Below are 106,497 nucleotides of genomic sequence, written 5' to 3' on the forward strand. Positions count from 1 at the left end.
GGTTTTTGTTTGCTGCCTGCTGACTTGCTTTTTTAGGTGTTTCCAAACCATTGTCTTGTCCTTAGACTTTTCAGTTTCCTTTCTCTGGCAGGGTAATAATAATACACAAACCCTATAAAGCTGTTATGACCCAGAAGCATTGTTGACCGTTGAATTTGACCTGACTCAGGTTCTTTAACCTGTCTTTTTCCCTCCCACAAGGCTCAGTTATAGCTTTCACAAATCTTGATCTTCATCAACAAACATCACAGCAACAGTTCTGTCAGCTGTGCTCCTCTGACACAGAAATATTGCAGATAATAGAGCAGAAGGTACAGCTTCTTGGCAGTAGCTCAGTGTTACTGCAATTCCTGGCCATCTTGCTATCTCAGGGTAAAATGAGATGCTTATAGTGTTGAAAGCAATGGCAGCAAAGTAGTTTACACTGTCTTCTGTAGAAGCATGGAGAGCGTAACAAAAACAGATCAACATCACTATAGATAACACCCACAAAACTTGGTTATCTGACAAAAAATTAGTAAGGTATAAATACCTAGACAGATGGACTGTATGTAAATCAGCTTGAAATGGTTAATGAATTACTTTGTCAGGCAGCAATGTGTGGAGACCTCTACCATGCTTAAATTATCTTCTGTCACATTATGGTTAGTTCACGACCATGAAAGAAGCGTGAGAAATCTAAACCAACTTTCTGGCCTGGCAACACATAAAGGAGTGTCCTGAACACCATGGGGAATGATTTCCATGCTGATGTAATGAAGGTATTTGTAATGCCTTAAGGTTGCAATTGATCTGTTTCAGTATTTCCATGCATTGTAAAAATTGTATAGACCAGCTCTTTGGGTGAAATCCTAGTTCTGCTGAAAAGAAATGTTTAAGTCCTTCACGTTCATCATGTTGAGATTATTTTTATTCTCAGTGTCTCAAGGCAAACACCGTACGAATGCCTTACATGTGTGTTCTTGTGATTTCTCTCTCCCAAACAGCACTTGCCGTACTGCAATTCCCATTATTTTTGCAGGACTCATAACCAGATGTCGAGCCAATACTTGAGAAAACATGCAGTCTTGAAGCCATAGAGATTACAATAGCTTGAAATACTGTAACAGGCCAGCACTTCTCATTGGGAGAGGCAATGACGCCTAACTGGCATTAGAGTGTTTCTGTCTGCTTGCTAGTAAAAGTAGTAAGCAAAGTTCAGGTATCACTTTTATGGGAATTTTGTTGGAAAACATTCTTTATGATTGCCTCTTAAGACTGTAATTTGATTTAAAGCTCTTAGCTGATCACTCTTAAATGACATCTTACCAAATCTATGTTTGTGTGTTAGTGTAGTACAAAGAGAAGAGCATTATCTTACGATGTAACACTAATTTACTAGTAGTTTCTCATTAGTCTGGGTGCCTGGGACATCATTTTAGCTGAGCCTATGGTTTTCCAGTGTATTCCAGATCAGTGACCATCTAAACAATGCAAACATTTCATACAGGTTAGAAACTTGGTTCTTCTACTCTTTAATTTTGAAGCTGTTGAGGCTTACCAACACCTGATGTCTCTTCTAGTCCAGAAGTTATAGTTTAAGATGCACTTAGCAAGGGAGTGAATGTGGTGTAGAGGTACCCAATGAGGCTGAGACCAGATCTGGAAGGGAACTCACATGAGTACATATGTATATATGCGTGCAGAAATTAAGTGTGCTTGTGTTTTAACAATGTGCCCTTTGTATCTGACACAGCCCTGCACTCAAGAAAAATCTCATGTGTGGTTAAAAATCTCAAGAAAAACCATGTGTGTGGTTACAGTCTTAGTAACAGGAAACTGTAACAATGAACAAAGGGACAAAGTATTCTGTATTATTTAAAGTAAAAACAGAAATCAGAATACTCAGTCCATCTCTTTTTTTTTTTTCTTTGTGTTAAAGGTACCATGTTAGATTGAAATGTGTGTTTAAAAGCCCTACTTAGGTGAGAGCCTTCTGTAAAAAAATTTGCAAGACCATGCTTTCTAGTTCAGGTTTTTGTGCTGTTCTCCCTTGAAGGTAAGGTCTTAAAGGTAAGGTGCAATGGGTGAGGAAGCATTGCACTATGAAAAATCCACTTTTAGATCTAATTTTGATAATGAGTTTCTTTTCCCTATTCTGTTGTGAGTATTTTCATTTTTACTTTTTCCAGTGCTGGGCTGTGTGAGATCCACCAAAATTAGTATTGTGTTCAGGACAGGGAGGTTAGAGGGGAGAGAAGGCCAGAGGGAGCTGTGGTTTATTCCACCTGGGCCTTGCTCCATGCAGTGTTGGGCTCTGTTCTATCTACACAGAGCCCTGGTAGTGGTATTAATGTTGTCTGCTCCATTCTGCAAAGTAATGTAACTGTGTTTGAATACTGTATTGATTTTCTGGAACTGCATCACAAATACGCTTCTGGCAGCACACTGCATTCTGACACACTTTTCTGGTGGCAAGTAGTGGTGAATGCCAGTCATCATTAAAAAAATTCATCTAGGGTGACACTGTTTAAACATGCAATAGATGATGCTGGATTGCCAGATACAAGCGTATATTGACATTTCCAGTATCTAGTCATGACTTTTTTTTTTTTGTCAACTACAGATACCAAGTTAGCTAACTTAAGCAGTCTGCATCAGCCATTCTGACTAACAGCTTTTAACTGAATAAAGAGGGGAGAACTTGAAATACATAGTTCCTCTCAGGTTTTTCTTCTTCTTCCATATACATGCAAATGATTCACAGTCACAGTTTTGTCAATCTTTGTGGTTGTGTTCTTTGTCAGTGTCTTGATTGTTTTCACTGAGCTTGCCACCAAGAAGTGGGAACACAGAAGATGGGAGCTGCTTTTTCCCGTGAAAAGTATGTGGCTCCTGTGAGCCACATAAGTACTGTAACCTAGCTGACTGCATGGCTGTACAAATACAGGGGTTGGCGCAAGGGAAGTGTCAGTTACAGGTGGGATAGACCTACCTTTTACCACAGCAGTGTCTGTTTATTCTGGTGGGAAGTGTTCAAAAAGATCCAGACTCAGAGCTATCCTTGTCTGAGTTTGCTCCTCAGTTTTGAACCTGAAGTCTGGAAAGGTTTTTTTGAGGCCGTCCGTTAGGTTGAGTCTCAGCTTGTTGAGAAATGGCTTTTTTCCCACCTTTCCACGGTGTTTTTCATAGTAAGAAGAAAAATAAAGGTAATATTGCCAGGGTTTAGAATTTGTTTTGGGTTTTTTAAGTGCTTTTAAAATACTTATTCTGTTAATGGTATGCTATAGTCTTGAATCCATAGTTAATCTTGAAGCTATTCTTGTAACAGGACATATAATGAGATCTTTCTTGAGTTTTGAGAACTGAAGAATGAGCTTTAAATGGTCAACACTTTACAGTGAACTGTTGGTGAAATAAATCATCTTTGACATGTAGTCTTGCAATACCTACTTCTTGTGCCTGTTCGTTTTCAACAGTCGGCTAGCCCTGGCTTGTCTGTACAAAAAATCTAAAAGAATGTACTGTGTAATACTGGAAAAAACAGTGTTTTCTCCAACATATGATGTACTGTGGAGTGTGCAGCTATGTCAGGGCTGCTTAGGGTATGAAGTCTTTTCCATGCCAAAAATAAGCATATGGAATAATATATGCTGCGTAGCTCTGCTGTCAAATCATTGCATGCAGTTACTGGGGTCCTAAGCAGCTATTTGGCCATTTGACTTTGAAAATGGAACACCTGTGCTTTTGCACTAGCTGTATTTTTCACTGACCTGTGTGTGACTAAAAGAGTTAACCTGCAATTAGACAGGAACAATTTCTCTTGGATTAACTTGCTTTCAGCTTCTGGATAGTGATTTCCAAGTGCTTTTTCAACATCCGAGTGTATCTCCCTCCCATGTCAGTATTTGTTTTTGTTCTCCTACGAAATGCAGAGGGATTTCCTGTGTCTGCTTTAGCAAGCCTACTACCTAGGTATCCAGAGCTCTCTGCATCTAGACATACGCAGGAACTGTGTTCCTACCAGGGAATAATTGGCAGTGGTGTCAATTGGAATAGGTGGTGTCCTGCTGATTTGAGTCTTAGGTAGGCTTGGTTCTCCAGAAGCACTGCACAGTTCAGATGGCAGCATGTCTGGCTATGTGCAATAGTAAAATTCCCAGGATCTTTAGATAGTTTTCTGGAAAAAAATCACAGGCGCTGAGGCACATAGTTAAGTAATTTTGATGGGACTTTTGTGAAATGGGAGCACTGAAGTCTAGGTTCCCCAAGTTACCTCACATCTGAATGCAAATACTGCCCATGTGTCTCACAGTAGATCTTAGGCTACCCAAAATCTGAGATACTTTTTACTGGTAATTATGTATTTGGTGACTTTAAATGTGAGATACATCTTTTAAAAAAGCCCTCCCTTTTTGTCCACATTAATTATGAATTTCTAAAATCAGGTTGGAACAAAAACTTCTGGCTTTTGTTTTAAAATCACTGGCTTGATGATCCTGCAACTTGCATATGACAATACTTTTCTGAAGGCCCTCAGGAAGAATATGGTGGAATTTACCCCGTTATTAAGATACATACTTGTCTTCACCCTGTAAAAGTTCTGCTAGCTTCCTCATTGTAGAAGAGAAATATTGGGAGCGATAGAATAATGATTTCAGACTGTAAGTTAACTGACTTTTGAAAAACCAGAAAATTGAATGCTGCCTCATACGAATACTAGTTTTGCAGCAAAGTACATGACTGTGTGCTGCTATTAAGAACTTGATGGTAATGCAGTTTATTTTGTTGCAATCACAAAGTGAAATTTCATCTTTCACATTTGAAAAATGCAGCTAGTATTCTTCTGTGAGAAGCTTGTATTGAACAAGAAACATCCCTAACCAGAGTGGCACAATAGCAGTTAACCTTATTTGTTGAAACTTGACAGTCATGGTGACCTGCTTATGTCACCTGACACCTTGATGAAGGCCATTATTAAAAAGAAAAAAGACAAGGATTATGTTTTCAGATACCATTATGCTTATAAACTAATATGCTTTTATGGCAGATGTTTGGGAAATTAGTGGTCATGATCAAACTTCACAGAGAGACAATTAAATAGTGATTAAAACTGATACTTTACCAGCAGATACAAAATTTTCCTCTAAATCATCTTGTCTTACATGTTTGCTGTTCATCTTCCTGAAGAACCGTTCCTCTTCATTTGCTTGTAAACACCGAGGTTTCTTTGCAATTAGGTATTGTATTAATACTTCCTAGTCATGGCATTCTATTTACTAGGTTAAACAGTCGTATAACGTATGTGTTCTGTTTCTAAACACAAAACCTGTTAGAGAGGGAAAAAAGGCAGTTTCTGCTACATGGACTTGTATTTGGTGCTTCAGTTAAACCTGTTTTGGAAGTAAACATGTAAGCACCTAAGTTCCCCAGTTTGAGAAGACTAGACCACATTTAGCATACATGGGTAAAATGTTTTTAAATACCGCTTTCTTTAAAACCAACTTTACAGTGCTAATAAACATGCTTTGTTTTGGCCACTGTTTATTTCATGGATACAGAAACACTAGGGATTGGCTTTTTATTTTTAATATCTATTCTGAAATTTATGCAACAGAGTGAGGGAGGCTTTTCTAGTTCTTGGCTTATACATAGGTTTTGAATGGCTCGAACCCTACCAGTTCATTCAGGTAGCATGTGAGGAGAATCATTGCTGTTCATAAAAACAGGTCGTACTGAAATAAACTAACTAGCTCTTAACAAGCACTGGTTCCTGGTCTTTTGTTAGATGCTTCCGAACTGTAGTAGCATGTATTTATTGCTTGAATATTTTTATTGAACTATTAAGTATAGGCATCTAATGTAGGCAATTCTGTATGAAATAGGTAAGAAAATTCTAGTTTTTTCTGTCACACAGGTGTTTGAGCCAACACTTCGGCACAAACTCTATGGCATGCATTCTGTTGCTCAGTTTGTCAAAAAGCTGAGCAGTTTCCTGAGACCTGATTTTTTTTTTTTCCCTGTAATTACACTTCCAACAAGAAAAGTAAGTTCCATCTGGGTAAAGCCCTGATAGCAGGTAGGTATCTTGCGGTTAGAACTACAGCCATTGTAGGTGCCTTTCTGAAGTCTAAGCTGTATTTTGAAGTATGCTTTGCAAAAAGTAGTTGATAGTCTAGTTCCAGTGCAACTAGCACATAATAGTCTTTACTAGCCCCCGCCAGCGCAGTCAAAGCAAGTGCATGAGCCGTCAGTGAAGAAATGTTTCTTTACGTTATTTGGATAGCAATACCCAAAGGTAGTACTGATGCAGCTGTTGTGTGTCCAGCATGGTCGTCTTCCCCATGAGCTGCTCATCAGAGGTACAGCCTGGCCCAGGTATGGCCATTCCTCTCCAGCTGTTGGGGCCCATCCCCATGGCACAGCACTTGTCAGAATCCCTTGGCTGACATGTACTATGAAGACCTGTGTACCTGTTCCCGTGTGAGCCTCTGTAGTGGGCTGTGCCCTGCACCGCTTGCTCCATGCACAGAGTGTGGTCATACTGGCATATTTAAAATGGCTTGTGCCCTGTGTGCTTGTTGTGAATTTCACCATTATGGTGGGAAGTTGCCGGACAGTGCAAGGTGTATCTTTGGGGGTAACAGGATTTGGAGACAGCCTAGGAATGCCTTCAGTGATCTGAGGCACAAACTGCTCAGGAGGTCTGTCAGGAATGGGATTTGGGTATCCTGCCTTAGCAGGACTCTCAGAATGTGTTTGGCATTGTGTGTGGTGTGAACAATCAGGACTGAGATCTGTCACTTCCAGTTACAGCTCAATATAGATGCAGCCACTGCTTCCGAAATTCAATAGTGTTCACTAGCCTGTGAGTTATCAGAAGGGAGGGACTTGCTGGCATGGTAATGGCCATGCTCAAAGTGAATTAAAGAGGCTTTATAGTTCCTGCAGTGCTCAGTGGGATGATTCAAATTTATTTGTGACTTATGAATATAAAATTAATTTGTTTACCTTTCTAGGAGTCTAATTCAGTTCCTTTATACAAATGAAATAATTCAATTCTCATCTTGTGATGTGGACCACTGATTCTTTTTGAAACTTAGCATGCAGCTGTAGCAGTCTGGATGGGATTGCAAATTGTTTGAAGATGAGTTGATGGTGATAGTGACAAAATTTGGCCTGGTTCATTGTGCTTGCTCCGTATGTAAGTTGTGATACTTCACTGGTACTGATGAAAGCATGACTTCAGCATTGAAGTGTGCAGTCAACGTGCAGGTTGTGCTAATGATTTTTTTCAGGGTGTTTATTTCTGAGGGTTAGGTGTGAAAACTCTCAAAACTGACTGTTAACTGACAACTTCTTAGTATTAAATAAAGGGTTTGTGGGTTTTAATCTGGCAATGAAAGGAATGACAAGTGCCAGGCCCACTGAAATAAAAAGCATTTTCATGTGTAGTAACTTGGAGATGCAGAAAAAGTTGAAGTGGACTTGGTTGATGGGGTGAGGAGTGGTAAGGAAGTGTGATCATTTTCCATATGAAGACCTACAAGGAAGCAAAATGGAAGTTTAAAGCCAATAAAGAGGGTAATGAAAGAAAAGTAGTAAGAAGGAGGGGTTGCTAAGGATTGTGGTACCAAGTGAGGAAAGCTTATTTTGCTACAGAAATATGTACGAGACAAATTCCAAGTGTCTCATAATAAACAAGGAACATATGTATTCCTTGATTTTTCTTTTGTGAATAAGTTGCTGAGAGATCTAGTCTTTCGGGTAGCAAAATCATGAGTAGTATTAGTTGAGTGTTTTCTTTCAAAGGTGATTGGAAAAACAGCTGTTGAATTTAACATTATCTAAAAATACTGATTTTTATATAGAATTGCTGTTTACCGTGTATTTTCTGATTATCTCAGTGGAAACATATGATGAATTGATTCTATGATTTTGTGTTCCTTCTGTTCCTTTTTAGGTTCTAAAATTTTCATCTGTCTCTATTGTCAAATGCCCCAACTTCGTCTTTGTTGCCTCATTCCTGTGAAATACAGCCGTCAGAACAAACATTCTTGTCATAGACAATGATGGGACTTGATGGAGTGCACAGTATCACGTTGGGTGTCAAATTAGAAAATACTGCGTTTATGTTTTTTATTTGAACTCTGCCATGTTTTATGGAACTTAAGCTAATGTAGGATTGCCACTTTGTTATTCCAGTGCTCTGCATGACTGCATGTGCTAGAGCCAACCCTCGGTTCTTGGTTCCTTCTTGCTGTGCTAGCTGTGCACAGTGACACTTGTCAACGCTGCTGAAGGATTTCATTACAGCAACTAAATTGCTCTGACCAAACTTTAGAACAGAGGGTGTTGATTTTTGGACAGTCTCATGCTTTCATGTCGGGGCAAAGCAAGGAGTTTCAGTCTGTCAGTTGTTTGAATGCGTTACTCTGGGTGGCACTTCTACCACTGCTGTCATATGACCCTTGTATCCCACCAAACAGTACGCTTAACGTCAAGGAGCCTTCATGTGCTTGCAGGGTGCTGTTCTTCCCCATCTGTGCCTCAGCAACAGCACCCAAGTGGCCCCATCCGATTTGGCTTAATTCTCACCTTGTTTAGTCAGCATCAATCGGTCTAATTAGTTATTTGTGAGTGGCAGTGACAGCCCTTCTCACAAACTGAAAATAGTTTTGCAAAGGTGAACATTAGATCTCAAAGAGTCTCTCAAGTAATTTGAGGGTGTCTGTGAAACGTGACAAGGAAAATGTGCCAGATAGGAATAGGCTTGCATTCTGGAGATTGCAATAGATTGAACGTCATGTCCTGTCCTGTCCAGCCTTCCTCCTCCTCCTCTGTGCCCCTGGAAAGGAGAGCGCTGCGGGCCCTGCTTGTGAAGCAGAGCATGAAGCCCTGGCTCACCAGCAGTGTCTCTGGATCCCAAGGCCACTTTGTGCTCTTGCCCTCTCTGCTTCTGTATTTGGAGAACTGTGCTCATTCTGCTGGTGTAGGGGTTTTCTTTCTTTTTTTCTCTTTTTTTTCCTTAAAACTGTAGGTCTTGTAATGATTCTGAAGACGACAGATACTGTCCCTGAGGACCATATCTAGAAAATGTCTGTTTATTTAAACTTGAGAAAACTAGTGGTGCAGAGGGCAGGAAACGGTAACTTACTCGTATGACTGTGTGTTAAAGTGCTGTGCTAAGTAATAGTAGAAGTTTAAGCCGAATGATTAAGCTGCTTTGTGTTCTCCCTTAAAATATTTGCATGAGTTCTGTAAGAGTAATCTGACTGACACATAACTCCATTGTATGGGAGGTTTTAGAAGTAGATTGCAAAAGAAAGATTGCCTCTGTAGCAGAGATTATCAAGGAATTAGGAGAATTAAAAAGAAAACCTGGTTATCAATTGCTTTTGGACCTTTCTAAACCTTTTTTCCTAACAGGTATGAGTGAGATTATTTCTTCCTTTGCTGTGTTTACACTGTGCTGTGTAGGCTTCATTCCTCTCATTTCTGTTTGTGTTGCAAGTGTGGCAAAGTTGCTTTTCCATGCTGTAGAATGGAGGGAAATTAGTATATTTAGACCATTGCCTGCCGGTTTCTTATTCCAGATGCTGCTTAGCTTAGTTTACTGTACATCAGGACTGTTGCAGGAATGTTACCATTTAGACTGTTTTCAGAAAGGTCTCGTTAGCCTATCATTCCAAGGTTCTTTGTTCATAGAATAGAACCTTACATGAGGTTGTTTTTCTGATTGCTTCTGGTTAACACTTTTAGTGACTAGATGTGGAAAACAGCTATGCATCATAAACTTAATTGTCTAGTCATAAAGATAGAAAAACTCCTCTCCTGATTTCCTTGACCAGAATTTTTGGACAGAGCAAAATCCAGGAATAAAATACAACTTTGGATCAATTTTTGATATCATGATTACTTATTTTCATTATAGGTAAATATCTATCCCAAAATTGAACCTAACATAGTTTAGCTGGTCTTAAGTCATTAAAAGGTGATGATTAGTTCTCTCATTAATTTAAAAACAAATTAAAGGTAAAACTTAATTCAGAGAAACCTTTGTCCAGCTACTCGCACAATTTAGAGGAATAAACACCTAGGTACCTAAAACAAATTCTGAAGATGCCTGTATCCCTGGAATAACTGAATAAGCTGAAGTGTAAAGTGTGAAGATAAAGCTGAGTATTTGTCCTTGGCAATACGCTTTTTGTTATCTCATCTGACTCCCAAAGCTCTCACCTAATTCATGGTATGAAAATGAGCTTTTGAAGGCTAGGTGGAAGGACCAAAAAGGAGAACCTTAGAGAGATGGACCTTCATGCAGCTATTGGAGGAACTTTCATAGTGATAAATTCTTGGTGGGGATGTTTCCTGTAACACTTCAGCTGGTTGCCTGAGCAGCATGTGATAGCGGCGGGGCAGTGGAGAGCAGACGTTTCTTAAAACTCCACAGAATTATAGAAGTGGAAGCAAATCCAATGTTTCTCTATTTTTCTTTCTTTTTTTTTTTTTTTTAAATCAGGTTAACATTACACTGTACATATCTTCCAGGTACCCTTTTTACTCTTTAGCACAAGCAGTTCCATGTTCACTGAAATGATACCAAAAATGTAAGATTTTTGTTGGGGTTTTTTCCTTGCTCCAGAATATAAGCTTTAAGTAGTGTCTATTTTATTCTGAATATAGGAATTTGCATCTTAACTGGCAAATGTAATTCCGTGTGTTCTGTTTTGATCAGGACTTCAAGGGCATGTTGACTCTGCTTGTCAGAGCTCAGCAGGAATGCCTTTACCATCTTAGGAGCCCCAGAAAACAGCAGTGCTGGACCGCAGGCTGTCCTGTGTGGTTAGGAGGCAGACTTCTAGTAGAGGTTCAGCACGGCGAGGACAAGCAATTTGTGAGATCATACCTAGATAGCAGAACGAAATGCCTGAACTACAGGTGTAATTGTGACGCACATCTAAACTGAACTTTGCTGCAGAATCCTGTGCACTGTGTCCTGTCCTGTGAAGAATGTGCATACATTTTCATGTTTCAGTTTTTGCTTTCTCCGATCTGTGAGAAAGCAAAGCAGGAGTTTTTGCTGTTGATCTGGACATTGAGTGTATCTAGTAAGACCCATCTGATTTCACTGTATCATGGGTGAATTTGATTCATTGCTTCTTTGAAGGAAAATGTGCAGACATTGTCATTCAGATTTACCCTGAAATTTACACTGAAATATTTACTAAGAAATAGTAATGCAACCAGAGAATTCACTGAAGTCTTCTCTACCTATAACTCAAATTTGCTCTGGAAATGAAGAAAAGAAAAAATTTAAAACTTCACTGTCATGCAGTGAAGTTAGCACTGACCTACCAAAATAATTTATTCCATCAATCTCATGAATTTTAAGTTAGTATGTTAAAGCCTTCCTCATGTGATGTTAGGCATCTGGAGATGGGATAAGACAAAATAAAATTCTTGGCTCTGAGTGCTTTTGCATTTTCTGTGCTTTGTGATATGGTTAGCTCAGGCCAAGGAGGGCTGCAAGGAGGTTGTTCCTGATGCAAAATATTGAGGGCAGAATCTGTTTGCTTGGTGTGCTCAAAGTATGCTAACTGAATTAGTGACCAACTATACTATTAACACACTTTGTAATATCTTTGAGGTGTATGTATGTGTGTGTATGTAAAAAAACTGGTAAGAGCCTGTCAAAATGAATGTGACATTAAGGCTATGAAGGCAAGCAGGACAAAGCAGAGTATTGGAGACAACTATTTACGGGACAGCTGTTTAAGGCACCCTTTTTCCTGATGTTTTGTAGCATTTCACAGTGACATGTCTGAACAGAAGCGCTGGTGAGATAGATTGGAAAAGTGTATTTTTTAAGAGGGAGGGTGCCAAGGTCAGATCAAATGAATCACTTGCAAAGAGGCAAGAAGGTAGGTTTGAGAGACGGATCAAAGCCAGGTCACTTGTCCTGCCACCATCACTGTCCTGACTGTAAACTGATTGTGCTTGGCTTTCCTTGTCGTCTGTGGAGTGTGGGAGCCCGGGCACTGATTTGTCCTGTGCTTTGCAACTCTGCTGGCATCCATGCTGTTGATGTTACTAAATTTGTGAGACTGTAATCTCTGTGCTGTGCTACACTTAATTTTAAATCTGTGCTGTGGAAGAAGCTCTTTACTATTCTAAAGCTTACCTACTATCCTTCACTGATCCCTTATGAATGGGAAGCTCAGACAGAGAGGAATGAGTTTAAATGAACTTTCTCATTGCTCTTTATAATTTTGTTGTTTGGGGTTTGGCGTTTCTATTTTGTTTTGTTTAATAGCAAGAGCCTTATTTCCCCAGGTATGGTAATCCTAGCTCTTGCGATTTTATGTGATGACTATAAATGGTAAGTGCTGTCTGCAGTTGTCTTACGGTTCCTGATTATAGGATGGTACTCTGCCTGCCTTCTCTCTCTCCCCCCTCTGGTCTCATGTATGGTCTTCCTGAGCATTTAGTTGAGATTGGCACATACAGAGTGGTTCATTTTTTCCCTGAATGAACTGTTTTGTAGGATTACATGCTCATAAAGATGTCATCCATATCAGTGGATGTGCCAAAACGTTACAAGAAAGAATCAATTTCAGAAATGCTTTCTGCCCTACGTTTTGAAGTTACCTGCTTTCCTGACTTGCCTCCTGTGTCATACAGAAATTTTTATTAATTGCTACAACTAATCATAAGTAGACAGTTTTCTGCTAATGAAAGTCCATAATCGTTGACTTCATTAGAGTTCTGTCTATTCATAGGTGTGAAATTTAGCCTAGCTTATATAAAACTATATTCTTTGCACCTAGCTGTATACATATGTTTTGCATATACTTCTTAGCTTATAGTAAAATGTTGTGATATCTTTGGGATTTTTTTAAAGCCTAGGGTTTTAAGGTATGCAAATAGAGTGCAAATTGTTCCCCCTCCTGCCTGAATAGCTCTCAAATTTCAACTTCTCTTTTTAGGGACATTGGCATTTCAAATATAATAGATTTCTTATAATGTTATGAAAATAAAGAGCCAGGTCAAAAAGAGTGTTTCTTGAGAGAGCAAGAGCTCAGTTCCTAATAGTCACAGAGTCTAAATAGTCTCTTGGGTCAGATGTTCTGCCCCAAAATGCATGAAAGTTTCAGATGGAAGTTTCCTTTTGTTAGACACTGGATGTCCAACTGTGAGTTAGAATTTTGGTTTAGAACAATTTTTACTAATTCTGCTCTTTGTACAAATACTTAAAAAAAAAACCCAACCGAAAAACTTGGTAAAGAAGAGGAAAAAGCGTTGCCATCATCACTAGCAGTTCCTTATTGAAGCAGTAGTGTGTGGGACTGGGCGATACGTCGTCTTTTTAAGATGATACAAAATGATGCAGGTGTAAAATTGGATGAATATGATGTTCCATGTCACACTTCCACTGGAATGGGTACTGTGGTATTTCTGTTACGTCTAATTGTCTGCCTTCCCTATAAGTAATATCAGTGATCTGGAGTCTTTTCCTGTAAGCTGTTTTCCAGGGACTTTTATATGAACCCATCACAAAATCATTTCCAATAGTAAACAGGTTTTACAACTTGGACGGTATTTTAGAGCGTATCGTGATTTCCCGTTCACTGGACTAAAGCTACTAAGTCAATTTGAATTCTAAAACCAGCTATGACTCAGTCCATTTAACATCAGTGTCACCATTGTGCAGTGCAGTTTAAGAGGGGAGTCCAGCAATGCTTCTGCTTATTTATATGCCCTTTAATGTTAGCAGCTGTTTCATCAATTCAGTGGGGGTTTGCTGTTATCTTCCAAAGTTATGTGACATCTAAGGAACTTTAAAAATTAATGTTTAAATAATCTTTCAGTATTTTCTAAGTCTGGTCTGTAATTTCATAGGATTGGAATTACTTCAAACCATGGTCTGTATTTCTGCCATGTTTGAAACTTCTTTGTTCTTGTTTAAGACTGCAGCTAATAAGCAAAGAACATGGATGAAGAAGCATAGATGCAGTAGTGTGGGCAAACGTGGAGAAGAAGGGGCAGAGTTTACGGGATGGAGTTGGAACCTTTCCTTCCTAAAAACAGGCAATATTGGGCATCAAAATGTTTATTGTAGAATCATAAATGTTAAAAACATAGGCTACACCTTACCTTTGGAAAAGCAAAGTGTTGGAGGTGGCCAAGCTGATTACGCCAGCTGTTTTGTGGCATATCAGCAAGGCCTTGTCTCCTGATCACCCATGACAAAACACTAATTTCATAGAAAGGTGAATATGAGCAGATCACTAAATGATTTTCTCTGTCTTCCTGTATCAGATGTCTGTTAAGTACTGTGTGATACCTGATTTCAAGCTGAAAAACTTTAGTTGATCAAAATTTCAGATCCTTGGAAATCTAACATACAGTATATAATGATGTTTCTGTCAATGGTAAATGTATTTTTTGCTTAACTTTAAAGGTTTAGTGAAAGATTCTAGATAATTTTTCTCCCTTCAAATCCTGAAAAATTACTGGTGTTATTTGTAATGGCATGCTAACTCAGAAGTGGTTAAAGATCTAATGCTAAAAGCTGGTAAACAGGAACAAATCAGTTTAGAAAATATCTTGAAGGCACTGCTGTCTGCAGTATTATGTAGCTATAGAACACATTCTTTAAAGTAAGCCATTGAACTCTACGGGTAGACAGACGCATATATGTATTAACTTCTAACTGAATAGAGAAAACTTGCCAAGATTTTTGGGAACAACTTCCTAAGCTTTTACTAACCTTGAGTAAACCTGACTCAAACCCATAACAGCAAAGTGGTGTGGGAGAGATTTTGATGTGGTTGCTTGATTGTAACTTCCACTTTTTTAACTATCTCAAAGCTTGTTTTGAGACATCAAAGTTGTTATTCTATGTAATATAGAAAGCAAAGTCTTAAGATGTGCTTATTTCAAAAGTGTGCTGAGTATGTTTTGTTTAATTACTTTATAATTTTAATTTTTATTTCAAGAGGACAGTTTTCGTTTACTTTCTGTCCAGAAAAAGGTTTTCTTTCAGAGCAGTTTCCATACAACAAGAAGCCAATGTTATACAATACTGTCCCACAAGCTACCGTATACAGTATTTATCAGATTTCAGAGCATTTTTAGGAATAAGGAAAATTCTGTGTTTTTCTATTGCTTTGAATTGTGTTTGCAGAGCTTGTTGACTCAGACTCCTGAGAAACCATTGGTTATGTTTGGATGCCATAGTTGACAAATTAGTTTTGACTATAGCTGCTCTTTTAATCACTCTCCTCATTTCTTTTCAGAGATCTCTCCTCAAGCTGCTCAGAGTAACAAAAGCTTGCTACAGCTTTAAAAAAAGCCTAGGGAGAATATTTTTTAAGACTGTAGCAGAACATTGGGAGAAAGCTGTAGTCTTGGTATGCTATCGTTTTGAAAAAGCAAAAAGATCTTTGTCCTATCCTAAATCTGAGGATAATCAGCAAATGCCTGAGAGATCATTCAGGGAATTCGTGTTGTCTGATATGGCCAGAAATTACCTTGGATGATAGATATTATAGAGGCTCAGAACTCACTGTGTGCAAAAATTACCACCCGCAAAAACATGCGCGTGATGCCTACTGGGAGAGTTTGCAGCCCGTAGGACTGCCGGAGCGCGTGTGCTGAGCATGCAGGCTGCCGTGCGGCGGGGTCTGCTGCGCCCGTGGCTGTCATGGGCTGAGGGCAGCACACATTCCGTCCAGTCTCCACTGTGCGTAGGGAGCTTGGAGTGTGGTTGTACTCCAGTTCTGAGCACAGGGATTTTGTCCTGTTTGTGAATGCACAGGGCATCATCTCCTTCTGAGACTCTGAGACTGAAATCTGAAGTGTAGGAGCTTGCTTTGTTTGCAAGTTGCAAATGTGATGAGAAGGACTTCCAAGGCAGATTTTATTGGACTTGTCTTGAAAAACAGTCTTGTATGTGGACTCTGTGTGCATCCAGTAAGTCTTGATAATGCACTTTGTAGTTTTTAAGATCCATATTCAGGAAGTAGAAATTGCTGAAATGATTGACATAAATGTTCATTCTCGTGGACTTTTCATTACTGGATAGATAATCTAGAGCTATCAAAGCTGAGTAGGAGGACCCCATCACACTGGACCTGTTTATTCATCCCTTTTTGTCCTACTTGTTGGGGAAAATAGCTTTGCTTAGAGAATTTAAAATAAAATTTTAGGTCTGTTGTTTGTGTTTGTGGCAGGGAAGGAATGTCATGCACAACAAAACCATTTTGATTCAGGAAATTTAATTCAGTTTAGTTTATTGCCATTGAAGATAAAGACAAACAATTAAATAAACACAGAAAACACACCTCATCTTCCCTACAGACACCTCTCCAACTCCTTCCTGGTCTGCCATCCTCTCACCACAGGTGGCACTCAGAAGATGGTGGTCAGTGTCTGTGGTGGCTCTCTTTTGCTTTTTTTAACTCAATTCCTCCATCGGCCACAGTCCTCTCAGTGTTACACCTGCTGACCTGTCTGCTCCTGCTTGGGCAGCTCTTTGCTCCAGCTCCTGCTCGGGTGTCATCTCCTGTGTCTTTTTTTTTTCCCTCCAACCCCAATCTTGGACTGTTCTTGTGTCTGCACAGGGCAGTCCCTGACCTCATCCCACACAGTGCAGCACCCTCACTGCCAAAATCCTGTCAATTTAGCCTAGTATGCAGGGGGAAGGGAGGGGAGTGTGTAATTTTAAAAATATTTTTATCATCATTAATATACTGTAAGGGCAGGCAAGTAGGACATCAACTCATGTTGTAGAAGTTCATGCCTTGTTTTCAGTGGCCTTATTGTTTTTACAGTAACTAAGACAACAGGATCTCAGTCTTGAGAAGTTGTAGATATTATGACAGTGAAAATAACTTTGGAGTCACAGTAAACAACAGAGTGGGGAAAGAAATAAGAGGAAGGACTACTCTTATATACCACTCAGCACTAGTGTTGGCACAATCTGGAAGTACCAGACACATCAAAGAATAGATACTTTTTTTTTTAAATAGGCAAATACCAGCTATGGATTAACAAGGAAAGTCTAATCTTCTGTACTAACTTAAGCTTCTTTCATGAAAGCTTTAAGTAGTCTAACATATGGAAAAATGAAACCTTAGGTTCTTATATTCAGTAGTCTGCATTTTTTTTAAAAGGATGTATTAAGATGTCAAAATGGAAAGAGTGATTGAAAACACTGTTTATTCAACTGTTAGGACCAGGCTATTCTCCTAAGCCTCGCCTAGAACTGATCACATGTCAATGAATGGATTTCTCTATCAATGATGAAGAAAACTGGTGTGACTCTACCTGCTTAAGTGGTACTTCTCATGCTTCTTTAGTCCTCACATTACCACTCAAGTCCAGGAGGACTTAGCACTTACTTCTTTTTAGTCTGTGTTTGACCATTGTAATGTTGTCATCTAAGCAAATTAAGAACAGCAGCATATTAGCCTTAATGTTTCTGCCATGCCTGAGCAGACATTTCTAATAGTCAAGCTGTGTGTTACTATGGCATTCTGTTCGTTTCTTTTCTTTTTGTTCAGCATAAGGATATTTCTGGAAAAATGAATGACTTCTCTTTGTAATTAGTGATGAGTTCTTGTCTTAGTTCCTGTTAGTGTCTTTAACGAATACTAAATACTTTCTGGTAATGAAAGAACGAGAAGTGGAAGCTGAATGAGGAAGAGAAGAGAGGAAAGAGTAAGGAACTGATAGGGGTTTTTTAGAGGGTTTTTTTTCTTATTTAAACCTGTTTTCTTCCTATCTCAAGTCTATATAGGCAAAAGTAGATTTTAAATTTTTAATATGTAAATATATTTTGTATATTCTATATAAAATTATATGTTATAATATATATTAATTTTCTGAGCACTTATCAAGGAAAAAAGGAAATTATTCTCCTGTTTAACTAATACTAATAGTCCTATAACTAATAGTACTTCAATGGAATTAATTGAAACTTCCAGATTGGGAGGGTGTCATGTCCTGTATGGATAATGGAAGAACAAGAAGTTTGAGTAAAGACTGGTTATCTGACATTACAAATCTTGTATACATTTTATATATTACCTTTTGTTTGTTTCTGAATGTTTTAGTAAATCTAAAATTTAAGTAGCTCTATAGTGTGTTGCTACAGAAGACTACAGATGACCTAATTGTACAGCAGCTCTGAAGGACTTCAGTGGCACATCAGTGACTGATTCTATAACACGTTTAGTCCTGTAGACAGAAAGTGTATAACTTCCATTTGTTTGAAGAAATAATCATTATAAATGTTCATCATCAAATGTCAAAACATTGGTTTAATTCTAGAGATATCTGAAGTTTAGCATTCTTGTCAGAAAAAAATCTTAATTACCTGAGTAATCTGCTAAAATCATGACTTATCCAGCTAGTCTAACGAAGGGAGCTATGCTTTTTCCACAGAGTGCAGACAGCTCGTCGTTCAGCAAAGCTGTATTTTCAGTTAAAACATGTAAGCAAAAGACCATAACTCTAGTTTATCAGGAGTGATTAAAAAAGTGTTAAGTAAGCTTCATTTATGCTGTTCTATACCTAACTGTAATGTCTATGCCAGACCCCAACCATGCTCTGCAAAGTGCTCTGGTTTGTCTTTGAGCAACAGTACTGAGCAATCAGCAGGATTATGCAGGCCACGTCATCAAATAAATCGAGGATATTTATCTGGGGCTGTGAAGATTTTTGTGCTGACACAGCAACTCAGGGCTGAACAGTCAGACTTCTACTGATACTCACAATTGCTTCAGTCATATGGTTTTTGCTTTTTGCATATTGAAATCCTAACCTGTGGTATGTTGAAAGTACCAGTTGCAACATATACTGTACTGTGACAGAATTGAGTATCAGTGCTTGTCAAATGTGTATTTATTAACCACACACACAATTTGGATTCAACTCTTATTTTGTCTTTTTAGTTAACATGCTCAGAGCCTTTGTTTTCTCCTTCCAATGTCATGTGAATAGTTGTCAGGCTTCTGAGATTTTTGTTTTGATAGGCTCTTTAACATTCCAGGTAAAGAACTGGTTGCATTATAGTAATGTGCATCACATTACATTTGGATATGCTTAATTGGGAGGCACATGCAAAATGTCTCTAATACTGAAGACAAGGTGTAAAGTTTGATTGAAGAAGTAATTGTAGATATTTGAAAGAGCAATAGGAATTGGTGTAAAGACTCTGTTAAACAAAAGGGCTATAAAAGTCACCTTTGCATAACCTTTCCTTGAAAACAACTACCACACCTCCTATAGGTTGGTGATTTAGAAGAAGATGAGTTGGTGCTGAGGGTACAACGACATTCGTACAGAGGACTAGCATGTGCATTGATCCCCCTGGCCTGCCTTCCTTCTCCTTTAGCTTTCACTGAAACACTGTTTTCCTGTCTTTGGTCTGTTCTGTATCCTTTCTGTCACTTCTTCCAACACCCAACATAGAAGAACACCACACCTTCTGGCAGATGAGCTTCAGGGAGCCTTAGCTCCCAGCTGAGTAATACATTCTGCTGCTGAAAGCAGCTGGTCTCATCTACTCTTGCTGCCAAGTAGTAGAAATATTTCTGAGAGTTCACATACCCCTTTGTAATGAGGCCAGATTGAAACCCTTTGACTATGAGCACCCAGAATCTTAAATTTTGTATTGCTTTATTCTGGGCAGAAAAATGTATTAAAAACTTATCTCTTAAAGGGAAATGAGGACAGTGAGAAAGGATATGTTTCTACACATCCTGCTAATGGGAGAAAACAGGAGAGTCTAAAAACCTAGAAAGTTAAATCCAACTTAAAGTTGTGGTACTTAACATTTTTGGGATTTGATGGCAACATTCCCTGAAGAATACAGCAATCTATTTGTCACAAAATGTAGCTAAACAATCTTAGTGATATTAAACTAGTTACAGATTTCTGTGCAATACTGTATGTCCTGGTAGTGATCATGGGGAAAATAAGTTGTAAATTCTAAAGTTCAGTAGTTTTTTTTTACCTTACATAGTTTTACTTGCTAAGCAGTTAACTTTGAACTATGTATGTTATACATAATTAGTGTTGGTATGAAAATGTTCATGTGTGAAGCTCCGAAGAGTGAGTTCACAACACACGTTCCTGGCCCTAACTGAGGCTAGTTTTAGAGTAATTGCATTGAATCAGCCAGTTCAGTTTCAGATGATGGCCTAAAATTGATTAGAATAAGCAAGTATTAAAAGATTTTTGAGAAGATTGGTGTTTGAAGTCATACACATTCTGAAGTGTGCAGTGTAATGAGGTGAAGTTACACATGTATTAATGCCAGTTAGTTTAAAGGGAGAGATGGAGGGTGAGGGCTGCGGAGATGATGGGACAGGGCTGAATCTATATTTAGAGATGTGTCGTGGTTTAGGCCCAGCCAGCAACGAAGCAACAAGCAGCGGCTTGCTTGCCTCCCCCTGCCCTAGGTGGGATGGGGGAGGGCATTGGAAAAAAACCTTGTGGATTGAAATAAAAACAGTTTAATAGGACAACAAAGGTAGAGGAAATAAGGAAATAATAATAATAATGGAATCTAGAAGAACAAGTGATGCACAACACAACAATAGCTCACCACCCCGTGATCGATAGCCTGTCCCCGAGCAGCGGTTCCTGCGCCCCAGCATGGGGCATGACTGAGCATGAGGTTACATGGTGGGGAATATCCCTTTGGCCAGGCTGAGTCAGCTGTCCTGGCTGTGCCCCCTCCCAGCTTCTTGTCTACCTCCCCACTAGCAGAGCATGGGTAGCTGAAAAGTCATTGACTGAGCGTGAGCACAACTACTTAGCAACAACTAAAAACATCAGTGTGTTATCGACATTTTTCTCATACTAAATCCAAAACACAGCACTATACCAGCTATTAGGAAGAAAATTAACTCTATCCCAACCCAAACCAGGACAGTCTGTCTTTATCTTACTCTACAGCTGGGTGCTGATTTATGCCTTTGGAAGGCTTGCATTTTGTTTGCATATGTGTATTAATGCACATATCTGCTCTACGCAGCAACACATACAGAAGTTCGTAGCATTTTATCAGCAAAGTGAAATGTGTACATACCAGTGTGCACAACTGGCAGATAACTTGTGTGCAACAATACTATGTACAAATTAGATTCATGACTTTTACTCCCTATCCTTCAGGGAACAACCCATCTTCAGCACCCGAGCTCACGTCTTCCAGATTGACCCAAACACTAAGAAGAACTGGGTTCCCACCAGCAAGCATGCTGTTACTGTGTCCTACTTCTATGACAGCACAAGAAATGTCTACAGGATAATCAGTTTGGATGGCTCAAAGGTAAGTTTTATTTCAGAAAACTTGCTTGCTTCATCAATTTTTGTGTTTATTTTCTACTCTGATGTCCTTCATGTGTCTTCTCAGATGCTTTTGTCATTATCTGAGTAACAGATTATTGACACGTTAAAGTGATAACATTGCTTCATTACGTTTTAAGTGTTTATTCAGAAGTGCTATTTTCCATGCATTCATGTTTACTTTGATAAATCTATTGCTGAATTTAAGTTGATGACCTGTTACTTAGTTCACATTATGAGCAGGCTAAAAAGGCATTCCCTCTGGGATGCACTAAAAAAGTACAAATAGGGTTACAATAACCTGTTTTAATTTCCTCATTCAATGATCTGTCAATATCATTGGCTTCAGTATTAGGAAGGACATCTGTTCAGTGCCCATAATCACTTAGGAAATCCTTCTTTGTTACGTAATCTTCCAATTTTTGTTGTAGAGAATGTGAGGATTCTCTCCTACTAAAGCTCTCCGTGGTAAGCTTTTATCAAAACTCTGGTGGTTTGGGTTTCATTTTTTTGGGGGGGGTGGTTGTTTTTTGTTCTGTTTGTTTTTTTTTTTTTTAATTAGGAAGGATAATATGTTGAGCTGCTGTTATTGGAAGCCTTGTCTAAAAAATTAATTTGATGTGGAGAAAATACTTGACTGCTCTGTAGGTTCTACCTCAAGTGGGTATAAAAACAGTAACTTTACGAACAGCATATCAGAAATCTCTGCAATAAGGACATTAAAGATATACAGAATGTAATAAAAAGTTGTGATCCTTTCAAGAGACTTTCATTTACAACTTCTGGAGATGCATCAGTTCATGATGGTTGGAACCGAAGTAGTCTGTTAGAGCATAGCAGCATTCACATTTTGCAGCTATTTATTGAAAGCTGAAAAATACTACCCTGCATTTCGTTAAAATATCCAGACTACGGTTATTTTAAATGATGAAGTAGAATCTCTATCATAAAGAAGTATATAGAAATACATCTCATAGTCAGAGTTCTCTATATGATACTACTTTAAGTGATTCAGACTCTGGTGTCAAAGCCTACCAGAATTTTTCCAAGTTTAAGTCTTACTTTTTTCTTCCCTTCCCAGCCTTCCTTCAAATGATTCTTTTAGTTTTGTCATATAGTTAAAATACCTTTTATTTATAAAGATTTTGAGATTGGAACTAGATGCTGTATGAAATCAAGACTACCAGTTGTAGTCTGTAGCACCTTAATTGATTTGCACAGTCTACAAAATCCTTATTCTGGTATCCACTGGGGTTCGTCTGCCTTTTTCCAAAGCTGCAACTCCTGCAACTCCTGGCTGCCGAGTTAAATTGTTGAGCAGTTGTTCATCTATTTATTTTTTCTTTTGTCTACTGCAGCATTTCCTTTGCATGTATTGGCATGGTATATTGATAATGCAATCTATCACTTTTATTTACTCCCTCTGTGATTGCTGCAATCCTAATAATGTTTTCATCCAATGTGAGATGTCTGACTAAGATCTAGGATCCCAATAATGACTAAGAAAGACCCATTGTTTTAGGCATCACAACACTGCTCTGAAACAAGCACAGGTGAATAGCAAGGGGGCCCATGGAAGAACTTTAAATTTTCAGCATAGTTCCCGGATATTTTTTTATTTTTAATTAAAGCCACCTCTTTTTTAACATGTCTACACTTATACAATATTGTATGTACAAAGAGCTGAATATAAAGATAAAGCATTCTTAACTTTGGAGTGCATCCACATAGTGTCTCTGCTATATGGCCTACAGCTGGGTGTCAGTAACACTACTGGCACTGAGCTTGCAATACCTTATATTACCTTATATTGTTGATTGGTCAGATAGAAGCGTTAAAGTTGCAAAGGAGAAAAAGGTATGCAATTTAATTCTCCCATTTTAAGTTTTGAAATGAAACTGAGTAAAGATGATTTTGTGGTTGTTTTTTTGAAAAAACAAATACTGCATTTAAAACGTCTCATACACATACTGCCAGTGGCCAAAAACATTTGTCAAACCATACTGGTTTTGAAGCTGTCATGTCCCTCCCTTGGAGGGAGTAGATACATGATCCAAGTAGGTTTTGTTGTAAACCTTGGCGCTGGTGGGGTTTACAGCACCCTGTAGGTTGTTACAGTGGAGAGAATGATGTGCATGTGGATGCTCAGTTACACCAGCTGAGGTGCTAAGCAGTTAAGGCAGTAAGTGATGGCCACTCACGTGTATGTTCCCTTAGACTGCAGTAAGGAAAGTTTGAGGCACATATGCTTTAGATTTGAGTGATAATCCTATTTCTGTCCCAAACCCTTCCCTGTCTTTAGGTCAGTGGGTTTCAGTAGGATTACTGGATAAAATTTAACTTGTGTGCTGGTTGTCTGAATGTTGTTAAATCTTTCGTCTTGGAAACAAAACGACATTTTAAAGACGTGATCTTCACTCACCTCTGAGGGGTGCTACTGTACATTGCAGATTCCCACTTGAATTTGCCAATGGGGATCTTTGGTGTATTTTTAGAGAGTTTTTTTTTTCCTTATTGCATATCACTGGGTCTGAGACAGATTCAGATGAGAGAGGTCCTACAGAAGCAAGTTCTGCTTATTTTTAATGCATTCTGTGTAATGTTGTTTTCTGAATCTACCGTCTCCTCTTAAAATACCTTGCACAAGAAATTATGCATCTCGCTCTAACTTGAATCCAGAAAATATTCTAGGACCATAAGGTGTTCAGTGTACAGGCCATATTTTATAGTCACATACAGTGTCTGGATCCCTGTTGCCCATGGCAGGGCAATCCTGATGCAAATTGTCTGGAAGAACTCGAGGCTGTTTTTTGTGACCTCTTGAGTAAATATCTTTTATGAGACCTTTTTCTCCTACCACTCTAGGAATCAAGAGAAAGCCTGAAACCTAAAATTTCTTATGCAATATGATATGACAATATTGAGCAGTTGTTGCTGAGGCTTTCAGTTATTAATTAATTATATAGTAATTTCATAGCTCCTTGGAAAAATATATTCTAGTACTTCTTGCTCTTAGATGATGGAAGGAAGCATCCATTATTTCTCCATTAACTCTGCAGGCAGATACTAGGATTATTCCCTGCTATCTTTTCTGTTCAATCTCTGGCGGTCACTGAGAAAAGAAAGGAGATCAATTAATGTGGTTCCTGCAGTACTAGGTAACTCTCTGATAATTTTTTCACAGATGCAAGATAGGAAAAAACCCCTAATAATTTGTGCTCATCTAAAACAAGAGAAGACGCTGGAAAAGAGTGGTTTTCCAGTCTGTAGGTTCCATGAGCCTTGTATATTCTGAGTGAAGTCTCCTATCAGTGTCACTGCAATAGGTGGTCTTCACATTTTAATGACTGTTTTAAAATAAATTAGTTGCACATTAAAGTGATAACCTGTTTGATGCATTTAGTGTACAGGTTTTAAGTAAGGCCTGTAAGCACAGGTCTTCAGTGATCTTTGTTTGAAGAACTTAAAAAATACTGTGTGTCTCAATTATTATTGACATCAATTTTAGCACAATATAAGATCATATTTGACCACTGCTCTATATTTTGCAGCTGTTGAGATTGCAGTCAGTAAAACGAACAGCTAAGACACATGCCCTATTTTCTCTTAGCTAAACTAGTATGAAAGGAAAACATGAAAGCTATTTTATTATTCTAACAAAACCTAAAGATAACAAAATCAGTTTTCTTCAAAAGCTGAATGTCTGCTTGTCAGATTAACTCTGTTCTGTTTTTAAGATATTCTGTACACTTATACTAACAACATTCTTAAAAGTTGATGAAATATTTGACACTTGTTATACTAGTAACTCTACAGTGAAATTTGGCATGGAGGAGAGCAGTTAAAGCAGTATCTATTTAGGTAGACAAGACATGCTGAATTACAAATTCTAATTTAAAAAATAAATCCTTTTTTTAACCTGAAGATATGAAGGATTCATATCTAGTATTTTCCAGAAGTAGCTGACACTGACTGTATCTGTAGTACGCGCTAGCATTGCACTTTTTAAAAACGTAATTAATTCAGCATGTGAGAGATCTAGCATACTAATGCTTATAATTCAGAGAGGATTGTAAGCCTTGATTTCTGTGTAAAACCGGTAGGTCTAATGAAAGGACTCTTTTTTGTATCAATAGGATCTGAATGTAGCCTTCCCAGTGATAACCTTGCCGTCTTTGGACTAGTAGTGTCCACTGGAGTGGAGCCTCCTTATTTTTCTCTGCTGGAAAGTAAAGGGAGCAATCACAGCAAATCTTTCTCAATGCAATTATTTTTTAAAGAGTTTTCTTCCCACCTTCCTCCCTTGCAAGGAAGCAATGGGACAGTCACTGTAACCCATCCTAAATGCAGACTGCTGTCAAAACAGGTATCCCATTCTAGTCCAGGCAGCCTGCCCTGCGTTCTCTCTTGTGCAGCCAGCCACGTGGTCAGCTGAAGCAGTGAGCAGTCTCGGCTAAAAGCTGGCTGGTTTTTCCAAGGTTTTTTGCTGGGTTAATTTGCAACCAGGTATGCCACTGTCACTGCAGCAAATGCCAGCCCTGCAGGCTTTAAACATACCTATTGCTTGGAGGTCATGAATCCCTATCCTCAGAGTCATCTTCTGCATTGATGAAGTCACATCCATGACATAATAAGCACACTCTCAAATCTGTGATATAAGTTCAAATTAATCAAGCAATGGATGGAACTAGGGCTTAAGCAAGCTAGACAACATAGCTAGAGCTTGAGCTGCGAGGAAGACTCTTTTCTACGCTGTCCCCAGGGTGTTTAATGTCAAACATATTACTATTGGCAGCTTCTACAGAAAGTGAGACTAAGCATTAGGTGAACTTGCACAGCTCTGTTTTGGGCTTCTAAACACTAACAGTGCACAAGAAGGCAAGAAGCATACAAGAAAAAAAGAGCTCTGGAACACCTCCTTTCCAAGAAGTCCACCTCCCTGTCTCACATTATCTCTTCTGTCCTGTGTGGCAGAGCCATTTTTGATGACATCATTTGGAGGCCATAGTGCAAGTGCAGGCCTGCTGGCTTCATCTGGGCTCCGAACCTTAAGTGTAAAGAAAGGAGAATGATGTTTGAATTACCAGTGACTTCACTGACTGGCTTCTCATACAAAACTCTGAGGAGACATTTTGTCGCCAGTTAATGCTGGAGGTGGTTCTCCAGTCTCTGATCACACCATAAATCCTGTCCCTGACCTGATGAGGCTTGCTGGTTCAAATGTAAGTTTTCAGGCAGTCCAAAGTTTTCCAGGAATTGCTCACAATGGTAGCCAAAACTTGCATTTTAAGGCAAAGGTTATCAGAGAGGGCTGCCTGTTTGATATCCTCAGCTACATCCAGATTTGCTCTTCTAACTGTATGTGAGTATAGTGGAGCTGCCAAAGCCACCGCAGAACAAACCACTAGTTTGGTAAAATTCGTCCCTGCTGCAGCATCTTTGCTTGTCTTTCTACATGTTGCGATACATGTGTTCTTCTGAATTTTTTTTGCAATACTCCTTTCTGCCACTTCATCTGAGAATCACCATGTGCACATGTAAGCTGTTTGTGGGCTTAGCTGGCTTCTCAGCTGTCAATTTTTCAGGCTTGCCCTGTAGAATTCAGAGTAAAATTTATGCTGTTAGTAGCTGTGCCTCCAGTGCTGCCCAAATCTCAGCAAAAGCAAGGAGTGCCAAGTAAACTCTTTGTAATATCCACCCAGAAGGCCACCTCAGACAAGTAGTATAGACTGATTTTGACGTTCAGAAGATCTTGGGCTTGGGAGAGCAGTACTTGATCTCTCTGATGTTGTTCTTACTGTCACCATCCTGAAAAAATGCTGTTATTCTCTACACATCTGTATAGTTCCTGCTATTCAGAGCACCTTGTGAATTTTGTCGCTGCTCTAGAATTATTCAGTAATCACTGGCTTTGAACTGCCAGGTGTAAGGCGGGGGTTATGGTTTCATGAAAGCACGATACATGCACTGGTGTTCAAGAGATCCCAACTCGGTACCGTAAGACACATTGCAGTAGGATACATTCTGACAATAGCCTTTGGAGCACAGTAACAGGCATGTAAAGAAAGATTTTTGCTGAATTGTTCTACTCACAGTGTATGCTATTTTCTGGGAGGTTTTAAGGATGTTATCTTTCATGTAGGTGTTACAAAGCACCAGTGATTTCATGAAAAGGGCTGTGAATTATTTAACATATGTGGCTGAAACTCTTAGTAGCACCAGACAGATCAGAAAGCATGCCTGCATTTCGCTTCAAATACACATATCTTTGGGTTTATGGCTACTTTTTCTTGTTCATGTTGGCTGGTTATGAATTGTACTAACCATTAGTTTTTTAGTTAAATGGAACCCATTGGCGTCACTATAAGACTTTATCCTGACATACTTTTAAGTCAGCTGGACAGTTCCACATCGCAGATTTAGAGTATGTTAGACAAACTTTAATGTGATGGGAATACTGTTGCAATCCATGGTAAAACTTTAGTTGCTTTTCATGGAACCAGTGTATAGTTGCATTTTTTGTTTATATTAGCAGAAGTTGTATGCTGAAGGATGTGCTTCTTCCATCCTTTATACAAGAAGAACTAGAAAAGAAAAGTTATTCTAAGAGTAGTTCTTCTATAGTTGGTGCATGACCCTGTCATTGTTAGGCATGCTTGTGTAGGTATAAAGAAAAACAGATTCTTGTAATACAGAAACTTAAAAAGAAATTGTGCTTCTTGTTCTATTGCATGTTTTCCAGTGAGAATTGCATATGCATCAGGGGTGGGCGGAATGCAATAGTGAAGCTTAACAGTGGAGCTTGAGATGTGTTGCCTTAGGGGACAAAGAAATACACTTATGAGACAAAAAAGGACTTTACTAGTCCTATTGCTGATCTCATTAGCTTACGCAGATGCTTTAAAGGACTTTTTTTAGACTTGGTATGTACTAAATGACTGTTTGCAACTGCCCCTCCCTCAGTTTTTGCTCCTTTTACAGAATATATGTGAAAATGTGCTTTCATAATTTTAGCTGTCATTGAATTAGAAGAAAACTGTTCCCTAGTTCCCAGTTTGTGTCTCGTTCAGCGTGCACAGATACTTGACTGCAATATTGGCATTTTCAATTATGAGTAGTCTTTAAAAAAAAATCAAAACCACAAAACCCCTTTTTTACAACTATTACTTTTTTCCAGGCAATAATAAATAGCACTATCACCCCCAACATGACATTTACTAAAACATCCCAGAAGTTTGGCCAGTGGGCAGACAGCAGGGCGAATACAGTCTATGGCTTGGGATTTTCATCTGAACATCATCTTTCAAAAGTAAGTATGATCAGTGGAACTACTCGGCTAGTCAAGTGGCTTAAGAATGTTCGATTCCTGCTGGTTGTATCTTGACTCAGTGCTTGCTACTATTGTTATTTAAAAATAATTTACAAAAAAATGTTCTGTATCGATCCTTATAATGTAAAAAGACAAGACAAAGTGTGATACGTGCAAATTTTCTTTTAACTGGTGGAGGAAAGGAGGGAGATTTAACCTATCACAGTGTATGTTGTTAATGCTTTCTAATTATTAATTTGCTAGGTTTCTTTTTTTTAGAAGCTGGTCTTCCATTACAGTTTTTCATGACACAATTTAAAGGAGAAGACAATTTAGTGTTTCTTCTGTATTTAGATCTCCTAGAAAAAAGTTGTGGGTAGCCTTCTCATGCATTTTTGTCTTTTAAGCCACATTCACTTTCAAGCACTCTACTATGTAGTGCATGAAATTACAGATATTTCAACATCAGTAGGCTTAAAGTAAAACTAGTGGGACATATATTCAGTGTAAAAGAAAACTACATTGTCTTGTTGGAATACAAAAGTTGAAATGTTTACTAAAGAAACTCTGTGCCATACGTGAGTGTTTTTTTCTGTTCTACTTGTGCAGGAGGGAAGGAACACCTTATTCTGAGGAAAGCTGTTTCTGAAAATGATGGTATAGTTCCTCTGAGCATACTCCTCTGACAATACCTATTGTCCAGGAACCTGTACAAGCCAGTGTCATTTTTCTCCAGATGAGGAATTTCAGTTTAGTTTAAGAACATGTCGCTACATTAAACAGACAATTTTCATCTTCGAAGTATATAAAAGATCTGGAAACCCAAGTGCAATAAAAAGAACGTATAGTACGTGTTTAAGAAAGGAATAATGATTTTTCATTATTCATCATTCATTTAAAATAACAATTATTTTAAAATATTTAAAAATTATTATTAAAAAAAAGGTAAAAATCATACCAGACCTTTTGAGAAAGTAGTTGTCACTATCCAAGAATAAGCATGGGCCTGTTAGAAAACCATTAAAGTGAGAACCAGTACATCTGTTTTATTTGGACAAGTATTACACTTGTAAGATTTCTTCCTTTTATAATCAGATAGCTTTCATTTCTACAAAGCAACACAAACACAGGAAATTCTAAATTATACTAATATTGTATGTGCATTTGTGCACATATCATTGCTTCAGTAAACTTGGTAACTTTGTCACTTACTTGATGTGCATGGCCTGGAGGCTCTTACTTACCAACGTGGTAATAACTTTTCTTAATATTTCAATGGATTTAGCATAAATGGTAATTTAGTTTGTCTCTCTCATAGACTAGCTTGTTTTCCTTAATCACAGAATGCTTTTCTGAAGGCAAAGCATCATGCTATAGTCATGCGCACTCTGTGTTTGCCTGACTTTAAACACTAGGTTATCCTTGCCAGTGAAAGTATTTTGAGTCTTTTGACTGTCCTATTCCTTGACTCTTTTATTGCTCTAATCATGTGGTACTTACTGCCTTCTGAATTACAATTGTTTCAGTCTCATTCTTTCACTGCCCTCAAACAGATGTCTAGAGTTTTAATTATGCCCTCGTATTAAAACTTTATATTGCTGTTGAAAAAATCTGAAAAACTACAGTAGATATTTTGACTTAAGTACATGTTTGATTAGCAGTTACTCAGATTGCTGTGTTTTACAAATAACACATAAGTCTGTTGAGAAAAATACCAAGTCACAGACCTTTTCTGAAGCTTGTGGTGATGAATCTTCAGGACCTTTTCAACAAGCTGTTCCTGTTGTATTATATCTTAATTATCAAACTGATATTCATGTGAGTTGCAACTACTGAATGTTGCTACTAAAATTCATAAAGGTAAAACTTCTTGTGTTATTTTAAAATTAACAAACCTACTTGATGGGGGAAAGGAAACTTTTCTTCAGGTTCCAGTCTGTTCAGTCAGTGGAGTTGGTAGATAGGTTGGTCTTGGAATTGGAAAAGCTGAATTAGAAGCCATGGATCTGCTCTGTAGCTTTAGAGAAGTCACATCTATATTCTCTTTCCTGTCTTGTCTCTCCACTCAGATTACTGCTTCCAATTCTGTGCACTGGTACTTTAGTCAGGTTTATCAGAGCACTCCTTGGTATACCTAGCACTGTAGGACATGAAATCTAATTTAAGGCTTAAGGTACTACTGTCTATTAGTAATAGGGCTAACAAATAAACTGCATTAATGGATTTGTTCAGAAACAGGTTTCTTCTAGATGTTGACTTAACAATTTTTTCTGGAACTTCTTTTCTGTATTTGATTTGTCAAAGTCCTTAAGTGAACAGCCCTGCTGTATGTAATTTGTTTTGCAGTAGTGTCTCTGGGCCCCAATATTTCAAGACCCAGGGAGCAAAAAGACAGCCTGCAACCGCAAAAAACTTAGTCTAGTCTGTGACTGATTTCAACAGGTTAATGAAACAAATAATAGGAGCAGATAGAATAAACTGTTTATTTTTAGATCACGGTCTGCTTAGCTTATAGTAAATATTTGGCTTTTGGACTATTCATTTTTTGTTCATGTGCCTTTGTCATCCTGAACTAATTACTAGGGTAGAGTGCAACAGCAGTAACCTCCTTCTGTACAATTATTGTGACTGAGAGTTAGCGGAGTGAGAATAGCTGATAGAACAATAATGGCACTGTAATCAACTTCACATGCAAACAGTATAGAAGAAAATTAATTAAATATTTATTTATGTTTATTAGACCTTTTCTCAATATGTCAGACCACAAATTGGCTTCAAGGTTGTTCCATCAGAAGTTAGTGATACCTGAAAGATAATTCCAATGTTGAAGAATATTCCTTTCACAGGATCAGGATTTGCTAGCAGAGTCCTTCTTGCGCTGGCAGTAGTGGAAACAGAATGTCCTATGATTTTCAGGGAAAACTGAGATGACTTCCTCAACCAGAATATAAGTCTGTGCTTTTGATAGTATCCTGATGTATGACAAAAAATACTCTTCTTCAGGTTTGCTGTCTGTCTTACCCCTTTGAATCTGTTGACCTGATTTATTGCGTATAACTTAAGAATATGCTAAATGGCAGAATTGCCACCACAGATACTTGTAAGAGCATCTTCTAGTCTCCCTGCACAATTTTTTGTCTTTTCCTTAAAACGTTGATCCTCCAGAGAATCTTGCCTTTCATACCATGAGATCTCATCTTTGTTATTCAGGAGTTTTATCAAGAGATTGCTACTATCCATCACCTGACAATCTCAAGGCATTCTAGTAAATTTGTGAAAATTACCACTACATTAGCCTTGTTGGCTTTTTCTTAAAATGTTACCTATTTATCTGTCTATTGCATATTTTTTTTTACAGTTTCTACCACTGTGATGCAGAAGATCATATTTACTGCCTTTTATGTCTTCAGCCATTTATTCTAAATGTCAGCATCATGTTTTCCATTTACCAATCCTCTGGTCTTAAGGCTTATTTAAATAATAGGTTATCAGATTTTGCTGTCTGTGTACAAGTCTTAAATAAGTATCATCTAGTTCTGGTGATCTGTTGCCAATTTTATCATCTGTTCTGAGAGATTTTTTGATGCTGGATTGATTAGACTTTCAGGGTGGTACCCACTGTTTCCTTCTGTATTCAGGAAACGTATTCTTTTAAATAACCTGACAGCTGAAATATAGAATACAAGTTGAGAGAAATAATATTTCCTCAAATACTAATAGCCTGCCAGGAGAAGAAATTTAAAGACAGTATTGTTTTTTAGGTCTTCCATAGCAAGTGAAGTTCTGACTGAAAATATTTGAGGAGATGGTGTCACACAAAAGGTAGCCTTCGTCCCTGCTAAATACGTGCAGTGCAAAACAATTTCTTTGCATGTTTCTGCTGGCGAGATTTAGAAGCTGTTGGTGAAACTTCCAGTGTTTCTGTAGAATCATTTCGGTCATAAGTTCATTATAATCTGATAACGTTCTATAGAAAAGCAGTAGGAAACAAAAGCAGATGCTTGGCTACTATAGCAATTAGTGTAGTGTCAAACTGAGATCTATGAAGCTGAATTTTTCTCCAGCCAGAAAAACTAAGCCCTATTCTTAATAAATGTATTTAATCTCTCAAGTTTAAGTGTGCATGTATTTCTAAATTGCTGCTTTAGCTGTTTTCTGGAAGAGGTATATGTAGCGTAAAAGTCAAGATTTATATGGCAGTTCAATAGGCAGTTCTTGAATTTAGTGTTCAGTATATGCGTTTAGTTCAATGAATTTGTTCTTCAGATTGATGTCAACGAACAATCAAGAAAGGAACTTGACTCAGTATTTCCACTGCTGCTTTCCTAATTAGCTATTGAAATTTTAAAAGCTGTTAAAAATTTGGGAAGAAATCAGTATTGTTTCAGTTGTGAGAGAATGAAGCCCCTTGAAAGCTCTAGGTTAATAGTGACCACAATAGGCTTCAGAACCAGCTCATTTGTTGTCAGGAGGAGAGTAAAACCTGAATCTGAAAGCAACTGTGTAAGGCAGCTTGTCACTATTATTAGCCATCTCTGAGGTGAGGTTTTTTAACACTATCGGCAACTGATCAAATTTCATTGCATCATAATTTTCCTAACATATAAACAGTATACATTATGTTTGAAAGGTACTGAAAGGTATATCACTGTGTAACTCACTTAAGTAGAGTGTCAAATAAGGAGAAAAATTTAAAAATTCTACTGACAGAATTTGATTTTGTAAAATGTTAATACAGCATTCTGTTCTGCATGTAATGTGCTACTTCACGCCTACTCTTTCTCTTTTTCCTTTTTTTTAAAACATATATACCTTCAGTTTGCTGAAAAATTTCAGGAATTCAAAGAAGCTGCACGACTAGCAAAGGAAAAATCCCAAGAAAAGATGGAGCTAACAAGTACACCCTCTCAAGTGAGTCTTACTGCCTAATTCACATCTAGTACTTTGTATCTGTGCTACTTACTGTATTGTGTCTTACATACACATGTTGTATTAAAAATGAACAGGGTACCTACCAGTTACTGGAAGAGTCAAGAAGTCTAAGAATACATTTAACATACACTACAGAAGTGTCTAAGTGACTTGCTTTAAAATAAAATTGACCTTTTCTTTATTCCCATTCCTTTCTTTGAGCTTTCCCCAGAAAATGAATAAACATGGTGACCAGTTATGTAAGTAAATCTATAGTAACACCTTTTGTGTATTTTTTTATTGTATTTATGAAACTCCAGGCAGTGCACTGTAAAGGACTTTTATAGAACAATCACTACAACAAAAATCTAAGTTAAAGCAGCAAACTATTTTTACTTGTTTCCTACTGTGTAGTATTCAATTGTGAAATGTATTGAAGGAAGATCACAGGTTCACATGCTGGTTCTGGAGTTTTATTACAGTTATCCATGATGTAAAAGAAGAGTTTATAAAAAGTATCTCAAAACATGAGCTGGGATAATACAGGCCTAGCAGGAGGATAAATTAATATAGTCACATTTACATTAGTCGTGCTTAAAATTGATTTACTTGAAAACGAATACTATGAATTTGCTTTGAAAAAAGAAATTGCATGAGGCGTTTATGACCCTCCACTTCTCTCTCCCCTGCCAGTGTTTCTGGATCTGTGTGTAGCTATTTGCTTTATTTTAAGCAGTGGTGAAGACAAAGGTAATTCCTTCTCTTGGAGGATGAAGCAGCTTTAAAGCTACAGCAGAGGTTCCTGAATTAGTAGAATTAATGCATCTGAGTCTTTTTTCTGGGGACTCTTCATTCACTGAATCAGTGCATCTCTTGGGTGCTCTGCAGTGTAGTATGTTCCTGATCTTTGATGGAACAGGGACGGCAGGCAGTTTGCAACAGGCTGTATGAATAGTTTTAGTGCCACCAGAAAGCTACATGTGGTCCCCTTCCACAGGGGGACTGAAGAGAAGGCAGTGGAAACCATGAGAATACACACAATGAACCAACCTCATGTCATTTTCCCACTAGGCATTTTGCCCAAGTGCTACTCTGACTATTGCTATTAACAGGAAACTGCTTGTTCTACTGTAAAAGGAGAAAAATAAGGCAGTCTCTTTTGATTAGTTTTCTTGACTGTCTCTAAATTTCTGATAAAGTCCATAAATAAACACAGAGATAGTGGAAGTAGGTATTTCAATATTACAACCTAATATACACTTGGCTTTAGGAGCAGTGCTTCAGCCAGGCCTCTTGTTACTCGATATTATAGGCAAAGCAATTACTCTGCTTCTGTTTTGACGTGTTGATTAATAGTCTGGACTCAGAATTTAAATCTGACACTGTCAAATGGAGTGACTTATTATTTAGTTTGGACATAAATTTGAACTACTTACTCAGAGACAAGATGTTTTTGTCTAGCAGCTGCCCAGGGTTAAAGTGTTCTCTTAAACTATATCAGCTATTAATATCGTTCATTTTCCTGTACAGATTTCCTTTTCTGCTTGGAACCTAATATTTTATACTGTAGGCAGTTACAGAAATGTTACCTTGTGCAATTCTGTAATGCACGTTGAGAGCTGCAATTTAATTACTGCACACTTAGGAATAATTTAATATTCAGGCCTTACTTTTAATCTCTTGGCTTTTCGCTGTGTTGGTAAGTTAATGTATTATTCTGAAAGATACAGTTAGTGCAAGTGCTGACACATCAGCATAATAGTCTTCACGTACTTAATGCTTCTCTTTAGTTCCCCAGGGAGAAGGGAGTTGAATTGGGAACTTCGGAGCTTGGAGCAGATGAGAAGCGATGGCTTCATGGCGGCACTTCCATGGTGCTGGGGCTCATTCAAAGGGATTTATGAGTGAGGGGAAGATGGGTACTTGGTAGTGGAGAGGGAAAGTGGGACCATAGAGACATGTGAAGGAGCACTTGCTGTCATTTCATCATCTGCCAAAAAATGGCTGCAAGGCAAATAATTCAAGTGTTGCCTTTCTAAATCATTTTACAGCTCTTCTTTCCCTTTTGCATAGTGATCCTTTGCAGAGAGGGAGATTAAAAGAGGAAGGAGATATTTTCAGTTGCCAGTCCAAACTTCACAGTAGCCTGGCTTTTTTAGGAAGCTTTGACAAGAAAGGCATTGGGAGGTAGTGTGTGAGTGGTGAGCTCTATAACACTAACCCAGTTAGCTACCAGTGTCAATCCCTTTGCTGTCTTAGACCTGCAGATATCCTTCTGCATTAATTTAATAATAGGTAGGAAGATACTGCATATCAAAACTGGAAAATATACATGTCAAACTTAAAATAAAATGTTATATTTCTCTGGGTACTGCTTTAAAAAATGCCCTTATTATTTGCAAGTTAAAGTACCAGATATGATACATTGCTCACCCTCTCTGCTACACAATTCCAAGGGATAAAAAGTACATGTGCTTTTTTCTGTGTTCAGTATGTGCCTACAGTTTGAATCTTTATTAAAGTATTTCTACAGCTAGTGTAACAAAACTCTGCACAAGGAGTTGCTCTTACTGTTGTTCAATGTAGCCCTGCAAATGCTTCTGGTATGTGTGAGTGTCAATTCTGAGTGTCCTGCAAAAAATTCTTGTGAAACTAAGGAGAAATAGAAAACAAGTTATAACAACAGAAATATCTCATATATAGAATATGTATTTGTAGTTAAGTACTTACCAGAGTTAGCCATGTTAAAATCTAAGAACAATCTTATTTAAAGTCCACTGAAGTTAGGCTGTTTCTCTAAGGTGTTACAAGCTGTATCCAAGTATTAGTACTGTTTGGCTAGATATTTCCACCAGAAAAGTGACTCAATGGCCAGGAAGTAGTAGTTCTGTGTTGAGTATTTTTTGGATATACTGTTTCATCTGATGACATGTATTCTTTGGCTTTGTGTGTGTGTGTGAGAAATATGTAGCAGAAAGAAAATAATACATAACTCAGTTTGCAATTACTTAATATCAGGAGTTCCTTTTCCTCTAAACTACGCTGCTGCTCATTTTAAGCTCTGCATTCTTACTGTTTCTTTAATACTGCCTGTTCTTCTCCTACTTACCAGCAGGCTTTGCTTTAATTTCCCAGAATATCAGATGATATATAAAATCACCATTTACCTTGACTGTAAAAAGGACTTAACTTGTCCAGGGAAAGACAGTGGCCTGGACCAACAAATTACAAAGATGCTGCTTTGTTATTTGTAAGTCCCACCAAGTGCACAGTGCTTTCTTGGAATGAAGAGGATAACATTATTTCTGTGTTGGAGAACTTGTACTTTTGACCATTCTGTATTAAGATGGATTCATATAATAATACACAGCTTCTCTATAGCTGGTATGTCTGGATGCTTCGGTCTAGAAAGAAGTTGTCTATTTTGGTACTTCTAAGACCACCCATGCACATAGGTACCCCATCTGGGGTCCCTTTAACTCAGCCTTTGGTAAGAAAGCTTTGCCAGGCTCTTATCTTGTTTATGTAACACTAAAATACTGTCTCCCCTGCTGTGCCACCTCCTATTTTCCAGACCCATCTTTTAATATAGGGAATTATTTTGCTTATGTCATAAACTCATGGATCTTACAGTGACAAGCCACCCATGGTCTATTTTCAGTTACAAGCTTGTCTATGCACTGAAAGAGCAACACTTTGATCTGGAGTTCACAGAGCTGTGTGAAGCAATAGCCTGAAAACTGTGTGTCTCCCTGCAACTAAGTTTTTTAAACTAATCTTAATTAGGTTCAAGTACAGAACGAAATAGAGCAGTTTGTGGAGTTTACAGTCTCATCCCATCAGTCTTACAACCAACTGGAACCTGAACCTCAGTTCTTCTTTTTCTCTAAGCAAGAATCTGTCCTCAGGTACTTCTTTTGACCCCAGTCATTTCAAATTAAGACCTCTGTTAATTTCTGAAATTGTGTGGTGAGTAACTTCCTCAAAATAGTCTTTGTGATTCCTCCTATGTAGACATTAGGAATAGCTATTGCCTGAAAAGTTTTAGAATCACTTTTTTTGTGCAGGGAATGGGTTGGTTTTGGCAAAATAATCATGATTTATCACCTGTTATTTTTTTCTTTGTAGAATTACAAAATTTACTTACAAAGTTTGTGGAAAAATTAAGTTTCTGGGATGTTTTGTGAATTCCTATACTGGAAGAAATGTTTCACATGTTTTATGGTATCTGAATCAGTAGCAGGCAGACATGCCGTTGCCAGTCAGCTACGGAACAGAGAAGCACTGTGAAGAACAGAAATGCCAGGGAAGTGTATAGAATACTTACTGAGAAAACAATATAATACTTAATAAGAAAACAAGCTGGAATTGGTTTGGTTTGTTCATGATTTTAGAACCACCTACTCTTCCTTTTCTTCTGTTCTGTATTTAGTCACTGTTAAAAGGTGGCTTGATCTGTTCTGTGAAGTCTGCTTGTTTTACTTTACTCTTTTGTGAGTGCATGCATTTTAATTAGAAGATTTTGAAATTTAAGGCATCTTTTGATGAATTCCCCTCTGTTTAGTTTATATACTGTAGGCACTGTCACTTTTATAGTGCTTGGCATGACCAAAGTCCTGCATACTCATATGTAGGGCCAGAGCTCCTTTAGACAGTGCAAATCTCTGACAAACTCTTAAATACCAAAGTACACCTGAGTCAGACTCTCACATTTATTTGTTGTGTAGAAAAATACTAATCCTCACTCTATATTTAAGTCCAATTGGTGGGTGACTTAAAGTTCAATATCCTCCAGAAACATATATGTGATATCACAGTGGTTTTATACCACAGAAAAACAGTTAATTCTTTCTCTCAAATACTTGAAATATCTATTTGTAGCTGTCATGAGTGGGAAATATCATGCCTTAAAATATATCATGGATTTACAGGCAGGCTTGTCATTTTCAATTTAACCACTGTTTTTTCCATGTAGTATCTATGCAGTTGAATGTTAGAACTAAGTTAAACTGCTCTCCCACATAGAAAGGAAGGATGAAAATTTCTTTTTAAGCTGGCTGCAGTTTCTTCCCCAAGTCTGTAAAGTCTGGAGTGGATGTGTGAATGGTATGGAGTAAAAACTTCATTACATATGAATATTTCACAAAAATGTTTCTAAAATTCTTCACTCTGTCTAATTAATTAAAAAATGGGGACATATTTGTAAACATTTGTAAAAATTTTTTTCAGTGTAAGTGGCTTTTTCTGTTGTCTTTGGTGCTTTATTCATATCCCGCTTCATTACAGTTGGCTGCAAGGAAGTTATCTGGCAGGGATAGTTGTGAGTGTGTCAGAGCACTGATTAGCTTGTATTATTGGTGGAAGAAATACATACTAGAATTTAGTGCTTCTCTTGTATATATGAAATCAGCCTCTCATGAATTTGTGGGCATTGAACCTTTAGATATTACATATTCTGTGATGTTTGTCTGCACTAATTTTTGTCACTTGAATTCATTCACATGAGAAGGCTATGAAAGTGCTTTATTGAAAAACAAGCTTAGATGGAACTTGCACATTTTTCTTCTACTGAAGTAATTTCTATGCATTCATACTTAAAACATTTTAGTAAGTAGGCTCTGGCTTTATATATCTAATAGTAGTGTTGTAGGGATTTTATTTTAAAGATATAAGCCATTCAGATTTTATAGGGTGTGGTATGTATTTTTTAAGATATCTAGTGTAGTTTGGGAAGAGGAGGAAATAAAAAAGAAACTCTTGGGTTTAAAAAGGCTATCATTTAATGTCAGTGGAAACTGTTTATCAAATCAGAGGATAATAATAGATAAAACCATACAATTTGGATGAAATAATTCATTTGCCTGATTATCGTGCCAACTCTGCTCTCCTTTCACACTTAATTTCTGTTCAGTTTCAGTTCAGTAAAATTGTTCTGTAAAAATCAAGATTTAATTTTGACTTCTAAAGTGTTAACACTTAAGATAATAATTTTGGATATAAAATAACAAGATTCTTCCTGAAAGTAGGTAATAATTTGCATTCATACAATAAAAAATACATTTATATTATAAATAACAGTTTATCTGTGGCATTAAATCAGTGTAAGCTAATTATTTTTGCTTTTTAATTGTAGAATGGAGACACTGGTGCATCTGCATTGTATAACTTGATGAATGCTAAATATAATAGAACTTGAACTCAGTATTAACATGTTGTATCACCCACTGATTCAAGCTGTAGAGTGAGATACATGTCTCTCACTATGTGAGAAATATGGCAGAATAGAAGCAAAATTTTTACAGTTGTGCTGCAAATGCTTAATGTAATTTAAAGTGCAATGAAAATGTTGAATGACAATATTTTTGGTTAAGGGGCACCAGAAAGGTGTGGAAGGTGATGATGACAGCCAGATCTTACTTTCTTTTAAAGAACTGAGGTTTCCATCTAGTTAAGTCTCAAAGTTAAGGACATTTCCTGGAGATGGATGATCAATATTGGCTTTCAAAAAGCCTTACCCTTCTAAGGTAGTTGAAGGCTGCTAGTGGAGGCTCAGAATTAAACTCTGATCTTGTTAAGATCATGACCATGACCCTTGAAAGTCCCTTCCAACCCAAACTATTCCATGATTCTATGATCTTCAGATACTTTGCAGTTCCTTCTGAGATTGTTGTTCTTCAGCTTCCTATGCAAAGTGTCAAAGAGCTGGGAGGAGAAGCTGCTGGCCTTCCAGGGACTGTACTTGTGCTTCAGTTTAATAACATTAAACATCAGTTTTATCTGTTCCCCATGCAGATGATAGAAGGCTGTGTGGCCATAGGAAATGCTTAGGTTTGCAAATACTGTAATTCAACCAGTCCTCTGCTGCCTAGACACCCATCCAATAACATCCATTGAACTCTATTAATGAAACTCTTCTGTCTTAGAGTTAAATGTTACTACCTAATTACTAAAAGCCTACTGAGATATTTTAAAATTGAGATGAGCTACTTAGCTTACGTGACTTGGTTATGTCTGCAAAAAGCATTAATTGAAAAAAAATACAATAGGAAAGAAAATACTAAAATTAAACTACATTCAGGGACTGAAAAGCCTGTAATGTTTGAACTTAGGATGTGGGCTACAAGGGTGTGCTTTGTTTTTATAAAAAAGAAGTACTCTTCAGTGCCTAGAAATTAGCAAATGGTGTTTGTTGGCCAAAACACAAATGCACATCTTGGTGTAACGAAGGCTGATTAAAACCACAGCAGTGCCTTCTGCTGGGAGGCAGCCATTAAGTTTTTCAGGTGTCCAGTTACACTGCAGTAACAGAAGCTGCCTGGGTGTAGCTGGAGTATTCTCCTTCGCGGATGATACCATGACCAGCAAGAGCTAGGCCGGGCTAATGTGCCTCTGAAAGTTTTGCAATGACTTTGCTCAACAAATGGCTAATAAGTGAAACTGTGAACGCACCAGCAATGGCCCTTCCACTGTTTACTTTGGTTAATAAAAAATATAAAAGCTAGATTTTGAAACAAATATCAGAATTGTTTTACCGTGTTAGAATATAAAGTATATAAATATATATATAATGTTAGAATATAAAGTATATAAATATATAAAGGATAAGAATCCTGAGTTGACCACTGTGTAGCAGAATGAGGGCTGAATGTAATACCAAGTAGAGAGAGAGGTCTGTGAAGCAGGAGGCTGGGTACTTGCAAATAATTCGTAGGTCAGTTGTGTACAAGATGATGTGAATCTTATGGTAATGTATTTCTAAATTAAATTCACATGATGAAATATGACCATGAGGGATGCTGGAAATCTGAGCCTCACCTTAATACTGCTTGACATTTGTGTATCGTTTAACAGTTAATGTTAGTGCTTACACACACATAGCCTTCCTGAGCAGGGCAGTTTGTAATTTTAATGTGTTGTTTGTTTTACTTAAGGAATCAGCTGGAGGGGATATTCAGTCTCCTTTAACGCCAGAAAGTATTAATGGAACAGATGATGAGAGGGCAACGCCGGAAGTGACGCAGAACTCAGAACCAAGGGCTGAACCAACCCAGAACGCATTGCCATTTACCCATAGGTACATATTCCATTCCCACATCCTGATTAAGTGATACCTGTCTCCTTCCTTGTTAAAGGGACCTTCTGCCATATTGTGTGGGAAAAAACCCCAAACAACTCCCTCCAAAAAACTGGACTGGCTTTCAGATTTGCAGTAATATATTTGTTTTAACAAAATACATGTATGAGAAAATCTCTTGGAATAAGATTTGGGGCAGTTTTAATCAGCTGAACGCGAGCCCTTGAACACTGGTTAGTACAGGTGTCCCTTTAACAGGAAGCATTATTTCAATGTCTGAGATCACAGTGAAATTAACTGCTTCATAGAATATTCCAATGAAATTATTTTTGCACACATTCTTTAAATGACTGATAGGACTGGATGTCACCCTTTCGTTGACGAGTTGTTGGAAGAAAAGGGACTGTTGCAACACTTCTGGATTATGAAGTTTAAAGCAGCCTTTAACTGAACAGTTCTCTGACAGTTGAAAACATTTTTCAACTTTTTTTCAAAATATGAGACAACTGTAGTTCTGCTTCAGACTGATTTATAATACGTGCACTAGGAATGCTGTGCTCTGTTCTTTAAGAAAGCTAGGACTTCTTTTTACTTAACGATACAAATAACGATTTAAGATGGATAAATGATTGTAAATCATAATGTATTGAGACCATGGAGAGTAACTGCAACATCTAATAAACTTAGATCAGAGCTAGAAATACTAGATTTATTTTTTTAAACATTGTCTAATTCAGTTTAAATAGAGTTTAAGAGCTCTTGATCAAAGGTTGGGGAATACTAGGATGCCAGATATGTCATGCAATTCAGAATTAGCAGAGATGGAATTGGAATTGTGCAGGACTTCTTGTTTTTTGTAAGAGAATAATACTATTAAACATATCTGGAAAAAAATAATACACATTTTCAAGTGAGAAAAAAATTTGCACTAATTTTTTAACAGAGTGATTGTGTTTATTTTTATACTTCAACTGTCACTAGTGCATCTACATGTTTTAGAAGAAATGGTGCTTTGTAAGAGTGCTATCTGCATGTTGAAGGAGCGTTACAAATGTTGCACATCTATCAGTGTTCTGTAATGAGTTCATTTAAACTGTTTGTGTGTTGGAATTCTCTATCAATATTTTTGTGAAAAGGATTTGTGATAAAGTCCACAGGAGTAGTGTTGTTTGTTTTTTTTAAAAAAAGATAGCTGCAAGATCTTCTCTGTTGTTCTGCATATGTAAATATGTTTTCTGGTATGCCAATATGGTAATTGCGCTTTGCTCTGCATTGAGCATGACTGAATATGTTTTTTGAAGCTACCTGGTTGTAATTTTTGATGGTATAGAATAGAGGTTACAAAACTTTTATGTGCTTTGCATTTTTGTATCTACTTCATGTATGCAGTGAGAGTGCCTGGTTTTAGGTTTTGGTCCTGTTAAATAACCACTAGCTAGAATTGGTCTTCCAACAACAGCTCTGCATTTTGAGGATCACTTCTCATGATGATTCTCAAAAGACCAGAGTTTTGTCTTGCTAATGGTAGCTTCAAGTTTGTTAGTGAGCTATTACTGAAGAAAATGCAAATTTTTAAAACCCTTGAAATAAATTGAGTTTTGGGCTATATAAGGTTTTTATTATAAATAAATAAATAAATGTTATATACTTAGTATAAATAAATAAAGATGCATGAAACACAGGCATGAATGAAATGGAGAGTGAAGCCTTCAGGATTATGTTAGTCCTGGTTAAATGGGCATGTTTTTGCAGAGACATTTCATAATACTAAATTGGCAACTAGGTAGACATACCTAGCTGCTTGTGCTTGCTGAAAGGGTGCTCTCTGCAGGCAATCTGCTTGCTCTGATTTGAAAAAAAAAAAATTAATTTAAAACCTTATACCCAAACTATTGGAGACTCCCTGGGCTTTTCATGTGTCAGGTGTACAGAAAGGGATTGTGCTCCTTGTTCCCTGCCCTTCTGATGATGCTGTGTGTTGGTGGCACTCCATGTGTGATACAGAGTTGCTGACCTGAGCCCTTTTCTTGTGCACCCTGCTAACTCCTGCTGATCAGTGAGCCTCTTCCTCCTGCACCTTGCGTTTCAGCAAAGGAAAAGTTTAGCCATTGCTTCTGGGTGAGGCAGATAATGTTGGAAGGGCACTTGAGTGTTGTCTTGTGCGTGGCAATGGTTTTTACATATTTGCCTTTACTCCAGGAGCTGTTGGTCAGTCATTAGGTACTTTTGAAAGGAAAAGGCATTGTGGTCTTCCTTCCAATGAGTTCAGCTATAGGGGACATAAGAGTCAGTGAGGGGGGCTATGCTTCACTAAAATAACACTAGCATAGCAAGTTCATTTCTTCCCTAAACAGGAAACCTATGTTCTGCTCTGGCATTGACAGTGCACACTTATCCTGTGAGGGACCAAAAGGAGTGGTCCTCAGTGTAGGCTGGAGCACAGGGAAGACGTGTGGGGCTGCACAGCAGGCGCCCAGGCAGCCAAGGGACAAGCACTGGAGCTTTGTGGGCAGGATAAGGTGCCACGGCACTGCACAGCAAGGATGTCTGGTGAGGGGACTGCATTGCTGGCAAGAAGGTCAGCAAGCTCAGTTGAGTGCAGGTGTTTCTGTGGCAGAGATCAGGGGTAAAGGTTTGAAGGGGTCTGTTGTCAAAACAGTGATATAGGTAGGGACTTGTTATGTCTTTGTATGAATGGTTAAGGGTCTGACAGGAGTTAACAAGGTCAGAAATCAGAAGTGTGGAGGTCATGCTTTAGTCTGCATCTTACTACGTGTCATTTTTAATCTGCACACATGGAAAATGTTCAATTTGATTTTGCTATAACACGTCCTTCACTGGCAAGATGTGTCCTCTTCAGGCATTCTTCTCTGCGCTTTGTATGTCTTGGTGTAAGTAGTTGGGGCCTGTTACTTCAGCAGTGTAAGTGTAGACTATATTGGTATTTATAGTTATTTTCTGACCACTTATACCGAAAAGCTGAAAAACAGTATTATTTAAGTCACTAGTGTTTTCTTATTGGAACTCAAATTTCATATTATTTCAGTAAATAATTGTAAGTATTGAAATGAACATTCTCCAGTACATGTCTACAATCCCATTCATATCCCATGAGTATAACAGAGCAGAAGTCTAGTTGCTTCAATTTATCCTCATCTGGAAAAGTCCTAATGCTGTTCACAAGCAGTGTAACTCTAGTCAACTGCTTGAGTGATAAGGAGATTAAACAGGTCCAACCCTTGCACAGAAGAGAAACTCTTGCAATTAAACATCTTGCCTTTTTAACAACTATATATGATGGTTAATGTTGAATTATGAAGTAATATTACTTGGGAACTCCCCCATTCTATAATCTACTGTAGCCTGAGCACTGCTCTCACGAGTAAATGTTGCCAAAACAAATGAAAGTAAAATGTAGCCTAAGCCTTGCATTAGAATTTTTAAAAATCTTATCTGAGACACTAATCAGTCCTTTTCTGAACGATAGGTACTCCAGAAAGGCTTTTTTCTAACAGAAACTAGTTAATCAAATCTAGTTTTAAAATACTCTTACGTAAATCTTAGTTTCCTCAGGCATCTTCCTTGTTTAAAAAATAATTTCCCCATTCTTTAAATTGTCATTTTTTAATTTTTCTTTTCCAACTAAAAACTGTTGATCATCCAATGGGTTTTGGAGAGAAAAAAGTTGGTAAAAAATTTTAACCACTTCTGATGTGACTGGCTTTTAAATAAAAGTTTTAATCCTGATGGTACAGACTATACAATTCCTGGTCATCTGAATGAGCCCAAGAAATACTATACTAAGCTTATTCAGCTGTAGAATATAATTCAGATATTAAAATTGAATGGTGTATCTGGTGAACTCTGCAACTGCTGCTTGCTACTTTTTGTTAATTCTTTGATGAACTTCTTCTTTCTTTACCCTTGAAGAGAATACATTTGTTTATAACAAGCTTTATTCCATTTTTGGCACCATATGAAGCTGATAAAACACACTTTCAGGAACAAATTATGAGGATTCTTCTGGGACAAATCTTGAAACATCAATTTTCTGTCAACCATGACTTGAACCTGTTAGCTCATTTTTTCTTGTAATACGTAAACTTGGAATTTCTATTACATAATGTTTTGATTAGACAATATATATGTGTGTGTTTGTTGCTTGTTCGTTAAAATTCCTATTTTTGTATTCAAACAAGTTTTTAATAGGGAATTTTGACTCATTGCCTTAGTGAGAATGGACTTATTTCAAATCATGTTTATATCTTAGATATGTTATTGTCTAGCTAGCTTACCATTTAATAATGCTGCATGTAAATCCAATGCTGTAAAACAAAGAAAAAACAAAAATCTTGCTGCTAGCTCATGTTCCTTCACTGAGTTTTCATTAAAAGTTGTATGCAGAAATCTGTTCAGTACATTTTTCACTTTGTTTATTAAAACTACTCACTTGTACAAGCTTAAATATTTTAGTTATCTTGCAGTAAAGGTACTTTGTGGATCATGCTGAACTGCTATGTTGGCTTTAAGAAGTTTTGAGTTAATTTTTGTGGTGTTCCGTAATTTGAATTTATACCCAAATCCTAATATTTGGATGTTCTTTATAGGGTTATGCATAGCTTCCTTACCAAGTAGTCCTGGGGGTGTGTATTACTTTTTAAAAAAAATTTATTTGTGTTTTTGAATGTTACTCAACCTGATCATAGGATAATTTCGCATTGTGAGGAAGCTCAGGAGCTTTCTTCTAATCCAAGCTACTGCTCAAAGAAGGTCAGCTATGAGATCAGACCAGGCTGCACTAAGTTTTATCCAGTTGGGTTTTGAAAATCTTCTAGAATGGAGACTGATAAATCCAGGCTTTTAAAAAAGATTTTTCTGTAACATAAAAGACAGTAACTGTCCTCGCATTGCCCAGTGCTATAATGAATTGTGACGTTTTAGGGCACACTGGGGGGACTCTGGTAAATTCAATTACTCTGTTGAGAAGAGATTATTACTTTTTGAGGTACACTCAGAGAAGAAATTCAAAGGTGATATGTTCCTGCTGTCAGTGTAAGCAAGGAAATGGTTAGTATAGCAACTTAGACTTAGATCTTGACTTCCCCTCAGACAACATTTCTTAGATGTTTTGAAGGTCATAGCTGTACTGTTCTTTTGCCTGTTGTGTTGCACTGGCAAGAGCCTGGTGGTCTGTGGAAGAAGCACACAGGGAGGGATTGCTCTCCCCTCCCTCCCTGACCCAATTCCTGCTGCTTCCAGCACTCCTGCTCTTCTGCCTAAGCTGTTGGGATCTAGCTCAACTAGGCTATCCTTCAAAATAAAAGTACTTGCTCGGTAATTATTAATTTGAAGGAAAAATCTTGCCTTGTGTTTGTGTAATTTTTTTTCATGTGTCTGACTTTCCTGACAGAAATTTCAGATAGTTGCTGAAAATTCTGAAAGGAATCTCTGGAATACATAGTAAACCATTACATAGTTTTAAGCCAGTAACATGTCAAACACAGCTTAATGCAGCTCATCGTGTAACATTTTCATAGGATATCTCTAGTAATGGAAAGAGAGGTGGAGAGGCCTTGTATCTGCTATTGGAAGAATGGTCATGGTGGATGTGTTGCTTAGCTCTTCAAAATGAAGAAGCTAATTTTAGAGCTAATTTTAATGACTGGGGGAATGGATGAGAGCCAAACCTAAAAATAACCTAACCCTTAAGAGAGTAACTTCACCATCTTCCTTGTGCACCTAAGCACATTCTAGTTTGGAGCATGTGAATTAATGTGAATTACCTACTTCCTGCCATTTATTTAGTGAGAGCTCCAAGGAGTGATTCAGATGATGAGTTGGGTGTTTGAAATTAGATGATATAAATACTGACTTCAGGCACAAGTGAGCACTCTTGAAACATATCTGTCAAATACATTCTTAGAAGAGGAAAATAATCCTTATGCAATTTCTATTAAAAAAAAAAAAGAAACAAAACAACAAAACCATACTACTTGTACAATGTAAGTTCTTCCCCCTTTAATCACACACATAAGAAAAAAAAAGCCTAGTAAAAATGGAAAAAAGAAAAAGTAACTATCTTCCTTAAGGAATGAACTTTAATTTTCTAAAATGTATCCATTTTGCTCAAACAATTCAAAATATAGGTGACTTTAACAGATTGTTTGTTAATACTTCAGCAACTGTAAATATTGGCTCTATGAATTGGGTTATATGATACTTCAAATGAAATCAGATTGTGTAGGGTGGGTGGTTTTGGGTTGTTTTCTTGTTGTTGCATCCAATAATTCACAAACACGATTTTTAAAAGATATTTTCAAGAATACAGTTTTCTGAAATGTGTTATTCATTTTAGGAGTCTACTCATAGCACACACTGACATTTTTTGCCATTTTTAGGCATTGGTAGAGGAGGTATTCTCTTTATTCTAGATTTTCCTAGTATTTGACTTGAATAATGAGCTTCTTCCATTGTGATTTTGATACCAGTGTGTATGCTTGTTTAAATTTGTGAGCAGTGTCTGTGAGGTTTGTTTTATGGTATGATTTGTACATACATTAGTTAGAATATCTGCAGGTTTATGAGTTGTAAGCTCAAACATGCAGTCATCTCTTCAATAGGAATTAAAATGATAGTTATAGAAGATCTCATGTAGCCAGTTGATACCTCATGTTTTCTTTACTCCTACTTCCATCAGTGTTTTTGATGTTGTTTAGTGTCATCATAGGAAACCTTTCAGCCAGTAAGTAGGATAAGCTGCAAATTGAACTTTACCCAGACACCATGAAGGAGTCCAAGGTGTTGTCTTTAATACACCAGAGATCTCTTTGGGTAAATTTTGCTGAAGTTAGGTCAGCATTTCCAACTATAACCGGTGTCTTTTCAAACATTTTTTTCAAAACGGAGAAGTGTCATTAGTACCAAAGAGAAAAGACACCAAAGAAATGCTGCAAGATCTCAATGCACTATTCTCCAGAGGAAAAAACACGATGAAAAATTTTGAGAGGAAATAGCCACTTTGTAGAATTGTTTTTTATTTTAAGATAATCTGTGGAAAAATGTAATACTTTGAAACTTCAAATGTCATACCTTGTTTGGATTGGAAGCCTCAGTGCATAGTTACCATCTTTCAGCTACCCATTAAAGAAACAGAAAGCCAGTAACATCTGAAGTTTGCAAGGAAAAAAACCGAACACATAGCTATTGATGCCCTTAGTGTCAAATGAATGTTCTAACAGTCATGACCCCTCAAAAGAGAAGCCTTTTGTGAAAAAGAAAGGCAGAGGGGATGCTTTGCAGGACGGACATATTCTTCACAAAGTCTGATTGCTCAAACTTTACTGTCTCCTGCACATTGATTAGGAAAGCTGATGCATGAGTGTATTTCAGGACCAAGGTAACGTGAACCATTCATGCCCATACCTTCAGCCTGGGATTAATTCTTAATGAGGAGATGGGGGGGCTTCCTTCAGAGCCTGGAATTTTGGCTATTTGTAACAAGACTTTCCTGTGGCAGTCTGTTTTGCAGGTAAGATTATTGCACAGTTTGCACCTGTCTGCACGAACACACAGGCTTTGCCTCTTCAAAGTGACCTCTTCAAATTATGCCCCAACAGCCATTCAAAAGTGTATGTTTAGAAGATAAAGGTTCCTTGTACCTGGTGTGTAGCTGCTTCAAGTGCAAGACTTAGTCCACTTATCTTTACCAACACTAAATACAATGCTTATGCAACTGTCTACATGGATAGACAAATGCTAAAGAAACTTTTCCAGACTTGTTCTTTTACTGTTTTCTGTCTCTAAATGGACTCTGTAGTTAACAATCTGGTTCTATGAAACTGGAGAATAGTGTAGCCTTGCGTTTCAGGGTGCATATTCCCATACACATAGAAATTATTGAAAAGGTTACAGTTTTAGGGAAAGGAAATTAAAGAGAATTGAAGATTTGTGGCCTTAGATCACTTTTAAGTATGCTGCAGAAAAATCTGCATCACTCTTACTTCGATCTTGTGTATTTTACTGATCTCAAGGTTCACTTATTTCTCAACTTTTGATTACTCTATAAAATCAATATACAGAACATGGATGAACTTGTGTAACACAGTCATTATAGTCATGGTAGAATGCCTCTGTCATATTCCTTAGAAATAAAGGAAATTGAAGTGTTGCTGAACAGTTTTGAGCTCAAAGTCCACAAGCTAAAACACAGCTTTAAAAAAAACCACCTCAAAAAGCATGAGAAAACTTGGCTTTTTGTCAGTTTTGGTATATTAAAATGTCATAACTCATAGCAACAATATATTCTCAAAATACAGTCTTACTCTTTTAAAGGCCACATAAACTTGTCCGTCAAAGCCATAATTTCTTGATTATTTGTGAAGTGTGTGTTTGTAATGAAGAAACATCTCCAGTTGCTCCATTCCTTGGGTACTTGTATGTCTTCACCCAAATTTTTTATGGTGACGGTGATGAGACACAAGAACATGCTGCTCAGGGAAGTTGTGTATGCCCTATCATTGGAAGTGCTCAAGGTCAGGTTGGATGTGGCTTTGGGCATCCTCTTGCAGTGAAAGGTGTCCCTGCCCGTGGCAGTGGGGTTGGACTGGATGATCTTTAAAGGTTGCTTCCAACCCAACGCATTCTATGATTCTGTACCAGGAATTAGTTTCCTGCTTTACTGAGAAGACAGGAGCTAAAATTAAGTCACCCAAAACAAAAAAAAACCCCAACCCACAACTCCAGCAAAACAAAAAAAAAGCCCAAACCTTTCAGGTAGTGGCTCTTTTCAAATGTAGGCTGTGTTTCCAAGTCACTTGTCCCCTCTGCTTTGCAGCAGGTATAGTGTCTGTTTTCGCTGCTCATCTGTTTGTCCAAAAGATCTCTGTGTTGCTGCACCTTATCTGTCTGCTTCATTTTAAGAGAAAGGATACATGTTAAGTTTTTTAGGCACCAGGGCCAAACCCAGTGGAATACTTGAAGGAAGTATTTTTAAAAAAAGGGAGAGGGAAGAAAAAAGTGTGTAATTGAGTACATCTTAGTGAAGGTGAAGCTCTGTTGAATGCATCTGATTGATACCAGTTTAGTCCATCTCTTACTGATACCAACAAGTTACTCTGCTTTCGGTGTTATCCCAGGTGTAGTGGTGGATCATCAGAGACATGGATTTCTCGTATGAGAAGCTGAACATATGTATAGACAGATATCCACTTCCGACATCTTACATATGCTATGTGATTATGGTTTCACTGCTGTCTGGAAGGCCTGATGATAAACATGCAACTATGATGACAACTTTAATGACTAAACAATTACTATTCTTGAAACAGTGTAGAACTCATTTTTCTCAAACTTCCAAGCAGAATATAAGTAAACATGTACCTTCATCCTTTAACAACTCACATTGAAGATGAAATTACCAATTTACTTCATGGATTTTTATATTCCTTTTAGTCTTTTCTGTATTACTCCCTTCGTAACTGCCCCCTCTTCTTGGAGAAGAGATACACTCTGGAAACAAATCAGTCTGTCTAGCACCATCTTCTCCAGATGTTTAAGCTTAAGAGCCTGTCACTCATTTTATTCCTTGTGTCATTTATAAGGATACTATTAGATATGGGATAGGGGAATTTACATTACAGCTGACCTGAGTTACAAGTTGCCAAGCATCTTAAGTCTTGGTGAAATACTAATTGTGGATTCATCTAAAACGTGCTACATGGATCCTTGGATCTATGGGTTTTGCCATTTATAAAGTGCTACATGGATCCTTGGATCTATGGGTTTTGCCATTTATAAAGTGCTTAGATGATGTTAATGAAGCCCATATGGACTTAAAAAAATTAGCTAATTTTTAATCAGTTAAATAAGTTTCTCCTGGGGGATTGACCATGGAAGTCAAAGACAATGGTAGCTGGAAATAAATATCTAAGTTGGGGATTCTTTTCCTCTTGATGATATGAGATAGATGTGCTGCCGTGCCAAATTCTGCTTGGATTAAAAGGAAGCAGAGATGGAGCACAGGTTTAAGAGGTGACTGCAGCTCCTATTCCTTTGCTACCTCTCTGATGCTGTAGTTGGAGCTTCAGAATTAGCAACTGTAATTAGCAACCGTACCTTGAGCAACTGGTACGAGCTACTCCAGCGGTCACACAGAAAGGAGGATCGGATAGAGCTGTGTGAATGCTGCTGTCCCCTGGAGTGTTCACTCCTAGGCACACGTGGCTCAGGAACTAACTCTGCTGTGTCTGCTGACTTCTCCAGTTCAGAGCCAACACACAGTTGTCTGCGTGGTGCAGAGAAATCATGGTGAACTTGACAAAACCAATTACTGGTCTTACGTATTTATCGACAGGATTCAGCCAAATGGATTTCGTCTGCCCGCTTCTTGAAAGAATGCGTATTTAAAAACTAAAGTTTGACAAAGCAGAGAGAAGCAGTTTAGAAAACTCTCTGTATTAAAAATACATAGCATAAGTACTAACAGTATATTTTTTAAAAAAATTGTTTCATATTTAAATGAATCTTACACAAAAGTAGCTTTCATCAAAGTTTTCTAGAATTTATCTGGAATAGAGCTGGCTTAAAATCATAAGCTGTGTATGCTTTGAGGTATCATTTTGCATCCCTGCAAGAGATGTAGGATCAAGGACCAGGAGCCTGTAATTTTCACATGAAATAGCTTAGTTTCAAGTCTAATCCAAAATATCTACGCTGTTTACTAATATGATACTCTTTGGAGTGTGTCATTTTTGTCAGACGAACTAAGATTGCTAAAGATTTCTCCCTTATTTAGAGGTAGGCTTTACAAGTAATCCTAGTTAAGGCAGCAATTCCATTGGAGAGTGCTGTGGCCTGGGTCCTCTGGGGGAGAACCATCAAATTCTACCACATTGACATGACACTGAGGTCGAAAAATTATGCCTGAGGGGCTTAATTATGCCATAGCACCTGATGCATTTCCTCCTAGATAGGCACCTAAGACCGGACAGATGAAGTACCGTATCAACCTCTCTTAGCTTTTAAAAGTCTAAACGTGGGGAAGATGAGTTTCATCCACTAAGCTCTCTTTACCAGGTCCAGCCTTAAATTTTACATCCTGCCAACTCATGATCCAGAGTTGTGCTTCCTGTTTTGAATGGAGGCAACACAATGTTGTGTTCCCCGGCATTGCTGTCACCCTGCCGTGGTTCCTTGGTGGGCTGTTTCATTCTATCTCCCTACTCTCCAGGTCAGATTTCCTATCCAGATAGTGTAAGACCCCGGAAGACTAGAGTAAAATTTCATTGAACAAGTAAAAGTCCAAAGCTGCTTTATTGTAAGCCATTTCAGAATGTCTAAATGCGCAAACAGTATTCAGGCTCAACCTGCACAAGTTGTGTTATTGAACATAATTGTGTCATGTTGGTTTTTTTCTGTGACATTGTAGTAGGCAGAACCCTTCTAGTGGAAATTCGATAGCATCACCCTACTTCCCGCAGACACAGGTAGAGGTTAGGGGCAGGCACACATAGACAGAGAAGTGGAATATTTTGTCTGTCAAAAAATATGAAGTACTTAATATATTCTCTTCTTGAGAGAAGAATTACCTTGATGAATAAAATGGGGGATACAGCTAAATGGAGATCAACATTTCCTGTAATTTTCCATCAGCTTTAGAGAAGCTTTCTGTAACTAAAGAGTCACATCTTTTGAGTTCCTTTAATATTGCTGTAGATGCCAGTGACATTTTGTAGTACAGACAGAAAGTGGTTCATGTTGATTAGTGTTTTGATCGTATAACAGGGCGCGCTGCTGAGATGAATTTAAGTTGCTGAATAGCACTTTCATAAGATGTAAAGAACTGGCAATTCATAAGCATCATCAAAGTATTTCATAGTGACACCAAACAGCCATCAAGTTTTGTTTGTAATGAATTGGGTTGGCACAAATCAGAAATGAACTAGAATAGGTTTTTTTTTTTTAATCAGCTCCTAAGCCATTTGGCAAATGAAGGAAGCTGGAGCTGGGTGAAGGTGCTAAAATAAAATGTCCGGGATATCTAGGACTCTATTTTCTCAAGTACACAGCAATAAAATGTTATGTGTGGTCAATTTCTTGTGATGAACTTCAATTGTAGGGTTGCTTCCTTTGGAGATTTTACTCTGTGGCACTGTGGGGTAATGATGTTTCGTCTTCCTGTCATGAAATGCAAAGCGTTTGGTTTCAAAATTGGAGTTAGAATAGTGGAAACCATTCTTCTGGGAGACTGCAACCACATAGAAAATTAGAAAGTAATTTAAACAACATGGCTCAGACAAAAAAAACAAGCCATACCAAAACCCTAGAACTGAATTGACTGAATTGTAGTATGTTATCCAATTCTGTAGTTTGCCAAAGGAAGAAAAACAGAAGTTTTTTCCCCCTCACTATAGAGAAAATACGCATAGAAATAAGGTACGGGTTTGTTGTCTGAAGCCAAATGCTTTTTCATGTAGGCAATAAATTCACATTAAGTTGGCCTGAATTTTAAGAGGGTAGCTAAATAGTTTCCTAGATGCCCAAATCATGATCTAACTGATCACTGTGTATGACTGCAACTTACCTGTTCGCTTTATTTAGGAAATACTCTGAAATTTAAGACTAATGTAATTACATGACAACACCGACTGTGTAGCACCTTCTTTCTGCAGTCTCCAGAGATTTTAGTATTCTTGTTTAATTTTACTTTAGCACTTTAGGAATCATTTGTGCTGGGCTTAACATTCAGCACACTGGGAGGCTCAGGAAGGCTGGCTTTTAAATGGCATTGTGCTGCTTGCCCTACCCTTTTCCTTGTCTAGGTGCCTTATCAGGGAAAGAGAAATAGAGCTCACAATTTTAGAAAACAGATGTGCTGAAACAGTGCCATGGCACACAGGCATAGCCTCATGAAAGGATGGGAGCTCAGCTTCTGTTCTGCTGTCTGTGAAATCACACCTAGCAAAAGTCATGTGCAACTTCATACTCTTGGCATCCCTGTTGGGTTTGTGATGAGTTAAGTAAGCTGGGGCAGGGATGGAAGTGGGGAGCCAAGCTGGATATTTTCTCTTTGAAACTGTTGGGTCAATTAAAGTGTTGCACTGGGAGGAACTAGTCTACAAATTTTTAAATTCCAGCTGAGTTCTGAGCCAAATCATCTGACCTATGCATTATTCTGAAGAGAAGCTGAAGGAAACTTAAGATCACTTAGATCCCACAAGACTGAGTAAATAAGAACTGGCAACTACCAGTGAATTAAGGAAGGTGCCATGTTGGGTTTTTTTCTTAGAAACTGGGGGTTTTTACAATGGGGAGGGAGAAAAACTTACACAGGGACTGCTTCCTCTCAGTGTTAACCTGTAGTCCCTAGAAAAAGTGCCAGTATCAGAGACTTCCCATGTATTAAATTTAATCTTTTGCATCCATTTAATCTCTTTTTAGTAAATTTGACTCTGGGAACATAGTGCAAGAAATTTAGTCTTTTCTTGGATTCAGATTTGGTTTAAACAAGGCAAATTTAATACTTCCATTCTCTTAAAAAGCGGGGATGGAAGAAAAACTATGTCCACTGATAAGTGTTGCAACTCACTTGCAAGTTGTTTTGTTCAAACGTATACAGTCAATAAATGTTTTACTGTGATCATATGGTTCATGTGACTTAACTCTTTATTCTTCAAAGTACTTCTGACAGCTCCATAGATGGCTTAGTCTGGGCTTTATATGTAGGCTATTGACTCAAGTAATTTATGGGTATCAGAGGAGATAAATGAAACTTAATTAAATTTGCCATGGTCTCACATAGCTTTCTGTTCCCTTAGTGGAACAAAATTATTTTGTTGAACTGACAGTTCATCTCCAGTGCTGTCTGCGATTAATGCATGTCGTCATATTTACTGGGATAAGCAAACTGGCGACTGTAATGCAAAAATGAATTGCGCCAGTTGCACCAGTAGCTATTATTTGATATTGTAAGATAACCTAATGCACTAGCTGGGTGGAGGCCAAACAGTCATAATTGAAAATCTTTATGCAACTGCCCAATCACATCTAAGTATTTCTATAGGTCATTCTATAGAATGTCTTTCTGTCGCTGGTAGTGAAGTTACAAGGCCCTGCAGCTGCAGTGATTGTTCTGCCGAGTTCCGTGTTTGCTGCCAACGTGGGACAGGAAGCAGCATTCGGGGGTGTTAGAGGCTGAGCTGTCCTGTGGTATCATAACAGAAGGTTCAGCTGAGATCTAAACTAGGTGCTTGCAAATCTTTCGCATTCGGCCGCTCGGAGCAGCAGCTGTCTTCAGCAGAGGCACGACACTCTCCGGTTAAAGCTGTGACCGTGCCTGGAAGTGCAGGCAGAGGCTTGGGCTGAGGATCTCCACCCCTTTGCATGTGGTGTGTGTCAGATGTACAGGACTGGGAGAGGTCCCTTTAGCCACCTCGCTCTACCTGTGGCAGAGCAGAGTTCTTGCTGTCTTCACTCTGTTGTTGCAAAGGTGAGAGTCTGCTGAGCTCCATAGAATCCACCTGTAGCTGCAACAGCTTCACGGGCCACATCGATACAGCTAAATAAAATGGGCCTTGGCACGGAGGCCTGTGGGCGGAACCGTTCCCACCTGTCACAGCAATGATACTGGATCTCTTCTGCACCCATGCAGTGTCCCTGCAGCTGTAAGACACGGTTACTCTTTTGTATGGAGTCCTTTTCCAGTTCTGGGTAGCTGCAATGATTTGAGGGCTGCATTGCCACCCACCGGAGTGGTATTCTCCTTGCGCAAAAGCATGGACGTGTGTTGCATGCCCAGGAGTGTTTCCGATGGGCATGGGAGGGTTGCAGATCACATAAAGCCTTGGACTGTAGAGATGGAAGGGCGCTAAACCTGGCTATGTGCAAACTGTGCTGGGGGTCTGTCTGGCCAGCTGACATGGACCAGGGCAGTTTGCAGGGAGCGTGAGGTCCCCAGTCCGTGTGGCTTTCAGAAGCGTGGGGCTTTTTGTCCCTGTTTTAGTGATGGAGGTGGGGTCACTGGGACAAGAGTTGTTCCTTGCCCTTACTGCTACAGCGTTTTTGTGGTGAAGATAGGGAAGTTTCTCAAAATCATCAAGTGTAATTAAGTGCACGGTTCAGTAGAACCCTTAAAATCAGTAGAGCACTCAGTAAATGAGAGCCTGGGTGAGAGAAGCGTAGGGCAGTCGAATACTCTCTTCTGTTACGTTGCTGACAGCATGGGGATTGGCTCAATGCACACACAAATCGTTGTTATAGGTAGGATTTTTGAAAGAAACATAGGGTTTTGTCCAGCCAGGGGTCTCAGCAAGATTAACCCATACTAATTCAAAGTGTGAATTTACAGTTAAACTGCTTTAAATTCTTACATGTGCAAATGAGTTCCAGAGAGAAAGTGGTTGTAATTCAGATCATTTTAGTGTCAGGGTCACTGTGTCCTGGTATCTGACTTGCCGATAACTACATCATCTAATGGCTTTCACAAAGTGATTAAGTGCCATTGGACCCCAAGTCAATTTGACTTAGCAGCCAAATCCCTAGTCATTTTAGAAAATGAGGTGTAAGTTCCTAAATAACTTAGATTGCTTTTGAAAATGTAGTTTTGCTGGAATATTTGAAGTATTCAGCACCACAGCAACAGCAAGTAATTAACGCCTAGTGTTTAACAAACTGAACAAACTTATTGGGTATCAGTTGTGAAAAATGAGAGATACATTACAGGTAAGAGAATAAACTACTTCCAGTGATACCAATAAGCAATTTCAGTAAAGGAACAAGGGCAAATCTTTTTTTACTTTTTCAGAGTATGTGATGAAATTTTGGGTCTGCAAGGTCTCACAAGGATGAGAATAAAATATTTGCAGTGATACTGATAAGCAATTTCAGCAAGGGGGCAAGGACAAATTTTTTTAAATTTTTTGGAGTGTGTGATAAATGTTAAGTCTGCGAGGTTTTAGTGTTTAGTGCAGAAAAAGCTAGAAATTAATTAGCTATGCTTGCTCTTGCAAAGGACTGAAAGTTTTAAGTCAGAGTTACTGATTTTGGTTTATGCTCTATGGCCTTCATGAAGAGATAACCTAGTATTTCTTTACTATATAAAATTAAATGACTAAGACAAAAATGAGATTTTTTAAAAGAATAAAATTAAAATAAAAGTTGAGCCTCTTCAGAAAAATCAGGGATTTTCTTAGTGCTACTGTGATGATTCAGGTTAAATACAAGTCTTGTGCATTGTGATACAGTGTACGAAAGACATGCATAAAAGTGTTCTGAAGAGTGTAATTTTAATGAGAAATGGAGTTTAAATGTCACCTATGTAAACACATCCAGCGTACACTAGCAGACAGTACAAAAAGCTTGGAAACTTCACTGTTTCTTGCGGAGAAGAGTGACTCTTCTCTTTGCCTCCTATTTTAACTTGGGTCAGGACAGGGGTCTAAGTCCATGATAGGCAAGGATCATAGCTGAAGCATTAATTTTGTGTTAATACCCAATTTTCCCATGGAGTGTCTTTCAAGAGCTCTTCTGCTGCCGTTGACTCTTAGTGTTTCAGTAAGCAGTGAAAAACACCATACTGGGTATTTTTTTCTCTGGCTTTGTTATCTTCTGCAGGAATACCGTGCTGGGTTACCATAGAGAATATTTTTGTGAAATTTTGTTTCCTTAAAAATAATTTAATATCCAGTCTGTTCCTCAGTGATAAGCTTCCATATCGAAACGCAGTCTGTGTTGTGGTGGTTTCTATGGGACCTGTGATGAATTACAAAATAGAGAACATGATTTTAGGTGGTGGATCTAAATGAGGTATAGCCACCAATTTGCTTTGCATAGTGTCTGCCGTATAGTGGAAAGAGTCTGTACCATTACTTTGGTCATCTTCATCTGTCAAGTCTGCAAAGATTTTGGCCCTTCCTCAGTGAGCTAATAAAGCATAGCACAAGAGATGCCCAAGAGTAGGACTGCCTGTAACAGAACTTGAAAAGCAACTCTTCTTCTGTCCGTGGGCTGCATGAGTACTTTGGATGATTCAGAATCTGAGAGCATGGTCAAACGGAAAGACTAAACGCAAGTGAAAGATCATATATGAAACACCTTGAAAGGGAAATCTGTAATAGCTCCATAAGCTCCCCTCGTCCCACATTTGCAGAAAAAGCTTCTGCATTTCTGTCTTCTACACTGACATAGAAATTGGTTGTCAATTTGTAGCTCTGACTTCAGCAAAGGGAAGTGCAAAACAAAACAGTATGTGCTGGAGAGTGATAAAACTTCCATGTTTGTAGAGAATGACAGACGCAGAGAAAATTCATGCTCTCAACCTCCTGATTTCAGCCATTCAGCTGCCTTTCTCACTTTCTGATAGGTGTGTGTGGCTTTGTTATTAGTCACCTCACTTTAAGTATGATGTACTTCAAGGGCCTCCTTCATCTTTTTTGCTATGATTGAATTGGTCATTTAAGCTGTGCACACTATACCAATCTAAAAGACCTGGTTTTGTGCTGATGTAACTCCATTGAGATCATGTAGATACTCCTTATCCCAAAGGGAAGAACAGATCTTTCATGCTCCCTTAATGTTCCTACTTCGCTCCCCAGGGAAGCTATCCTCCTTTGCTAAAAATTCTTTTGAATACTCTAATTAAGGGTAAGGATCTCTATGAATATTAATTATTTTTTCATTGGCCTCACTCAAAATATTTAACTCAAAGCAATTTCCTGGTAATTATCCCTTGATTATAATTTTGAGAGGATTTACCCTTTTTTAATAAATTCCAGTTTATCAGATAAGACTTCTTTTTGCATGTGTCCAGTTTAACACAACTACAGATAAGACAATAAGCAGTAGCTGTAAAAAGGCAATTTTGTTTTGTTTCTTATGTTTTCTTCTTGCAAAAGCTGTCATTCTTACTATAGGTTTACCTCATTTGCTTGTCTTTAATTATTTAACTATACTGTAGATGACTGTGCACATAAGTTCAGAGTCTTCTTACTGGCTGAATCTGCTGGGCCTGTACAAGCAGACAGCTTTGTACAAAGACTAAAATGGCAGAACAACTCAAAACTTTTCTTTCTTGCCTCTTCCTGGAGTGGTGAGGTAGGACCTGACCTGCTTCCCTGCTCTTTCTTCTGTTCCCACTCATTCTAGGACTCCTAATTAGGTATAATTAAATAAATTACAAAACTCCTTTCTGTTTCCAGTTTTGCTTTGAATGTTCAAGAGAGAGGGCGAAATTTCCATTTCATTACCTAAGTCATATGGTACTTTGGACTCGCAGCAGGACAAACTGTAAAACCATCCTGTTTGATCCTTTCTGTCATGAAGTAATTTTACATATTTAATAAATAGTCACAGAAGGTACCTTTTGAAAAGGGGTGAAATTCACAGAATGCCTGCTTAAAATGTCTTCTCAATCAAGGCATGAATGAGAGGAGGATTCCTGTGAGCTTTTAGGAATACCCTGAGGGATGCTGCAGTCATCCTCTGTGCCAGCAGTCATCATCTCCATCTAGTAGGAGAGTCACATCATTCCAATGTAGGCAATAGCAAGCATAGCCCGTTGCAGAGGTCTCACCCTCCCAGCCTGGGACCTCAGGATTATATGAAGCTCATATCGTATGGTGGATTTCATAAGGACCTTGTGCAGAATTCCTTCCCAAACGCACCAGGGAGTTTTACATAAATACAAACACTGTCCTTACACTTCACGCTCCAAAGAGAAGCAGCTATGCCACTTGAGTTCACTAGAGCTCCCGAATACTGCTGTAACAGAACTAAATCATTCACATTCCCCCTTTGCTTACTTAAGCATGAAGAGCTGCTCCATAGGGCTCACCAGCAAGGCTGTCAGAAAGGATCACCCCTTGCTGCCAGCACGGCTAATGTGGTGTTCCCAGCTGGTTGACGTACCTCTCCCGCTGACTGGTAATGCTCGCTCCCCAGACTCTGAGGCTGCTTCCAATGTGTGCCACTATTTATAATCGGGGCAGCAGCTGCAGGGACTCTGCTCTGTTCATATTTGTCAAGTCTTACGGATTTAGTTATTATACCAGATGCCAAATTTTGTAGTGAAAGTACTCTGTTCTCTGCTTGGCTGAATTCCTCCTCATTTCTGCTATCCCAGGACAGCACTGCTCACCATACATTTGCAGTGCAGATCACAGGGACACCTGAAGAAAAGAATTTACCTGCTCTTGAGTAACTGTAGTTCTCTGAAACCGTGACTACACTATAATAAGGAATTCATTTTTAATTAATTCATTTTATACAATGAATCCAATATTAAACCCCATAAAATATTAATAAAGCAGAGTATATTTCTATAAATCTGAAATAAAGCTTAAACAATGTTTCATAGTGGTGGTACTGCATACAAGTCAGCAAACAATGAATAAGCTATGCTGGTTCAAAAAGCAGAAAATATCTCTTGATCTGAACTGCTTTTGTTTTGTTGTTTCATGAAGGCATCTCTCAAAATAGCTTCATTCTGAATGCAACTCGTTAATGTCTGCTCCCTGCCCCCTGCCTTTGTAAGCCTTCCCCAACTGGCTAAATGTGGTGACTGGAGCTTTTCGGATTAATTTTCTTAAGTGACCTACTTTGCAGAGAAAGATAATCATGCGTTTATAGCCTCTGGCACTCTATTCAGGTCACAGATGGACAGATAGCAAAACTATTCCTCAGTGATTTACTGGGGTTGTAACTAATCCCCAGTGAGAAGGGCGGTCGCCATGATATTAATTGGTCGGAATGCCTAGAAGTATGGAAGATCATTGACTCCTACTTTAATTTTCAGGTGTGTCACAGTTAGGCCATATGATACCAGCAAGCAGTTGTTCTAGGAGTGTTTTGTGGCTGTGATCAAATTACTGGATGCTGTGGATGTTAAATATCAGGCTTTGAATCCTTTGCCTTGATGGTGGAGCATCGTGCGGTGTTATGACTGTGGACATGTCTGATATTACACACATACCAGATATACTGTGGCCAGCACCAAGGATCAAAGATTTGGGAGAGCTTTCACCTTTTGCTTGCTAACAAATGCTTACGATCCCATGAACAATTATCATTGTAAAGAAAATTTTCTGTGAAATCAGACCTAAATCTTTGCTATGAAAGCATTTTTTTGTATAGCATGATCAGTTGAGCCAATAAAACTCGTATTTTGCTATTAGCCTTTAGAGGTCCATTCTCCCTCTTGTTTTTGGCACTAATGTAGTGGTATATGCAAACCAGCTTGTTCTGTTATTTTCAGATGTTCAGAAGTTTCACCAGGGAAATGACCAGGCTTTATTCTCTATTAGGATATTTTTAAAGGTTTGATGAGCTTTTCACACTGAGAAACAGGCCACAAGCGGGAGTTTTAAGAATGTCTCTTTTTCTGAAGGACCGTCTTGAAATGCTGAGTGTGCGAGGCAGTCAGTGATGTTAATTCTGACAGGTCAGAAGAAACAACTGCTAAAATCGTGACACTGCCAGCCAATGGATGGATGACTCTCAGAACAAAACAAAACATGTATGCAGGTTTAATTCTTTACCACAGGACTGCAAATGTGTATGCCTGTGTCCCCCAATGTATACATACAGCTTTGCTCTTTCTACTGCAGTGCAAAACTGAAAGGTGTCCTGGTAGAAGTTGCACTGTGGTTTGGGTCACTTTGATCACGAATCAAGTGTTCGTATTTCATGTGCTTCCTAGAGCAAATATTCTCAAACACATGAAGAATGATTCGGGTTTAGTTTAGATATTTACAACTGGTAAGACAACCTGACAGAGCTGTGTATTTCCTATGACAGAATCTAATGCATCGAGGGCAAAATCAATTCCTTTTAGCAAAAAGCCTTTCAAACAGGAATTAAGTAAAAGGTTTTAGAGGCAAAGAGTATGTGCAGCCCTCTGGTACCTATTCTGAGGGACTGTAGTGCAGCTATTCCACCATCACAATTCTGGTCATGGGCTCTAGCAGTTGTTGGGAGTCTGTTGAATTTTCCACGTGTCCTTCAGCTTCTGCATCTGTCTGTTCCCGCTCCTGGGTGTTAGCCCCAGCACCTCCTCTTCTGAGGGGGAATTCTCATTGTGCCGGATCCATATGTTTCTCAGCATTTCCTCTGGAAGTGTTGGTAAATTTGAACCAGTGTAACTCTACAGATAAAGACATCAATGCAGATACTCCTTGTCTATCTTAAGAACAGCCTGCTATAAGTGTGCTTTTATGTGGTCCTAAAATAATCTAAATCCAAATAAATCCAGTTTTTACCAAAATAATCCAGAAAGCATGATTAATTTATTTTGTGTTTATTTATTTTTTTAATTTGTCAAGAAACTATTTGAGAAAAGTAAGTCAGCACTGTCAGTATTGGTTATGGGCCATTTTAATCAAATTACGATTTTATGAAACAAAAAATTCCCATCTCTGTTTCCTTGTATAATATCCATGGTTGTGTTTACGTCAGAAAAGATGGAGTTTTGTAAGAAGAAACAGGGTAAGTCTAAGTAGTTGGGAAGTCATTATCTATTATCAGGTACAAAACTAGCCTAATTTAAGTAATATGTTTATATTTTATGGAGGTATATTACAATCTGTAGAAGATACAGTAGAAATTATTTGTAGAAAAAAACAGTATATGGTGCAAACTGTAGAGATTATATATACACACACATATATAACATCTGCATTACAATAGACATGTTCATGGCCACTATGTAGATGTCTTAGGGATAAAAAGTACGATTGAGAAATAATACTCGTGCATTCCTATTGAAAACAACCAATTTAAAAATGACCAGCTCCAAAGAAGCCTCCTAGCTTTTGAACCAGGGTAGCCATAGCAGTAATCAAAAATACATGCTTCGTATTTAATGCTGACATTGTAGTATACAAGCAGTAACTTAAGAGCTCCTGGCTGTTTTCTTGGCAGGGTAGTAAGGGCACTTGGCAAAAGTGAAGGTGAAACATGCCACAAATCCCCCTCACATTATTTTTCAGCACTACCTGAGAGTTGGTCTGCTGGGATCTTCATCGCTTAGAAGTTTACCTTGTATCATCATATACACATTATTACACTGGAAAAAAAATCCATTCACTTCCCTGTTTGTGCATTAAATTGGGGTATTAAGTGATCAAAGAGTTCTCGTCCTGTAAACTGTCCCAGATACAAAGCTTTTAATCTGCTGTCTCACATCAATATAAAATCTTGCGTGTATGTTTCTTCTGTGGGGAAAGATGAGTAGTAAGGCACATTTTGTAAACATGTATAGGTGTCACCAAACACAATTTGCTACTAGTCCGGCCACAGGAAGACTACTGAATGAAACTACTCACTTGCATGAAATGGCTGGAATGGACATTTGTTTGCCAGATCAGAACATCAAGGGGGAGTTAGGAGTATGATAATGAACTAGAATTTTTTAGCATATTTTTTACTGAATTTGTTGATGGGCTGTGCTACTATAAGTGAAAAGTAAATTTGATTGGAGAAACAGAAGAGTAGACGTTGTTGCAGAAATTTGTTCTCATCTTCTTTAATATGTGAGTCAGTGTTCCCTGATGAAGTAGTATGATCATTATTTTAGTTTAGTCATTTAAGATTTAAAATTTCCAGTGGTGAACTTCTAATTAGTTGAATAGATCATGAAATGCTAGAGCAATTTGAAAGAACCTCTATTGCTCTTCTGAAGGAACTTTTATTCCTGTTCAAGGGGACAAAGCGGCATATTTGGAAGGAAATGCTGGAGTGTGGAAGAATCAGACATCATGTTTTAGTGAAACAGGAGATGTGATCTGAATTGGTAATGGATGTTCTTTAGTGGCTGGTTGATTTTGAACACCTGAGGAGGATTTATAGGAGTCATAATGTTTTTGAAATATGCTTTGGTGGGATGATGGACTGTGCGTATGCATGAAGCGGAAAAAAGAAACTCAGTGGACAAAATGGTAGCAGAATGTTTCATTGTTCATGTGTACAAAGTTCAAATAAACCTATAAACCTGCATGCAAATTTGTGATAATATATAATTACATTAAGCATATTAAAATATCTTATTATAATAAATAATTAGATTATAATAATTCTCATAATTCATCACAACTCTATATTCAGAATCATTTTGGCCAGAGTTACAGATCTTTGATTTTCAATGATGCCTTTAATAGTAAGCTAATTAGACAAAATGAATTGTTTTCTTTATGTATTTTCCATGTAGGTGTGCACCTCACATGCTGTTAGCATTTTACAAGTCAACATTAATGAACTATTTGCATACTAATACATTCACCTGTTGTGTCTGAGATGTTTTTCCCTTGCATACTGAGTGCAAAGACTATCTGTGGATGATGGCAAACTAATTACCTGTGAAAATTAAAGCCCTGTGTGTGCTCAGAGAATAACTAAATTGTAGGCTAGGATTGTTCCTCCATAGGCTACTTCAGTAAACCGCAACATCGGGTTCCTCTTTGCAATAAAGCAATAATATCTCTATGCTCCTTGATCTTCAGTCTCTTTGCTGATATTACTGAGGAAAGGCATATTAACAGTATTATGGTGTTAAAATTCAAGATCTTTGAGTTTGCAAGTACAAATTAAATATGTTATTTAATAAAGAAAGTATATTTCAGGGATAGAAGACTTGCGTTAAAACAGCTAAGCTGTAGTTCCAAAGCACTACATCCGCTCTCTTTAATCAAGTTGGTGATGAATCTTTTTCTACAATATATTTCATAAAGCGGTAGACTAAAAAAGCACTTTCACTCAATAGGTATATATTAAAATAGTGACTAATCATATACATATTCTAGAATTACACACTTGCTTTTGGGAAGCTGATGTGGATTTAATCATCCTTAACATAAAAAAATACCCTGTTGAACTGGGAGGGTAGAGGTTGTTTTCCAATAATGATCTATCTTTACTTTCTGAATTTATTGTTTTGTTGGTTTGAGAATTTGGATTCTCATTTGGACATAGAATTTTTGAATAATTCTACTTTTCCTGGATATTTTGGAAAAAAAAATGTAAGACATTTTAAGAAAAAAAAAAGGAAGAGATTTGGGGACTCTGACCATTCTCATTCTGTCTGTGCAGTTCGACAATCAGCAAGCATTGGGAGGCAGAACTGGCCACGCTCAAGGGTAATAACGCTAAGCTCACAGCAGCCCTGCTGGAGTCCACTGCCAATGTAAAACAATGGAAACAGCAACTTGCTGCGTATCAGGAGGAAGCAGAACGTCTTCATAAGCGGGTAAGTCGAGGCAAATGACCAGGATCCTTGAGGTGGAAGTACTGGTGACTGTATTCGCTCATTTTCAAGTAAAACAAATAAGTTTATTGTTGGGGCTTTAGGTTAATCTTTGAGACAGAAATTAATAATTACTCTAAATAACATACAGTTCCTCCGTTGCAAAATTCTTTCCTTTGTAGCAGTTCCTTTTCTGCAAAGGGTATTGCTGCAAGAAGAGTTATCTAACCTGTGATGTTTAGGACATGTTTGCCAGCTTTCACTCTTCATTTGATGCCAGCTGCATCACATCTGTTTCAGGACCTTCTCCATAGCATTACACTTTAGTCCCTCTTGCATTTAAGCCCACAGAATCTTGACATCAGATCTGTAAGTTAAAGAAACTCTGTTGTATTTTCCACATAGATGAACAGATTCCTCTCATCCTTACACCTAAACAAAACTGAACATAGATTCAAAATCTTTATATGCAATTAGAGATCTGCTCCTGGTTTCATACAGGAGGGGCTGGGTCCTGTTCCCTTCACTGTAAATTTTGCAGAGGTTATTGGGCAAACCATAAATTAGTGTACAGTGGGGGAAGGAATGACAGTGTTTGAGGGAGGAATAAAGCGTATGCAGTGTTGAAGGCTGCATTATGAAAACAATTATACAATATTTCCATTTCTCTTTTTACATGTAACTTTATTATATAATCTATTCACCTTTATTCATATGAATTTGTCATCATAGCTTAGGGCATTTTGTTGTGCAAAGTGAAGGCAAGATTAGCACATGTATGGAGGGAAGATGTCTTTGATGAAGCTCTGTTAGTTTTGTTAATATCAGTTAACTATGTAGAAAAATATCAAGGAGATGTACCTGGTTAAGAAAATAAAACCAAACAAAAGCATTGCTTTTTTGAATGAAAACAGGTTTCATGAATATGCTGACAAGAGGAGAAAGGTCAAGTAGCAAACATGGCAGACCATTTAATTTGGTTTTGTATGCTGTACGCACCTGTGTGAAATAAGGTATGGCAATTACAATTAGCCAAATCCTGCAAATAGTGAAGGGTTCTTTCAGACCCACGCTGGACCTGTCCAACTGGAGGCTGTTAGTAGTCCCAAGAACAAGGCTCATACTCATCTGAGGGGGGAGAAATTCAGCAGGCTACATGTAACCTGGGGATGTGGAAGAGCCTGGGGAAATGGCAGGTTCTTGGGGCTGTGACATACCTAGACTGACTTGCAGACAAGGATCCTGAAGTCCCAGCCAAATGAGTTAATAGGGAAGAACAACAATTTCTGATGGACTGCAGCTGGCTGCATGAAATGCATGAAGTATAATTAAAACTGGTGCTTTTTGCAAAGTGCTTTCAGTACAAGAAATTGGCAGTTGCTGGCAAAACTGCTTTGCTTCAGAAATTTTCCAGTCAGGGAGAAGCTTGTCATGTGTGTTTCTACAGAGGGAGACTTTCACTTTGTCATCTCTTAAGCTTCTCCTTTGGAAGGGTGGAAGTTCTAACCTGTGCTCCAGGTTTGTGAATAGAGGATAATAGTCATTGTTGATAATATTATTTAAATTATAACCTTGTATTAAAATTACTATACTGCAGACAGTGAAGAACTCATTGCTAAAACATGGACATAATAATGTAGCATTCTTCCTAATCAAATGAATTAACAGCTTTTGTTGCAAAGCTGAGACAATACAGTTCTTACTTAAGAAAGAAAAGAAAAAAAACATACAACAGCAGCTGCATTTACCATGGGGAGGAGACCCAACCAGACAAGATGGGCAAAGATCCCTTTTGATGTTACTCTCACTCTTAGTCAAATCTTATTTAAAATCTGTTATTGGAACATAAAATTAATGAATATAGGAATTTTTAGCATGTCACTTGGCTTGTATATGATGCTACAGTTAACAAAGTAGTAACCAAGTCTTTGAAGCTATATTCATTAGTAGCTGAGGATTTTTCATAACCTTTGCCCAGCAAATTCCTGCAATTATTTTGTACTTCTGAGGGAACACAAAATCTTATAACATGGGATCATGTACACTATGCTCTTTTAATCACCCTTTACATGCCTTTATTAAATGTTTCTGTAATCTCTGACCTCAGGGCTTGATGATACCTGACGTAGAATATACGAATGCTCTGTGGCTATGTCTCTCTGGGCATGCCTATAAATTATGACAGGATAGTTCATCAAGGCTACTGCCCTCTATTGGAATGTCTTTTAGAAAAATATAGAATCATAGAACAGAATCACAAAATCATTAAGATTGGAAAGGACCCCTAAGATCATCAAGTCCAGCCATCAACCCAACACCACCATGCCCACTAAACCATGTCCCAGAGTGCCACGTCTACATGTTTTTTGAACATCTCCAGTGATTGTGACTCCGCCACCTCCCTGGGCAGCCTGTTCTGTTGCTTGACCACTCTCTCAGTAAAGAAATTTTTCCTAATGTCCAATCCAAATGTCCCCTGGCGCAACTTGAGGCCATTTCCTCTTGTCCTATCGCTAGCTACTTGGGAGAAGAGACAACACCCGCCTCACCACAACCCCCTTTCAGGTAGTTGTAGAGAGTGATAAGGTCTCCCCTCAGCCTCCTCTTCTCCAGACTGGACAACCCCAGTTCCCTCAGCCGCTCCTCATAAGACTTGTGCTCCAGACCCCTCACCAGCTTCGTTGCCCTTCTCTGGACATGCTCCAGCAACTCAATGTCCTTCTTGTAGTGAGGGGCCCAAAACTGAACACAGGATTCAAGGTGTGGCCTCACCAGTGCCGAGTACAGGGGCACAATCACTTCCCTACTCCTGCTGGCCACACTATTCCTGATACAGGCCAGGACGCTGTTGGCCTTCTTGGCCACCTGGGCACACTGCCAGCTCATGTTCAGCCGGCTGTCAACCAGCACCCCCAGGTCCCTTTCCACCGGGCAGCTCTCCAGCCACTCCTCCCCAAGCCTGTAGCGTTGCATGGGGTTGTTGTGACCGAAGTGCAGGACCCTGCACTTGGCCTTATTAAACCTCATACAGTTGTCCTCATCCCATCGATCCAACCTGTCCAGACCCCTCTGCAGAACCCTCCTGCCCTCCAGCAGATCAACACTCCCACCCAACTTGGTGTCGTCTGCAAACTTACTGAGGGAGCACTCAATCCGCTCATCCAGATCATCAATAAAGATATTAAACAGGACCGGCCCCAAAATTGAGCCCTGGGGAACACTGCTTGTGACTGGCCACCAACTGGATTTTCTGTTCACCACAACTCTCTGAGCTCGGCCATCCAGCCAGTTCTTTACCCAGTGAAGAGTAAACCTGTCTAAGCCATGAGCTACCAGCTTCTCCAGGAGAGTGCTGTGGGAGACAGTGTCAAAGGCTTTCCTAAAGTCCAGGTAGACAACATTTACAGCCTTTCCCTCATCCACTGCGTGCGTCACCTGGTCATAGAAGGAGATCAGGTTGGTCAAGTAGGATCTGCCTTTCATGAATCCATGCTGGCTGGGCCTGATTCCTTGGTTGTCTTGCACATGCCCTGTGAGTGCCCTCAGGATGAACCTCTCCATAATCTTTCCTGGTACTGAGGTCAGGCTGACAGGCCTGTAGTTCCCAGGATCCTCCATCTGGCCCTTCTTGTAGATGAGTGTCACACTGGCAAGCCTCCAGCTGTCTGGGACCTCCCCAGTTAACCAGGACTGCTGGTAAATGGTGGAGAGTGGCTTGTCAAGCTCCTCTGCCAGCTCCCTCAGTACTCTCGGGTGGATCCGGCCCCATAGACTTGTGGGTGTCCTGGTGGCATAGCAGGTTGTTAACTGCTTCCTCCTGGATTATGGGGAGTTTATTCTGCTCTCCATCCCTGTCTTCCAGCTCAGGGGGCTGAGTACTCTGAGGACAGCAGGTCTATAGACTTGGATAACTCAATAAATCAAACTCGCTAGGCAAAAGTATGCAGATCATGTAAAAAAAACCCCACCAAACCTCAATCTGTTGTCTATACAGTGCAATACAAGAGCTCTTCCAACATGCATGCTGGCGACTCGTCTTTCAAATTGAAATCTTGCCCCGTTTCAAAAAGAAACTGCAAGTCAGGTGGGTCTCTCTTACACAGATCGAAACTGCGCTGTTGAAATGGCAGATCTGGAGACTGTTGGTTATGGTGCCTGTGGTAGTAAGCAGTGTTAAGTCACTGTATTGTGTTATCTTTCTCTTAGATTTATCTGTTAAGCTCAGTATAAACACGTAGTTGCATTTGATCCAAAAAATGTTCCTCAAACTGGAATCTGTCTCGCCTGAGATTATGTAGAAGTTATATATCATGTCTAAGATAGTCACTTTTTGTTCTTGTAATTCTTGGAGAGACAAGAGCATGAAGAGTAAGTGTCCCAGCCTTAAGAAAACTAAGGTATTGGGTTCAATTTACTTGTGCTTGTCTTTCTGCATGGGATAATCATCTAGATAGTCCTGTAGACGTACTTTTAGTCAGATGAAGAAATGAACTCCATCCTTAGTTTGTAGAATCAAAGAATAATTTAGCTTGAAGGGGAACACTCAAGGTTATCTGGTCCAATTCTCCACTGAAAGCAGGGCCAGCTTTGAAGTTGTATCCAACTCCAGTCCTGGATCAGGTTACTCAGGGCTGTGAATCAAGTCTCAAAAAATGGAGATCCCACAGCATCTTTGGGCAGCCTGTTCCAATATTTGACCACCCTTGTCAAATTAGTTTTCCTAATACCTTATCTAATTGAAATTTGCCATGCTGCAACTTCCATCTGTTGCCAGCTCAGTAGAAAAATGGGGTTTGATCCAAAAGAAACTTTGGTGAGACAAGTTGAATGGACAGGATTTTTAGAAATACTCATAGAAAAACTTATTTCAGGGAGAAATAAAATTGGGAAATTAGTTTGCAATCTTCAGTTCTACTGTAGTTGTTGCTTTATATGGAGAAGTTGGCTGTCACAGCATCTTGCCCACTGGAGAAGACAACTGTGTGTAGATATGTATGTACTGGAGGGATACACTCACTTATAGGTTCATAGTCTTGTATAAAATAGATCATCCTCCAAAATGAAGAATGGTACTGCTGACATTCACTGCTATATTTAGCTCAATTTAATAATATATTATTTGGTTTATATATAAAGTAGTTGCAGTATTCACTTCTTACATGCTTTAGTTTTATATACAAGTTTTGGTGCCTGAGTCATCTGTCTGCAAGCTACAGGAGACTCATATCCTCTGTCAAGTTTGGTGTGGGACGGGAAGTAATGCATATTGATTAGTAAACTTTGCATTATTATTTCCGTCTTTAGTTTCTTCTTTATATAAATAGCCTTATAAATAGCCATATTTATATAAAACGTTTCCTCTTTGTATTAAAGAAAAAATATTGCTAATACTGCCTTACTAGTTGTCTTCTTATGGTACTTTTTTCCACATTTTGAACTTTGCAATGTTTTATTTATAAACAGCCTTAGATTTTACATTACATCTCATTCTTTTATCTTCTATTTTTTTCATTCATTGTGTAAACTGGAACTTTCAGTTCGTGCTGTATTTCTTGTAAAATTTGCTTTTTAAGTTGTTTTAAATTATTTTAAGCCCAACATTTTTTGTTCTGTAATTGTTTTCAAATTTGAATGAAATATTTTTCTGTGTATCACATTGTTTACTTTTTAAAATACAGAAACAAAACTAAAATGGCCTTTTCTTTGATTTTGATTGCATTTTTAAAAGTTAATTTAATTTATTATTTGTCATTTCTGATTAAGTATAAGATTTACTTATCTATCAGTTCAGTTTTTCATATTAACCTACATTTATTTGCTTTCTCTGAGGACTCTATCTTCCTTCTTCCGTTTGTTCTCTACATTAATAATGCTTAGAGCTGAGACAAAACAGAACACAGATGCAATGTGGCTGAGTGCAAAGTTCTCAATAAATTGAAGTTTTGTGCTCTCTTCTGATGTATTGTTAGCTTAAGTCAGAAATAGTGTTCTTTGACATTTTGTCAGACTTTATGTTTTTCAGAAATTTGCTAAATGACTATATGGATTTTTCCCTCTCAAACACAAAGAGGTAGTAATTCTGGGAAGATGTGATGCCCAGTCAAGAGCTTAACTTGGAGCTTTCCCTCCTCTAATCTGCTCAGAAGCAACTTAACAACAAGGATTTCCCTTAAATGGGATTGGGGAGCACTCCCACACACCTTGCATAGCTTTTTGAAATCAAGAGGGATTCATGAGTTTAGAACAGCTCAGTAGCAGAAAGAAAACCCCTGAAGTGAGCTACTTCAGACAAATAGAATAGCATTGGTACCAACATGAATCCTGATACCACAAAAAGGAAAGGATTGAATGGTGATATGAATTATGGAAAGTAACTCAAAGTTCTGTCTTTGCCATGTAAAAAATGAAAATGATTGATTTTTTTCTTGCATGCTAACTGCTGAAGTAAATCATCCTATGACACTGGGCAATAGCACAGAGTAATAACACCAGTGCATAATCATAAGAGCTGCAGTCCTTGAAGATCATTCATCTGCAGGAAAAGAAACCTAAGATGAAGAGAGATGAAGGGAAGTGATCAAGCTCTTGGGTATTCCTGAAAGAACAGAGTGGTAAACTTCTGAATTCTAGCTTGTTATTATACCAGGTTTTCCTAGGAAATAAGATAAAATTAGACTATTATGTTCTGGTTCTTTCATTCAATTAATGAAGTAAGTACGAGTGCATCTTATGTAGTCATCAAAACCACCTGACAAATAATGGACCCTGATTTCACTACTGTTAGAAGAAATTTTTGATATTAAAAAAATGGATGACCATACAGAAATAAAACCATGGTAATTTTATTGGGCTATTTCTGTGCTACTTAAAGAAAACAAGAATCTATAAAAGTAGATATTGAAGTCCACAAGAAGTATGGAATGCTATACAAGCCATCTGCTCAGATTATCTATAGAAAATCCTTGCAAATCCTTTAGCAGTCACCTCCACATTTCCATCAGCTGCATTAATAACTGAATAACCAAAATTCAATTTTGAACATGCAGGGGTGATAAATTTGCTTGCTGATCAGAGCCCATATTGTGAGCTTCATACTTGCTGAGAACTCTTACTAGCACCGCTGTGGGACTACCGTGACTAAATGTTTGGTTTTATGTGGCCGAGGAAGGACATTATCTAAAAATGGAAATATGAAAGAAGGTGACAGAAAGTGTGGTAACAAGAAATTTATGAATGGAGTTTTGATCCAAAAATTTATTGGCAATGCACCTTTTTTATGTGGTGCCTGTCTCCTGTTGTTCTCCCTTTAAGACTGTGACCCTCCCATCCCCACTGAAAAATCTTATACATTTAAGTTTGGTTTGACTGATTAAAGAAAAAAGTTATCCAAGTATAACTTTCTTCTTAAGATATTATAATTAGCATGTGGCTAGGTAGCAGCTTGGTACCCTTTGTTGATAATGAAAATAGATCAGCATTCTTCAGGGTAGATATGGGTAGCTTGGCAATTTAATCAAAGCAGTGGGATTATAATTTTGTTAGTATTTGTCTATGCATTTATTTGAAAGAGATGTGTATGCAGGTGGACCAATTCTGACTGCACAAAAAACTAGGGCCAACTAAGTTTCTGTATTTACGTATGCAGTGTTTTCATCTGGAATTGCAAGGAAACTCCTGTTGCACTATGAGCCCCTGAAAAGGCAAAAAAAAAAAAGGGCAGCTCTTGTCCAAGTGAGGAATGTTATATATGTTAAATGTCATAATGTTTAATATTGACCAAATGTTCAAGAGAGATGTTCTTGGGAGTATTAGGGTTTTCTGTGATACAGTAAGATCTGGAAAAGTTGATTGTTCTAACTGTGATAGCCAAATTTTTAGAAGGCATAAGGGAATATAGTGAGTTTGGTATTTATTTTTGAAGTTACAATCTTGCCTTTAAAAAGAGTTTATGCTTCAGAGCAGGCTGTAATTACTTGTGTAAGGCCAGTTATCCTTCTTGCAGTGGTACTAGTTTCAAATAAAAAGAAATCCAGAGTAATATTTTTTAAATCCTCCAGAAACCATTGCAGATGCTGACCACGTCCTTTACATGGCATTAGGGGATAACCACAGGAAAAATACAAGTATTTTATCTCAGGGGGTATGTATCTTTTTCTCAGATGTACATTTTTGCTCCTCCAGTATCCATTTCAGCTATCGTAAGTTCCATGTTATTTTTGAAATGGTATGTGTGGTTAGACTATCAGAGCATTTCCTAGGACAGGATTTCTGAAATCCAGCACATACTCTCAGCTCGCTTTCTGAGTCTGATTCCTAATAGAAATAATCCACATCTAGCCTTTATCAAGACTCAACCCCTGGTTAATAATTACAGTTTACTAAAAAGATGGTCTCTTTTCAGACAGAGCAGGTGAATAAGGTTATGGTAGTTTCATTTCCTAAAATCAAAATATGAATTTTACTTTTTTTAACATATAGTGAACAGAAGGCAAGCTCATTCTGTCTTCTTCTGTTGGCCTTGATTTGCTTTTAGACCAGATGTGCCTTTAGGACCCAAGACTATTTAATTAGGGTTTTTTTTCTGGAAATTCACTTTCACTGAATCTCTCATATACAAGATTATAATTTGAAATAAAACCAAACCACCAACCAAACTATTGTCACTCTGGGAAAGGGAAAAAAGTTTTCACTGAAGGTTCCCTTATAGAATCACAAAATCATAGAATTGTAGAATAGTTTGGGCTGGAAGGGGCCCTTAAAGGCCATCTAGTCCAACTCCCCCACAGCTATCAGGGACATCTTCAACTAGATCAGGTTGCTCAGAGGCCCATCCAACCTGACCTTGAATGTTTCCAGGGATGGGGTGTTTACTACCTCCCTGGACAAGCTGTGCCAGTGTTTCACCACCTTCACTGTGAAAAATTTCTTCCTTATATCTAGTCTGTATCTACCCTCTTTTGGTGTAAAACCATTACCCCTTGTCCTTTTGCAACAGGCCCTGCTAAAAAGTCTGTCCCCATCTTTCTTACAAGCCCCCTTTAAGTACTGGAAGGCTGCAGTAAGGTCTCCCCAGAGCCTTCTCTTCTCCAGGCTGAACAACCCCAACCCCCTCAGGCTTTCCTCACAGGAGAGGTGTTCCATCCCTCTGATCATTTTGGTGGCCCTCCTCTGGACCCACTCCAACAGCTCCATGTCTTTCCTGTGCTGAAGGCTCCAGAGCTGGACGCAGCATTGCAGGAGGGTCTCACCAGAGTGGAGTAGAGGGGCAGAATCCCCTCCCTCGACCTGCTGGCCACGCTGCTCTGGATGCAGCCCAGGATACGGTTGGCCTTGTGGGATGCGAGTGCACATTGCTGTCTCCTGTCCAGCTTTTCATCCACCAGTACCCCCAAGTCCTTCTGGGCAGGGCTGCTCTCAGTACCTTCATCCCCCCAGCCTGTACTGATACTGGGGGTTGCCTCGACCCAGGTGCAGGACCCTGCACTTGGCCTTGTTTAACCTCATGAGGTTCACATGGGTTTATTGTTTGAGCTTGTACAGGTCTCTCTGGATGGCATCCCATTCCTCAAGCATGTCAACCGCATCACTCAGCTTGGTGTCATCTGGAAACCTGCTGAGGGTGCTCTCAATCCCACTATCTGTGTCATTGATGAAGATTCTACAGAGTACTGGTCCCAGTATGGATCGCTGAGGGACAGCAGTTGTCACCAATCTCCATCTGGACATTGAGCTGTTGACCACTCCCCTCTGGATGCAGACATCCAACCAATTCCTCATCCACCCAACAGTCCACCCAGCAAATCCACCTCTCTCCAATGTAGAGAGAAGCATGTTTTGGGGGACCGTGCCAAAGGCCTTACAGAAGTCCAGGTAGATGACATCAGTAGCTCCTCCGTTGTCCATTGATGTGGTCACTCCATCCTATAAGGCCACTAGGTTGGTCAGGCAGGACTTGCCCTTGGTGAAGCCATGCTGGCTGTCTCGAATCACCTCCCTGTCCTCCGTGTGCCTTAGCATAGCTTCTAGGAGGATCTGTTCCATGATATTCCCAGGCACAGAAGTGAGGTTGACAGGTCGGTAGTTCCCAGGGCCCTCCTTGCTACCCTTTTTAAAAATGGGTGGAATGTTTCCCTTGTTCCAGTCTGCAGGGGCTTCACCTGACTGCCAGGACTTTTCAAATATCATGGAGAGTGGCTTGGCAATTACGTCAGCCAGTTCCCTCAGGACTCTGGGATGTGTCTTGCCAGATCCCATACACTTGTATATGTTCAGGTTCCTCAGGTGGTCACGAACCTGATTTTCTCTTCCAGTGGGAGGGACTTTGTTCCTGCAGTCCCCATCTTGCAGTCCATCCCCTCGAGAGGTGTGGGAAGAGAGGTTGCCAGTGAAGACTGAGGCAAAGAAGTCACCGAGTACCTCAGCCTTCTTCTCACCCACTTGCTCATGAAGAAGGGGTATGCATTCTTTGACCTTCCTTTTCTGGCTGACATACCTGTAGAAGCCCTTCTTCTTACTCTTTGCATCCCTTGCAAGTTCAGCTCCAGCCGCACCTTGGCCTTCCTGACCCCATCCCTACACAACCAGGCAGCATCCCTGTACTCTTCCCGGGATGTCTGTCCCTGCTTCCACTACCTGTGCATTTCCTTCTTGCCCTTTAGTTTGACCAGCAGGTCTCAGCTTGTCCATGCTGGTCTCTTGCCTTTCTTTCCTGATCTCTTACACCTGGGGATCGAGAGCCCTTGCGCTCTCTGTAAAGTGTCCTTAGAGATCTGCCAGCTCTGTTCTGTTCCCTTGTCCCTGAGGGTAGTTTCCCAGGGGGTCCTATTGACCAATTCCCTGAAGAGCTGGAAGTTTGCTTTCCTCAAATCCAGGGTCCTGACTTTACTCTTTGCCTGCCCCATATCCCTCAGGACTGTGAACTCCACCAGTGCATGATCAGTGAAGCCCAGGCTGCCTCTAATCTTGACGTCACCAATTAGCTCACTTGCGTTGGTGACCAACAGGTCCAGTATGGCATCCCCTCTGGTAGGGCTGTCTATTGCCTGGCACAGGAAGTTATCCTCCATGCACTCCAGGAGTCTGCTGGATTGCCTGCAGCTCACTGTGCTACTTTTCCAGCAGACGTTGGGATGGTTGAAGTCTTCCAGCAGGACGAGAGCCTGCAAGTGCGATGCGTCCTGTAGCTGGAGTGAGAAGGCTTCGTCAATAGACTCCCCTTGATCTGGTGGTCTGTAGTAGACACCAACCACAAGGTTGCCTTTGTTGCCTTGGTCTCTAATTCTTACCCATAAGCTTTCAACCTGCTCGTGGCTATTCTTCAGGACAGCTCTTCACATTCTATTTCTTGATGATCTTTCTAAAATGCTTAAGAAAAGCTTTCAGATACTTTTCTTTGCAAGTTATAAAAAGCATGCTTTGTGGAGGCATGCCACAAAATTTTTCTGTAGTCAAAGCTTTGTAGAATAAAATATATCCTATAATTCCGAAACAGCATTAGAGAATAAAGTAATTACTGGATTTAAATGCTCAGGATTAAAGGATGACATATCTGTACTGTATTTGCTATTGTGTGTATCAATAGCTGGCCATGAGCTGGCCAGATAGCTGGAGAAAGCATTTGCTAATTAGATTGCAGAGAAAGGGGTGCCCCCTCCCCTTAGTATTAGCATTATTAGTTGTAAATAATAATGCATGGCTGAAGCTCAAAGCATCAATTTTAGTAAACTTAGATTTTCAAATATTGCTACTGCAGTTTCATTACTTTCTTCACAAAAATCAAGCAGATGATGGATTATTCCTTTCATGTCTGTAGAAATGAGTAACTGTGGAAAACATTTTGGTATTTCCATGGCTTGAGGCATCAGTGCCCACAGAAAAAAATGTGTCCTTTTCAGCAAAATCTTTAATTGTTTTCTCTGTTTAAAAAAGTAATATGGAGTTGGTAGTGCACAAAACTCCCCCCTGCCCCCAGGTTATTATTTTATCTAATGGTAAATCTTGGAAAACTACAGTAATTAATTTGCTGTCAGAAGTGATGTATATGAATAATACTATGGTGTGCTTTTTGTTCTTTCAGCAGCAACCTTGAAAAACAATTTTCCTTGTTTTCTGCATTTTCACAGTTCTTAGCAGTAAAAATCTTCCCAGGGTTTTTTATTCTTGAAAGCTATACTGGCATTATTTTTATGATTGGCTTGTTTGCATGCTCTCTTGCATCTTACTGTCCACCATGAGGAACGGAGAAGCTTCTTCTGCATAAATTATGTGAAACTTTATGCAGTTATTCCTAGTTTTGCTGAGCCATGCAACATCATTTCTCTTCTCCTTGTGGAAAGCAAAGGGCTCTTTTTTCTTTGTAGGAGATTCATCTTGAATTATTGATGGAATAATATTATCACAGTCACAGTTATGATCCATTTAGGGATGTAACTCAACCAGCTAAAAATACATAATTAATACTTGCATTCAGTCTTGCATGTGAACACTCTACCTTTTCTGCACTGTAGCCTGCTCTGGTAGACCCTGGATATTGCATTCCACAGTAAATAGAGGGGATAAAAATACCTTTAGGAAACAACAAGTTAAGAGTGTCAGTTATATAAAATTGGCTACAGCTACACTGAAAATACGTTCTAATCTGTCTGTCTTTGCATTTCTGTAGCAGTTGAAGTAATTTCTGTATAAGGTTCAGAAGGAATTTCTTGGTTTGTTGGTACTGAATTTAAGATGCTGAATAAAAACCACTAGAAAGTGGTTTGGAGAAATGAATCAACCTGCAGAAAACATAGCACAGCTGCATTTGGTCAGTAATTGCTCGGGGAAGGTGACCACTCAAAATATTTCTGTCATTCCTACTTCTTTGCCTCTAACTGAAATCTTTACTTGTGAAGTAGTTGTCTATGTTGGGATTTGATGCAATCTCCTCTCTTGGTTTCTTTGTGATTTGATTTGGTTTGTTTTATTTGAGAGATTCTTCAGTGTTCCAGAGCTTTGCGCAGTCACATCAAGGCTGTTCTTCATCATTGTGTTACTGTGGCCCAAAGCCTCACTCCTCCAGTCTTCCCAGCAGCCCAGTGTGTACTGGCTGTCGGCTACAGACATGCTTCTTTCCTGGCATCCTCCTCTATTTATAGGCTGTTGACCCTAGACCAAAATTTCCAGAAAACTCTAGAATGGCCTCTACTGAGAAGGTCTAGGCTCTGCCAGAAAAAATTGCTTTGCTGTCTTATTTCAGCCGATGTATTTCTTACTGAAGTATGCAGTTAAGTATAATGACAGCCATATACTAGAAGAGTTAGCTCATTAAATAGTCACTAAAAAGCCCTTTCAGATTTTTTTTCCCTATGTGCAATCCTTACCTGGAGGATAAATGCAAATAAAGCAGCAGAGGCTAATAACAATACTTTTTTCTTTTTTAATCTCAAATACGAAGCCACAGTATTGACTTTTTTCAGATAATGCAAGTCAGTGCAGTCTTATGATAGCACTTGAGAACCTTGTTTAATCAGTTATTGTTCAAAGACTGTTCTTTCAGTCTGAATTCTGTACTGGAAACAAGGCTTAATCACAGGTACATTGCACAGTGTTACTGTGCAAAGGATTGAATGATTGAGACTTGCTCTTAAACATAAAACACTGAATGACGAGATGTCCCTGAAAATAGCACATGGGAGGGTCAGACTAAAGCATTTTAGCTTCCTTTTATGCCCCCTTCTGTGCATAATGCATAAACAGTTATTTTTAATCATCTTTGGACCACTGGTCATGAGAAAACTGAATTCAATTTGAAACAAGGAAATAGAGCAAGTTAAATGCTATCCAGATTTTTGGCTAGAGCTTTATCTTTTGTTATTTCTGTTTGCAATTGCACATTCTTTATATTACATCATTTTCCAGCCCATCTTACTCTACAGATTTATTTGAAAGGGTCACAATACAATTTTCTTTTTTATAGGTACATTCAAGAAGATAACATCATGAAGGTATTTGACATCTTTTCAGATCTCTGTAGGAATGGGCATTTAAATAAGACTGTGATTAAAGTAAACCCATTTTTTATAATTTAATTTGTTCTTTTTTTCCAACTTACTGATTTTTCAACGAACAGTAAACAAAAAAGTTGAACGATGCATTTGTTTCTTGCATGAGCAGTAAGAGATGGATGTTTGCCCAGAGAAAAGCTGGACCAGAGTAAGGCATCACAGCCCCTTTAGTGTTGGTAATTAATTGCCCTGCTGACAGCAGTTGCCTCTGTTGGCAAGAAGGTTTGTGAGAGCACTCCCTGCTCTGCACAGGAAAAATTAGCTGTGTTTGCTTAAGCAATTTCAATAGGTGTCTTGAGTTAGTATGGACCAGAGCATACTGGGGAGTGTTCACATGAGCCATGCAGCTGATGGAGCTGTTGCAGGAGGTGTTTTAGGCAGCGACAATACGTGTGGCCAAGAGCAGTAACATTTCATCCACTGCAGTTCAATCCACCAGCCCCCTTGGATTCCAGGCTTGCACCAACGCATGCATCCTTGCTGTGTGTACCAGCCCAGAGGAGACCATGTGGAGAACAGTGGGGATCCAAGCACTTCCCCTTAGTCACAGAATGAGACACTTCTGCACATTTGCTTCCAAGGCACTAGGTGCTAGGGCAGATGTCCTTTTGGGACTGGGTTTCCTTCTGTCTCTCCAGTTGAGGCTGTTACACTTCATCTAAATGAGTATTCACTGTGCCAGTGGATATTGCTGGGTGCAAGAGCTTTAAAAGAGAGATTGACCTTCTTGGAGGTTACCATACAAAGTTGCAGTCTTTGACCATGGGTGGGAGAGGGCCTGACCCTGGGTTTCCCTAACAACCCTAGCCCTGGGTTCACAGAGGCTTCTACCTCCAATTCAAGACTCAGTTCAACAGAAAAGCTTGGAAATGTTTAAGAAATTAAACATCAGAAGGGGTGAAGGTGGGCAAGGTGAGTGAGTTTGACAGTTCCAGCAAAACTTAGGAATGAGCTAAAGCTCTGCATAAACCCTCAATGTCAGAAATACGGGAACCTGTGTAAAATTGTGGCAGCTGCACTAGATAGTGAAGGGTTCTTGACCAGGCAAGACCCTGAGCAACCAAATGTGACTTCAGAATTGGCCCTTTTTTGAGCAGGGGGCCTCAACCAAGATGACCACCAGGGTCCCCTTCCAGCCTAAATGACTGTGTGCCTCTGTAATAGGTTTATCCTAGTCAGTGTGTTCCAATTCTGTTTTTTGTGTTTGTGTAATTGTAGTGGTGAATACTGTAACAGTCACAATTGGAAGCAGTCGCAAGGAATCTAAATAGATGTATTTTTGTGTAACTGAAGCAAATTGCGTAAATTATGTAAGACTTCAGTTTGTAATGCTTGGTGGCATATAAAACTGAGGAAAATGCTATTACTTTACACCATGAGCACTGATATTTCTTTTGGGACAGTTCCAGCAAATAAGATAGTTCTTTGGTGTGCGGTGTGGGGTGTTGTGTTACCAAGCTATATTCTCATCCCTCATTCCCCTTACCCCTCCCAAGAATTTGCTGTAATCTCAGTTCTCTGTATTTATAAGTCTAATGTGCAAAAAAGTCTAATCATAGTTTTCCAGTAGAGGAAACTAGACTCATCATGGCTGTTACAGAGGGGAAGTTCATGCCCTGTGACTCAGAAAGGAGAAGTTGATAGGGGTTTTGTTGTAATTTTCTCATATTTCATCTTGGCTTTCCTTTGACTTCTCTCTGCACTCAGTAGTTTACCTTTTGAGCCTACAAATAGTTCTGAGTTTGAAATTACTGACATCACAATGGCTTCACTAGCTAGACTGTATGGGTACTGGAGGGCACCAATCTTGATTCCTTAAGATGTTCTTTTATCTAAGAAATAAAAATGCCCTGGAGAATGCCTGCCCTCTGTCTAAGGGCTACTTCTCGAAGAAAGTTAAATGGAGACCTAAACGTTTTCATTGCGGAATTGGGTGGCATTTTGTTCAAAGGAGCTTTTGGACCAGATTTGGTGGTTATTGTAGGTAGATGGTGCAGCTCTGTTGAAGACTGCTTACTAAGATTGACTGGCACATATCTTCTGGGAAAAAAAGTTACTAGGTTTTAAATAGTATTTTTAATATTTTAACAGTTTGTTATTAAACAAAAAGGTTTTAGTGCACACATCCATGCAGACATGTAGTGTGAGAGTTCTGTTGTATTTTGATCTGTAATTTGAGAGGTGCATGAACAAAGCCTTTTCTGCGTAAACTCTAGCTTCACGGATTTTATTTCTTCAGTGCAGAAGCTATTTTTTGACAACTGTTTGTGAGTGGCAGGATATTAACATGTCTTTGATTAAAAAATAAAATAAAAAGGGCATACTACTGCCAGGTATCTTAACTTATCCAAGGGCAGATGGAGAGTGTTTGCTGTCTGCTCATAAAGAGGAACTGTGCAAATCCAAATTGTGCCATTAGCTGTTGGCTTTGCGACTGAGAGATGTGACTAAAGCTGTTGGCTTTGTGACTATGAAACTAGAGGAAGTAGAAGTTGGCAGGTGTACATTGGTGGCTGAGTGTCTGCTACTACGCTGTTGGTGCTGAATCAGAAATCGAGGCTGTAAAATATTAATTGGCTTGCTAGGAAGTGTGTGAGCTTTGTGACTTAGTTGATTAAGATGGTGCAACATTAAAAAGTGTCAAATGGACAGGTTAGTCACACAGACAGATCTGTGTTTAATCATCCAGCCATTACTGTTTCTGAAATGGTAATTCAGCTTCTTTCATAAAATTTTCAATAATTAGTAAGTGTAACTTTTAATTAATGTTCTTTCCAGCCTGCAACATATTAAATTTATTGTTTCCAAGAAGTCATAGCAATCATTTTACACTAAGCAATTTGTTAAGGAATTTCATGCTAACTACGTAAGAATACCTTCACCATTTTAATCAGCGGAAGTCAGCCAGAAATAAGGGTATATGTCAAATGCAGATATTGATGCAAAGAAGAATTAGTACCTTGAATTTGTTGAAATTAATTCTGTTGTGTTGCTTCTACTTATTTCAACAGGTGACTGAGCTAGAATGTGTGAGCAGTCAAGCCAATGCAGTCCATACACATAAAACAGAATTAAACCAGACAATACAGGAGTTAGAGTCTACGCTGAAGAAAAAAGAAGAGGTATTTGTTAACATTTATTCTTGGCTTTTCTGTTATGTCATTTCTAAAGGCTTTCCATATGGATGGCTGGTAGATACTGTATTATTTCCTATAGATGTTAAAAAGTAAAATTTTTTTCAGCTTCTTTGAAATGATTAATATTTTTCCATGTATATGATTACATCATCCAATATAGAACCGGGCATCTGAACATAAAAAAAAGTATCATGTTTTCCTGTTTGCTTTTACCAAGCAGCTCTGCTTGCAAAAGTAAGTCATAAGTGTTTTCCACAGAGCAGCCATCACACTGATGCAGTCCAAATTCACTAAGAAGGGAAGCTGTCATAAGCATGCTTTCATTTTTCTGGAGAGTAGCGTTTGGAACTAGTAATAGATCAATGCCTTTTTCAGGCCAATCTGTTTTTCAGGCTATGTTAATATAGCTGATGTTTATGATCCCTAAGATCAACCCTTTCCTTAAACACGTGCCAAGCCCCCAGCCTGAAAGTTGATGATATTTTTTGTGCCATCTGCCTTGGGCTAGAGCAGCAGCAAGAAAAAAGGAATTGGAGTAACACCTGCACTGGCACAGGTCCTAGAGGAAAGCAGCTTTGAGCCACAGAATGATCGAGAATCGCCCCTTTATGGATGGGAAAAAGGAGGTGGAAGGATCTGCGCATGAAGGATTATTTGCCCCTTGTAAGACCAGATCCCTTGAGCTCTCCGTGACAGACGCAGTGGGCATTGATGTGCGTGTTCAGAGGGGCAGCGTGTCTTGCAGGGTTTTGCCTCCAGCGCGGCAGTTGTTAGGTGTTTCCAAGGAGGATGCAGGAGAGGCACAGTAGTTACAGAATACCCTTCCAAAATGGAACAAAGCCTTTTCCAAACTCCCTCATACTTAAGGTTAGCCTCAGGTAATGTCTCCTATTTTGGTGCCCATGCACTTTTGAATTATGCTGAGCTGTTGGCTGCAAAGAGATCTTTCTGAAAGGAGTTCTGGGAGGTGAATATGCCCTTCTGGGGAAAAAGTGCTTAACAGTTTTAAGTTTGATACCTTTTAGTTTCATTAACTGTTTCTATTCTTGTAACCTGAAAGTAAGTTAAGAAAAGGTTTCTCTTCTGGTCATTATTTTATCCATATTTGTTATTTTTACACTGTATTACTTTCTTCTTGCTAAATTAAAGGTACCATTTTTTTTAGACTTCCATTGTACAGAAATCAATGGTCAAAGCAGACAACTTTTTGATGCTCAGCCTTGCTGCTAGTGACATAATAAGCAGCTCACAGATGAAAATTGGATTTTTCTCTTGAAAAAATGGAGAAAGATAGAGTCTAATAGAATTTAAAGTATAAAATTGTTTCTCTAATTACAAGGGCCCTTCATTTCCCAGGAAAAAATTCTTTCAGGTCCTTTGTGTGGGAGAGGAAAACTTCAACTTCTATAAAACAAGAGACTCATCTGTACTGTTTATTCACAATGGAATTGCCATTTTGGGACTGTGATCCAGGAGTATTGAGAGCAGGGCTTAAACTTCATGTGCTGTGATGAGCAGTAGCCAACTGCCAGTTTTGGTATCATTGCAATGGCTTGTTCAGAAGAAGTGGTAGCCAGCTTACTTGCACTGAGACCAAGCCCCGTAACCTGTTGCTAGCCAGGCTGTTTCTTCTCCCTTAGGAAATAGAAGGATTGAAACAAGAAATCGACAATGCCAGAGAGCTCCAGGCACAGAGGGATTCTCTGACCCAGAAGTTACAGGTGAGCTATAGTGCATCATCTTAATTGAGAGCGAAGGGACCAATGATCATCAAGTGAGCAGTTCACATCAGCAATTTGTGCTATATTCACTGAAGGTGCCAACTAAGCGTGTAAGTTAGACTGTATTGCAAAGTGATGGGTTGGGATGATCCGTAGGAATTTGTATCAAAATTTCCACTTGCTGTAAGCTCGTATTTTTAGCCGAGGGAACAGACCCAAATTTCATGTACAAGTCCAGAGAGTACTCTCAGGCTAGCAGATGTGCTTCAGTGATACATGTCCTGGGCAATTCTGGTCTCATTTTCGCTGCAGTGTCTTCCCATAGGTCTTGTGTGCCACTGAAACTGTCAGGCTGTGTACCATCAGGTTGGGATGAGTTTGTATTCAGCTTTTAATCGTGCCCTGAGAAAGTAAAGGTTAAAGCGTTCTTGTGTAGTATCGACTTTAAAAACACACTTTGACATTTTCTTGGAATTATTTAGAATCGTGTTTTTATTGGTTTTTCTGGGTTGTTTCTTTACTGTGTGTAAAGTCGAAGACCTCAGCCTGCTGGAATTGGTGTGCCCTCAGTATACCTTCCCTTGCCTCTTCTAAGCTCCTGTCCTTCTGTCGCTTGGCTGACGGGCTAGCACATACGCACCTCCCTTGTGAAGCCTGCCTTCTGAATGAGGCTGACCCAAATCTTAGGTGGGTTAAACTCTGAATTCAGACTTCAGACTTTCGATAGGACTGGAAACTCAGGCATTAAACAGCTCCAAATCCGAAGTGCTCAAAGGTGACCTTTGCTGTTCTGTGGTTTGACCTAAATCATGCTGAAAGCAAGCCCCATCAGACTAGTCACAGCTTAAAAATCATTAAGCGGGTATTCTTTGAAATGCATTACATGAATTGGAACTTCTTTGAATCTCATTTTAACCTACAGAATAAGCCACATAAGAACAAAAGGAGTTTATTAATTTTCCCCCATTCTTAAGTCAAATTATTTGGAAAAAGTGTGTTGTTACATTAAATAATCTCTAAAGATTGTTTTGATTGTTTTGAATACACCTGAGTTTGCCCGTTCCCATATTAAAAAAATTGTTGATGGCTTTAGGCTAAAAATGGGACTTTTCAGCTTAAAAGGAGCTTATCTGAGAGACTCAAAAGGGAGGTTATAATGAAGTTGGAAGTTGTTCTAGCAATAGCATGTGCAATAATTTCAGTGTAAGATCATATGAAAAGTAATAATGAACCAAGAATCAGCTATCTTAGCAAGCAGAATTATGACAGACTAGTAAGAGATGAAAGATTAGAAAATGCTAAGTTTTTATTAAAATTTGTACTTTATAAAGTAAGTAGCTTCCTTTTGGTATATTTGTATCTTTAGTAACCAAATGGATATATTGTGTATATATGTGCATATGTCATGTTGTAGGCGATCAGTTTCTGAAAATAGTCCTACATGGTTCTATGCAAGTAAATTTAAAGCTCACTTAGGATCTGAGTTAAAAGTTGCCTTTCTTAAGCTTAAAGCTTAATACTGATCTGAAGCAGCCCATCTAAAAGTTTTTGAGTCTTTGCTTTGCTATAATTGTCCTGCTTTGTCCTTCTCTGAGGCACTTCACCCTACATCTGTGACATCAGTGAAATGGTGTTTTCTTCTGTAGCTCCAGACTAACTGTCTCACATCTGTTTCACTTAGTTGACTCATCATCTGTTTTCAGGGTGATTGTCTCCAGGGTCCGTATCTGTTAGTCTCACTCTTTTTTCTTCTGCTTTATTTTTCCCCTCTTGTTCTTGCAAATGGATTATGTAACTCTAAAATATTTTGGAATCTAGCCTGTATGAAAAATGCTATACAAAGAAATTACTATTTCAAGGTGCATTGCATTTCTGACACACTCATGTCAGGGAATGAATTAGAAATCCATCATTGGCAAATTCCAGTGAAGAGCAATGTATTATCACTGTGAAGGGTAAGTATTGGGGCCCTTGTTACTTAATAATTTCCTTAGCAATGTAGAGAAGACATATTAATGAGTCATGATCAATGTGACTCTCACAGTAAGTCAGGATATCTTCATTACTGTGGCTGATTCCTAAATATAGCTGTTGTGTATGGTTTGAATATTTTATTCAGATCCTTGCACTGACTTCCACAAAATGTTATTACAGTGCAAACAACAAAAATAACTTGTTAGTTATTTATTTATTTTCTAAAAGAAAACAATTTTGAGAGCAAAAGAAAAAGAAATTATTTTGTCTGCTGTAAGAAGAGCTTGAAAAAAGTGTAAAATACACCTTGCAAAGGGCCTGAATGTATTGGAAGAGTCAGTTTATTGTTAAATAAAATTCACTGCAAATAAAGTGAAATGACAGAACTAGGGAAATAGGTTACATTACATGGATACCTCTCCACTTCCCATCAAGAAGCAACAGTTTTCAGGTAGACTGATTTGTAATAAGAAACTGCACATGAGCTGTACGTGAACTTGTAATGCAATACTGTTGCAAAAATCAGTAATACTAATTTAGGGTAAATATATGTAAGGATCAAATGTCAAATTTAGGAAGATGCATTTTCCAGAAATGAAAAGCAACAGCTCCTGGCATATTTCAGTTAGTTCTGCTTCCCATATGTCATTAAATATGTTAAGCATAAGTTAGGGAAAATGAAACAAGAGGAAGTGTGGGAGAAAGTATACCTGAGGAAATGTTTGGGATGCTAAATGTACATTGACTAGGAAAGAGATGTCAAGAATGGGTATGCAAGCTGGAATTTTAAACAAAAGAAGGGACCTTTTCTCTTTTGAAGTGATAGGACAAGAGTAAATGGCCTCAAGTTGCACCCGGGCAGGTTTAGATTGGATATCAGGAAAAATTTCTTTACTGAAATTGTAAAGCATTTCAATGCTTTGCAAAGGGTCAAGCATTGGAACAGCCTGCCCAGGGAAGTGGTGAAGTCACCATCACTGGAGGTGTCCAAAAAATGTGTAGACGTGGCACTTTGGGACATGGTTTAGTGGGCTTGGTGGTGTTGAGTTGATGGTTGGACTTCATGGTCTTAGAGGTCTTTTTCAACCTCAATAATTCTATTCTATGATTCTATGATAGAGGGCAAGGACTAGCAATGCAGAGTTAGCCTCTTGCTGAATATGGATGGAATTTCCTACATTTAACATAAAGCTTTCAGTTTTACCTGGGTGCTCCCACCCTAGCAGCTCACAGCAGAACAACTCCTCAGTTTAAGAGCATCTGAAGAGGGCCTGGAAGATGATCTTCAGTGTTAGATACAGGCCAATGTTCTTCAGGCCCAGATGTCATGAAGTAAAACCGTATATATATCCATGGATTTGTTCTAAAGTGGTCCCTTTCATCACCAGCTTGCCTACTTAGAGAAATTAATTATCTCTGGGGTAAGAGCATTGGCAAGGAGACTTCCTAGAGCACACACATTTGGTGAGTAGAAGAGGAACAGTGACAGGAGAAGCACAACATGTGAGTAAACAGGGAAAAACAGCAATTGCTTTTGTGTAAGCTAAAAAAAGGGCTGTGTCATTCCTGCAGAACTGAGAGAACCTTGAATTTCCCTTCTTGCCCTATAGTGCTGTAGTCCTCTAGTCCATATAGTCACTTGGCTCCAGAAGGTCTTGAATGTGTGCAGTCACTACACCAGGTAGTGCTTGTCAGTACTCAGTTTGGAGGGCAGGAGTGGGCTCGATGGAGAGCTTTCAGGGGGGATGGCTGAGTTATAGTCAGTCAGCTTGTTTGTTTATAGCAGCAGTGGGGTAGCTAATCACTACATAAGCCTACATGTATTTTAATTTGTATTGTTTCTACCAATACTCTTTTTGGCTAGCTTGCTTTAGTGCTTTGGCAACTATATTGTTCAGTGTTAAACAGATTAAACTAATTCTCCTCTTGGTCCTAGCAGCAAGGGGTAATTCCTGCTCTCAGCTGTGCTGTACAGGACCAATGCCCAAAAGCCTGTAATTTTTAACCTGCCCAGGTACAAACAAGAAGTAAAGGAAGCATTCCAGTTCTGCTGGGACCTAACCCTTGGCTGCACAAGCAGCCACAGTTATGAGGAGATCAGGTTCCCGAGGCTCTACCTTCTCCACCTGCACCACTGCTGGGGTTCCCAGCGCTCTCCCCAGCTGCGGAGGCTGGGAGCCAACACTGGGCACTGGCCTCGGCACCCCATCCCTCCTCTGGCCGGGGATGCAGCGGCCGATTGGCGCTGCCATCAGACCCCTCAGGGGCGGAAGCTGTCTTGGGCCACGGACTTTGACGCAAGTCTGCCATTTTACACCCGTCACTCTTGGCCGCCCAAATACATGTTCTGTGTGGGCCGGGCTGTTTCTTAACAGTTAGCTGAGATCTCTCCATTGCAAACATGAATGTATTTATTAGCTTTGGGGGAGACAAGAATTATAACAAAAACAGTGGGAGAGCGGGAAGGAAGGAAGAGGAGTCGCTTGTGGCAGTGACTGCTGCCAAATCGCCCTCCCCATGGCTATGTGAAACCGGTTGTTGTAAAGTCTCAGAGCAGGCCTGTTAAAAGCTGTGTGCCACAAAGCCTCTGTAAAGGGAAGCGGTGTTGAAAAAATGTTTAATGTATGTAAATACGAATTCACTACGCACTTTTCCAGAGAATGGCCGCACAGGGTGCATGCTGTACTAAATACGCTCTCCCTGTGCTGCCTTTGAAAGTGCTTTTCTTAACTGAAGTGACAAAATTTAGCATGAATTTGCAAGACCTGCAATGAATGCGACACGTAACGACGTGCTGTTCCAGACCTACGTGACGGCTGCGTTAGTACCTTGGTAGAAGAGAGGGCACCCGGAGCGCACCGGGGCGAGCCGCCATGGCCCCCCTCCCCGTCAGGCGCCAGGCAGAGCTGTGAGGGGCCTCAGCGCACTGGCACGAGGCCGCTTCTCTTTCTGGTGCCTGAGAGCTGAACCTGCGCAGGGTCGGTCTCCGCAGCCGCGTGTGCCGTGCTGCCGCTTCGTCTTCCCACCCGCTGCAGGGGACGGCTCGTCCGCACGGGCCGCTGGCTCATGCGCTTTCCCTGCTCAGAGCTTGCCGGCGGGCGCGCCGGGCACCGTGCAGCGAGGCAAGGTGTTTAGCTCGTGCTTGGGGGTCTAAGTTTGTTACGGTCAATGTCACCTTGACACCAGTCTTGCTAGTATGTGTGTCTGTCTTGATTTTCAGGGTGAAAAGGCCTGTAAGGTGGGGCAGGATAAGGTAGTTCTCCTCCATCCATAAAGCAGTGTTCTGGATGAGTTTCTGTATGAGATCATTTAATGGCGACGGTGTCCTTGAGCAATTCGTGCAGCCTAAATCAGGGAATAATTAAACTTAGGTGAACCTTTGAGAAGCTGTTTTCAGTAGGTGGCACATTTCTGAGTGATAGAAGCAATAACCTACCTGAAGAAGTGTATCACGTCTGTTGTTCGCTGACTCAATTTTATACCTCTCCAAAAGTTTCTGTTCTTCAGATGAATTACTGAAAAAATGAAGGAAGTGGTGAGGCGTACACAATGGTAATAACAATTTGGGTTCTGGTTTTGGCTTCGTGGAAACTGTAAAGCATCACAAACTGTTTTAAAAACCAGTTGACAAAAATAGCACACAAATGCCAGCAGGAGGTTAGACTGCTTTCTGTTTGCAGACAACGCATTAACATGTTATGTATTTTCTCTGAAGGAAGTAGAAATTCGAAACAAAGACCTGGAAGGCCAGCTGTCTGATCTAGAGCAACGTCTGGAGAAAAGTCAGAATGAGCAAGAAGCTTTTCGCAATAACTTGAAGACACTTTTAGAAATTCTTGATGGAAAAATATTTGAACTAACAGAGTTACGAGATAACTTGGCCAAGCTAATAGAATGCAGCTAAAGAAAATGGGATTTCAGTGCCAATCAGCTTAAAGATGCACTGTCTCTCTTCATAGGACTGTGTTGGGCTCTGCATCAAAGTTGCACAAAATTAGAAAACGCTCCTCTGAGAGGGCTTGTTTTAAATTTGAGTCATATTTCAATGTAAAATTCAGAACTCAGCTTGTAGCTAGTTGAAGAAAAAAAACAACAAACAAAAAAACTTGAATTACAAATTACCTCCTTGTACATTATTGGCCATAGATAACTTGAAAGATATTAACAGTAATTGAATGCAATCCTTTTCTAATTATCAGTGATGGAAGAATTAGCAGTGTCCCAGGTCACATCCCCTTTTTGTGATAGACACAATATAGGTTATCTGCTGTTTTATTTATTTAAGATATTTAATTGCTGTGTTTTGTGCAAGAACTTAGTGATGACAGCCCTGTGTTTTGTTGTTGTTAATAATTTCTCAGGATACTTTGCACTGTGGAGAAGCAGTGCCATTACCAATTTATTCTTGCGAGGAGTGAGAGAGTTGCATCTTTAATTGAAACAAAGTTATTACAACTGCTTGTATAAAGTTCTTCCTTCTGGGTTTTTTTTTGGTTGGTTGGTTGGTTTTTGATTTTTTTTTTTTATATATATATATATATATACACACACACACACACACTGGAAGATACCGTATTTCTTTATGGAACTTACTCTGGTGTTCTACAATATTGTCCAATGTAAAGTTTACTTTTTCATATGAATTCCGTGTAATTACAGTGAGATACTATCTTCCATTTAACTATATTTTGAAGCCAACCAATGATGGAAGGTGAGTCACCCAGGGAAAAAAAAAAAAGGCAAAAAAACCCTGAGAATTTTAAATGTAAAATTTGACATGCAGAGATAACAAGGAATAGACAGTCAAGCCAGTCATTTGTTTTCTGGCCTTGATACATATATCGAATATGTATGTTCAATTAACTGTTAACCTGTTCTGCAGGAGACTTTTTCAGAATGTCACATGAATTTCAGGTTTTATGAATAATGGCTTATGGGGAGCACTGTTTTATAACAGATTGCATTAAAGGCATAGAGCTATTGCAAGGGGTTACTCGTACACTGACCTTGCCCAGCCAAGAAAGCTGTTTCTGAAAGTTTTGTTGTCATAGCAAATTGAGATGAAGATATGTTTACTCTTTTATGGGTCTTCATATCACATCTTTATTGAAACTTCACCAGGCAATATTCTGAACTGTTAACTAAATGTTTAAAAACAGGAAATTGAATTCAATTATCCTCAGTGAGCAGGTTTTAAAGTTGTTTTGATGTAATTTTAACAGACTTTTGGCAAACACACATTTCTTTATATAATAGGTTTATTTTAAAAAACCCACCTCTTTGAAAGGTAAGCCAAGTGTCACGTGTCTTGCATCAAAGTACGTTCTTGCCATAAATTGCTTGTAATGTTGAAGAGGGCTTTTTTAAAATGTATGAATGAGTGTCAGACTTCAGAGTCGAAAGATGCACGGATCTTTGTTTGCTCCCCAAATTAATTTGAATGTTAAACATGAAAACTAGCTGCTTATTAAATTGGTACAACACAATTTTCTCCACTTAGAGACTGCTATTCAAAACTAGAAAAGATAAGTTTGTTTTCATATGTGTACTGTGTGTATATACCATATAATACACACAGGCTGTCATTTATATTAGAAATACACGCTTTATTTCTAAAATACTGTTTTTTTTCTTTACCAGTGATTTATCAGGTCTCCCCTGACTAGTCAGGAAATTGGTTTAGGTCAAATGCTAAACCATCATGTATTATACTGTATGTAATGTACACAATGTTTAAGTTTTCTCCATATTTTTAGGGTATTTTCTCACCTATTTTATTTATTAAAGGGGTGGGGGGAGCTTGGTTCAGTGTGCTGCTGGTTGAAAACTTTGTGGTGAGCTACATGTTTTTCATTCAGTGGATTTTAGACAGTGGTGTGTATATCTTCATCAGGTCCAGATGAGCAGATACAAGTTTTTAATTTATGTGGGGATGTTTCGGCCTGATTCTCCTGTCACTTGAGCTGCTGTAAACCAGATGTGTCCTTGATGTGCTCTCAAGCAACATTCAGTCAGCATAACAGGAGAAGCTGGCCTGTTAATGCTCAGTGGACATAATAAGGATGAAGAACAAAACCACAGAAAGTTGATGATGGAATAAATGTAATATTATTTTTAATGATATTATTATTGACATTTTTAAAGATACTCTGTCATTTACCTGTGGGAAAATAGTGGACAGAAATATTTCCACTTAAATTTTGTGAATATGTGTGGTACATGAGTATTTCTGTGTATACGTACACACACATATGTATATACAGAACATGGAAAAATTTAGATGTGCACATTTTTAATATTTTCCTATTGAAATTAAATTTAAAATTGGAAATTGATATTTGAGAATTTCTTTTCTCATAGAGTAGATACACTTAATTTCTTTTTTTTTTAATAATACAATTACTGAGGGCTGTACCTTTGAATTCCCAAATAGTTGCCAAACGTAAATATGGGATAAGGTGGACATACATGCACATATAAGTATAATCCTATTGCTAAGACTATTTTTAACGTTTATGTACAGTAGGTGAGTGTTTAGAAATTGTGACCTAAAGTTCATACTTAGGTGGCTATACCTACTGTAGCCTTTCCGCTTCTGTTTTGAGATAAAAGTTTGCCTGTTTGAAACATTACTTTCCCAGAGACAGGTATCTCACATTGTGTCTACCTTTCATGAAGCTATGGGAATATGTATACAAGAAAACAGTATTGAGTACTATAGCCTGAAAACACGACCATAAACTTGCACTGGAAGGGAAAGCAGTCACATCGCATATAACTTGTTATATGGCAACTACAGTCTTGTGAAAAAAAAGCAAAAAAAATTACCAAAAAAACTAACAGAAATACCACCCCCCTCCCCCCCCAAAAAAGATAAATCAAAAATACAGTTTTTTATTTTGAAATACACTTGCTGTTCTCTGGAGAATGTACTTTTACTCTTTATTTTTTTCTTAAGTCTTTTTCAAGTATGTCAAGTGATAGCAGCAGCTACCTTAATCCTTCAGGTGCTACTGGATTTTGCATTAGCGTGTTATGTTGTGAAATCCTGACTTTGACATAAAAGATTTTTGTAAGTATATCCCTGTCTGGATAGTTAGTTTTTGGAGTGTCTTGTTCGTAATCCATATGCCTCAATGATCCAGAAACTGCATTTTTCTATGTGGACAAAGTAAAACGTGTCAATTAATCTGTCTGTTACAGACTGGGAATTCCTTTTCCTGGTTAACATATCCAGGAAAGAGGAGAACAAAATGAACTGATAATGCAAAAATGCTGTTATAAGGTCTCTAAGAAAATACATTTTCAGGTAAAATATAAATAAATAAAGGGCTAAACCAGATGGAACACAAAGAAGTATCGTTTAATGCTATTGGTGGAATTCCCAGGACAATCCCTTTAAAGAAAACCCTGCAAGAATGAACAATGCGTCCATTAAAGGTTAATATCTTGGGATGTGTCTTTCCAGTTGTCAGTTGTGAAAAGTTTCTGATTTCTGCTCGTTTTTATACCAGTTAGGTATTAACTTCAGGTTTACCTTCAATAAGAGGCCAAACCTCAATTCACTCTGTCTACGTACTGAAGTGGCTACTGAACAGCGTTCTATGAACATCGCATTCAAAAGTCGAAATCAAAACCTTTTTCAGAAATAACTGCATGGAGAGAGGAATGGAAAATTGTTGTAGATTAATTCTTAATTCTCTGCAGAACTGTCAGTAAAAGAAGCATTTAGTTTGGCTGATTGCAGAAATCTTGGATCTTGAGGCCAAAGATAAATCTGATTAAGGATTAGGTCTGGGTGTCAAAAGACAATTTAAGAAAAAGGGCCATCAAGAAACTCCATCCAAACACGCGTAGTTCAGTCTCAGTGACTGGACGTGCCAGTTAAGTGCACAACTGCACACTGATTTTTTTCAGGAAATTGACCTGACTGGGCAAAGCAATGTTCAAATTGTCTTGTTTACATTTTCTTAGTAATGCTGCGTATGTGCACTACCTCCGAACGGTGCTAAGCAGAGAACATATCACGGAATAACAGATACTTTTTTAAAATCTCTTTTTGCTTAGTAGCGTTGTTCCTTGTTTTACTCCACTTACTTCAGACAAGTAGGATTAATTTTCCCCATTATGTTAAATGTTTGGGAACAATGAACAGAGTTTTGTGTCAGATCCTGGAGTCAATTCAGCTCATGTCTTCTCTTCTGGCCATGCAACGTAGCCAGAAAGCAGGTGCAACTCTTTATATCACAATACCTGCAATACCTCTAGGTACTATAGAGAGAAGTGGGTCTTCACACTATATGGGGTCTCGTAGCTTGCCTGCCACAACCTCTCAGGGACATGTAGCTGCCAGCACTGCCTCTGCGCTGCTGGCAGCTCACCCTAGGACCAAAGAAACACAAGCGTAATTTATACCCACATTCTCCCTCGTTGCCAGGTCTTGCACAAGCAAAGCTGATCTGCAGCGACACATTTGGCAGTTTGTGTCATTTTCAGATACAGGAATGGGAAGGAGGAGTGACCATCAAAGCTGCTTTAGATTTGGGGCAGTGGGAGGGGAACGCAGAGTTGCCAAAAAGGCTCCCTTACATGGAACCCGTAGCTGTAAAACAGGCAAGAGTGGTTTGCCAAGGGACAGAGCACCCGAACTGCCAGCACCGACAAAGTTCCTTAGAAAGGATCTTGCTTTCCATAGGTATTCACACCATGCTAATAGTGAGCACACCTGGCTTGCCCCAAAACTCTGCTCTGATTGCTGTGGGCTTCTCAAGGTGAGCATTAGGTGTGTGTCTCATGAACACAGCCGAAGTTCTGGCAGTCTGCAAACCCCGTGCCCTTTCCGTCTTCTATTGCCACAACTCCAGGGGTTTGGTGTTGGTATTAGTCGTCTGTGGTGGTTGATGACACTCCCTATTTTTTCCTGCCATCACTTCCTATCACCTGTAGTGTAAAGTTCTGAGCTGGGTTTTGGGGCTCTTCTTTCTTTTCTTTTGACTTTGAAGTAGTTTCAGACCCTGCACATCCCTGCTCTGGGGAATCTCATGTGCTCTCATCCGAGTCTCACCTCACTGCATGGATCCAGGAGTGTGTCAGCCGCTTTCACTTCCACTAGATTGAGAATAGCAACCCAGAAGTTTTCTTGGAAGAGAACTTGCATTTCAGTGACTGTGGCAATCCTCGAACAGGAAGAATTTTTTCCCAGTAAATCAAGAAGGAGGCAGAGCCCAGGACCTTTGCAAACAATGCGTGCATCCAGGTGCTACTAAGGGGAGAGGAAAAGCTACACTGACAAGGTATGTTTAAGTATAATCTGCGTGTATGGATTTCCCCCTTTTGAGTTAAATACGGTCATGCAGATATTTGCAAGCTTAAGATTTTCAGAGGGGGAACAAGAGCTTCGAAATTCTCTGAGTCTGGATTGTATTTTTTAAGTGATGATGGAAATTTTCTCTAAACAGAACAAAAGAAATGGGAAGCAAAATGATCTTGTTCTTCCCTGCAAGAGAGACATCTCTTACCTGTGGATGGAAATGTAAAAATGAAACCTACTTTTCTGCATCTGAATATACTGTTATTTTTATAATTCCAGCAGTGTTGTTTCTCAGGAATCTGCAGCAATGGGAGCCAGAAATCTATCGGCGAAAGGCACAGCTCTCTCTTTGGCTTTCACTTAGTGAGAGGAGCCAGGGTAGCAATGTGAGGTTGAGCAGCTCACGTAGTATCTAGTGTGGGCACCCTGCACCGAGTCCCCGCGGCTCAGCCTCACCGCGATGCCCTGCTAGCTGTGTGGAAGCTAGCCCGAACGTGGCTGCACTCGCACTGCTCGCTGCCCCAGACGCAGCCCCAGAGGGTTTGTTGTCCTTTGTTCAGAAGCTGCTGGTTCGAACTGTAGCCTCGCCATTACCGTCGGGCCCTTTTGCTCCAGAGCATTCTGCACATTTGGAGATTTGCTTGCAGGGGGGAAATTTAATTTCTACAGGTCTTAAAGAAGCAGAGTAATGTGCTGGTTTGATACAAGCACCTTTCCCCCACCTCTTTGAAAGAAAAAGAAATCATGAAAGCTTTATTTGTGGTGGTTATTGTTATCATTTGAACCTACAAGTCAAAATTTTTTATCCTATATTTCTCGTATTTTTCCTTTTTCCACCTGTGTTCCTTTCTCCTGCATAATGTGGAGCAGCCAAGCACATGTTTACAATAAATGTAAGAAAGTCCTGAACTGCTTATTGAATGTGATACATATGATATAGACATTGAGATACATAGACATCCAGTGTCCTGCTTGCCGGGCAGGCACATCAGCAACCCAAGCAAAAAAATACATAAAAGGTATCTGTAGGTATGGGGTGCAGTCTGTTGTGCATGAACACCTCTTGGCCTCAGCGAAGGAGTCAGCCAGCCAAAGAAGCCAAGAGCAGAGGCAGTGAGGAAGCATCGGGAGTGTTCTGAACAAGCGTTACTGAAGCATGCCACACGGAAGCGTTTTGACTCAAAACTGGCCAAAACAGAGCGCAACGCAAGTGTTTTCAGAAGACAGGAGTTAGCATGCTCTTTATTGATGATGACTGTGTTGCAGAAATAGAAAATTCCTGTAAGGCGTGTTTAACTCCTCAAGTCAAAATACAGTAATGTGTCAGGATTGGCAGGCTGTTCTCAGAAGAAACTGAGCTGATTCTCCTGCTAAAACAAAAGACATCATATGCCAGGCAGCAAAAATTCCCATCAAGCCAGAGGATTTCTGTCATCCGCTAGCGTAGGAGTCAGATCTTTTTCAAAGGAATTAAAGCAACCTTTGGAAACTTCCCTGGGAGAACCAGTACGAAGGTGAGAGCAGATCTCTCTGCAGCTGCTGCAACGTGCCCGAGTGAGACCGGGAAATCTAGCTACAGGACTTAGAGGCTGCACTGGCAAGACAGGCAGGTAGCAAACTGTGCTGTAGGCTCAAAGGTTTTTAAGGGAATTGTGACAAATTGCAGTAATGAAGCTGTAACAAAGACATAAGTATCTAAAAATAAAATCCAGAAAGGAATTACGGCCTCCCAGAGCGCAGTGGAAGTCAGCCCCATGGCTGAGCACGCAGCCACACCGAACGTGCAATCACCTCTGTAACCCTGGCAGAGAGGAGGGTTTACTTACAGGATAAAAAAGCAGGCAGGTTAACCAGCTATTGAGGCTGGTTTTACAGCTAGGGAGGAGCTGCTAGATGGCTGTGGAGGTCACCAGGACGTTTTAAGTCTCTCTTTCGATGTTGCTGCACCAGAAGAGGGAGCCGCTCCGTGAGAGAGTTGTAAGCTGACATCCATGACTCCCGTAAGCAGAGCTCTGGGTCTTGTGTTGGGTAAAAGCTGGGGCGTAGCTACTTAGAAAAGAGTTAGCTGGTGACAGTGGTGTGTCAAGGCATCAGGCCCTCATCAGCTGGAAGGTCTTGACAGATGCAAGTGAACAAAGTCTAATTAATAGTATTTCAGTATATGAGAATTTTTTTTTAAGGAAACCCCATGACTTGCTATTGCAATGACATGTTGATGGGCTAACACAAAACATCTTCGTGTCCTCTTGGGAAACGGCTAGACTGTGTAAGCTCCAAAAGGAACAGGAGTTAAATTTTGCATTCAGTTGCTTAATCAAGCTGGTACCCACAATACCAAATGCTTTCTTGTTCAAAAGCATCCCTGAAACCTTGAGCATCCACTCAGGACTTCAGCAAAGTTGTGTACCTGGGCCTCAAAAGGCAGGAAGACTTAGATCTGGTGGGCAGCTGATGGCAGAACCCAGGTTTATCCCAGATGGCTGATAGTGCAGTTTTGACAAATGCTGGCTGGGACACAGCGTTTCTGTTTAAAAGTTTCTTACTGCAAAATGAGATTAAAAGTGGAAGACCTGAAGGAGTTTTTTTTCTGTGAAATGGGACGTAGCACTGACTTAGAACTGTAACTGCTTTTGAGTATTTAAATGTGTTTTAGGTGTAATATATGTTAGTTTGTAATCTAAGCAAAGCATGTCCTGGTGGGCAACGTCTGGCTCATGTTCTCCCTGAAAGCATAGCCTGAGTAGACACTTTTTTTTTTTTTTAAAGAAAAGTGACAAACTTAATCTCCTGAACAGAGACTTCCTCTATCAATCAAGCATGGTTAACTAATGCTACCTTTGACTGAGGACAGAATCACAGAATCACAGAATCACTAGGTTGGAAAGGACCTTCAATATTATCAAGTCCAACCATTAATCCAGTGCCACCATGTCCCCTAAACCATGTCCTGCAGCGCCACATCCACACGTTTTTTGAACACTTCCAGAGATGGCGACTCCACCACCTCCCTGGGCAGCCTCTTCAAATGCCTGACCACTCTCTCAGTGAAGAAATTTTTCCTAATATCCAATCTAAACCTCCCCTGGCGCAACTTGAGGCCATTTCCTCTTGTCCTATCGCTAGCTACTTGGGAGAAGAGACCAACACCCTTGTCGCCACAACCCCCTTTCAGGTAGTTGTAGAGAGCGATAAGGTCTCCCCTCAGCCTCCTCTTCTCCAGACTAAACAACCCCAGTTCCCTCAGCCGCTCCTCATAAGACTTGTGCTCCAGACCCCTCGCCATCTTCGTTGCCCTTCTCTGGACACACTCCAGCACCTCAACATCCTTCTTGTAGTGAGGGGCCCAAAACTGAACACAGGATTCGAGGTGCGGCCTCACCAGTGCCGAGTACAGGGGCACAATCACTTCCCTACTCCTGCTGGCCACACTATTCCTGATACAGGCCAGGAAGCTGTTGGCCTTCTTGGCCACCTGGGCACACTGCCAGCTCATGTTCAGCCGGCTGTCAACCAGCACCCCCAGGTCCCTTTCCGCCAGGCTGCTCTCCAGCCACTCCTCCCCAAGCCTGTAGCATTGCATGGGGTTGTTGTGGCCAAAGTGCAGGACCCTGCACTTGGCCTTATTAAACCTCATACAGTTGACCTCTGCCCATCGATCTAGCCTGTCCAGATCCCTCTGCAGAGCCCTCCTACCCTCCAGCAGATCAACACTCCCACCCAACTTGGTGTCATCTGCAAACTTACTGAGGGAGCACTCGATTCCCTCATCCAGATCACCTATAAAGATACTGAACAAGACCGGCCCCAGAACCGAGCCCTGGGGAACACCGCTTGTGACCGGACACCAGCCGGATTTAACACCGTTCACCACAACTCTCCGGGCTCGGCCATCCAGCCAGTTCCTCACCCAGCGAAGAGTAAACCTGTCTAAGCCACGAGCCGCCAGTTTCTCCAGGAGAATGCTGTGGGAGACGCTGTCAAAGGCTTTACTAAAGTCCAGGTAGACAACGTCCACAGTCTTTCCCTCATCCACTAGGCGGGTCACCTGGTCATAGAAGGAGATCAGGTTGGTCAAGCAGGACCTGCCTTTCATGAACCCATGCTGGCTGGGCCTGATCCCTTGGTTGTCCTGCAGGTGACCTGTGAGCACTCTCAAGACCAACCGCTCCACAATCCTCCCCGGTACAGAGGTCAGGCTGACAGGCCTGTAGTTCCCAGGATCCTCCTTCCGGCCTTTCTTGTAGACGGGCGTCACATTGGCAAGCCTCCAGTCTTCTGGGACCTCCCCTGTTAACCAGGACTGCTGATAAATGATGGAGAGTGGCTTGGCAAGCTCCTCCGCCAGCTCTCTCAGTACTCTCGGGTGGATCCCATCAGGCCCCATAGACTTGTGGGTGTCCAGGTGGTTTAGCATGTCCTTGACTGCTTCCTCCTGGATTATGAGGAGTACATTGTGCTCTCCATCCCCGTCTTCCAGCTCAGGGGGCTGAATACCCTGTGGATACCGGGACTGGCTATTAAAGACTGAGGCAAAGAAGGCATTAAGTACCTCAGCCTTGTCCTCGTCCTTGGAGACAATGTTCCCCGCCATATCCAGTAGGGGATGGAGATGCTCCTTGCCTCTCTCTTTGTTGTTAATATATTTGTAAAAACATTTTTTATTATCCTTTACGACTGTGGCCAGACTGAGCTCTAGAGTCTTGCACTCCTCCCATCTTTTGCCAGGATGGGTTAAATGAGAGTAGGCGTGCTCCAAGGTCACTCGCTAGTGTGCGGCTTTTCTTGATCCCGTCTGCTGGCCTTGGGCACTAGAGGAGTGGCCCATGAATGGCCAGACCTCGCAAAGGCCACCAGGCTGACACACCAAGTGCAGTAAAATTTAAAGCTGAGTGACAGAGCAAGGCAGGGCAAGGGATGACAGGACACATAAAATGCTGTTGCAGAGTGGGTGGAAATAATTCGTTCATACAGTGGTAGTGGGCAGGAGAAGCAGCAATGACCTTAGTTTGGTGTTAAGAGAAGCCTTCAACCAGTAGGCGCTGCCGTGGATCATTTAGAGAGGCATCAATAGAAACCTTCAGGAAATTATTACGGGAATGGCACAGGTACACATGCTCCAGCAACAAAAGGATAGGCTGTGTGATTTTTTTAAAATTATTATTAATTTTATTTTTTAGTGCCAATGCAAGACTTTTTTTTTTTTAACATGTCATTAGAAACCAAGAGCAGTGTGCAATAGCTTCTTTGTCAAATTGTTTTTGCAGGACTGTCCACTCCAACAGTCATTTTACTTACAGCGAGTGAGTGGGGGGGAAGGGGAAAGGCCATCATTTTATGATGCTTCCTATGAAGTTGATTCATAAAACATTTGTTCTGTTGTTTAAATGGTGCAGTTAACGTGCATGGCAGGTTGAGCATGCATTGATGATTTTGTATACTAAGAGCTCAGTGACATTCCTGCTGAAATTTAATGGGATTAAAATAAAGTACTGAGGAAGAAAAAGTACAGTTAATACAAATGCTTTGTATGAATTGCATGAGTCTTCAATTTTTCTTATTCTTGTGACTTTTAAACAGTAATATACAGAGGGAATGTGATGCAAATTACAGAAGTTGTTTAAGACAAAAGAATGAAGTAAACAGTGAATTTTGTTTGAAAGACCATGAATAGCAATATGGGGCATAGTGAGACGTCTCAGAGGAGCCAAGTCTACAACCTTCCATGGTGAAGAGTGAAAAGGTGGTAATGCAGGAAGTCTGTCTGCGTCACAAGCGTCTCCAACAAGCACCCCACAGCACACAAACATGGCAGGAACAAAGGGGTAAGGCAGCAGATACAGGGAGTAATCTTGAATGTAATTTTTATTCTGGTGTGGTTTATTTTTTCCCTCAGAGTTTTGGTTGGTTAATGAGGAGAGCGTGAACCCCAGCACTAATGCAGACAGGCAGCAGCTGTTAACAGCACAAATAAGAATTTCACTGTTTTTATCCACCACCCGAAGGGCTGTTGAGGCAACGTTTCAAGGGAGACGTGCTGCCTTTGAGCTGATGAAAGTCTGGACAGCCAGCATGGTGGTGGTGAAGATTTGCATGAAGTTTAGAGAAAGGGCAAAGGGGAAAAGGCAGGAAGGCACCTCTGTGTGAACAAGTCGGGTCTGCCGTTCTGCAGGATGGAGCTGGACGGGAACTGGCAGCGCGTCGGTGAGCGAGGCAGGTTCTGTGGCCAGGCTGATACAGCTTCCTGGTAAAACCTGTGCAATCGTTTTCCGCTGTCGTGCAGTTTGTGTCAGCAAAGTGATGCTCGTAACACTTAAATGGCTGACCGCGGTACACCTAAATTTACAGAGGCTATTTTAGCGTTAGGTTAATTACATCCCTCCCTCCTAGAAGGTAAAAACACAGTGGCAAAACTCTATAGCACTGGCCCTGGTAAGTGATCTGTGACAGGAGCGTAAAGCGGGGGCTTCGGTGGTGGCGGTGACACGCTGGTGGTGTGTAATCCCTGCCGCCAGGATTCAGAGATCCCGCAAAAGTCCAGGATCCGTGTAAGCTCCCTCCTAAGGCAGGAAGGATAAAGCCCATGAAATGCGCTTCACCCTGCGATGGGAAGCAGCAGGAAGAACTGCTGAGAACAGGAACAGTTCATATGTTTTGGGAAAAGAGATCTGACAAACTCACTTTCCATTTTAACTTCTCTCTTCTCCCCATCTCCTCTGCTGAGTATTAAACAGTGTAACAGAAACAAACCCTACATACAGCAATGATTTCTGTGAGAAAGAGCTGTTTTATTTCTACAGCTTTGAGGACTGTGGCCCAGGGAATACTTATTTACAATGTACCTTTCCTTTACATCTGACATGTAACAAACACGCAAAAAAAAAAAAAAAGAAAGAAAAAAAAAAGATGGTTCTACCCATCCTCTATGTGTTGTACAAACATTTAGGCCTTACTCCGAGTAGCGTACCACTGCCTTCCAAGTGTGCCTACAGATACATTCACTGATCTGCAATTCTGATGCATGCATTAAATATACTTCCAACCTGTAGGAATACCCACAAGAGTCACAAAAAAGCAGCTACTTATTTACCGAAGCTGATGCCAAAGTGGACACCAGCAGACGGTAGCAAATACTCAAAGCAGAAGTCTGTCCTGCGGAGCAGAGCGTGTGATGGCACCCACACCACGGTCACCGCTGCCGCGGGCACGGTGAGAGCACTGGGAACAGACCTCGGCCACAGATAACAACCCTCCTCTTTCGTACGAAAAAAGAACTTGCTTTTCAAAACACATTTCCTACTTGTTCTACAGGTTCTGCCACAACCCAAAATGAACAGAGTATGCCTTTATCACCACAAGTGAGAAACACCACTAGAAAACCCGAGCCAGACAGGCCTCGGATTTCAGTTAACACACGGTGCAGTGTAGATTTGTACTGCAAATGCAACCTTTGTTTCACTCTGCTATTGGAAATGTCATACCTTCTTCTTGTTGTCTCAGGACTATAATTGCACTAAAAAGTTCCTGTTCCAGAAATACACAGAGTATTTTTTTTTCTTACGTTAAGGGACCAGCTGGGCATAGAACCTGCCCGCACTGACTTGCCTGCACTGTAGTTCTTGTACCAGAAACGCAGGACTAAAAGGAAAAAGATACATAATACAAACATATCTCTTTTGTACAATTTATGGCTAGATTAAACACAAAATGGCTACTGGGAAAAAAAACACAAACCAAAACCCCCAAAAAACCAAACAGCTGGCAACTCTAATCTGGGACGTGACCAGTTTGTCTCTTTTGGGGTATTTCCTCTCCCCTAGAAAAAAAAGAAAAGCTTAAACTCTTCAAAACACTCATAAATGTACTTCTAAAGTATCCAACTTCTTAATACACAATCTAATTTGCTTTTGAAGTACTATATTGTACATAAACCAAAGAGTAAATAGCGGCGAGAAGTCACATGGTTTTGATTTGAGCTTTTCCTCTATTGTTACTTGTCTTTTGAAGGGATTGCAGGTGGAGGCTTGCTCTCCCCATGTAATGGCACTGCCACTAGCTAGCTCTAAAAGGGTAGGAGAGTATAATAAGGGAGCGAAGCGCTTAATATGGCTGGGTTTGAACTTTTAAACCTTTTTCATAGAGTGCTTTTTGTTTTCCAATTTGAAGGATGGAAAGTGTATGTGATTTGTGTTTGTGAACAACTATCCTGCATTATTTACGAGAAAGATTCTTCTATAGCACGTAAGCTGTTTATGTGACTTCATTTACAAAGATGTTACCTAAATATAATTACTCCCTGCTGAAACACAGCTTAGGCACAACCATCTGCCATTAAGCAATGATGGGCAGCTTGAGGAGTTAAAAGAGTAACAATGGAAACCTTAATGAACTAGATAGGAATTCTTTTTTTGTGTGAATCAAACTGTGCTAAAAATATTTTTTTTAATGTTGGTACATATTCAAAGTTAAAACCAGACAGTGGTCAAATAAATATCCTTTAATAAAGAAAAAAGGAATCATTTTAAAGCACCAAAACTGTGAGTATGATGTTACATCGCATGTACAAGAAGGTGAGTGCAGTACTTTGTGTACAGGTTTAAATTTCTGAGTCATGATAATAAAAAACATGAAATACATAGCAATAAACTTGCGGAAAAGCTGCACTAGAGAAAAAAAGAGCAAAAAGCAGACAGTTAAAACTTTTTTTAGTTTTTACATATTGCTAGAAATGTTTGTTTAGGTTTTTTACCATTTTTTTAAACATACTTGTTGCTTAATACTTTATAACATTGAGCATTTTCAGGCATAGTAAATTTGCAGAGTTGTTTACAATTAAATATGCATTTAATATGTCCTTTTGAATACAATGGAGTTAAAGAACTTTCTTAAAGCCAAGCACAATGTGCTAGTAGTTTAAGTCTACTGATAATATTGCACAAAGCTAGTGAATGGCAAATTTGTTTTCTTTTGATTATTTACTTATTCAACAGGCTTAACAAAGAAGTTAGATTCATTAAACTTCACTGGCTTCATTCATGCAAGACAACCTGCAGCCATCTGTATTTCTGATGATGTATTTGTATATATTTAATACGAAATTCAAAACATAGAGCAACCACAGTAACACACTGGGAGATGTTAAGTGAGTACCCCAATCCCGAACACTTATTTCTCAATTCAGAAATCAAAAATATGTTTCTAAATCCAAAAATCAAGCCAGTCTACGGCAAACTAATCATGAAGTAGATGACAGTCTCTGGAATAAAATCTCTGCAGAGTTTGGACTATGCTCACCAAGGTGGCCATCATCCTTTTCACTTGTTCCAAATGGACACACTACTGGTTAATTAGCCTTAGACATCAGCTTTAAATAATACTCTACATTAATATTAGAAACTCAGCAGGGTAAAATTTGTTGCATGGTCATTTTCCATAGTAGAGCTACATCACAGCGTTCACATTTGAGAATGGAAAGATGACCTTTTCTGTCAAATTCTGCAGCTCTGGGCCACAGAATATAGAAGACCTGAATCACAATAAAAATACATAAATGTCAGGTTGCAGGTTCACCACAGTCGGAGCTGGGAGTTTTGGATTAATTGTTAAACTGAATGGGAAGTGCAAAGAACTGTATATACAGCACACCCCCCCCCCCCCCCCAAATACATTGGCATGCCCACCCACCCTTGACCCTCCTAAAAATTCTTATTTTAAGTAGTTATGTATTAGGCAGCAATTAAATATAAATTCATTTTGTAGGAAAAAATTAAATTACAGTCTATTTATAGGTTAAAAATAGTCATTGCTGTACTTTTTACAGCACTGATAGCAGTATGTCAATGTGCTTATTACACCAAAGAGAAATCTGCAGTCAAGTTTAGGATGACCTACTGTCTGTCAGCTCCAGTAGTACTGAAATTGTACAATGCGCTCTCCCAGTAAGGTGCTTCTATTTACGCTTTTTCTTTGCAAGAAGCTTTGCTTGTTCTTAACATTAACTCTGTAGTGCTAAACATAACAACATATTGTCAATGCTTATGGAATCATCACCAGAAATATATCCAGCTAATTTAATTGCATAAGCATTACATGAAAATAAAACCTGATTACACACGTGAGCAAACTTGATTTACAAATTACACTCTTAGAATTCAGTGCAACAAATGGAATAAGGGTAACATTAACCAATGAAAGTTTCTGCCTCCTCTTCTCAATAAGTTGCATCTTCAATAATGCACCTGTCATTACTTTAATACTAAACGTTACAGAATATAGTGCTTATACTCAAAATGATTCTTTACAAATAATGTAGTGAAGTATGTTGAGTTCTATCCCCAATGCAGCCACAGAAGAACATAATATATAATTATACGAACTTATTTTACAACGTGTCTGGTGTAGGATGCAGACAGTCAGATTTTTTTTAAAAAAGCAACACCTTAAAAAGTGGTGTT

At 39.2% G+C, this 106,497-nt stretch overlaps 1 protein-coding gene across 1 annotated transcript; it reads left to right on the forward strand.

Annotated features, from left to right (window-relative positions):
* Positions 1 to 21,073: 21,073 nt before the first annotated feature.
* HOMER1 (homer scaffold protein 1) lies at positions 21,074 to 91,605 on the forward strand (the record flags this gene model as incomplete). The annotated part of the gene is given in 9 exon segments (XM_082013281.1): positions 21,074 to 21,136; positions 21,140 to 21,325; positions 28,520 to 28,651; positions 33,470 to 33,562; positions 41,494 to 41,636; positions 65,709 to 65,865; positions 82,916 to 83,026; positions 84,682 to 84,762; positions 90,452 to 91,605. Coding segments are annotated over 9 exon segments (1,155 nt in total). The 3' UTR covers positions 90,641 to 91,605.
* Between the last annotated feature and the right edge of the window lie 14,892 nt (positions 91,606 to 106,497).

The sequence above is a fragment of the Phaethon aethereus genome (genome assembly GCF_964289735.1).
Source record: "Phaethon aethereus genome assembly, chromosome: Z".
In the NCBI taxonomy this organism is placed as follows: domain Eukaryota; kingdom Metazoa; phylum Chordata; class Aves; order Phaethontiformes; family Phaethontidae; genus Phaethon; species Phaethon aethereus.